The sequence below is a fragment of the Lontra canadensis genome, unplaced genomic scaffold (genome assembly GCF_010015895.1).
Source record: "Lontra canadensis isolate GAN:19392208 unplaced genomic scaffold, GSC_riverotter_1.0 scaffold51, whole genome shotgun sequence".
Classification (NCBI taxonomy): domain Eukaryota; kingdom Metazoa; phylum Chordata; class Mammalia; order Carnivora; family Mustelidae; genus Lontra; species Lontra canadensis.
Window position 1 is genome coordinate 13,324,727 of NW_022631045.1, and position 144,179 is coordinate 13,468,905.

General features: G+C 42.1%; 1 protein-coding gene across 1 annotated transcript; it reads left to right on the forward strand.

Moving 5' to 3' along the window:
• Positions 1-55,534: 55,534 nt before the first annotated feature.
• FAM124A (family with sequence similarity 124 member A) lies at positions 55,535-93,683 on the forward strand. The gene is made up of 4 exons (XM_032873889.1): positions 55,535-55,744; positions 64,210-64,241; positions 82,092-82,825; positions 93,375-93,683. Exons 1-4 carry the CDS (start codon positions 55,680-55,682, stop codon positions 93,681-93,683), a joined length of 1,140 nt encoding a protein of 379 aa, XP_032729780.1. The 5' UTR covers positions 55,535-55,679.
• The last annotated feature ends 50,496 nt before the right edge of the window (positions 93,684-144,179 follow it).

Below are 144,179 nucleotides of genomic sequence, written 5' to 3' on the forward strand. Positions count from 1 at the left end.
ATAACTGAGGTTTTAGATACTCGGCAATGGAATCAAAGCCTGACCATCCTCTGGGACACCGAGCCCTGCAGCAGGTCCCGGCACACAGCAGGTCCGCAGCAGGCTGGGTGAACCTCGGGCTCTAGGGTCCTGCCCCACCCGAACAGGACTGTGACAGTATCGGTGCCTTCCCTCACTAGGAGGAAGAGAAGAGGGACAGGACTGTCCTACGGACCATATGGCCCATTTGTCCCCCAGGCTTGCCTCTCTGTCCTTTTCTGTCTCCTATTTCTTGGTGCCCCCGGACAGAGGGACAGCCAACCAAGCAAGCACCAAAGGAGAGGTGAACATCTTCCCTCCCTCCCTCCCTCCCTTCCTTCCTCCGTCCCTTCCTTCTTCCCTCCTTCCCCTCCCCCCTTTTCCCTTCCTTCCTTCCTCCTCCTTCCTTTCACTCATATTAGCATTTAACAACATATATATGTTTCGTCTGATTACAAAAGCAACATATATTCATTATGAAAACTAGAAATTTTGGAATGGCACAACAAAGAAACTAAAAGTCCCAAAGTAATCCTGTGATGGCTACATACACACTATCAGGCTCCATTTCCGAGCTCTGGTGCCTTCCACAGCCCACACCATATGTGCAGTTTAGAAGCCTGCTTTTTTACTTAACAATATTCCCTGGACTGTCCCTTTCCTCGGGTTATTGAATGTTTCTTTTCAACTTCACTTCTCCTGGTTACGCAGTATTCTATGGCATAGAAAAATCAACGTCTATGTAATCACCTGTGTCCGGACCTCCAGACACCCCCCAGCTCCCCTCTCCCCTTCCCTACTTTCTGTCCTCCATTCTTGTGGAATGTAAGGCAGCTGGGGGCAGGCCCCGGTGAGGAGGGGCAGCAGGCCCTTTGACTCAAGCTTCACCTTCACAAAGGGTCTCAAAATAAAAATAATTGACAGGATTCTGAAATGCTATGCTATGGATTGAATCGTGTTCCCCCAAAATTCATATTGAAGCCCTACCACCAGTGTGATAACACTGAAAGATGGGGCCTTTGGGAGGTGATTAGGTCATGAGGCTGGGACCCTCATGACAGGAATAGGGTCCATATAAGAAAAGACCAGATCTCTTTCTCTCCCACCTGAACACAAAACGAAAACAAAATGGCTCCCGTCTGCAAGACAGGAGGATAGCTTTCACCCGGAACCAAATTAGTCAGCACCTTGATCTAGGACTTCCAGCTCCAGGCCTGTGAGCAATAAATACCTGTGTTATATTATTATAGGGGAGCAGGCTGACTGAGATGCGCTGTCACCCAGCTACACTCGCCACACTGAAGAATGCTCACTACTGGACGTTAAACTTGTGACCTATTTTCAGACCACACCCTACAGTGTATTATGATTCCATACCTCTATAAATCCTATTATTGTAAACAGTAGGATCACTTGCATGGCACATTTGGGTTTGTGTTAAAAGCACTTGTTTGCGGGCCCCTGGGTGGCTCAATTGGTTAAGCGGCCAACTCTGGATTTCCTCTCAGGTCATGTTATCGCAGTCCTGGGATCCAGCCCCGTGTGGGGGCTCTGTGCTCAGTGGAAGGGTCTGCTTGTGAATTCTCTCTCTCCCTCTGACCCTCCCCCCACTCACCGTCACTCTTGTGTGAGCTTTCTCGAAAATAAATCTTGGGCACCTGGGTGGGCCAGTTGTTAAACGGCTGCCTTCGGCTCAGGTCATGATCTCGGGGTCTTGGGATCCAGCCCCGCATCGGGATCCCTGTCCCTTGGGAAACCTGCTTCTCCTTCTCCCTCTGCTTGTATTCCCTCTCCCGCTGTGTCTGTCAAATAAATAAATAAAATCTTCAAATAAAAATAAATCTTTAACAAATAAAAATTGAAAATAAAAGCCCTTGTTTTCAAAATATAAACATATAAGATGCCCCCTGATATGTTCACCTGTTTTGGAATTTCTAAATTGTTTATATAGTGGGTGTTTCAAAAACAGAAGTGGCCTGCTCTCCTCTGACACCCCTGAGCCTCTAGTAAGTGTCTGGAGAATGAAGGCCTTGGAGAACCCTGCCGCAGTCTGAGAAAACAGGGGCAGACACCTGAGCCTAGGAGGGCTTCTCGCCCTTTCTCTACCCGCGACCTCTGCTCCATCTGGAACAACACGAGTCCCCGGCGGGGGAACTTAAACGGCTCCTTGACAAGGGCCCCGGTTTATCCTTAATCTCGGTGTGTGGCCGGCCTGCACCTACCACGGGGCGGCTTTCTCAGCCTCCAGGGGCCGGGTCCGTGGCGTTTCTCCCCACCCGGTGAAAGCTCCCGGCACTTCCCCGCTCACAACAGGCCCCGAAGGCCCTTCCCGGAAGCCGGAAACAGCCGCAGCTGCCACAGGGCCCGGCTCCAGCCCAGGTAAGTTCCAGTCCGGGCCACCCGCCCCATCCCGGGTGCTCGGCCCGCGTGGGTGTGCTAAACCGGTTCCTGCTTCTGCTCTACACGGAGTCTACAAGCCGCTGTCCGACCTTGGGCTGGACGTGGTGGGGACGCCCTTTCTTATCCTAAATGCAGGGGACCGGCCACTCAGGCTGCGTGCTGCGGTGGGACCAATCCCGGGGCAGTCGGTGGGCGGGCTCCGTCCCTGGGCACCGGGGCAGAGGGACGCGGTGGGAGCGGGCGCGTGGAGAACATCTCTACTGTTAGCCTCCTCGTCCCGCTTACTCATCTGGAAGCACCGGTGGCTCCTTCCAGGCCCGTGGGCCTTGGGTGCACAGTACAATCTCCTGGGGAGCCGTTTTGTGCCTGAGCCGGAGCCTCCTCGGAGGGCAATTCAACCAGCACCTCGGGGCTGGAACCCCGGCCTGCAGCTGCAGATTACTCCGTTGATGCACGCAGACTGCCTTGAGGAGCCCTCCATGGGGGCATCTCCAAGGGCTGCCTCCCAGCTCTGCCGTTTGCCATCCGTGTAGGGTGTTCACAGCCCTGGGAGGCAGTCGGCCCTCCCCCACCTCACGCCTCTTCTCTCCTAATAAAGGGATCCGGGAAAGCAGATGTGATTGCGGTAAATGGAACCAAGCAAATGGAAATGAAACAGCACTTGATAACGCTTTGCATTTGCAGAGCATTCTGGACCCATGTGATTTCCTTAACAACCATGGCAAATTGCGCCCCTGTTATTACTTCTGGTCTAGAGACAGGAAACACCAGGGGCTGCCTGGGAGGGGTCTTTGTGGGGGGTTTTCCACCACCCTGCCTCCCAGTCCTTCATAGGAACACTGGAGCGACCCCTTGACGGCCAGTGGGGCAACAGCCCCTGCCCCTATGGGGAGGTGACAACACGTATGGAAACCTACTCAATCATGGCAAGCTGTGATGAGCAGGGCCAAGGAAACCCATAGGGTGCCATGCAGAGAACAGTGTGACAGCAGGAGGTAAAGGCTTCTGGATTCACAGTGGAAGGCCCCACAGGGGAGCGGACGTTTAAGAGGAAAGCTAGAAACTAAAAGGGAGGCAGCCCTGTGAGGAGCCAGGAGACCCACAAAGGGACAGCAGACTGCCTGGTTCACAGGGGCCCCACTATGGTGTGAGATGGCCACCTAGGGGTTAGGTCTGCTGTGTAGGAGAAGGAAGGAAGGACTTCCCTTGACCCCAGGGTGGGGCTTCTGGCTTATTGACTGACATCCACTACCCAGGGCAGGACCTGCCTGAGGAAAGAGAAGAATAAAACCCCTCCACCTGCAGAGGGTACAAATTCCCCTTGGGCTTGGGGCACCAGGACTGGGCAAGTGTGCTCCTCTGCTCTGGTTCTAGCCATTCCAGCCCTGACTGCTCCTAGTTGGTGCTGTCATGCTGGAGCTGCCCAATGCTGAGACTCCCAGGGATTCCAAAATCTTCCAAGGGCCCAGGCTCCTCTGCAGACCAATTGCTTCTGTGACTCAAGATCAGGTTTTCCTTTACTCTGGTGAGAGGCACAAGGAACATCTTCCTACCACATAAAGGAAGCTTCTTTTCCTTCCCTTGACAGAGCATTTCCTGGGACGCCCACTGCTGGCCCACTTGCTAACAGATAAAGTGTGGTGTCTTTGGGATCTGGAAGTGAGGCTTCTGCAAGGTGTGTCTTGAGCTCCACAGGAAGAGCTGGGCAGGAATTTCCCCCATCCTGCTCATTTCACCGCATGACTGCAGTGGCAGTTTCATATTTTCCCACTAGATGGGGCCCTCGATCTGTGCGGCTCACAGTTCCAAGTATTTCATTTGTCTCTGAAGGCTGCTCAGAAATGTTTTCCAAGGCAGAGAGAGATCTTTTTTTACAGGAAGTGGCCATAAACTGAAATTGGAGAAGCCCTCGAAATCTGGCTTCATCTATATCTTCCTTAATTAGCAAATGCGACAGGGCTGGAGATTTCTTGCAAAAGAAATCTAGCCGATCTGAACTGCGGATATCAATGTAGTTAGCTAGATAACAATTCCTTATATAAAGAGCCGTTTGGAAAAGTCTCCAACTGGCTCTGCCTCTTGAGATAGGCCAGACGCATTAACTCTGGACAATCAGGCTGAATCATTCAGACTAGATACAGTCATCATTTTGCTTAGCTAATGCCACCTGCTTCCTTCTAGTTGTTTGGCCCCAGGCCCCAGACACACAAACCTAGAAGACCGAGGACCAAGGTAAGAATGAGGGTGATGAGGCCTTCTCTGACATTTGGGGACAGAGTTGAGATAGTGCTGGCATAACAAGAACAGAAAGACACCAACACTGTCTTCAGAGTCTACATTCAGCCCAAGAAACAGAACTGTCCAGGAGACAGTACATGACATGCATTTTTACATCTCCGCACTGTACACACTTCACAGTGTATAAACAGAATACTTGACAAGTAAACTCAAACTCGGAAGTGGTGAGGTTCTCATAGATACATAACCAGGTTTAAAGGAACCTCCCCTTTCTGAAAAACGTTCATGGGACACTACAAAATTTGTCATCAGCATGCTTTGAAGATGATCGTGAGACAAAAAAGCACAATAAATTTTCACTGTTTACCTTTTTAATTACTGGAAACCTGTTTGCAGGATGCCCCCACATTTCCCCGAGATTGGGGTTGTTTTTTGAAAGGTAGTCCTTGGGCAGTTGGTCATTGTGCAGACAAACATCTTTGGGTACTTGGTCACAGTACTTGATAATTTTCGTTCAAATTTATAGCCACAGGCATCACCTACTGGGAAAGTTGAGGGACAGAGCTATTGAGCTTGGTTTTCGTTTTGTTTTGTTGAAGATTTTATTTTTAAGTAATCTCTACACCCGAAGCGGGGCTTGAACTTACAGCCCCCACATCAAGAGTCACATGCTCCATGAACTGAGCCAAGCAGACGTCCCTGGGCTTTGTTTTCATAACGTGCTGGGAACAAGCTCAGAATGGTCCCTTAGAAAGTCAAGTTCAAACTTCTTTGGGGAAGGTAGTCTTTAAGAAATGTGCTTTCCTGAGAGTTCTGGAGATTGGCTGAACAACAATATGAGTGTACTTAATACTCCTGAACTCTGGGTTTTAAAATGGTTAAGATGGTAAATTTGATGTTGTATGTATTTTACCACAACTAAAAACTTTTAAATTAGGGAAAAAAAATTTTTTTAAGTGCTTCCCTTAACATACCTCTCTGTCCCAGTCACCAGCTAAAACATACCAGCTCAACCTTGGCATAAATTCATTGTAATTGGCATCTGCTCTCAGCAGTGCTATAAACATCTTCTAAGACTGTCTATCTCGTGGAAACTCTGGTTCTCAAGAAAGCTACTTTGGCCACACTGATAATGAAATGGACTGACCCAGATGAGCCCATTCATTGCCTAGAGATGGCTCCTTGTGACACAAGGAAAGTAGTCACAGTGAGCCCTGTGATAGTAATCATCTTTCCATCCCCAGTTTTTGGCTCAGAATGGATACCAAAGCTCAGTGCTTTGGGAACTGAATTCTTTGTGTTGACATTGTCTTTATGTGTATGCCTGGAGTCAAAAGATTATACCAATGTCTTCTGAGTTGTCAGGAGTCAGAATTCTGGCTGAATAAAAAATACCAAAAATGCCACAGAAGAGGCCACAGAAAGTCTGTGCTATCAATTCCTCAGCTTTTAGGAGCCCTGCTGCTCTGAGCCATTCCCAAAGAGCCATGCATTGTGGTAGACAGGATAATGACACCCTCCCACCCCTGTCCCCCCCACACACAAAAAAAATCCACATCCTAATCTCTGTGACCTAGAGATGGATGGATTTAAGATTGCTAATCAGTATGAGCTGGAGAGAGTATCTCAGATTATCTAGATGGACACTGTAAGAACAGGGGTCCTTAAAAGTGGAAGAGGGGTCAGGAGATGAGGTCAGAGTGATGTGATCATGAGAAGGTCTCAGCACAGCATTGAACATGGAGAAAGGGGCTATAAGTCAAGAAATGTGGGCAGCCTCTAGAAGCTGGGAAAAGGAAACAGATCCTCACTCAGATCCATACTAGAATTCCAACCTACAGAACTCTAAGGAATAAATTTGTGTTGTTTTAAGCCATCAAATTTGTGGGCATTTGTTGCAGCAGCAATAGAAAACTAACACTTCTGTGAGCCAGGCACTGAGCCAACTAACAGGGCTGTAAAGATGTCCCAGTATCCCAGGGACACATTGAGCAGGAGAGACAGAAAAATGCATACGTGTAGTTAATGCAACAGGCTACCCACCCAAGCTCTGAGGGAGCACAGAACAGAAAGTACTCTCTTTTGCTTGGCAAATCAAGGAAGGCTTCCTGGAGGAGGGAAGATATTTCAGCTGAGCCCAAAGCTGAAAGGAGAAGTCGATACAGCTCTGAGTTCAAAGGGTCCAGAGCCTTTCAGTCCATGTCCCCTTTGGGGACATGATTGTTGAACTGGGAAACATTTTATTGTCCAGAATCATCTAGACCCTTGATCCTCAAAGTGGAGTCTAGGGACCAGAAGCATCACCACCACCTGGAAGCTTGTTAGAAATGCAGAATCTCAAACCCAGCCTAGCCTTACTGAATCAGAGTCTTTCTTCTAATAAGATTCTTCCAGTGATTCATATGAGCATTGCCATTTGAGAATCACTGCCCCCCATAACAACGTTATCGTGCTCACCACACAGTGTGGAGAGAACAGAGACAGGGCTCCAGAAATTGCTCACATATCTAGACCTGATGGGAGGGATTGCACATAGCAGTGCTCAGGATGGTATGTCATCGTTCTCAGCGTTTACCCAGATGCCACACACACGATCAGATTATACATCTCCTGTGTGCATACTAGACAGGCTTCATTTCAGAAAAGCTTGGTCACAAATGTCACCCATTTGTTTCTCAGTAAATGTGACTTCAGTTCTAGGAGTCTAATGGAGCAAATTTTTCTCTCACTCAGTGACCTCAAACCTGTACTAATTTACTTTAATAGTTCTATCTTCAAATCACAGAGCCTCCATTTATTTCTCCTGCCATTAGCAAAAACAGGTCAGGGTGACTCTGGCAAACCCAAGCACTGATGTTCAGGACTCACATCCTCAGAAATCCACAGACCGGCTTCCCGGGCTCCGAGGCTTAGACACTGGAGCCACGCGCCTTGCTGGCTGTGGATGACACAGGATCAGGCTGCATCTTGTCCCCCGGGGAGCCCCGGAGATATTTCTGCTCCAGGGGTGAGAGTTGAAGGAAGGCTAAATCAAGGGTCCACTCCCCAGTGCCCACTCTGTTAGAGTGACCTCTCCCCCCACATGTGCCTGCAAGCTTTGTCTGGTTACTTGAAGTAATAGCAAAAGATGTTGCCCCTACGCCATATATCCCATGGGTCATTCCTAGTTTGAGGGCTGTGTCTCTCTGCCATGGTTACCCCTCTATTTGTAGATTCCTGCTGGGGATCCTTCCCATGCTTGCCACATGCGGATATGATGCCGATATTGGGTTTCCGGTACCAGGGAGGTTTCATGATGTTTCTGCAACACAAGAAGGACTGATTTCATGGGGGTGCCTGTAACACACCAGTGGGGGGTCCACACTCAGAAGGGATTGAGGTTTGATATTCTGTGGTTGCACTCTTAAAATCCTTACTGATGTCATCTTTGAGTGGGTGTTCTATAAGTGAAGACTGGTAGGATCATTGAACATGTGCTGCAGACTTGGGACCTGGGCTGCCACAGCCCCCCTCCCACTGCCTCCCCAGCAAGCCTTCTCCTTCACTGCACCCGCAGCCCTGCCCATGGCCACCGCCACATTCTGCCCCTTCGTGGGGGTCTGGGCATGGCCACAGGGAGGGTCGGGGTCAGACACACGCTTCATGCACATTGCGTTATAGGATGGGATCCTGGCTGCCTACCGAAGTCTGCACCCATTCCACGAACCTCTGTGGCCAAGGGAACGCCACACTAAATACCAAACAGAAAATCATGACAGGCGGAGAGAAAGGGAACAAGGGAAAGGAGAAAGCTTTTTCCCTGCCTTTTTTTTCTTTTTTAATTGTGGCAAAAAACACATAACAAAATTGGCCACTTTACCCTTCAACAGAGTTAAGTGCGTCCACGTTATTAGTAAGCATTCACCACCCATCTCCAGAACTCTTTCTTCTTGCAGAACTGACAGTCTCCCCATTAAGCAGCATGTCCCTTATTCCCTCTCCCCCAGGCCCTGACAACTACGTTCTACTTCCTGTCTCTCTGAATTTGACTGCTTCATGTACCACATATGCATGGAATCATACTGGATTTGTCCTTTAGTGATGGGCGTCTTTTACTTAGCATAATGTCCTCACGATCAAGCCATGTTGTAGCGTGTGTCAGGGTTTCCTGCCTCTGTAAGGAAATGCCACATTGTATTTCTCCATTTATCCACTGATGAACACTTGGGTTGTTTCCACCTCTTGGCTATTGTGAATAATACTTCTTTGAACACGGGTGTGCAAATATCTCTCCTGAGAGCCTTCTTTCAATCCCTTTGGATATGTGCCCAGAAGGGGAATTGCTGCATTATACAGTTTCCTGCTTTTTGAACAAATATTTTCATTTTGAACTGGGCTGTGCAAATTAATGTAGCTGCTCTGTGCACAACCAGCAAGGCTGTGAATCGCCAGCGTCAGGAAACTGCTCCCAATCAGCCATCAGACCTGAAGACTGGAGACTGTAAATTCAGGACCTGCTAGTGTGACCATCCCCACAGAGCAAATGAGAAAAACAAGGCACTGAGTGAGTATTTGCCCCAAGTCTCAGGAACAGCACGTATTGACACCTCCAGCTGAAGAACCTTCTGGAACTGGTTTTCATTTATCATTGTTTGCACTCATTGAATACATCTATGTTAAACATCAGCCAGAAGCCAGAACTAGTTGGGGACACTGAGGACAGAGCAGTAAATGAAGCAGACAAGGGTCTTACAGGCAAGGCAGACAGTAACTAGCTGCACATTGGACCATTTATTATGCCAAGTCTGTAGAAGAGAAATGTGGAGCCCCAGGCTCGGGGTGGGGAGTTGGCGGTGCGTGGGTCATCATCCCTGCCTTTGATGGGCTTATAGGCTAGATGGGGGAATTTCCAAAGTGGTGCATGTGGTGATTTGGGGGTGTACATAAATATCTTTTGTTTTAAATAGGTGCATATTCACTTTAATGTATGTTTAAAAAACACATATTTAATACATAAAACCTTTGATTCTTAAATCATTTCTTAGGACGAGGCTCAGTTAAAAAAGGAAGTAATGTAGACAAATAAATATAAACTAAATCTACATTAAATATTAAAAATATAAACAAATAATGCAAAAACTACATGGCTAAGACAAAAATCCAGAGATTGCAAATCAAAGGACTGTGTTTGGGAAACTCCATAAGGATTTTACAGACAAATGCATTTTTAATGCAGGTGAATTAAACTTTAAAAAGACTGTAGCTAGGGCTGACAAACTAAGTCCATGGTGCCAGGGAAGTGTCAGCTATGAGGGGAGGCACGAACTCAGTTCAGACGAGTCAGGAAAGGCTTCCTAGGAAAACTCACGAAGTGAATTTCATTCCTCTTAATTGCTCCGCCCAGGTGTGTGTGTTTGGACCCTTCAGCTCCAGGTGTTGGAAATCCAGCCGAGCCTCTGGAGCGGGAGGGGTAATTCACAGACGAGCATGCGCAGTGGACTCGCGGAGGTCTCCGTCTCTGCTCTGATCTGAGCGCGTGCCTCACCTCTCCCTCTCGCTGCACACTTCCTTTCTCAGTATGTGTTCCCGAAGACATGGTGGAAGCTGGGGGCAACCCACATTTTTCAACTTTGGTCTCTTCCATTAAAAAGACCAGCGAGGTTAGCATTTCATACTTTTAAATCTCGACTTCTGGAAAAGTGTCTCTAATTAGGCGCCTAACAGGTCACCTTCCCAGTCATCACGTGAATCTGGGAGAGCGCAATTTCCGGAATCAGGGTAGGAATGGGGTTGGAGAGCCAAGTGGACAACCTGACCACCGGAAGTGGAAAAATCCTTGTTGCATCCTCTTCCTGATTCCTTGGTGTCCCACATGAATGTAGGGATCACCCGCAAGCCTCGAACATTTACTCGTGGGTCACCTTCAGGATAATCACGGGATAATCAGAAAGCTGAAGTGACAAGGGGCTTCAACTCCACCAGCTGGCCAGTGTGATGCAGGAGTTCACCTGAAAAAAAGAGGTAAGCAGATCAGCCTACCAGATTTTTTATGTTGGTTTTTTGTTTTTTTTTTGTTTTGGGTCGTTTTTTTGCTGTTTAACCTGTAGGAGTGGAGACAGAGGGCAAACATGGTTTAGGCATCCTAATAATTTTACTTTGTATCTCAGAAAATCACTGGATTTGGCCTTTCCACTTATGGGACATTGCATCATGCAACAGAGAAACTTGCTGGTCCATTACAGCTCTTGGCTCAAGGAACTTGCCCAGGGCTGCAGGGCTGGGAAGTGCAGAGCTGGGACACCAGACCCAGGCCCTCTGCTCCAGAGCCTAAGCTCCCAACCAAAGGGCCAGACAGACTGCAGTTAAAATCTGGCTTCACTACTTACTTGGTATAAGCTCTCTTTAAATTATAAATTCAGTTGTAAAATGGAACAAAAGACACCTTACCTTAAAAGGTGATTGTAAAGACTAGAGGGAAAACTAATATACCTATCCTTAGCTCAAAATAGGTATGACCAAAGGCAGTGACTGTTGTTGTTAGAGAGCACTGGTGAGTCTGCCTGGCTTCTGGCTCCCCTGCATGGTGTGTGTTCCGTGTGTTCCCACTTTCCATAGTGTCATTACCTGCTGAGGCCAACTCTTAATTAGGCTGGTCCCCTCCATGTAAGGCAGTAATCAGTCCAGCTGCTACCGGAGCCAGAGGTGGGAGAGTACAGCTTGATCAACACACTCCACTTACTGACAGCACGCGTGGGGCTTTTGCACAGTTAAGTTGTAAATTCTCCTTAATTGAGGAAGAGCACGCGAACAGTAAAGGGCATGATCATAAGTGTAAACTGAAGTGTGAGGTGTGCCTATGTCTAGATCAGGCCACAGAGCATTTCTAGCACTCCCAAAGGCTTCCCCTGCCTCTTCTGGTCAACAGCTCCTCCAGCCCCCCAAGCCCCTCCAACCAACGCACCACCCCCAGGCCTCTTCCCGCCTCCACAAGAGGTAACCTTAATTCTGACCTCTAGTGCCTTAGGTTCCTTTTGCCTGTTCTTGAACTCCAGAGAAATGAGATTTGGGGATTTTACTGCCAGTATTTCTGTGGGCCCTCCTTGCCTGCCTCCTGGCAGGTAAGTGAGCAACTAACTGGCATTTTTAAAATGTTGAAGGAATAAAGCTGGCTTAGTAGAAGCTTCAGCAAGTGACGGGCTAATAAATGTTCACTAAAATTCAGAGTTAGGCAATTAAATGCTGACACCTGTGTTATGCCTCTCACGAAGACCTTGCCAAGGATTTGCATTTGGCGAGGATGAGGAAAAAGGAAGGCTTAAGCTGCAGCGGAAGCTAAGACAATCTCATATCACTACCTTTACTAATATTACTTAGAGTAATGGCTAAGAAAAAAAAAAGAAACCTTTTCCACATTTATTATGACCCAGTCCTTATACAATGGACTTTATTTACATTCGTTCAGTGAATAGGTATTAGCCCCATTTTGCAGATGGGAAAACTGAGATTCAGAGAAGTTAAGAAAATTGCCCAAGGTCCTACAGCAAGAAGTGCCAGGATATGAACCCATCTCCAACAGGTCTCAGAACCTATGTTCATGGTCACTAGGCTATGCATAGAGGCAGAGGGTACCCTGAGAAGAGCTTTGGCAGTGGGCCGAGGTAGATTCCAATCCTGCCTCTGCCTCTCACTGTTGGCTAACCAAGTCAATGACTTCTCTAAAATCTTCAAGCAAGAAAAGAGCAGGGAGAGATGACAATTCCTACTTTGCTGGTTTGTTAGAGGAAGCAACAAGGTTTGTAATGTGTGTCTCTCACAGAAGGCAGACGGCAAGTGTGAGCTGGTGAGATCACTTACCACGGTGCTCAGCAAGGTCATCCTGGCCAAAGACACACCCATAGGCCATGGCGAGCCTGCTTCTCTGTCATCTTGCCCTTTCTAGACCTTCCAGCAGGGTCGGCTTCAGCTTCAAGTTCCCATACGACGCTTCACAGACAGGGCAGCAGCTGAGCACACACGCCAGCAGATGGATCTGAACGACTTGAAGTAACCCATCAATTCAATGAAACAACTGTTATTGATTTCTGGGTTTTTTCCTCCCCACTGGTTGTTTAACTGAATTGATGAGTGTTCTCTGGAATTGATTGCACCAGCCAGTTCTTTTTGTGTGATAGAGACAAAATGATAGTGTTCCCCAGAAAATGAATAAATCTGCTCATTAAACAGAACATCCAGGCAAATAATTTTTTCCTATGACAGTGGTTTTCCTCCTTAGTTCCCTCGGCATAGGAAACTGGGAAATATTTAACGGGGCTTTCATTGCCTGTCAGTGTGCTGATAAGCTGGCTCCCTTTTCATTTGCTTACTGTTCTCAGGGACCTATCCTAGGCCAGAATGAATCCACCCATCTCTCTCTCCCCGCACACACACTTTGACCGGTTCTGAGTCACTGAAACCACTATGTCATATATATCTACCCTCCCCACCAACAGTGATACACATAAAAGCTGATTTTCAGCATTAAATGAAAACGCAGTCTCTCATGCAAGTCAACAGTATGCCAACTCTGGGGGGCGATGATTCACACACCTCTGATTTATATTTTCTTCCCTGGAGGTTGCTTTTCATGGATTTCAGACACCACCACACTTGTTTGCTCTGACAGTGATGAAAAAAACAGATGTCAGGACAAGTACTGGAAGAACAGGGGAGACAAGGGTCGGGGGGTGTAGAACGACAAGGAATGAAAGAGAGCTGAGTCCAGAGAATTCTGAAACCCTTTCTTTGAGTTGCTGAGCTCTAGCCCCAGGGAGAGCCTGGCTTGCTGACCCCCCCTTCCCCCTGCCCACCCCCCTTCCCTGCCCTACACACTTTCAGGAAATAGATTATAATTGAATTTTTATTGACTTTCGAAAAAAAACAATCTCTCTCTCCCCCTGAATTTTTGTTGCTGTCATTGTTATCCCATTGTTGTGCTGTGGTACAAGACTATGGTAATTAGCAGTGCAACACCCTGCCACATGCAATGAAAGAGAAAAGATCCTAAGAACATGGGGTCTCACCCACCATAAAGCTCCATAAGCCCGCTGGCTTGGAATATGCAATGTATATTTCACATTTTTATGCATTTTATTCAGCATGGAATGTCTATTCCTGGCAACTCATATGTAATGTAGTGTGACATTAAGACTGGGTTGACACAATGCCAAAATTTAAAACTTTGATTTGCTTCTCCATATTGACAGGCTTTATGCTACACAAAAAATAAATCAGGAAATGAGCCTTCCTCATTGGAAACTAATGAGAAATTGTGATTTTGACTATGAAGCACTGGAAAGCAAGCAATCTCTTAATGGTATTGGAAGGATATCCCTCAAAATAGCAGATGTAAAATGAGTGAGACCATCCATAAATGGTGGTAATGAGGATGATGATGATAATAATAATGAAAACTTTAGCAAATTAAAAGAACATTCCTTAACTTGATTTTTTTTTTTAAGTGTCTGCTAAACTCCCACAGAGTCCTGTTCTTAACTAGAGGCATTCTCTCTGGAATAAGGAACAGGGTAAGGAAACCTGTGGCCAGAAGTTTAGTCAACATTGTGTTGGAGATCCTGCCAGCATAGTAAGAAAAATAAATAAAATCTGCAAGCATTGGGAACAAAAAGCCAAAACGTCCTTTCTCACAGTCAATATGATTGCCCACAAAGAAAACTCAAGGGATAATTTATAAATAAGTAGATTAATAAGTGGGTCCCATCCTGCTATTCAGTATCAAAAACAATATGCCAATACCCTTTGGCTTCCCATTTATCATTTAGCCAACATCCTGCTATTCAGTATCAAAAACAATATGCCAATACCCTTTGGCTTCCCATTTATCATTTAGCCAACAGATATTTATTTAGCACTTACTACATGCCACTGTTCTAGGTGCTTGTCATATATCAATGAATAAAACAGTCAAAGAGCCCTGCCTTCTTGAGTTTACCAGCCAGAGCCCCTTAAAAAATGTAATTGAGATGACTGGGAACAGAAAGCCTAGATGGTCAGCAAAGTCTTGGAACCTCGTAAACATTAGGGCTCTGATCCTGGTGGTTTGCTGCATTACATTATTTATCAGAATGAGTATTGGCTTTTACAGCATCAAAGACCAGGTGGAACGGAAAGAATTCAGACCACCCATGAGCCAAGTTTGGCCTGTGTTTAGCAGACAGAATTTTTTTTTTTTTAAGAAATCATACCCCTAAAATTTAATCTGGCTTCGATAATATCAACTATTAAGCAATCTATATTCAAGCTTCACTAATTGTCTTAATAAAAGTTCTTTAGAACTGATTTTTAGAAATCCAGAATCCCATTAATGCTCACACATTTAATTATTAGTTACATTGTCTTAGTCTCCTTCGATCTGGAACAATCCTTCCTTCTGTCCTCCCACCTGTCCCCCAACCCATCCTTCCACCTGTATCCAAGGCCCTCGCTCCCGTCAGTCAACCCACTCACTCAGATGTCCTTCCCAAGTTCTGGTAACTACTCCTGCCTCGAGCTCCTCAGGTTCCCCACTGTTTCTAACTCTGGAAGAGCGATTATTGATTGTTGACGTTCCTAAACCATGTTCACATCTTCCTAAAATGTCCCATCATTAAGATCTCCTGAAATGACCTAGATTTTCCTGTCAAGGCCCTGACCAACACAGGGAGAGAATACAGACAGAACTGGATCTCAAAGGTGGGCACTAGAGTCAACTTAATAGGTTGGAAAGAAGAATAGGAACAAGCCAAGAACACCAAGAATGAGCAACCAGGGATATAGGAGAAACTCAAGAAAGTGTGGGCATCCTGGATACCAAGAGAAGATGCCTGGGTGGCGTCGATAAGTCATGTGAAGTGAGGACTGACCAAGGATGTGCCGCTGGTTTGGCAACATGGAGGTCATTGACTTGACTTGGCAAGAGCAACTCGAGTGGAATGCTGAGGGAATACGTTCACGCATAGTGGTCACAGGGAGAAAATGAGGGCAGAATCTACTAATACCTTCCCGATGGCAATAGGTAATCATAGTTTCTGAGAAATTAGATATAAAGCTATACTTAAGCCATGGTTTTAATCAACACAGCATTATACTCCCAAATAATAATGACAGTCATCATTAAACAAGCACTAAGAGCCATACTCAGGACCAGGTGCTTTGCATATATATTTTTTAATCTTCCTAATAATCCTATGAGACAGAATTATTATCTCCATGTAATTAGAACTACAAAGGATATGTCAGTAATCTAAAAAGGAAGATATGTCTGCTGTCATTGGAACTTACATTCTGGTGGAAGGGTTCAAATGTAGGACCGTGACACAGAGAAGCTACATCGTTTGTCCAAGTTCAAAAAGCTAGAAAGTAGAGGAGCGGTTCTTTCCAATTTTTTTTTACTTCAAATTAGCAAACAAGTGAATTTACATTTTAAAAAGGTTGTTCAAAAAAATAAAGGAGGACTTGCAATTATCTGTAGGATAAAGCCAACCCAGGAACTTGCTGCATTTGAACCTCAGAGGCATTGCAAACACACACACACATGGGCTTTCACACACACTTGTCTGGGAAGGAAGGGGAGGGTAACCTGGGCATTGTGTGTGTTTGGGCAAGTCAGAGGAAAGAGTAGATTTCTAGAAGAAAATATTCAAAAGCATCCTTTAAAGCTGAAAAGCCCTGTTTTGATATGTGTCTAGAGGCAATAGTTATAAAACCCATGACTCTAGGATTTCCCCAATCCTTCCTTGAAACAAAGCCTAAGGCGTTAGCCACTGAAGACCATGGCAAGAGGTGGTGGTCCGTTTGCTGCACAGGGTGGAGGCACAGGCTTGCTTGTGGGGACTGCAAGTCTGTGAGGCAAAACAATAGGGAAGTGACAAATGGCCCTGAAATTCCATTTTCATGATTTAGAAAGTCTCAATGCTCCCTTTATTCTTAATCTTCTGGGTGGACATCTCCTTTATATAGACATTAATGCCTAATTGGGCCTCAACTAATCAGCACTTGAGGTTTCTGATTCCCCCTAGTATGTTAGAAGAAACATACTTCTCTAAGTTGATTACCAGGCTTTGGATATTCTGTACCTCCTGCTGCCTTATGGCTTTTATTTTTAATCTCAGTGAGCTCTGTATGCTCAGAGAGAAGCTTTCAAAATCATTTATCATAAGCTTTCCAGCTGCTGCCTCTCAGTGTGTATGTCCAGCCAGAAGATGAAATTCCCATGAACAAATCTGGGTTCTAAGCCTTCAGCTATCTGTACAATACAGCTGTCCTAATAGAGTTTTGTACTTCCTAGAAAGGGCAGAAGAAAGGGACCCTTCGTTCTTGACCACTACGGTGTACCAGAGGCTCTAACTGACATCTTATACATATCCATCACCATTTGTTAACTCTATTTCCTGGACAAGAAAACACACCTGTAGGAGGTCCAATTAGTAGGAAGCAAAGATAAGGGTTGTTTAGATTATCAGTTACTTAAATCAGATAAATAGTTTTGCATTATCTGATAGTTGTATATGCCAGAGATTGCTGGTTTTCCCCTAGTAACCATTCTCTCTTCTCTCTCAATTTTAGCTGAACAGATGGTTTCCCAGAATCAAGGTCACATTTTCCAGCCTTCCTGGCAACATGATATAGTCATGTAGCAGAGCTATGATGACCGGGAGGTAAGTGGAAATGGTATGAGTTTCTTCTAGGTTGCTCCATTAAACTAAAAGGGCTTTCCATTGGTCTATATGTCTGTATTTATGACAGCACCATACTATCCTGACTACTGTAGCTTCATAATATATTTTGGATCAGGAGTGGGATACCTCCAGATTTGTCCTTCTTTCTTAGGACTGATTTGGCTATTTGTGGTCTTTTGTGGTTCCATGTAAATTGTAGAATTGTTTTTCTATTCCTGAAAAATATCTTTGTAATTTTGATATGAATTGCTTAGAATCTGTGGATAGCTTTGGGTAGTATGGACATCTTAACAACACTAAGCCTTCCAGTCCGTGAGCACAAGATAGGTTTTCCATTTGTTTCTGTCTCATTTAATTTTTTTCATCAGTGTTTTGTAGTTTTTAGTATATCTCACCTCATTGGTTAACTTTATTACTATGCAACAGAATAGAGAGCCCAGTAATAAACCCACGCATATGTGGTCAGCTAGTTTTCAACAAGAGTGCCAAAAATGCACCATGGGGAAGGATAGTCTCTTTGACAAGTGGTGTTGGAAAAACTGTACATCCACATGTACCGGGATGAAATTGGATCAGTGTCTTATACCATATGCAAGGGTCAACTCAAAATGGATTAGAGACTTCAACATGAGACCCAAAACTGTAAAACTCTGAAAAGAAAACATGGGGAAAGCTTGATAACATCAGTTTTGGCTGATTTCATGAATATAACACCAAAAAGGACAGGCAACAAAAACAAAAACAAATGGGACCACATCAAACTAAAAAGCTTCTACACAGCAAAGAATACAATCCACAGAGTGAAAAGACAACTTATCAAATTGGAGGAAATATTTGCAAGCCATAAACCTGATAAAGGATTAAAATCCAAATTATGTAAAGAACTTGTCCACTCAATGGCAAGAAAACAAGCAATCCTATTTTTAAATTATGTCCATCACCCATTGGCCCTTTACCTTTCTTCTGCTCTGATCTGGAACTTTGACCAGGTTTATCTCCCCTGTGGCACCCTCAAAATTCTAGAACTCCCACAAAATGGCACTCACTTGCCTTATTAGTTAACTTCCAGGTGAGAAGCTAAGTCACAGTGATTTCTTCCAGTCCACTGTTTGCTCTCTTCCTGAATAGCAGATAATAAAAGGGCAGTCCTAGGCACTGGAGCTCTTTCAGTGCTTTTTGAAAAAGAGGCAATACATTCAGGAGAATGTCTTCCTTTCACAAAGCTGCTTCCACTCTAAGAGGTCTATTTTACCACCGCCCCTAACCTGACCACTTCCCTGTGGTGTAATCAGAATGCCACAAGCTATTTCTAGATAGAAATGTGTGCCTTTGGCGGAGAGGTCAGGCTTCTGATGCAGCGCTTGATTCACTGAGTGTCCACAGTCCAACCCAAGGACACCCTACAGGTTTATTAAAATACAGTAGACTCATTTCCGGATATAGGACACATACCAACATCCTGAAATCACACAGCTACCTGTTGTTTCTGAAGGCAAGTTGCCTTCTCCATCACTCCTCCAAATGTTCCCTTCACAAGCTGTGAAATTTTGCCCCTAGAATTGACTTCCCACGCCTTGAATGATGCTGGGCTTTCAAAATTCCCTGCACTCTCTGACTTCACGAGGCCAGCCATCTGTCTTGGCTGATAAATTCTGCATTCACGAGGGATACGTTAAGCCCAAGGCATTCTATTTCCAAGGACATATGCTACACTTTTTCGTTCGTTCTTTTTTTGTATCAATTTTCCTAGATAAATAAAGTTGACATTTAATTCCGGCCCCATCTGGCAGATCAGGGGAACCCTGCCCTCACTGAGCTCACTTCTTCTTTTCAAGGTTTCTTGGCCCCAGAAGTCAGAGTGGCTTGGTGGGAAGAGTATGAGTCTTAGAGCCTTCAGACCAGAATTCAAATCCTCCAGATCTGAATTGAATTGAGTCGAATTCAAATGCCCCAGCCTACTGGCTGTGTGACTTCTGGCAAATTATTAATCTTTTCTGAGCCTTTGTTGCACCTTCTATAAAATGGGGATGGAGTTAATGCTACTTTGCCAAACCAGCCACCGTGCCGAGCTATGTAGTACTTGATATTAGTTCAGTAAGTAGAGGCTAGTATTCTTTATCCTGACAGAATACAGAAGAGGTTAAGAACCTCAGCTTTTGTGCCAGGAAGACTTGGCCTAGCACTCATCCCAGTACTACGATTTTGGAAATATTTGTTTAACTCCCTGAGTTTGTTTCTGTGTCTAGAAAGTATTAACAAAAACTAATGTACTTCTTGTTGAGAGGATTAGAGGTGATTTCTGGAAAGCACTTTAGCACCTGGACTGTGCTTAATAAATGGTAACTGTTAGTCTCCTTGACGTGCCATTATTATTGTTGGACCATCTCCCCAAATGCTGGCTCAGAATGCCTGTTCTCGCAGCAGAATTATCTACCGATTCAGGTCAGGAGACAACTCCGTACCTGGCGCCCGTGTTTTCTTTCGGCCCACGCTGTGGCTGAATCCTGGGTGTGAGGACAAGAAAGCATTCTTTCACCTTCTAGTTTTTTTTTTTAATTCGTCAAAGACCTTTGTGGCCTCTCTGAAAAATGTTTTGGTTACCACCCCTCAATGTGTGAGCCATGGTGGAGGTTTCCTCTTCACAGGTGGGAGAGTGGCCCAGGGGAACCATGAGCCAGAAGTGGCCCAGGGGAACCATGAGCCAGAAGCCTCCAGAAGATATGGAGGCTTACAGGGCTGGAAGCCCAGTGTAATTCAATGCTCTCTGTGTTTAATGGAAACAGTAAAGACTATCATTGTTGTTCAGGCAGGGAGGTCCCTGCCACACAGTGCCGGCTTCTTTCAAAGCCTCTCTAAATGTCCATTTATGATCTTCATTTTAAACCCAAGTCATGTTCAGATTGTTGTATAAAACCTAAATCATCTTCCAACAGAAGATTGTGCCAAACCCCTCCATCTGAGTCCTTGTTACTGAACTGTTCATCTTCTTGCCCAAAAGCAGTTGTCTCCTCAATCAGTTCCTCTGCCATTCTTACTAAAAGAACAGTTGACTGAGTTTGAATGCTCAAGACCTAAGCACAATGAGGAAGGGAAGAATTACCCATAAAAACACATCCAGTCAACTGGCTTTGCTTCACTTGAAATATAGAAGATGCTAAAAGGCATCTTTAGGGCGCCTGGGTGGTTCAGTCTGTTAATCATCTGACTCTTGATTTTGGCTCAGGTTATGATCTCAGGGTCACGAGACTGAGCCCTGCATTGGGCTCTGTGCTCAGAGTGGAAGCTGTGTAAGAGTCCCCCGTGCCCCGCACTGCGCTCTCTATTTATGCCCCTCCCCCACCTCTCTATCTTAAAAACCAATAAATAAAAAAAATTAAATTAAATTAAAATAAACAGCATCTTTTATAAGAGATTGGGAAAGGACTACACTCACTTACATTTCCATGACCACTCATGACCAAAGCCAGCCCTATGTCTAGCTGAAACAAGTAGAAATGAAGAGAAACTGCACTGAAAGGACTGAAAATTAAATTACTTAGAAATCATGCACCTGTTCTGAAACAGGATTTTATGACTGTGCTCTATTTTTCCACTTATCAATACAATTTTATTTTGAATTTTATTTTTTGAATTTTATTTTAAATTCAGTATAGTCAATTTACAGTGTTGCATTAGTCTCAGGTGTACGATATAGTGATTCAACACCCCCATTGCCTGTCTTACCCATTCCCCACCCCGCCACCCCCCGGGAACCCTCAGTTTGTTCTTTGTCAATACAATTTTAAATGATATCTGTAATCAGTTCTCGAGAACTTTCAGTGTTAGGTTTCCACAACAGAGTACTCATATAAGAAAGAGATAAAAACAAAAACAGATAAGGAGGTGGTTCCTTGGCATGACCATCATGGTAATGGTAAAGGAGGGGAGCCTTCCAGAAGGTATCCAGAGTTCAAGGATTAATGCCTCAGGGTGATTATGAGAATGTGACTGTGATAAATAGTTCACAATATCCATATGTGGGCAGGATAAATCTGTAAACCTGAATAATATAATAATTTATATGTATATACAATAATCTGATTATATAATGCACATATATACTTATAATACATATAATATAACATATATAAGAATCCTACATACATATGCATAATAATATATATCTGTATCTACATCTGGCTGTCATGTGCAATAGTGAGGCCGAGGCAAATTTTTTCTTAGCATTGACACCCAGCCCTGGCAACCTAATTAATAATCAATACTTTAAAAAAAAATCAATACTTTATTAGGCAGTTGTGATTTCATAGGCAGTATCTATTTCACTCTCCAAATTCCATTAAAATACATTTGAAAAACCAATACTGGGGACATTTGTTATTAATTTTTAATTTAACACATAATATGCTGAATTTATCTAGATCATATACATTTCCATCTTTTTAAATTGTCTTATTTGAATCGTTACCCTTTGCTTGCTTTAATTATCAGAGAGCAAATGTGGTATCTTGCAATCTCTGTAACTCTGGCATCCCATCCCGAGCCTTCCCCATCCCACACCCACCAGCCAAAACAAATCTACTCTGGAACTTATTTTTAGTATTCTCAGTTAACCCTCATGGAAAAAATAAATCTGATCGAATAATCCTGTAATGTCAGTTGCTAAAGATGCTTACAACAAATGAACAGGAGAATTTTGAGAAACAAATTATCACTCCAAATATGTGTAGAGTACACATGAAACATTTTGGAAAATTGATTATATATCATAGGCCACATAGCAAATCACAAGAAATTCCTTAGTAAATTCTGGCGGAATTGAGTTCCAGTTTCCCAGGGGGTGAGCAACTAGACAAGGCATCCTTATATTGATTGGATTTTCCTCGTTCTCATGGTGGGAGCCACTCTCCTACTCCCTGGATCCCATCCCAAATAATCCATCTGCTCACAGGTCTTGGTTCCGGGCTTTGTTTTCAGAGGGAATCAAATCTAGAATAAGCTCGCTCTTTTGCACTTTTTGCACCCATCCTGTTCAGTTTGGATTTTACTCCTAAGAGTTTGTCCTGAGCCCATAGATTTGTCCTGCAAGGGAGATGTCATTTTTTAGTTTTGAGGGTTCCTAGGGTCCAATCCACTCTAAAGTCATCTGTACATTGAAAGTTACAAAACGCCATCCAAGTGTTTCTGTTCTCAGACCAATTGCACTTTCCTTTGAAAATGTGTTAGCAATTTTGAGGGGTTTAGCTCTCAGATCTGCCAGAAACCCCTTTGCTTTCCCTCCATTTCTACCTTTGTAGTTGCTGATACCAAAAGGCTTGGTGACTCTACATAATTCATTCCAACCCACTTGTATTTGAGTGTTCATGTGACTGTTTTCTCGCCTGGCTTTTCCTATAGATGTTGTGTGTTCATTGGTTTTGCTCTTCTAAATGGCGTTTTGTGTCATTTGCTTCTGTTCCACAGCCATACAGTGTAGAAAGGATATATTTAGTAAATGACCTATAAAAGTAGATGATTGGAAAAAAAAATAACTGTCATCACTTTGCAAGACACACTAAAATAAGTCCTAGATGAATCAAGGTAATTGTTAAAATGTAAACATGATGAGAAGAAATAGTGGGTCATTATGTATCTTATTTGTAAAGAGGAAATTATTTTTCTAAGCTTAAAACCCTGCAATACAAAGAAAAACATGATAGACTCATCTGTATAAAAATTTTAAAACCCAATATAAAAGAATGACAAATTAAACAATAAACAAGCAAGAAAAATACTGACAGTTGAAATGGCAGGCAAGGGTTAATATTTTTAATATATAAATGCTCTGAAATCAATCACTGTGGATGATATGAAAACCTATATAGAAAATGGACATAAAGCATAAACATGTAATTTGTGGTAAACAAAATAAAAATGACTAATAAGCACATGAGTAATTTTCAAGCTATCTAGGGATCCCCAAAAATACAAATTAAAATAATAGTATAATGTTATTTTTCCCCAAATTGCCAATACCTTGAAACCAGGCAATGTCTTTTCCTAGCAAGGATGCTGAAGAACTGGCATTTTCAAGGACTGCTATTGAGAATTAAATTGATAACAATATTTCTGGAAGGCAATTTGGCAATATGCAATAAAGGGTTAAAAAATGTTAATGCCAAAGTAGTTAAGCTTTTAGGAAGCTATCTTAACAACTGCAAAAGCAGACAAATATTTGTTACACAAATGCTCCTATCAATGTCATTTACAACAACAGAACATTGAAATTATCTTAATATCCAAAATACAATATTTTGTAGTCACTAAAATATATTGTCTAAAGTATAATTATACATGTATATCCAAATATCATAAATATATTATCATAAGGCTCAAAGTAATATACCTTCCTTTTACTTGGGTTGTGTGGTTACATGTGGGTGTTGTTGTCTTTTCCTATACTTTTTCCTATTTTTCAAGTTCTTTAATATGAGTAACTGTTGCTTTAATTATAGAAAAGTAAATTAAACCATCAGAATGTTACTTGGTAAATATAGAGAGCACAAGTAGGTAGTATATGAACGTATGTGATAGTTGCAAATTGTCAGTCACCAGCACATCATCCTTTTCATTACAAGGATGATCCTGCCTTCACAGAATAGATTCATTTACTCATCATGACATCCTCTACCCTGGAAACATACTAGAAACATAGAAACATACTAGAAAGTACTTATCCTCCAATTTACCGGCTCTAAGCACCACAAGCCCTTCTCCTTGTTCTTGTTGGTCACTCTTTTTTATTTAAATCTCTTTTTGAATCTTCTTAAAGGGCATCACCAACTATTCAGTCAGCCTAGCTGGATCCTAAGATATCTTTAACTTCTTCTTGTATCTGGTTTCAACTCCCAGCCAGGTGGGACCTCGGAATGCTGACTTAGGTAGAACACCCAGGAAACCTGAACTGGCCTCAGATAGGGGGCCTCAGTTGTGGTGGGGACAGCAAGGGATGGTTTAAGAAATAGTCAATCAAATGGCTGGGCAGATTCCAAAGGAGGAATCGTGTGAAAAGGCTAGACCAGTTGGGCGCCTGGGTGGCTCAGTGGTTTAAAGCCTCTGCCTTCGGCTCAGGTCATGGTCCCAGGGTCCTGGGATCGAGGCCCGCATCGGGCTCTCTGCTCCATGGGGAGTCTGCTTCCTCCTCTCTCTCTGCCTGCCTCTCTGCCTGCTTGTGATCTCTGTCAAATGGATAAATAAAATCTTAAAAAAAAAAAAAGTCTAGACCAGTGGCTCTCATATCATCTGTGAAATGTGTCAAAATGTAGATACCAGCATCTCCCCACAAGAGAGTTTAATTCAAGGATGCTTCAACCAAAGTCACCAGTGATGTCTTTAATGCTAAATCTAGTAGACACTTTTTAATACTCATCTTGGCCGAACTCGTAACAGAATTTGACCCTTACCAGATAGCAGACACTTTTTAATACTCATCTTGGCCGAACTCGTAACAGAATTTGACCCTTACCAGAAAAGCTCTGTCCACCAGGCTCCTATGGTACTATGCTCCCCTGCTCCCCTCTCCTTGGCCAAAACTTTCAGTCTTCTTTGCCAGCTCCTTCTATACTGCTCATTCTCCAAAGTGTTGGTGTTCCTTGAAGCTTGCATCCCTTCTCTTCCTGCTTTATAAACTCTCTCTTAACCCTATTGTATCTTCAATTACTCTATACATGCCGGAGACTTCACAGATATATTTGCAGGTTTAGTTCTGTCTTCTGAGATTTTGGCACACAGTAAGTGGCTAATAAATGCCTATTGAATTAATGATTGGATGAATAACAAACATTTCCAAAATGTATAATTACTTTAACTTTGATTGCATTTTAAATGGGCAACTTCTTGGTGACATGGTAATAATCTTCATCTCAGAATCAATATCTCCAATTCAATCTTTATATATATTCAGTAAATCCCACACAGTTGTTGGGAATTCACATAACCTTCAATATAAAGGAGTTCTCTTGGATAATCTATCTTCATTTTAACTTGTGAGTTCTATCACACATCATTGTTTATCCTACAGTACCTAGATTATGGTCTTAAAATACCCTCTCTACCAAAATAGCCTAGAATTTATTGGGGAAAATGACTGATTCTAGGTCTAGGGTAGGAACAAGATGAACCTGGAGTATCAGATAGTAAGGAAGCTGTGAGAGACCATGAGAGCTTTGTCAAAAATACTCAGAAACCAACCTGAAGAGGCTCTAATTGGCCAAAGAGAAACAGTTTGAGTTTTAAATGGATCATTGCAATGATTAAGTCCAGGAAACCAATAGGTTCATAATGACATTTTAAAAATCAAATTGTTTACCTCCCAAGAATGATAGCACCCTCAAGCTAGTAACCAAAAGGAAAGATAAAATATTTATCCTGTCTTTCTATATGAATTATATCACTCAATAAGCAAATTGTAAATGAGAGAAATGTCTCCAGAGTCCTACAATAAATAATTTGCAAGAAGTGATAGAAATGCCATGATCTCTAAATCCCAGTGAATTAATGGATCTAGGCATTGAGCCTCAGCTGCTAACATCACACACAAAAAGATGACCAGACATGCCAGACATGATGTGCCTCCTTGTGATAGAACACAGTACCACCCAAAGAGCACCAGTTATAAAAGGAAAAAGTTCTGGGGATCTAATGTAGAGCGTAGCCATTATAGTTAATAATATGTATAATATGCTTGAAAGTTGCTACCAAAGTGTTTAGTGTTCTCATTACACATACACAAATAGTAATTACATGACTATTTGTAGTCATACAAATAGTCATTGAAGCCATAGTGGTAATTATTTTGCAGTACATAAGGATATCCAGTCAACATGTTAGACACCATATGAGAGATGGTAGCTACACTTGGGGTGAGCACAACGTAACATATACAGAGAAGCTGAAGCACTATGTTGTATGCCTGAAACTAATATAACATCTTGTGTCAATTATACTCAAAAGTTAATTTATGAGGAAAACAAGTTGCACAATGTTATATATTAATATATCTCAATAAAGCTGGAAGGGAAAAAAAAGCACACAGCATTCCCTGTGGTCTTGCCATTTGGATTAAACATGAGTCTGATCAAGAATTTAGATCCAACCACCAACTGGCAGGAAATACAAAGGGCAGAGGGACATGCGGAATTGCACGATGATTATGCAATGAACAATTCCACACTGTAGGTAACTCTTCAGGTCAACTGCAACAGATAACTCTTAAGAGAAATAAAGAGATGGGTGGGAGAGCTAGAGATTAAGAGAGACGTAGTCATAATTTTTTAAATGGGTAAGACTAAGTGATAAGGTCTATTGATGTATCTGTACAATGAAAATTTTTATTTTTTTAATTTTTAAAAATATTTTATTTGGGGCGCCTGGGTGGCTCAGTGGGTTAAGCCACTGCCTTTGGCTCAGGTCATGATCTCAGGGTCCTGGGATCGAGTGCCGCATTGGGCTCTCTGCTCGGCAGGGAGCCTGCTTCCCTCTCTCTCTCTCTCTACCTGCCTCTCCGTCTACTTGTGATCTCTCTCTGTCAAATAAATAAATAAAATATTTTTTTAAAGATTTTATTTATTTATTTGACAGAAAGAAAGAGCACAAGCAGGGGGAGCAGCAGGCAGAAGGAGAGGGAGAAGCAGGCTTCCCACTAAGCAGGGAGCCCGACGCGGGGCTCGATCCCAGAACCTGACCCCAGGATCATGACCTGAGCCAAAGGCAGACGCTTAACCAACTGAGCCAACCAGGCACCCCAAAAATATTTAAGTGACACAAACATTGATTACTAGATTAGTTTATATTATATAGTCATATCTGATTGGGGGACAGGTATTGAGGCTTAGATTAGCTGCAATAGAGGGGCTCCTGGAGTGACTGAGAGAGTTCTATTTCTGGACCTGCTTGTTTCCCTTATAACTCATTAAGCAAACATTTGTTTGCAGGTTCTTTTGCATCAGGTTTGCTTCAAAATATATAGTTTTTTTTTTTAAGTCTATGCATTAGACACTATTTTTTACTGCTTCCCTATTATGCTATTAAGACAGACATGGGGACCATAGGATAAATGTCAAATTGAGAAATATATTAGGTTGCATTTTTACACTATAACTTTGAGTCCCAAACCAACTGAACAAGTAGAAATAAAGGAGATATAAACCAGGCATGAAAAGAACTTGGGAGTTTTCAAAAAAAGAAAGAAAAGAACTTGGGAGTTCAGTGTGTGCAACCTGTGACAGAAACATTCCTAAGAGTGAACTTGGACTTTGGCTACATTAATAAAAATACAAAATCTAAAACAAGAGATGTTATGGCTGCTCTGCACGTTTGAATGGTGGTAAGCTCTATACTTCACAGGGACATGGGCAGGCAAGGCCCTCTCCACCTGCTCAGAGGGCATGGACAGAGTGGAGGTTCTCAAAACCATATTATACAAGGGATGAAGCAATGAAGGCTGTTCACTCTAGCAAGACTAGTCTGAAAGACATGTGACTATTATCCTCAAACATCTGCAGAATAGCCTGTTGAAAAGGGGAACATCATTGTTCAACCTGACCCCAAGATAGGCGGGTAAAGAGACAGGGAAACAAATTCTGTCTCAAAGAATTTTCTGACCAAGTCTGGAAGAATTTTCTGACCAAGTCTGAGAAAATGTGATGATTTCCTTTAAAAAGTACAAGGCTCTTGTCACTGGGATTTAGTCACAAGTGGGATGTTCACTTGGTGATGGATGATGTATACATATTAAGTTTGCGTTGGGGCACCTGGGTGGCTCAGTATGTCAAGCGTCTGTCTTCAGCTTAGGTCATGATCCCAGAATCCTGTAATGAGCCCTGCATCATCATCAGTCTCCCTGATCAGCAGGAAGTCTGCTTCTCCCTCTGCCCCTCACCCTGCTCATGCTCTCTCTCTCTCAAATAAAATCTTTAAAAAAAAAAAAAAAGTTTGTGTAAAATGAAGTCTACAGGTCCAGTTAGCCCTGCAGGTTTTAGAATTCTTATTATTCTGCAGAGCGCAAAACCCTCCGGGGACCAGGAGCCGTAGAAGTAACAGTGCCTCACTCACTGTCAATTCTCCCTTGATTTCCCTACCGTGATAAGAATGAGCCATGAGGAAAAACACACCTTTTTTGTTTGGTCGTCTTATGTTAAAATGCTACCAAGATTCTACCCTTGATACTACTTAATAGAAGCGAATTTGAGGAGTTGGGCTCCTGGCTAAAAAGCTCTGTGTGATTGTTTGGGCCCAGCCAGAAGCAGTTACAAAGGCTTTCCCTGGCAGGCCTCCTGGGGGAGGCCAACCCGCCCACACAGCTCAGGGGCAGGTAGGGGGGCCGCCAAAGGCTCTGCAGGAAGTTGCAGTTAAGGACTCAAGCTCCCCAGGCTGACCACACTCTTCTACCTATTGGCATTCCTAGCACAGGCACCTCGATTTGGACGTCTCCTTACTGGAAATCTTGAAGACATATTTCCCCACGCTGCCTCCCTACTGAGGACTTTTCCATTTCTAGCCCTCCATCCTCCCCTCCTTCTAGCCCTTAGATTAAACATGAGACAGATGATGTCTATAGATGATCCATAAAACCACAGGAGCCATTAAACTGCAAGAGCCTTGTGTTCAGGCCTCCCTCAACAGTGCCACAACCTGCCACATCTGCATCCATCCACCTGACCCTTGCCAGGAGCACGTTCCATGGGAAAAGGGGAACAAGGGGAGTCGATGCTTTTTCCAAGTTAGGCCTCTTGCTTATTATATCACAGTGAGTTATTAAAACCTTCGCCAAGTTACTGTCATTTCAGCTGGGGGCTTTAGTCCGCTACTCCACGTCCCACAGCTCAGCTGAGCTCCTGACAGAAAACACACAATCATGATAGTCATGCTTTAAAGATATTTGAGGTCAATTTTAGATCTAATATCACACATCATTATGAACTATTCCTGCATTTAATAATACATGTTCCCTTCTTAAAGATTTTGTTTATTTATTTATTTATTTATTTATTTATTTAGAGAATGAGAGAGCGTGAATGGGAGGAGGGGCAGTAGGAGAGAGTGAATCTCAAGCAGACTCCATGGGAACCTGACGCAGGGCTCAATCTCACGACTCTGAGATCATAACCTGAGCCGAAATCAACAATCACTTAACTGACTGAACCACCCACATACGCCAATAATACACGCCTTGAAGCTTATGGCCAGACAATTTTATTTTTCTATTATAGTCACTATAGCCTTGATAGCTCTTCTGAAGTCTACTACCATTAGATAGAAATCTTACTATGATTAATAGCTAGTTTGAGACTCTTCAGTCCTTTATATGTCTTGTTCTTTAACCTTCCCTGAACCCCTTCCACATACTTCTCCTGTCTTTGGCAGCAGCCGCATGAGTCTCCGCTTACCTACCATTCAAGCTAGGCTCATAATGGAGTGGAAATACCTTATCAACCTGCCTATCACTCCTTCCTTCAAGGGAAGCATTCTTCTTACAGTCAAGGTTGTCTAAGTGTGGACAGTGCTGACCACACATTAGTGCCAGGGATGGGCATGTGACCCAAGTGAGGACCATTAGAGGGCTCCAGCCCCACGGCCATAGGGACAGTTTCTGACCTTACATGCCAGGTGGAATCACAATCTTCCCAGGGATTTTTGTGCCATGGATATGGGAAAATTTCTTTCTCTTCTTCTGGGATCTTGGGCCCTAAAGTCTATAAGTTCAAGCTGCTTTCAAAGTCCGCAACCGCCAAACTGTGGAAAGAGCCAAGATGCCCTTCAACAGATGAATGGATAAAGAAGATGTGGTCCATATATACAATGGAATATTACTCAGCCATCAGAAAGGATGAATACTCACCTTGTGTATCAACATGGGTGGAACTGGAGGGGATTATGCTGAGTGAAATAAGTCAAGCAGAGAAAGTCAATTATATGGTTTCATTCATATGTGGAACATAAGGAATAGTGCAGAGGATCACAGGGGAAGAGAGGGAAAACTGAATGGGAAGAAATCAGAGAGGGAGAAAAACCACGACAGACTCTTGACTCTGGGAAACAAACTGAGGGTTGCTGGAGGGCAGTTGGGTGGGGGGATGGGGTAACTGGGTGATGGGCATTAAGAAGGACAGGTGAGGGGCACCTGGGTGGCTCAGTGGGTTAAAGCCTCTGCCTTCGGCTCAGGTCATGATCCCAGGGTCCTGAGATCGAGCCCTGAATCGGGCTCTCTGCTCAGCAGGGAGCCTGCTTCCTCCTCTCTCTGCCTACTTGTGATCTCTGTCAAATAAATAAATAAAATCTTAAAAAAAGGGGGGGGGCAGGTGATGTGATGAGCACTGGATGTCATACATAACTAATGAATCATTGAACACTACATCAAAAACTAATGACGTACTGTATGTTGGCTAATTGAATTTAAATAAAAAAACAAACAAAACAAAACAAAAAGATGTTAGTTGAAAGAGAAAAAAAAATTCAAGCTGCTTTGAGACACCTTTCTTGATTGGAAAAAGCTATCTGCTATGGGAAGAAGGCCAACACTCAAAGGAAACAGAAGAAGAAGACAGAGAAAAAAATTGAAAAATCAACTCTTTGGGTCCAAATGTACCTAACGTGCATTCAATTTTGCAGTCACATGAATCAATACATTCATTTTCCTTTGATTTGAATCTGTGAGTTGAGTTTGTCGCTTGCAAACCAAGAATTCTGATTAATATATACAGTACATCACAGTTGTGTGTTTGTTTGACATAATGTTTTCCTGGATAATTGTGTTAATGAGACAAGATCTGAAATTAAAACTCTAAAGTGAAGATAATAGCATTCAATTAATTCTATCACATATTCATTTATTCATTTGTCATTATGAAGGGTAAGATTTGGGAAGGAGGATAAGAAATCATTTATAGCATAAAGCTCTGATATCTCGATTGCAAAATTCTAATCTCTATAAAATGACTATAATATAGCTATTTCTGCTTGAGAAATGAGTGGTTTCTGCCTAATTCTGAATTTCTGCCTTATTGTATGTTCTGAATTAGTGTTTCTATGAATGGGAAATATTAATTCTCATCAGAACCCATTTGAATTCTGACAATAGTTGTGATTTATATTTGCATCTAATTACGTTCCACTAAAAGGGACAAAATTGGATGTAGCAGAGCCTGAATCCTGTTGAGTCCTGAAGAGGTAAGGGAGGCTACGGAAATTAGCAGTCTGGTGAATTTGGAAGATGGTAGGTGTGTGAAGAGCATTATATTGTCACCATCTGAATGTAATACAAGGTATGACACTCTTGTGGGGTGTCAGCATTTGTCGGCTCTGGGTTCCCAGTAAACATAGGACTTCTCTGACTAAATGCACACACACACACACGCATCTTTTACACACAACATTCACGCACACGTACGTTTGCACACCCATGCACTCAGATACTCTCTCTCCCTGTCTCCATTCCTGGCTCTTTAAACACAAGAAGCTACTAGCTACATTTATTATCCAAACAGTTAAAAAGTATAAAGAAGTTACAAAAATGTAAAATGTGGCTACAGACTTACTCATTTCATCTCTCCTCTTTCATCCACTCTAGGCCTTTAACCTCTTCAAAGCAGACAGTGTATGGTTTATTAAAAACATACCTAAGCCCCCTCCAAATTTCCAATGGCTGCTTTAGATATTTCATACAAACATCTACAACATTTTTTTTTCACATGCTGGGGGAAAAAATATCAAGTTTTCTTTGAAGAAGCTTTATGACTGTCCTGATTCCTCCAGTGCTTGTATTAATTAATCTCCAAGCTTTTCATTAACTTTGGTTCCAGGCACCTGCTGCATATCCATATTACCCGGGGAGCTTTCTTGGGAGACCAGGTGGGGAGCCTCTGCTCTATAGCCTGTCACTCACTGTGTGGTCCTAGGACAAACCATACTGGCTTCACCTGAGATCTTTCTAGAAACGCAATACCTCTGGCTCCCCAGCAGACATATTGAATCAAAATCTACAACAAAGATTCCCCACGTATTTCAGTGCACATTAGTATCTAAGAAGCATCTACAGAACATGGTCAACAGAACTGGTCCTTCTCTTCTCCATTCCTACTATCAAAAATTCTGACTTCTACTTAATTAAGAACATTATGTAGTACACTTAAATTTGATTTATTCTTCATCTGGACCTTGCTCCAACAAAATTTAAATCCTATCCAAAACCACAAGTAAGGGTAGACTTTAAACTTTGTATAGGTCCTCTTTAATGTCTCATTCCATTTATTTTCAGAAGTGTATTCCCTGTCTGCTTGTACCGCGAAAGCGTCCAGAGCTTTATCTTCTTGTATTTCTTGACCTTTGCTTCCTGTGTTAGGTTTTACTTCCGAGGCTATTTTATCTTGGCCGTGACATTGTCTTTCATCTTCTGCTACTAAATTTTCAAAATCTTTCCTTTGACAGACTTCCCAGTCTGTTGCCTTTCATCTTTCTGGCCAGCTTTAATTTTAACTAATACGGAGACCCCATTTTCTGTGGGCTCTCAGGCAAGATGCAATGACCTATTCCAAGTTCTAAATTTCATTTTTAGGAAATTGTCTGTCAATATCCATTTTTTGGCTCTTCCGATTTGACTTCAAAATGTCTGGATAAAGGTGATTCATCAATCACGGTGACATTTTATCTTCCCACTGCCAGATGCTTGGTGTTCCTCAAACCACCACCTGAGGATTCTCAATTTTTCACTTTTCATCTGGATATTTTGATGTCATACAGATGCAGTAGATTGAAAATCATATAAAAAAGTGATTGGCTTATTATAATAATAGCCATAAAAAGTAAGCAATGATAATTAGAACATGAGGGTTGTTATGAATGAAGTCTGCCCCTGTGTCTTCACTTCCTCACTTCCAGAAACTTCGCAGCCATACCCTTTCAATAACCTCTCCCATGATTAGACCCTGGACCAGGCCATCATCAGGAACTGTCCATTTCTGGCACACTGAAGGCCAACTCCCTGCTATCTGATCAAAAACTGCTTATTGGTCAGACTTTATTCACTCATCCATGCTGTTGACCTTGATTCAGGTGAAATCAACCAGAACATGAACTGAGCCTTACTATAGTTTTCATAGGAAATCAAATTACCTAAGAATGTCATGATTATGAGGTCATTGCTAAAGATTTCGTGGGCTCACACAGAAAGGTCACATCACAAATGGCCCAATATTACTGTTCTCCAAAGTCCAGACCTTCCCAAAGAGGGCTCCACCCCACCTCCACTCAGCAACACTAACATGTAAGTCAGAAGGATTGTGAATGTACTTCAAGTACTCCAGTGTCCTTATATTAGCCAAGAGGAGATGCAAAGTATTTGTTAGACCTTGGTAAAGTAACAATGCATGCTGTCATTTCTGGTATAACCACTAAGAAAAAATAAATAGGGATGCTTGTGTCCTGCAGTTGATTGAGCATCGAACACTTGGTTTCGGCTTAGGTCGTGATCTCAAGAGTTGTGATCTCAGGGTCCTGAGATCAAGTTCCTCCTTGGACATCATACTCAGCACAGAGTCTCTCTCTTCTAGTCCCTCTGCCCCAGCCCCACTTGTGCTCTCGCTTTCTCTCAAATAAGTAAATCTTTTAAAAAAGAATGAATACAGTTGACCCTTGAACAACATGGATTTGAATTGTGTGAGTCCACTTACACACAGATTTTTTTTCAGTACAGTACTGTAAATGTATTTTTCTTTTCCTTGTGGTTTTCTTAGTAACATTTTCTTCTCTCTAGCTTACTCTATTGTAAGAATACAGTATATAACACATACAACAAAATGTCTATCTTACCTGTAAGGCTGCCAGTAAAAAACTCTTTTTTTGTGTGTTTGAGCTTATCTTTATTGAGACTCCTTGCTTATGGATATTTTAGTTAGATATGGACACCTAGGGTTGTTTTTTTTTTAACTCATTGAGAAAGTAAGTTCACAGCTTTATGACTTCTTTTATTGCTCATAAAAAGTATTGCTGTCGATTCTTTAAAAGTAATATGTCTTTTTTCTTTGGTTGCTTTTTAAGATGTCCCCTTATTCTTTAGTTTTCTGAATTTTCACCATGGTGCATCCCTTTTTCTTTTCTTCTTGGAGATCATAGAACTTCTTAAATATGTGATTGGTGTCCTTCCATAGCTCTGGAAAATAGCCACTATCTCCTCAAATACTGCTTCTTCTTCTTTCCTTCCTTCTTCTTCTTTTATTAACATAACCAGCCCATGGTATAGCATACTGAATCATAAAGACAATTTCTCTCCAAAAAGTCATTTAAATGCCAAATAAAAACACTGTGGTTGTTAATGGTGGTTTATGGCAGACCTGGTTATTTTATACAAATTAATATGCCTTAAAACTGTATAAGTGGGCACCTGGGTGTCTCAGTGGGTTAAGCCTCTGCCTTCGGCTCAGGTCATGATCTCAGGGTCCTGGGATTGATTCCCACATCGGGCTCTCTGCTCGGCAGGGAGCCTGCTTCCCTCTCTCTCTCTCTCTCTCTGCCTCTCTGCCTACTTGTAATCTCTCTCTGTCAAATAAAAAAATAAACTCTTTAAAAAAAACTGAATAAGCGAAGGAGGGTCAGCAGAAATATACAAATCTTAGCTTGCCCTGCTGGAGTGTGACCCACAGAGAGGTCTTTTGTGCCCATTCTGCTTCCATCAGAATGTTCATCCCTAATAGGCAAGAATAAAGGGTTATCATTCAAGCCCCCATAGGGCAATAATGGACCAACGCAAGGAGGAACAGATGAATAAACTTCATCTCCATTACAGTTTAAGGATTTGGGTGGTAGAAACTAACTGCCATGTTTAATGTGGTTTACACAGGAAAATACTTTCCAGGCTCCAAATACCTGAAATCTATAAATTTCTCTGTGTACTCATTCTTTTTAAAAATTAACATAATTTAAGATTATGCATTCTGGGACTATCTGGAGCTGTTAACTAGAAGCCAGGTAAAGCATACTCTTTAAAAACAGTAAGAAAAAAAAAAAAACATTTTTAAGAGAGGATAGCAGATGTTATCAGGTAGTTGGGGTATTGGTTATGGTAAATTGGTTACCGTGGTTGAGGACAAGATCTACGGCCAAGACGCCTGGGAGCTCAGTGTGGTGAAGCAACATGCTCCTCACGTTCCCCCACTGTGCATGACCGGAGATTAGTGCTGCGGAGTCCAGGGATCTTCTTCAACATCTCTGGGTCTGTGTTCTCCTCCGTAAAAGTGGTGGGATTGACTAGGTTAACTTAAAGTCCTTTTTAGTTCTAGAATGCTGTGATTCATCTTTGATTCACGGATAGGGATTTTCAACTGCCCCAGTTCATTCAGAGAAGCAGTTTATTTTTCCTGGTATTGATTCATATGAATTTGTCACAAAGTTCTTTATATAAGGCACATTGACTAACTCAACTGATAATTTGCTTGCTATCATTCTGCAAAGGAGACAGAAATGCACAATTAGTAAGCTTTTCTTTTATCCTCCTTCTATAAAACTTAAGGACAAAAAAGAAAGGTAAGCTCAGTATTTCCTAAAGTGTATTCCATCAGCTCTACAAGATATCATTAAAATTATATTTTTAAATTAAAATTAAAATTTTGAATTAAATGTAATCAAAAAATTTTAAAGGAAAACATTAAAAACCTTTAAAGATAAAAAAGCTGAGAGTCCCCCCTGGGACTCTCTCATGGGTCATCTTTTACTTACCCACAGTGTTAAATGCCATCTTTGGGCTCATGGCTCCATTCAAGGTTATCTCCACTCAGTCCCTTGGTCCTATCTGACTCCCCGTTTCTCTCTATGACTCTTGAACACACTTCACTCCTTCCTACCTCGGGGACTTTAGACTTGCTTCCTCTAATGTAAGCACCCTGCCAGTCATTCTCAATCACGGACCTTAGTTGTCTTTTTAGTACTTGGTACAAGCGATCAGTATATTTCTTATTTGTTTCTTTGTTTGCCTCCTCCCTCAGGAGGTAAGCTGCTAGAGAGCAAGGCCATATCTGCCTGTTCTCCCAAGTATCCAGCATGGTCCCAGGTACATAGCAGATGCCAATAAATCTTTATTGGATACATGAATGTGGTTCTTTTGGTTTCTTAAGCTAAGAGAGTCCCTTCACACCATTTGTCGGTGGTCAAGTCTAGAGCAGAGAGTCTGGAACACCCCAAGGAAATGGATAGTTAACAGAGCTCTTAGATGTCTCCCTGGGGGATGAAAGCTTCAAGGGTGACTAGGGGAAGAACTGGTTGGGAGTCATTCCCACCTACTTCTTTGAAGAATTCCCTAAATGCCAATTCTAACACAATATATTTTCCAAAAAGAGCCATAAAAACACTTCCTATTCCACTAACTCTTCTGTGTCTTTGATACTCCTCCTGTTGGGAGGTAGGATCTATATTCCCTCCCCTTGAACCCGGGTGGGTGTATAATTTTAACAGTGACATTCCCTTGAAGAAAGAAACAAATAAACAAGTCTACCACGTAAAAGGCAGTAACAGCTTTCACCTGGTTCTCCTGGAATGCTTGCTCTTGGAACCTAGCTATCATTCTGCGAATGCCCAAGGAGACACATGGAGAGGACATGCATGGATGTTCTGGCCAATAGCCTTGGCTGCAGTAACAGATAAAAGCCAGTATCAGCCACTAGACATTTGAGGAAGGCTTCTAGAAGACTCCAGTCCTCCAGTTATCAACCATGGCCTTTGAATCTTCCTAATCAAGGTTCTCATCAGATAGCAGAGAGAAGCCATCCCCCGATCTCCCCTGTCCAGATTCCTGACCCACAAAAATCTGTGAGCATAATAAAATGGGTTTTTGAGGCCGTTGTTTTTTTAGAGTTTTGTTAGCAGCAACAGAAACTGTATTCTTTGTTGTTAGTTATAAAATGGTCCCTAACTTCTGTCAGTTGGACAATTGGCAGTGTTGCCCCAATTGTGAAACTGCAAACAAGGATTCCGTTTGGAGACATGAACTGTTCTTTCATTTCTGCATAAAGGTAGGGTGCTGTGGTGAGCTAGGACCAGCTCACACTGGCTTAGGAGGTGCACAGAGCCAGTCTGTACAGATCTTCGCAGCTGGCCTAGTGGAAATAGTTACACCACAGAAACTGGCAGGCACTATAAATTCGGGCTTTTTAGCCCCCTCCAGAGAACTGGCTTACCAGCGTACCACTAGAAAGGTGTTGCTTCAGTTTTGTTGATACTAATATTTCTGCCTGATTGAAAAAAAAACTAAGTGTGACTTTACTAGCAGTTCTTCCTCCAAGGCTGCTCGTAAGCCCATCTGTGGCTCAGTCAGTTAAGCATCTTCCTTTGGATCAGGTCATGATCTCCGGGTCCTGGGATCGAGTCCCAAATCCTTGCATCCTCTTTGTCAGGCTCCCTGATCAGCGGGGAGTCTGCTTCTCCCTCTCCCTCTGCCCCTCCCTCCCAGCTCATGAGCTTGCCCTGTCTCTCAAATAAATAAAATCTTTTTAAAAATATTTAAAAAGCCTATCTGTGATTTTCCAAGAGCTGCTTGTGAACCTAAAACTCGCGGGTCAACTCCCCCAGTCAAATGTTCTCTGCGAGGATTTCCGCACGGGCTGTCCCATCATCCCTGTGGTGCCCCTGACACAAAGTTACAGACAGCATCGGAGCAAGCCCAGGTGTTCTGGGATGGGCTGAATGCCCCATGACTCCTTAGGCGAGAGGGGTTTTCCTCCTTCCACTTAATGGGTTCATAGAAAGCTCTCCTGCTAGGGACAGCTGAGCCGCTCAAAGCCCAGCCAGAAAGCTTAGCGCTGCTGCCATTTCAGATGGTAAGTCACGGCAGGGGCCCTCCCGCCCCCCACTGTGGTGGCTGAGGGCCACACACATGACTGAGACAAACACAAAAGGATGAATCAGGCCTATGAATTGAGCCTTTAATAAAGGCTTGTGGGATTGCATTATTAAGTCAAATCTCCCAGTGCATAAGTGGTACTTTCTGGTACCACTCTAATAAATTACATCTCTGATGTATTATTTGCATAGCTATTAAGTATCTTCTTTATTGGGATAGGAACTTGGGCAGCAAGGGATGGAGTATTAAGTCCTATGGTCTACTAGCACAGTGGGAATGCTAGAAGTAAAATCAAGGTTTACATTCATTCAAACTAGGGTTTGAGAAGGAAATACTCTCAATGCTTGCACCGTATGCCCTCACATACTCATATCAGCAATTCTGCTTCTAACAGCTGAGCCTGCAGATACATTTATATGTGGCTATAAGGATGTTCCTCGAGATATTGTTTGGCTTCATCAACAGGTTACTAGTTTTATATGTAGCAACCCACGAGAAACCTGGCTGGCTGAGTTGGCTAAGCATCTGACTCTTGACTTTGCCTCCAGCCATGATCTCAGGGTCCTGAGATCAAGCCTCGCATTGGGCTCCATGCTGGGTGGGGAGACTGCTTAAGAGTCTCTCTCTCCGTGTCCCTCTGCCTCTCACCCCCTGCTTGCTCATGCTCTTTCTCTTAAAAAAAAAAAAAAAAAAAGCAACCCATGTAATGAAATATTAAAAGAAACGCTCTTTTAGAAAAGGTCAGACCTGTGTATATTTATATAGCTACATCTCTAAAATACCTTCAGTGACAAAAGCCAAAGCAATGCAGGCTGTATATAATATTGCAAATTGGCTAAAAAATATATATGTGGGTCTGTGCATGAAAAATGTCTGAAAGGAAACAAGACAAACTGTTGGAGGGAATTGGGTTAAAAGGACAAGAAATTTGAGATGGTGGAGCACCTGGGTGGTTCAGTCAGTTAAGCATCTGCCTTCAGCTCAGGTCATGATCCTGGAGTCCCGGGATCCAGCCCTGTGTCGGGCACCCCACTCAACGGAGAGCCAGCTTTTCCTTCTGCCTCTCACTCTGCTTCTGTTCTCTCTGTCTCTTTCTCTCTGTGTGTCTCTCAAATAAATAAATAAAATCTTTAAAAAAAGAATTTCGGACAGAAAAGAGTCTGACTTTTCAATTATATAGTTTTCTGTTTGAATTTTTACCACATGCATATATTTTAAAGCTTAAGAAATCACATACTGACTCAATAATAAGTTAATGTAACTTACTAAAATAACTTACTTTGGGTTAAGATACTTGAGATCCTTCTAGACAATTCTGTCCTCTTCATTTTTTATTGTGCCTGAGAAGATCTTGCAGTTATCATCTTCCGCTAATGAACCATGCCGTTATAGATTCACTCTGACCTCAAGCAGCTCACTGAAACGTTCTTTCAAAAAAGATAAGTCTGTTTTACTTGTTTATCATTGTATCTCCCAGCACCTGGAACAGTACCTTGTGCACAGTGAAGCCAAATAAACAATGAAAAAGTATAGTATGTCAGATTGTAGCTAGTTCTGTGAAGAAAATTGAGCGGAGGTGGGGAGGGATAAGTTTCAGTTTTTTAAAAGGTGAATCGGGAAAGCTTTATCAGTAAGTTGTTATTTGAGTAAAGACAAAGGATTTAGAAGAGCAAGGCCCAAGACTGTTGGGAGTAAGAGATTTCCCAGCAGAAGAGTAGCAAGTGCAAAGACCCTGAGGTGGGAGAACTTATCAAATCATATGCTGAATTTCTTCTAAATTTTACCTTCAAATATATGATATCATTTCAGAACTTAACACAGGAGTATGAATACAATAGATTTTATCTATTTCATCATTTCTTTGATTTCTAGGGTTAAAGACACTAACCAAATAAATAATTTTGTTATTTTAAGCAAATAGAGATTGTTGTTCTAAGGGAACTGGAACTGAGATTACTAGCCCAAGAGAATTGGGGTGACTCCTTTGAGAAATCCTGCATGATTCTTGAGAGCTAAAACTGCTTCTTAACAGTTGAAGATATGCAGGGCAGTTTTGCAAATGACCCTGAGCCATAAGATTTAAGCACCTTTCAATGGACATTCTCCCAATATGGACACCCAGTCCATACTTGTCTAATGGAGTAATCTCTTAGCTCCTACCTGAATTTAGGGTCACATTGCCTAATTCTCAATCTGATTTGGGTCTGCAACGTCCTGGACCAGAATCAATAAATCTCTCCATCACCTGATTCCCATCATGTCTGATTATGAGCTGGAGCTTTGTCATCATCGTGATGATACCTTGTTTCACTTTTCTGTCAGAGCTTTCTGATTCTCAGCAGCTACTTCAGGATCTTGTTCTACTTGACCTCCTCAGAATATTTGACACACTCTCTCTTTCTCTCTCTCTCTCTTTTTTTTTTTTTTTTGGAAGTATAGTTAACATAGTTAACATACAGTGTTAGTTTCAGGCATACAACATGGTGATTTGACAGTTCTGTATGTGACTCAGTGTTCTCCATAGTGTGGTCACCATCCATACCATACAAAATTATTACAATATTATTCACTATGTTCCCTATGCTGTGCTTTTCATCTCAATGACTCATTTATTTTATAACTGGAAGTTTGTGCCCCTTATTCTCCTCCACCTATTTTGCCCATCCCCCAACCCCTTCCCCTGTGGCAACCAACCACCAGTTTGTTCTTTGTATTTTTTAGTCAGTTTCTAGTTTTTTTGTGTGTTTCTTTGTTTTGTTTTCTAGATTCCCTGTATAAGTGAAATATGTGGTATTCTGACTTATTTCACTTAGCTTAGTATGTTTTAGGTCTATCCTTTCGCAAATGGTGAAATCTCCTTTTTTATAAGGAGGGGTAATGTCTCATTCTTTGTATGCTTGAGTAATATATTCATGTAATATATATCGCATCTTCCTTATTCAGTCATCCATCTATGGACACTTGGGCTGCTTGTGTATCTTCTTGGCTATTGTAAATTGTACGACATTCTTGATGACAAAACGCTTCCCCCAAACACTACTTTGGCTTCTGTAACAGTTTTCCACTAATCTAGGATCTTTCCCAGTCTCCTTCTGCTTGTGCTCTTCTCTAAAGAGTGATGTTCCCAGGATCTGTTTGACTCTTTTCTTTCTATTCCTGGCATTGACTGTCAGTTAAATGCTTATAACATTTTCCCTATATTAATCTATTGGGAGAAATGAGACCATTTCCACCCCATCCCCACTACCATTGCCGTTGTAACTCATGAGTAATGTCACCTGTTCAATGTTAAACAGAAAATCTAATAACACAGTGAATAATATTAACCATATACAGAAGAAAACAGAGAGATCATGCAGAAACACAAAACTGAAGCTATTTATTTGTGTCTGTCCAAGCCTAGTAAACTGCCCTTGTGTTTTGCTCTTCCTGAAGGAAGACTTAAATAGAAGGATGTGGTCAGCAGGCGGCCTAAAGAAAAAGCCACTAGACACTGCAAGCCTGTCTACGTGTCCAACACACAGTCCAAAGGAGAGGGAGCCCTTGCTGCCTGACCTGAGAGCTCACTGCTATGGTTCATTTGCTGTTTTCCCAACCCCGTACCCCAGTCTGCCTTAAACAAGCATTCCACAGCCAGGCTACTTAAGAATCTCAACTTTTGGTATATGGGTAAGAAGGAAAAAAATAGAAAAGACACCCATATCCATGTCCCTACTTCAGCCCCTTCTCTTCTTCTGAACCTCTGGTGGAACCCCTCCATGGGTACAGGCATAGGTCTCCTCAAGCTGATTGTGGCTTACTGCAAACAGATGGTATTGGATCTCCCAGGACCAGAGATCACCAACTTGGGACGCTCCCATTTCCAGGAAGAGCAAAAGGAAGAGGCTAGGATCTGGAGATTGTTAACTCAGGAATCAAACCTCCTAGGCTCAAATCCCAGCTCAGCCACTTACTGGTTATATGCCTTCAGCAGGTTACATGCATTGTTGTACCTCATTTTTCTGGTCTGCAGAATGGGGATAAATAGAGCATCTAGCTTACAGGGTTTTAAGCGTTCAAGAGTTAATATTTTTGAAGGGTGTTGAACAGTGCCTGGCTCAGAGTGAAATTCTCAGTGTCCTCCTAATGGGTAGGGAGGGGCAGGAGAAATACCACAAAGCTCAGCAGTCCTGTGCTCAGAACAGTCGTTGTGCCTCTCCTAATTTCTGCTCATTAGAGCAGAGCTTGCTTCTCGCTGATTCTTTTCCCCCAAGGCAATTACATCAGAAGCATGGTGCTTCTTCCTCTGGTTGTTTTTTTCTAAGACCCAAGCAGAAGAGAGGATCAAATGACTCTTCGTTCAACTGCTTTATCTTCCTCAGGGTAAGAAGTTTAATAAATTAGAACATTCTTCCAGCTGGTTCCTGTGGAGAGTACAAAGTTACCTTTCGAATTATGACATATTTTGAACTAAATATTGCTATTAAATGCTGAACATTTCCACAGCCTGGTATCTTCCTTTGGTGGTTTGCTGTTTTGTTTTTATAAGGGAGCAAAAACCATTTGTAGAAAATAATTCTCGTGTGTGGGTAGAAATGGTTTCATTATTTTAACCCCAACCTCAGATTTAGCTAAGCACTAACAAAATTTCAAGACACCGACTCCACGGTGCCTAGAAACATGTACATGAATATCCCGGACTGGCGATTCAATAAGAGTCATTCATCTCCCTTCCCTAACTTACATGTTATACTCACCAAGCAGCCTTCTGATTATAATTTGTCTTACAGTAATTTGTCTTCAGGCAGAGAATGTACTTAGCAGTGAACTTAAGTCTTTGGAAGAACATAGTAGTTTTGTTTCTACTCTAAATTAATGAACTGACATGTTGGTTGTGCATCAATCCCTTGTGAGTTCGATGTATATGAAACAGCTCCTAAAACAATGGTTGGTTCGGTGGGGGCGTGGCGGGGGTTGCAAAGTAGAGTTCCTCATCCTCCAAAGCCTCTTGAAAGCTGTGGCCACATTCAACTTTGATCGCCATTTTGTAAGCCCTAATGGGGATCCTCCTAGTTTACCTTTATGACATCTCCATTCAGTTCTTTGTTCCTGCAGCAACTACCGTAGCTACATCTCCTATTATGACCTCTATCTTTATCTGCCCAGTGGACCCTAACTGAATACCACAGGCATTTCAAGGTCAGCATTTCTAAGGCATAATGTATAGTCTTGCCCCGCAAGCCCATTCTTCCTACTGCCCCTAAGGATGTTGGGAGATCATGGAAAGATTTTAAGCAGAGAAGTAACATGATTTGGTTTGCATTTCTGTAAAAGTTCTCTACCTGGTATATAGAATATATTGTTAGAGGGCAAGAATGGGTACAGCAGTGCCAGTTAGCTGGCCATTGCTGTCATCTAGGTTAGCAACCATGATCTGGACTGAGTTCTTCCCATTGGAGATAAAGAGAAGGGGACAATCCGAGAGACACTTACCAGGTGTACTTCTGATAATCAGATGTGAAAAGTGGGACAGATGGAGGTCCCAAAGATGACTCCCTGATTTCTGGTAGATGGTGGGATCGTACACTAAGAAATAGGGAGGAAAAGCAGCAGGTTTAGGGAGGAAGATCATAAATTCTGTTTTGTTGCATTTGACACATCTCTGAGACATCTAAAAGAGAATACCACGGAGGGAATTGAACTTAAGGTAGGAGCTCAGCTGAGAGAAATGGGTCAAAGTTGTAAGTTTAGAAGTCATCATATTGATAGTGCTTGTATTGGTAAGTATGCATAGGATCATCAAGGGAATGAGTGGAGAAAGAGGAGAGAGACATTAGAAGAGAACTGTACTCTTCCAACTGCCTTCTAATTGTATTCTTCCAATACAAAAAGTCAGATTGATCTTTAGCATTTGGCAAAGAAATCTGAGAAGCAACGTCCAGAAATGTGGGAAGAGAACAAACAGGGGTGATACCAAGTGAAAGAAATACTCTAGGGAGGAGGGTGCAGCTCCCTGTGTGTGCTGCTGATCAGAGGGCAAATGGAAGTTTCTACAATCTTTCTGTTGGGAAAAATTGTATCCTAGAATTGGAAAACACTTATTCAAAAAACAACAATACCTCTCTGGATAGCTGTACATTATGTTTTGAAATGCAATGTAAATCCTACTTACATATAGTAAAGCAACTTTTCAAAAATGATGTATGCAGGAATTCAAGATAAGGAATTCAAGAAATAACCCACATAATTGTTCATCCAGAAAGTTTATCATTGCAATGCCAAACATTTCAGTGTTTCCAAATATCTCAGTGTCTGGCATCATATAAACCAAATGGGCAGATGTTTGACAGTCTTTTTTTTTTTTTCTCATGAATCATCTTGATATTTAGCATCATGTGTGAAACAACCTGACCCACATTCCCTTCTTCTTTTTTTTTTTAAGATTTTTCATTTATTTATTTGAGAGAGAGTACAAGCATGGGAAGAGGCAGAGGGAGAGGAAGAAGCAGGCTCCCCACTAAGCAGGGAGCCCAATGTGGGGCTCGATCCCAGGACCCCAGGATCATGACCAGAGCTGAAAGCAAATGCTTAACCATCTGAGCTACCCAGGCACCCCACATTCCCTTCTTTTTAGCATAAACCACGGGTTGCACCTTGATCCATTTGGTTTATGCACTACTGGTTTCTTAAATCACTTAGAACACCATTTGTCAGTGTTCTCAGACTCACAGATAAAATATCACATGTGTTTCCTCCCACCATGAAGCCAAATCCAGATAAATTTGGAGTCAGTAGCATAAGCCCTCTAAGATCACCATCTCAGGCCTTGCATGTTTCCAGGGTGATAAAGCTGTGCAGCTAGTTACTATTCCAAAGCACACAGCTAGATTCCCATCACTATGATATATTCCATTTTCTATTCAATTTCATCCCCCAGAGAAAACTCAAGGGTTATATGGAATTGCACATTTAGACTTGCCCTTCTGTCAAACATTAATAGGATCATGGAATCATAATGCAAAGGGAGACCTGGGGAACTCATGAGATCAATCCACTCCCCTTCAGCAGGAGAACATTTAACCTAACCCTTAGGAACTAAGAAATCCTTGTATTTAAAAGAGATCCCTTCCCTTCCAGAAGAGAAGATTCTACAACCTCCAGCAAACAGTTCTCAGTGCTTAGTAACCTCTACCCTGTGAGAATCCTGGGTAACATGTCAAATTGACCGTCACAGTAGAAGATTGCCTGTCAAAGATAGAATGGGAAGAAAATGACCTAATTTACCTTGTGATGACTTGAAATAATACTTTGAATTCTGGAAAATATTATGGAAAAATGAAAACATCAAAACAGAGCCAGTTCATAATGTAATGTTTTCCACATTATATTACTCATGCCTGGAAGAGTCCAGAGGTCACTTGGGTCAACTCTTGAGAGGTTGTGAGAATTAACCACTGTCACTCACTGTACCCTTTTCCCCTACTTCTTCCAGTAAGTAAATCTCCCAGCGGGATAAAACTTAATTATTTGAACCATGTCTGCTCAGTTACATATTCTGCCTTGCACATGATGAATGCTTTAATAAGACCATAAGTCCCTTTTATTTAAAAAAAAAAAAGTGAATATCTTTGAGAATTTTCTGGTTTCCTCCAAGAGCTTAGAACATTCACAGCCCATGTGTTTAGTCACCCTTTCAGCAACATTTGCAGGATGCCTACTATGTGCCAGACTCAGGATTAAATGCTAGGCAGAGAAGTGTCTGTTGTAATAACATGCAGCATATGTAAACCCTATGTTAGACACTGAAGGTAAAATGGTGAGCAGAACAGTCTGGTCTTCGTGGAACTTACAATTTACAGGTGGAAAAAGGGAATGATCAAAGAGCCATACAAACAAATATGAGATGACCTCTTTGTTAAGAGCCTCTGAATATGTAAATAGAGGGATCCTTCTAGTAGGGGGAAATAATTATTGAGAGGTGATCTGATGACCAAGTAGATTAAGATGAGCTAGCAAGAGTATTCCAGATAGAGAAACCAACATAAGCCAATGTGCTTGGAGATGAAGCACAGTAGATCATTTGAGGAGCTAAAGAAGGCCAGTGTAGTTGGAGCACAGAGAATGCAGGGAGAATGGGGTGGGGGAGGGGCTGTGATGACACATGGCTGGAGGTTTGGTAAAATTCTGGTCTCTGTCCTAAGAGCAATTGAAAGCTATCACAATCCTTTAGACTGTGGAAGAGATGACACAGTCAGACTTGTCTTTCAGGAAGAATAAGGTGTCTAGATGAGAAAAGTAGGAAAGGATATGCAAAGCCATTTGAAGACAAGCATAATAGGCTAGCCTAGAGAGGGAAGAAAGGACTACCATGATGGCAGTGGAGTTGGAGACAAGACAAAGATTTTGACAGGACTTGGTGATGCATTGGTAGTGGTTAAGGAAGAAAGAGTTTTCAAGGATGACACCTAGATCTCTGGCTTGCAACTAGGACACCTGATAGTACCATTCACTTGGATGAGGGATGGAGAAGAGAATCATGGCAGGTGTGAGGGTGGGACGGCGAGAAGGATGGGGATGGTGATCATGAGCTCAGTTTTATAGCACTTTAATTGGAAGTGCCTTTGAAACCTTCAAGGAAAGATGTCATAGAGATAATAAGGTGGACAGACCCACCCAAGGCAGAGAGGAGGTGTCAGAGCTAGAGAGGTCATAGACATGTCATGTTGGGTGTCCTGTGTGTGGCAGCTGAAATCACAGGCCAAGGGAGAGAATGCAAAGAAAGAGGAGAAGGGGGCCTAGTGACAGCCTTGAGAACTCCTATCCATAAAGACAGTAGGGGAAACTACATGGGAGACAAAGTAGATGTGAGCAGGGGGCTGGAAAGAAGACCAGGGCATGTGATACCATGGAAGCCAAGGGAAGAGCCTGTCCCCGGAAGAAGGAGAAGTTACTAGTATGGAAGGCAACAGAAACCTGCCCGGAATGGAAAGGAGACAGGGAGGGGCACCTGGGTGGCTCAGTGGGTTAAGCCGCTGCCTTCAGCTCAGGTCATGATCCCAGGGTCCTGGGATGGAGTCCCACATCGGGCTCTCTGCTCAGCAGGGAGCATGTTTCCTCCTCTCTCTCTCTGCCTGCCTCTTTGCCTACTTGTGATCTCTGTCTGTCAAATAAATAAATAAAATCTTTAAAAAAAAAAAAAAAAAAAGAAAGGAGACAGGGATTACAAACAGAAACCACGTTTTCAGAAAATGTGCTGTGTGAAGGAGTGGCAGATGTTGATAGAGAACATAGGGTTTTTACTTTTTGAACATGAGAGAGGTGAGTGTATTTCAATGTCAGTGGAGAGACCTGTGAAAGGCTGAAGATACAGTAGATAAAAGGAGCAAGCAATAGGGAAAATTTCCTGGGGATAGGAGCCTTAGGTGGAAAGGATTTGTTTTGAGGGTAGTCATTGTGCATGTTGACAAAGTCAGGTTCTTAGACTATAAAAAACTAACAACCACATTACCAAAGCCAGTATCCCAAAGATACTGTCGGTGTTCTTCCAGCCGCCATCTTGAGGATGGCCGGTCTAGGCAGGGTCCACCCAGCACAGTGGTAATCTAAGCCTGAGGCTTGGCTCAACCCATGGAGACCACCCGTCCAATAGGGCAACCTTCTCATTCTGTGGCTCCTGATACTTGTAAACCTACCTCACAGAAAGAAGTCTCCAGGGGTCCAGATGTGGTTCTGGCACAAAAAACAAAACAAAACAAAACAAAACAAAACAAAAAAACAGACAAGGTGAGTACACCAACAGGTGTTATATAAAAGGTCCAGGAGTTGGCAGAGATAAGGAGAACCCCCTCAGCCCTCTCTTTGGGTTTGAGAGAAGTTATCACATGGTTTGCAAACTGTCTAGTCACTTTCTAACTCTTTAATAACTTTAACAAGCAGCTGCTTATTAAAGGCAGGGATGGGACCCTATGTCCACAGCACCTAGTGCTGTCCCTGATCCAGAGCAGCTGATGGACCAGGAAGTATCCATCACAGGGAGTAGAAAGAAGGGAGAAAGGGAAAGGAAGCCAAAAAGGTCCATGCTGTAGGGAGGTGTTTGCCTGTATTCTGTGAGTAGGTGGTAGTGATGAAAATTTGTCAGCCGTACTGTCAGGCAATAGCAGATCCATCCAGACACATTTTAGACATTTAGACATTTAGACACATTCTACTTGGAGGTGTGCCAATAGAAGCCTTCGTGAGGCTAGGGAACAGGTCGGGAGACAGGAACGAGAGTGGGAAGGTTGGAATTGGCAGTCAGAGGTTTGCATCTGGGAGTTGTCGACTGTAGTTGGAGCAATTGGAAAACGAAGGCAAGACTCTGGTTGAAGGGATGATCGTGAGCAAACACTGAGGTCCTCGGTGGGCTAAGGGAGGAACCAAGATGTCTGTAATGTCCACTCCCCAGAAAGGGTGGAGGGAGCAGAAGGGGAGCCTCAGAGAAGCAAGGTTTCTGCCCTTCCTCTCTCTGTGTATTTGGTGAACTCGAGTCCTTCCTTCAGCTCAACAAACATTGTCTTTTTCTTTCTTCTTCTTCTTTTTTTTTACAACAGAAAGTACGTTTATTTTATTTTAAAGTTTTTTATTTCAAGTTCAGTTAACACACAGTGTTATGTTAGTGTCAGGTGTATGTATAATATAGTGATTCAGCACTTCCATCCATCCCCCAGTGCTCATCACGACAAGTGCGCTCCTTAACCCCCATCACCTGTTTTGCCAGCCACATTGTCTATTCCGTGAAACCTTTCCCTGTCACTTCGACCGGCTCTTCCCCACTTCCCTCCCATGCTTCTCAGGATGCATGGTTTCCTCACTTCCACTGGATCAAACAACATTTTGTACGTTCTAAACTGAACCCCACAGACATCTGCCATAACATCCTCACATGGTGTTGAGGTGTAGGGTTTACCTGCCTGGATCTCCCACTAATGACTGTCAGCGTTCAAAGGCAGGGTCTCTCTCTCATGTGGAGCAGATCCAGCAGGATCATCAGGTCAATGTCATTTTGAGGAGTCTGTGAGTGCATGGGCATGGCATTCGTATGGAGAGTGTCAAGAGCATTTGGATGGTCAGACACAGAACCCAAGAGGCCCACAAAGAGAGAGAGCGAGCGATTTGGAAGCTGACTGCAGAGCAGAATGATAACACCTAATGCTTCCCACATGCTGGGCACTATGTCAGCCCTGTGTGTGGTAACTTCTCAGTCCTCCCAAAGCCCTTGGTATGCCGGGAATACAAACAAGAGATCCACCCCTCGGAGAGCTTACTTGCCCCAGATCACAAACTTAGAAAGTGAGAGAGGAACAGTTTAAATGTGGGTAGTCTGGCCGGCATCAAAGGTCCGTCTTACCCATTACATGCCACCTTACCTTCTACATGAGATGCCTTCAAAGGCAGTGTGATGGGTTGAATGGTGTGCCTCCAAATCCCGAGGCTGAAGCCCAACCCTCAGTACCCCAAAGGTCTTTAGGGAAATAATGAAGTTGAAATGAGGCATTAGGGTAGATCTTAATCCAATCTGTCAGGTGTCCTTATAAAAATAGGAAATTTGGACACTCAAAGAGATACCAGGGATGTGCGTGCAAAGCAGAGTGACCATGTGAGAACACAGACAAGCCAGCCATCTGCAAGCCAAGGGGAGAGACCTCAGGAGAGACCAAACCCGCCGCCACCACCACCATGTGGGACTGCCCACCTCCAGAACTGTGAGAAAATAAATTCCTGGGTTTTAAGCCATGCAGTCTGGGGGACTTTGTTATAACAAATAGCAGATTAATGCAGGTGGACAAAGCTGTGGAAGATTGGGTCACAGAAGGAAAGTGTCAGAATGTGAGGATGACAGAGAGCTCACCTGTCCAAGTCTAGACCATCAGTGTGATGACAAGTGGGTGACCTGGACACAATTCCCAGAAGGCTCAGCTATCCTCAGTGTTCTGAGTCTAAAGTTTCATCGTATTCTTAAATTTCCACAGCACTTTTCCAGAGGTCTTTCCTGTTCCCCTCTCTCTTTTGGCCCACCCCTGGCGGTTGGAGGGGTAACTGTGGGCATACTGTGGGGTGTCTGGTCTTGGACTCCAGATCTCACACTAGGAAATATAGGCTCAGAGTCTTGGGAAGCCTCCCAGCCAGGACCATAATCCCTGCTCCCTCTTATCCAAGCCGAGTCATTCCTACTTTAATGAGATTATTTTCCAACTCAACCATTTATCCTTAGTTCCATTTATCCCTTTGCCATCTGGTCCCCTTATGTTTGCATGTAAGGCTAGTGGCTTTCTTTGTCTAAGTAGATTTGTCAATAGTTTATAATTTTTCTTGTCATGATCATAATATTTATTTTTCACATTAGATAAACTCTTCTGGAGACTTGGAAGAAAGATTCCCCCTGCTGCCATCTCTTTTTAACCTGAAATTTTTGTTTCTGGGACACGTGGATTTTGGGAATGAGCAAAACTTCCCAAACCAACATATTTTCCCATTCTATTTGCTTCTGCATACCCTAAACTAGTATTTCATTTAAAGAACTATCTTAGATTAGGCTGGCCTCTCAGCAAATGGTCCAGAGGGTCCACTCATGCAAGGTGTGGCCCTCTTCCTTCCAAACTGAATCTCAAAGCCAGGCCAATCCCATGCCCAGGAGATTTTAACTTCTACCTTTCTCAATCTCCAATGCTTCAAGTTCTTAGTCTTCAAGCTACTTATCCTCTGGTTGTTCAAAACCCTCAGCCCCTCCCCATTACTTATGTCCTTCTTAATTACTAGTCTCTTTCATCAGTAAAATTGATGCTCTTTACTTACCATCACGTTATTTCGAGGTTTTCCTTATTTTTTTTTTTTTCCTTTCCTTTAGTAAAGGACTCTGATATGCCAGTCCTACCCTAATGGACCACAACACACTGTACACCTGTCAAGAGCTTTGAGGAGCCATCTAAGGAAGGCAAGTCTTGGTGGGAAAACCAGTCCTGCCCTTGGGGCCTGGAATATGATAAACTGTCCTCTCCTGACCTCGACAGCTCTGTTAGGCCAGCCACTGCCTCTGGCTCAATTCCCCATCATGTCCCTGGTACCGGGTGCACAGTGAGAGCTCAATAAATAGATGGATGAATGGCCTTATTTTCTAATACACCAGCACATGCGAAAACATCAGCAGAGACTGAAACGAGCATGGTAGGTAAAACAGAATATGAGAATGTTCTCAGTGCATCTGAGAACAAGTGACTAAAAAATCAGTGACAGAGCACCTGGGTGGCTCAGTGGGTTAAGCCTCTGCCTTCAGCTGGGGTGGTGATCTCAGTCCCACATCGGGCTCCCTGCTGAGTGGAGAGCCCACTTCCCCCCCGCCTCTGCCTGCCTCTCTGCCTACTTGTGATCTCTCTCTGTGTGTCAAATAAATAAATAAAATCTTAAAAAAAAATCAGTGACATCTAGGATTGATATACTTCCTAGTTTCTGGAGGGCTTCAAGTCTCCCACAAGATTTGTACCAACAAGCGTGTCTGAAGGACAAAGAAAGCCTCACCAGGTTTCTGTGAGGATTCCAGAGATCATGTATGTAAAGCTGCTACTACAATGCCCAAATTGCATCAAGAGCTTCAGAAACAGCGGAGAGGCCCCCTTCTTTGCTAGTGACATGACAGGTTCAGGTCCAGAACCCAGGGTTTGCATTTCCTAGCCTGTGACAGCATCCTCAGTGTTCTTCCCACGCCATCCTCAGACTGATGGGAACACCTTGAAGGCAGCAGGCATGACACCTTAAGAAGATCACTGATACTCCTCTGCCCCCATCTTGCTGGGGAAAGAGATGGGAGGCACTGTATCCCGTGATTATGGCAATCAGCGCTAAATGGCTGGAAGTCAAGCCTGGGAACCATGCAAACGTTATGGGCAGTGTACCTTCTGGTGATTGCCACAAGGTCCTCATGGTGATTACTTTCTGGCAGCTCTTCCACCAAATACATAACAAATAACGTGAGGCTCCTAAGCTCCAATGACTGAAGCGGGAGCCCTCATATAACTGAGATCTGTTGTTCAGAGGGACCATAATTATTGTTCAGACTTCTCTCCCCAATAACAAGTGCATCACTGAGCTGCCATCAGACATTGTGCCGATGATAAATGTAACACCTGAGTCCCCTCTGGTTGAGGGGACCTGAATCAATGCATCATTCTGAGATGCAGTCCAGGTTGGTTTTTTGTTTTTGTTTTTGTTTTTTTTGGTCTGGCCTGACCTTTTTCTGGATTTTTGAGAAGACCTGAAATAGTTTAAGTAGCATCCTTTTCCCCTGCCCCCCCGCTCCAAGGGCTGCACTTAGTTTACCATTTTTCTCCACCCTTTCTCTTGTGCCATCCTCCTGAGGATGTGACTGGGCCACACATTAGCCTTCCAGGTAGGTGACAGAGATCCCACGCACGGTAAATGATCCACTGGGCTCCTCCGCTTGTGCATTGGGTGGCCTGGGGCAAGGCACTCAGACTCACTGAGGTTTAGTTTCCTTGACTGTAAAATGAAAAGATAAACCTGCTTCATCGACCTTTCCTGAGTATTCAGCGAATTCAAATATGAATTGTCCCTACCCAAGATTGACAAAGTAGCTTTCCTCATGGTGGTAAGGACACTAACATGGTAGAATGTTTGTTACATTTTATCAATTTCTTCCATCTGATTGCACTGACATTATGTGTCCTTCTACTTTCCAAATAGGCTCTAATGGTCTATTCATTTCCCGGAGATGTCACATTTATATAGAAATCCCTCACTATCTTTGCCACTTTGTGTTCTCGTCACCCAGCCTTCTTCCACTCTAACTGAATGCTTAGTGCCCTATCCTGCCTCACATTCCCTGGTCTCTCCATCTGGAAAGCTCTTTTCACTCCTGCCTCCTCCCTGGGACTGCTTCCCTTTCATTCACGAACACATTTATTGCCCCACATGTTGGGGATGTAGCAGTGAACCCAACAGTCCCTGCTGTTGTGGAGCTGGCATTCTACAGGGAGGGAAGAGCAGGTAATTAGTAAATAAATCTCTCATATGCCAGGGCCTGGTAGAGTTATAACAAAGAGTAGAACAGAATAAGGGGATGCTAGGATTTAGGTTTAGCTGGGAAGGGTTCTCTGAGGAAAGGACCATTTGAACATAGTCCTGAAGGACATATGGCAGGAATCTCACAGAAAGTCTGGGAGAAAGTATTCCAGGAAGAAGGAAGAGCAAGTGCAAAGGCCCGGAGGCAGAGAAGGGCTAAAATATCCCTTCCCGAGAGAGCATTCCCCTTGACACCCCATTTTAAATAATGTTCTCTTTCTCAGGGCACACCATTCTTTTTGGAGTATTTAATCTTCATTTATGTTTTATATCTTAGTGTATGTAATTTAATTAGTCTCCCCCTCTGAATTCAAGCTCCATGAAGGCAGGCATCATATCTGTTCCCATTTTCCCTTATTTGTGTATCCAGAATTCACCCTCTGGTCTGGTATTTATATAGTTACTGGATGAATCGATCAATTTCAAATGGTCATTAATGGCAATGTGTAGTAATTTTGCCTTGTGTGAGAATTTCCTTTTAGAAATCAGTATATAGGGTGGGGCAAGGGGAATCTCCCCTAAGGAACTGACACACTTCCTTCTTGCAGCTAATGAGCACAAACTGAGTATAATACATCCATTTCTGCTTTGCATGGCAAGGATCTTACACTCAGTAAAGATAATTCATTAAGATTTGAGGTTGGCACCTTCTCCTGTGTTTTTTTCTTAATGATGAGATTGTGCTTGTATTCTTTTATTCATTGGATTCCTCTTTTGTGTAATTTAATTAAGATATGAATAAAAAAGGAGCAATAATTAGGTAAAGAAGGAAGAACAGAAGAGGGGAGAGAAGGAGAGAAAAGAAAATAGATTCCTCTTTAAGACATATCTTGTCACTGCTTTGCGTGTTGAAATTAGAAACATAGCTAGCTTGTGCTTTAAATGTTATGACAGCTGCCTGTGACAATTGCTTGACATTATCAGGACCAATGCTAAGTATTTTTACATGTATGTAAAATTAAATTTTAAAATCTCGTTAAATTCCCAGTAGGCTATAGAGTAGATATCAATAGCCCCATCTTACAGATAAGTAAGGGTCATAGAAGTTAAGTAACTTGGCCTGAAAACAGAAGAAAGTAGAAATGAGTGCCTTCCAATGGCTTGGACAGAGCTGTCAAAATTAAATGTGAGTTGTTTTGTTCTGCCTCTCCTCAAGCTTCTATTCAGCCTCACCTCACTAAAAAGAGGTGTGCCCCTCCAACAGAGATCATAACCTCACTCCAAGGAACAGGGGTGGGGTGGGGGGGCGGGGGGGCGGTGGAGAGTCCTTTACAAACATCGATTATCCTCTTAACTGGAAAGGCTCCTGAATGCAGGTACATCCAATGGTCTTTATTTCTGAAGCCTTTTTTTTTTTTTCTTTTAATAGCAAAAGAATGCATGACACTGTAAACTGTCAAGTTGGGTGCTGGGAAGCCACTCAGACCTGCACTAAGAAAGGTGATAATGAATTCAGTGTTGCCAATTCTGAGGGAACTGAGAGAAAACACCTAGAGGTTCCCATTAGTCCCAGTAGTAACCAGATCCCTCCTTGCTTTCAAGGTGCAGCCCCTATTTCTCGGTGCTGCTCCCAGCTCTGGGGCTCTGGAACATCGTGTCAGTCCATGGGACGCAGAAAACTGGGGCTTTGGGCCCAGGAGAGAGGGGCGGCTTCTATGCACACACACATCCATTCACACACCACACGTGGTCACAAAGCACAGACGGCACACACGCTCAGCGCCCGCACAAACATCGACCTCACCCACCCACTTATATCAACACCACAACACAGGCGCACGCACCTCACACACCTCGCCCACTCGTGCACTCATACCACACACTGGCGCGCAACGCCCAAGCTAGCACACGCTCGCGCACCGGCTCACACCCCGGGCACACACCCTCTTGCGCGCGCCCAAGCCCTTCCTCGCCTGCGCACACCCGCGCGCACCCGCTCACGCCCCACGCACACACCCTCTTGCGCGCGCCCAAGCCCTTGCTCGCCTGCGCACACCCGCGCGCACCCGCTCACGCCCCGCGCACACACCCTCTTGCGCGCGCCCGCGGTCTCGCTCACCGGCACGCGCGCGCGCACAGGCCCTAGTTCACGGGCGCACCCCGCGCGCGCACACACACGCTCCCACCGCCGAGCGGCGAGGGGCGGGGCGGGGCGGGAGCGGCCGCCAGTGGCCGGCCGGGCGCGGCCAGGAGAGGGCGCGGCGCGGCGCGGGGGAGTAAGGCCCGCGCCAGAGTTGTTTCCCGGAGCCCGGGCCGCGAGAGGCTCCGCGGGAGCCCGGCCAGCAGCTCGAGCTGGGCTAGGCGGGGCTGGGCGGGGCGGCCCGCAGGGAGCACGCCCCGGGTCACGCCGGCGCCCGCGAGCCGAGCGCGGCGGGGAACGCGCCATGGACCCCAAAGCGGGCGGTGGCGAGGAGGATGACTGCGTGGACTCGGGCGCCGAGACCGGAGGGTGAGCCGCGCCGGGCCGGGCCGTGGGCGGGGGGCGCTCTCCGAGTTGCGCTGCGGCGGGTCCCCGGCCGGGACCTTTTCCGACCCCGCGGCGGAGCCGGAGCCGCTGCCGCCCGGATGGGGCCGCGGGGGCTCCCCCACCTGCCTGGTCCCGGGTGGAAGGTAGAGGGGCTGTGGCGGGCCGGCTGTCTCCTGGGCAGGCTCCGAGGGCAGAGCCCCGTGGTCCGTAGTTACCCCGGGTGGGGCGGGACCCATCCCCGGGGGAGGGGGGAGGGAGAAAAGTGGAAGGACTCAGGGTTCGGAGTAAACCTCGCGCACACCACCACACACCACCCCTTCTTGCCCCCGTTATCACTGAGATGATGTGGAATACCAGGCGAATGCAATGTCCCCCCGAGATCATCGCTAGAGAAACAGATGCTCTTGCACTTGTTTCAGCCTTCCGCGAGGACTTTATTCCTCTAGCCCCGCCGCTCCCGGAGTCTGGGATGAGGGATTGGGGATGAGAAGAGGATAGGACACCTGGCACCTAAAAGTCTTTCAGAAATCATATAAGAGGATGACATTTTTCATTTCATGGCTTTATTGTGCTTGCTGAGACTCCCTCCGCAACTCCTGTTTTCCCCGCCAAACTTCTCTGCCCACCTGTCCCAGCCTTGGGTACAGGTGGGATGAAGTTGGTGCTGTGATGTAGCCCTGCTTAAAGAAATGTGCTCATCGCTTCAACGGACTCAAACAATTGGCCCAAACCTTTACCTCTGGAGACTAATTAGCCTTCTCCCAACGACACCATTTTCCTGAGTGGGACAAAAGATGGAGTATCTTTTAGGAGATGAATGTCATTGTAAATGCTTCCACCCAGCTCCTATCTCTAGAGGATTTTCCTGTGCGGAGTCAGCAAGCATCCAGGATGCCGGTACTGATCCGGGAGGAAAGGGTGTCCTTTCCTCTCTGGAGAACCCTGGAGATGGGCTGGAGCTGCCCAGATTACAGAAACCCTCTTCCATGGAACATTGGGGAGATTTAGACTAATCTCGGGGGTTGGCAGCCTGGAGAAGACAGGATGGGGGCCCAAGGCTAGAGCGGGCACAAGGGGCTGCCCTCTGAGTGACACAGTCACTCCTGCCTGCCCAGGCTCACCCTTCCTTGCAGCCTCCCCCCATTCCTAGCCCAAATCTGGCACTTTTACACCCTACAGCAAGTACTCTGCAATGGGCTTTCGCTGTTATCCAAATTTGAGATTACTTACGGTTCCCTATAGAACCCAATTACATTCTGGAGCAGTAACCTGATTCCAAATACAGAACTCCCTTGTTTTCTCCCCACACTTGGTGTATGTGGCATTTATCAACTGTAATTGAAGATCCTTGACACCCCCCCCCCCAGTTAGCTAGCTAGACCATGAATAGAAGAAACAAAGTGAAATTAACCGGCTCATTTTCAGCTGCATAAAATAAGGCTCCAACTGGTCCATTCATTTTCAATTTGCAGAGCTCACCTAAAACAGGTATTTTTCCCAAGGCTTCTCTCTTGGAAAAGTGGAGGAGAAGCCCTGACCCAGGAGCAATTGTACCCTTGGATCCCAGTGAAAAAGCATGACAGCTGCCAGGGTTGCTGGGAGGGGCTTGCTGAACATACTGACACCAGAGCTTCTCTTCACTGCCTCTGCCCTAAAGTGTATTGTTGTGACAGAATAGAATTGTTTAAAGACTCTGTATTACCTCAGTAGCATCCTTGAGCTAAAGATGAAGGTAAAATGGTACGTGCTTAAGAAGTTTCAGTATATAGTTCCTGATCTTGTATTTGCCACCTATCTGTGTATCTCGTGCACTTTGGTTTGGTTATCAAAAAGCTGTTCATAATTTCCTGGCTTTTCCAAAACTCACCCCCAGCTTTCATGTAGCTGCCTGGGGAGACTTTACACATGTGTGCTATCACTATTATTTTCAAAATACAAATCTGATCATGCTTCTCTCCCAAACCTTTAGTGGCTCTGTCATCTCTAATGTACAAAGAGCTTAGTGTGGCCTACAAGTCCCAATGTGATAGGGTCCCCTTCTGTCTCTCTGGCTTTGTGTCTCAGCACCCCACCCTTGTATCCTGCCTCAAGCCACCTCAGCAAGGTGTTTCTGATTCTGCTTTTGTCAAACTGCCCTTTTCCCCAGCTCTGCCCTTCTCCACCTGGCATGCCTGCCCACCAGGTGAAACTATCTTCTTTTAAGACTCGGCTCAGGTGACCCATCGGCTAAGGCAGGGGTCCTCAACTTGAGGCCCATGAATGGCTTGAAGTCACATTCAAAATGACATTCTTTGTGAATTTTGGGAAGAAGACTTACTTTTCACCAGATTCTCGAAGTAGTCTGTGAGTCCCCTCGCCACCACATTTGGGCAGGGTAGGAGAAGTTTCATTTTCAACGTGTTGTATCCGAGGTATTGAGAGAGAGCCAAGCAAGGATGATGAGCCAGTGGTTGAGTCTATCTAGAGAGATGGTCAGAGAGGATATGGGTGTGACGACAGTGTGCCTGGGAATGGTCAGCCAAAAAATGGCCATTCCAGTCCTAGGAGTAGATGAGATCAACTAAAGATAGTAAAGATAGTAAACACCCGGCATCTTACTCTGTGCTGGGGACTGAGCCGTTAATATTTTGTTAACACATTTGATTTTTCAACGACTGCAAAGCAGATACTGTTTAAGACCGGCCTTGAGAAATGACAACACTTAAAGGCCAGGTGGAGTTGGAGGAGCTGAGAAAGGGGCCTGAGAAAAAGGAGACACCGACAAGAGGAAGGATTAGGTGTCCTAATGGGAAGCCAATGGGAAGAAGGGAAAGGCATCGGCTGTGCTGTGCGGTTGAGAAACTCACTAAGCTTAAGGAATGTGAAGTGCCTTTTTTGCAAATGCAGGTAATGAAGGAAAAGGTGGATCCGTGGACAGTGGCAGGTGGAGGCAGAAGCCAGGTCCACCTGGCTCCAGGAAGGAGTGGACTGTGTGGAAGAGAAGGTAGACAGAGCCCTTTGTCTGAGAATGGGAGGGTAAGGAGAGGCGGTAGCTGGAAGGGAGAGTGGGATGCGGGAAGGATTCCCAAAGCATAGGCAATAATTAGGCTCCTGTAAAGAGATGCTTATAGAAAAGAATCTATAAAAAGGGGCATAGATATGGGTGCCTGGGTGGCTCAGTGGGTTAAAGCCTCTGCCTTTGGCTCAGGTCATGATCCCAGGGTCCTGGAATTGAGGTCCGCATCTGGCTCTCTGCTCAGCAGGGAGCCTGCTTCCTCCTCTCTCTCTCTTCCTGTCTCTTTGCATACTTGTGATCTCCGTCTGTCAAATAAATAAATAAAATCTTTTTAAAAGGGGGGGCACAGATAAAGATATAGGAGAAAAACTGATGGTTTGTAATGTCCACTTTCTGAAAGGGTGAAGGCAGATGGACTTCAGACCTCTCAGCTCAATGGGCTTTGGGTAGAAGGAGGGAAAGCTCTCTTCTTATAGCTTAGCAGGGAAGACAGGTTTCCGTTCTGGGCAAATGCAGCCCCCTCCCCAGGAAAGTGGAGATTTGAAATAGTTGCTTGGGCAATGTTGAGTGAGAACCCAACCGAGATTAATGATTATAAATGTATGAAGGTCCCAGCCTAGCTTGCTATCAAATTCCCGGCAGGAGTGCTCAACTACCTTAGGGGCAGGCAGAGGGAGAAGGTGAGTGGTCGAGATGGTCAGGGAGAGAGAGGGACTGTTGCCAGGCAGGCGTAAACAAAACATAGGAGCAAAGGATTTGGGGGTATATGTGGAGCTGACTATGGATCTTTTTGGCAGCGTGATCAAAGGTTCCAAGAACATTTTGGGTCCCGCTGCCAGTGGGCAGGTGGTGCTGATCACTTTGAAAGTGAGAGTCGTGAGAGTCAGAATCAGGCTGCTGGGGTTCAACTCCATGCCCTGAGTTTTCTTTTCTGTAAAATGTGACAATGGTAGTACCCACCTCACAGGGTGGTTGTGAGAATTAAATTAGTCTATACATTTAAAGTCTGGCATAAGTGAACCCTCAGAAAATTATTTCTCATCATACTGTTAGTATTGTTGTGAAGAAGACTCCGAATGACAAAGTTAGAGCTTTGTATAATAAAAATGTATATTTCTGGGTGCACTCAAGATCCTATGTTCTTTATACTCATCACAGTAGATGTCCATGGTTTTTAAATGCCACGAACAATCTGAACACCTTTCAGAACATCTGCGAGATGATAGGATGTGTCTCAGTATAATTATTTTACCCATAAGGAAGTGGAGGTTCGGAGGGTACATGACTAGTTGGTGGGCTCAGTTTAAGCCTGCGTCTCCGGCATGCTTCCCACCTAGCAGAGTTGCTTCTCCAGGAACGATGGGCAGTTAATTCTTGATTCCTACTCAGACATTTTCTTTTGCTTGAAATATCTTTGCTGTCTGACCCACCTAGTACAGGCCAGGCTAAAAGCTAACTAGTATTGTTCTGTGGGAATTGATGTCATTTTGGAGCTCCCCTTTTCCAAATGCTCTCGAAGGCAAGTTTTGTGCTCCTGTGTATTTTTCGTTAGAAAAAACTGGCAAGCCAGCTACTGACTATGGTAAACTACCCCAAGAAACAGAATCTCTTAACAGAGGGACAAGCTGTGTTTTTGCAAACCGAAATAAAAGACAAAAAGTAAGATGAATGCTTTTTAGTGGGTGTTTCCTTTGTGATGTCTCCCAAATATGGCATCTGAGCCACTCTTTCAAATAGGACCATATCTGGTGCATTATTTTAATTCACAAGTTTGTCTGGCACTAATGAGCCTCCACCTCCCTGTCACTTGTCACTGAGCTTCTGAAAAAATACTCCTACCATACCCTTTGGGTGACCTTTAATTGATTCTTCACTGTGATTTAGAGATAGCACACAATTCACAGGGCTGGAGTTTATAAGCAGGTGAACGGGAACGAATGGGGGAATAAATTTGAAGACGGGACAGGTTTAGAGAACAGTAAAGGGGGAAATCTTGCAAAGAAGACAGGATGATCTATTAGGTACTCGATTATCTTTGTGTTCAAGGTGGAGCTAGTTAGCTCTGAGCTACCATGGCATCTAATTCAATGGACTGAGAGTTAACAGATGTGGTTCGTGATGCACTGAGCTGACGTTTTACCGAAACGTCAAAATCAATATTATTAAAATGCCAAGATCAATTTTTATGCCAAGATTTTCCTGGAAAAAGAGAATTTAAGGTGGTAGCCTATACCTATATGGGCAAGTAGGCTGCTGACAGTGATAAACTATCTTAAGTGCAGACCCCTTTACACTTAACCCCTGTATGTATAATTGTAATTAAAAGGCAGTCAAGGGACTGCATCTAACTTTCTGGTCATGATTGGCAGAGATACCAAATAAATGTAATGTTTATAAATGTGTTTACTCCATGTGTGAAAGTTTCTAATCCTTGCATCATTCTGCTTATCTGTATCATGTGCCCATACATTTTTCTTCCCAAAATTCATGGATTCACCTCTCAGGCTTCATTCTCACAGAGTTGAATGTCTTATTCAGAGCTAGGTGGGTAAATTCTTAGGATATAAGACCAATAAACAGGATTCACAAGACAGGTGCCCTATTGCTGTTCCCTCCTATCCTAAAAAAAGCTGGGGGTAACTTACCCCTCCAGAGAACTATAGACAATATCTGAAATTGTTTGAACCTGTTTAAGCACAAAATTGTTTTAAGCTTTACAGTTTGTCTTTCACCAACAATATTTCCCATAAATAACCTTTTGAAGTTATTTGGAATGTATTTTATGGGCTATAAAAGTGTTTGTACATTGACTCAGTTCCCATTTCCCATCATGATCATTTTTCCTAGGAAAAGAAAGTAAATATCAATGTTTATGTATATATATGTGTGTGTGTGTGTATGTATATATATATATATATATATATATATGCAAGTATCTCATCATCGTGTGGTTTGCAAAAGTGAACAATTAGAAACAATCATATAGCAAACAAAAGGCAAATGGTTGAATAAATTATAGTACATCACTTTATCTAAAATTACAATAATAAGAACTAGGTAGCAGCATGTTGTGATGGTGCGTAGTGAAAAAAGCAGTTTAAAATTCTATCTCCATCATTATGGCAACTGTGTACAAATTTCATAAACAGAATCAGAGGCTGGAAAGCAACAAAAGGTTTTAGGGGATTTTCTTCCTGTTTGATTTCCATTTTGATGGGGGACAGGGATGGAAGTTGGAGTGATGGATGAGACTGCAGAGCTGGGCAGAGACCATCATTCATGAAAAGTGGGTTTTATGTTGTGCTTGAACTTCATCCAAAGAGTGACATGATCAGATTTGTGCTTTGCAAAGATCGGCTGCTGTTTGGGGAAGGAACTGGAGTGGAGCGAGAGTGACAGAAGACTGACCAGCTGCCAGGCTTGACCCAGGCAGTGCCTTTAGTCACAAGAAATACATACGGAGAGATGCGTGGCAGGGATGTTCGCTTTGCTAGCACCTGCCCTAAATTACTACCATTACACCTTAAGATTCTCAAAATAGGTTTCACATGTAAATTTCATTCTACATTCATCTCCATCTGTATGCGGATCTTTAAAATACATGCATTTGTGAAACCCATCTGCCTCGGGAATATTGGAATATCCTAGCTGAAAATACTGACAAATTTCTAATAATAAAATGAACAGGGGTGCCTGAGTGGCTCAGTCGGTTAAGCGTCTGCCTTCCGCTCAGGTCATGATCCCGGGGTCCTGGGATTGAGCCCCATGTTGGGCTCTCTGCTCAGCAGGGAGCCTGCTTCTCCCTCTGCCTGCCACTCCCCCTGCTTGTGTCGCTGTCTCTCTCTCTGTATGTCGAATAAATAACTAAAATATTAACACACAGTTACCACATTTCTAAGTTTGGTCCTAAAGTTAATTTATGCCCTGCCTGGTTCGAGAAAGAATTGAATGTATCCACTCTGGGGGTGACTCATCCTGACCATCTGATCCTGTCTTGCATCTCCCTTAGCCAGCATGTCGCAATGCTCTATAGCCAGTTGTCCTACCTTCCAGGTCCTGCCTTGCCATCACCCTGCACTCCTACTTCAGGTCCACTGGCCACCTCCCGGTCTCCTCGCCAATGGTATCACTTTAGTTTCCTAACTGATAACATAAAAAAGTGGGTTAGATATAGGCAGATTCAGTTTGTAATACATAAAGGGATATGCAAATGTTAATAGTTGCTATTTTTTTCAGCCTTAAGATTCAGTCATTCTGTAACTACTAAGACAGTTCATTTGAAAAGAGAAAACCGCATGCTGTTTTTCTTCCATTTTGTTCCCCTACCAATAAATCAGTGCATCATTTTGCATGAGCAATATAGGTTATTTTAACTAGTAAGAGGTGTGCTTTTTATTATTTTTTTTGAAGTTTTGTATATATGGTAACAAAGTCAATGGAGTGAAAATTGAATGATTTAAGAAAAGCAACATGAGGCTAAGTAAATAAAAGTGTATCTGTGGAAAATTAAACATAATTAACTACTTTATTTGCATAATGATGTCCCCTATCCACCACCTTGAAGAATAAATCCCTTTGTGCTTGAGAGATTAATTCCTTACTGAGAATGACTTTGGGACACTGTGGGGAGAAAACCAAGAGCTTCTATACCAGATATGTTGCCAGAGAGGGAAGGCTTCCCAGCCACACAAGTAGAGCAGAAACTTCGAAGAGATTAAGCAGGCAGATCCTTGGCCAGATGCCCACCCTCACAGAGGCCGAGTGCCAGCAGCTGGTTTTTCAGCCTGGAAACTGATGGGTAATTTCACCCTGGCCCTAACACTGCCTTTTCCCTTTCCCTATCACAGCCCACATCCTGTTACTGTAATGTACAGCAGGATTTCTTCTCAGCTGGAACTGAAATCAGTCAAACATCACTGTGCCTTTGTTTCCTAATGGCCAGCCAGACCCTGCCTGTGGAAGCAAGCCCTCACAAGCCAGGGTCCCCTCATGCTGCTTTGCTCATGTCAGCAAAGAAACACATCCCCACGATGCACTCTAACTTGAAGGGTGCTCATTTTCAGTGATTTCACCTTTGGGGGGCATCGTGAATCCCTTTGAGAATGTGTTGAAGACTTCGAGCCTTCTCCCCAGAGGAATAAGCTTCCATTTGAGAATTCGCCAACGAATTTAGATGGTTCAGGAACTAGCTAGTTTCCCGTCTTGGAGAGACACAGAGCCCATCTGAAGGACCCCTGATTTCTAATGTGCCTTGAATGTGTTGCCTTCAAATTCAGACGTAACTTTATTTTGCACCGAAGCCCCCAGCGCTACGGTTTTTCGTTTGCTACAGGTCCTTACCATGTAAATGCTACTTACCCCTGACTTTTTAAAAAAATTCTAGCTTGAAGAACTCATTTGGATACAGAAAAATAGTGTCTAATCCTACTAATACTAAGGTTTTGTGTTTCAGGTCTGACTACAGCCACATGTCCTCCACCAGCAGTAAGTATGGTTTAAATGTCCTTCGGCACTGGCTTCTCAATCCTGTCTATCTGGGGAACCCATGCTTTAATGGAAGAATCACCCAAGGAATACTTGCCAAAGTGTATGATGCTGGATTCTCTGACTCTGAAAGCTGGGGCTTTTCCTGGAGAATTTAACTGTCCCTTGATTTCAGAACTAGCTATGCCACTACTTTCCCTATGGAAATTGAGCCTAGAGGAACCAGCCCAGGCTTTGTTAGGGCAGATGCTTCTAAAACAGCTTCTCCGAATAATCCCAGGTAACTCATTCAATCACCAGACGTTTATCAAGTACCCGCTGCCTGTAGGCTAACAGCTCAGAACACATTCATTAGACCCCTGGGTGACCCAGCTCATCTGCTGGGCCAATGTCCTCCCTTGTATTTCTGCATCTGCAGGTGGATAGCATAGGCAGTTATCAATACGGTTTAAGAAAGGTGACTGGGAATATGTTCATAAACATACTGTAAGCATAGAAAAAGATGTCTGTATTAAATACTAATTGACAGGTAAATCTGTTCATGGGAAATTAGGCTTCATATCTAGGAACAATTCACAGTGTTTAAGATCACTGTGTGGGGCGCCTGGGTGGCTCAGTGGGTTAAAGCCTCTGCCTTCAGCTCAGGTCATGATCTCAGGGTCCTGGGATCGAGCCCCGCATCGGGCCCTCTGTTCAGAGGGGAGCCTGCCTCCTCCTCTCTCTCTCTGCCTGCCTCTCTGCCTACTTGTGATCTCTGTCTGTCAAGTAAAAAAATAAAATCTTTAAAAAAAAATCACTGTGTAAATGACCAAAGCCATTTGGATTAATTAAACACCTATTTTAAAATAACAAAAAAAACTTCTTCCAGTAAAAGCCCTGATTATTTGATTCAGTAGATACTGGTTTTTTTTTTTTCTATCTTCCCTGTTAAACTCTCAATTCTAAGTAGTACCCCAATGGAAAGACACTTAATTGGATTATTCTATTTATTGATGTTCTGGCTTAGTTTTCCTTTGCAATAAGAGACTGTGCAGAAAGCTGTATTTCTGGAATTGTAATTTAGTGTCAAATTATATTTAGTTATTAGTATAACTGCAGTGAGTAATCTCTGATCATTCTAGCCAACTGGAGACCCAACATTGCCCCTTAGTTATTAAGAACCATTAGTAATAATGAGAATAATGCTCCAGTGACTTGCATTCCCTCCCCGAAGCTTCTGCCTTCCTAAAAATCCAAGAAAGCTCTCTTGAACTCTCTCTCTGCTGCTATTTTCATTCCACTCAGTTTTGCCCAGAAGCTACATTTCTTTAAGAATGATTTTTTGTGAAATACTTGCCCAAAGCCTTTGTTCAATTTGTAGCTCTCACATCAGTCCTCTGGGTCACAACAAAGCATCTCTCTTGTCAGTGAAACTGGTAATTTGGTTTGGGAGGCTTTCCTCTCCATTATTTTAATTGCGATCTCAGAGTTGAAATTTCTCTTGGTGCAACTGGGATCAATAGCCTTTTATTGCTCTTCCTTTTCTCTTTAAATACTTGGTGATACCTGCATCAGTCTTCAGTGTTGGGACCTCTTGGTGAGGATGGGTATGTGTTTCATATTCTAGTTAGGAAATGTATTTGGCTATAAATAATAGAGGAAAAATAATGACTCAAGTCGGCATTTGTTTTCCTCTAACATTAAAAAAAAGAAGAAGAAGGCGGCCATGCAGGTCTGAAGTAGAAGCTCCTTTCATTGTTCTGCTTGGCTTTTGGCTTCTGTTCTTAGAGTTGCCTCAGAGTTACAAAACGGCTGCCTCGACCACAGGCAGCACGTCCTTGTTCTGGGCAGGAAGAAGGGTTGAGTGGGTACTGCTGGGCCCTTGGCTGTCTTTAGTCTAGTGTTTGCCTGGCCTGCTTCTCTTCTCTGCCAGGAGGATAAACACTGACCATACCCAGATGCAAGAGAAGGCCCCTTTAGCAGTTAGTAAAGATAACAGAGTGGACCCTTTCTGAAGAAGGGAAAAAAAAAGTCTGAAGTCTTCAATCTGTCCTTTAAAACATAGGTTTGACAGGCTACAATCATAAAGAGTTATTTTCCAAGTAGATTTTTAAAACCACATTTCCCCACAAACTGCACAATCACACTCAGAGGACTGAGTAGAGAGAAGGTTAAGAAGCTTTCTCTCCATCCTGAATAAGGCTGTTCCAGGGTCACTCTCCTTGTCACAACCCAGCTGTGCCAGCACCCACTATGTGACCAGCAGGAACCCACGGAGCTGACTGGTCCTAGTTCCTTCTTCTTGTGGGTCCTGTGAGCAGCTCCCGCCTCTCATTGTCATCCCCCCCCCCACCCCTCTCTGAATGGCTTGTTTCTGAATGCTTCCTGGTTGGCATCTTAGCATTGGTCCTATCTATTCGCTGTTAGGAAATGGATTTTTCTGTCTACTAGTGATTCCTGTTCAGCATTCCCATGATGCTCTTTTACCCGTTTGTGCCTGAGTTCACGGGGCCGTAAACACTTCCTTGGGTTGAGCCAGGGTTGGAGTCTGTCCACAGCTGGAGTTCATCACTGCTAGAGCTGACAGGAAAGCTTTCTCCCCAAGCAAGAGCTGCTCTTTAGGTTTCTTTTCCCTGAGAATGCAGGGACTGCTTCCTCATGCTGCCCACCCCTGATGGGAGAAGAAGGAAGGTCATCACCTAGAGAAAGTACAAGAGTTGAGGTGTAGGAGTTAGGTCCCCTAGGTCCTAGTCCTGGTATGGAGTCTGGGAGGCCATGGTGGTCCTTGGGCATTCTATTTTTCCTCGACCTCCTGGGTCCCAGAATCACATTCCCATTGGTTGTGTTTGATGTCACTTTCAACTCTAGGGGAAGTGGCTGAGGGGGCTTATTTAATGGATGGTTTTGTTCTATAAATTGGGTAAACGTAAATTTGGGTAAAATTTTTTTGTACTTGCCATGGGTCCCTTTGCCTTTTTGAGATTGACAGGGCTGACAGGCTTTCCTCTTATGTTTCCTGCAGAGCTAAACACACTGTTAACACTCAGATCTCAATAAATCATAATATTTCCTAAGAAAGATGAATTTAATTTATACTCTCGGAATTTTAGGTGGTTTTTCCAGAAACCTGGGTAGAAGATCATCAAGGCAATATGTACAATTTGCATTCTTAAGTGATTTAAATAAAAAGGAGAAATTTTATAAACAGGATCAAAGAAAAGCAGTAATCATGTCAAGGGGAAGAAGATCAAGTGTGCCACGTGATGATAAATTCCCCTCATGCATGATTGAATATTCTCATTCAAATGAAGATTATAATCATACCTGGAGAATTTCTCTTAGAAGATCCTGGGAGCTGAAAAATGATATTTTTAGGACAGTGTCATATTTCTTGAGGATCTCTATCCCCAAGATAATGCCAGTAGGAGGCAGGTCAAAGAATTAACTAGTTCTCTTTATTGGATACTGTTCCTCTATTTGCCCTCCTAATTTGTGCCTCAAAACTGTGCCTCCTCAAAACCCAGTACAGTCATTAACTCTCTACCTGGCCCTTACAGATGGCCAGTGGCAGCGGGGATGCCTTGCAGTTTTGTGCCCCTTCGTACTTTTTGAAATGCAGATAATCAAAGTGAGTCACAGTGATACAGGGGCCCTTGGCAATGCCCTGAGGAATTCCCCATATCTGAAATTATGGAGAAATGGCCATGACCGGTGTGTTCTACTGATTCAAGCCCAGGACCACATACCAAGCTGTGCAAAACAGGGACACCTCCCGGGTGGGTAGAAGTCATAGAATCTATTTTCCCACCCACCCAGGCCTCAGATTCCTGCCCTCCTATTGCTTCCCTGGCTTGCTTTTCCTAGCTTCCTGCTCTGTCCTTCCAGTGACTCGGGTAGCTTCCCCAAGTCCTGCCTGCATTCTCCTTGCTGCTTGGGCCAGGCTGTAGGGCCAGTGGAGTTCTGTCCCCTCCACTTTCTCGGGCCTGCCATGTCTCTGACCTGCCCTTGAGGGCAGCCCTGACCAGGCCCAGCTGATGCTGGGGGACCTTGGACATGTTCTCTTCTTGAGAGAAAGAGGCCAAGTGAATTGCAGGTGTTTTTCAAATAGGAAAGTCAGGTGTCTTAGTTAATTGCAAGCCCTTGTGACTGGTCTTGAGCCACCACAGGAGTTGGCGGGTCCTGCCTTACTGCTGTGTGGGACGACCTCTCATCCCTCCCCAAGCCTGCCTTGTCTCAGGTATATCTTTCCACATAAATGCCATCTTCTCCCCTTCATTTCTCCACAGTCTCATTTCCTTGAAGTTTTAGGGTATCAAAGCATTGTATGTTTTGAATTTTGTCTTTAGCCACATCTGTGCCTCCCCTCGGTGTGGAAGGAAAGGTAAGCTCCTTGTGAGCTTATTAATTATTATGTAATTAATAAACAAAGGTAAGACGCTTTGAAAGCAACCCATCGAAAAGACATGACCGCATTCCGTAGAACTCATCGCTGAGGGGGAACGTTTAAATAAAAATGACCCTTGTCTGTAGATCCAAGAGCTAAATTCAGATGGGATAGTGAAATAGTCATTATTTTCTTTCTGTTTTTGGGAAAGGAGATAACTTACTGACAGATTGACATTTTAAGGCCACTTGTCCAAATAAGGTAGGTCAATATCTTGGAAGAGGTGGTAGTAGCTAATTTAACATTGATCTGTTTGTAAATTTCATAGTCTTTTTTTTTTTCTTCTGTGCACAATACTTTCCCCATTATGATTTTCAGAGTAAATGTTCTTTTAGGGTCTTATGTCATAAGATCTAGGCAAAACCTGGATCTGTTCATTAACCCTTACAGAAAACAATTTAGCCATTGCATGTGTATAATTCTGTGACCAGTATGTAGTTGGCAATGGATGCAGGTTTGCAAAAGGACCAAAACACCCACCTATCCATCCCCAGCTTCCCACTCCTTTTGCAATTAAAACTTCACAAGAAACATCACCAGTTTTCTCTAATTTAGAGTTCAGCCTTTTAGGCAAAGTTAGTTGTGGATGGTAATACGGTTTGTGAGGGAGATTGGACAAACCTTAAGTAGCCCAGTTCAGGCCTGTCACTACTGACACCCATTTCCTACTTCCCCGGCGTGCAGAGGGCTCATTAGTGATACTAAACATACTTGATTTACTTTCATAGACCAAACAGTTGGCATAAAACAAATCCAAGCCTAGGGGAAACTCTGATTTCCAAGTGGAGGAAAATCAGGGTTTTGAATCTCTACTTGGTCACTCCATTGAGCCAGGAGCACTTAACTTTGCTGCGTCCAGCAAAGGAACCCCAGATAAGAACGATTTCCATTTTTAGTATGTTTAAGCATGTTCTGGCACAACGGTCCTGTTCATGTGCAGAGCTTCTCTCAAAAAAGATTCAGGGTGACCTGCTGCACAGCTAGAATGAATCTGCTGCCTTAGGTAGGCTCTCTACGAGTGGCCTTCTGTTGAACCACGGTGGCCTCGATATGTGGCCATGGCTGCGGAGACCAACCAGAAATGATTAAGATGCTTTGCACGTGGAAGGATCAGTCTGACTTCCTTGTCCATTTTGTCTTCCTCTGTGGCCCTCCCTTCCACAGTAACTATAGGATTAAAGCTTTTACTCAGAAGTCCCTATCATACTCCCTGGCAATAGGCATCTGGTATACCTGCACCTTGTAGAGCTGCTGCTCCAGTCGCCATGTGGGAAAAAACCCTCCAGACTTCTGCCCTCCTCCTTGGAATGCACTGGCTTTACTCCTGCTTACCCTGACTATTGGAGAAAGGGCCTTGGTGCTGGTGGCTCTTCCCATGCCCTCAACCATTGAAGCTTACTGTGGCAAGTATGGCTTCAGGTTTGAGATGCTCATTATGCTCCTGGGCTTTCCTCCTCAAGCTGGAGCCATGTAGCATGTAGCTTGTAGGTAACTCTAATGAAAAGGCCACAGGTGTGGGTTTGTCATTTTTTGCAAGTCTGGGTCTTAAAGCCAGTCAGGTAGAGGCTTAGCCACAGCCTGAGAGCCACAGAATACCAGCTGGCACAGTGTGGGGTCTACTTTGCATTTTGTCAGCTGCCCAGAGAAGGTATTCTTGGCCTGGCAGAGCACATAAATCACCAAACTGGAAAACTTGCTGCTCAGAGTATGATCTACAGAGCACTCCATCAGCCTCACCCTGGAGCTTGTTAGAAATGCAGAATTCCAGGCCCCACCCCAGACCTCCTGAGTCATGTGAGTTGTTTGTACTGAAATGTTGAGGAACACTAATCTAGCTCCTCTCCCCAGTCAGCAAGATTGCTCTTAAATCCCTAGTAGATATGGTCTATCCACATTTCTTTAAGATTCTAATTTTTAAGGACATAATCTGTAGGCCCTCGGATTTGCATCACATCTAGATGAGAAAAAATTTCACTTGAAAAATATTTAAATTATGAATTATTGGTCATTTAAAAGAAGAAAATTGTGTTCCTCTACTGAGTGGTTTATTTGAAAACAGAATTTGTCCTTTACCAGGCAAGCTAGAGGTATGGGTTTGGAAGTGTTTTTTTGAGACGCAGGCAGCAGCCTTATCTGTAAGATCACAGAGTAGTAAATGAAGCCCGAGATGAATGAGCTAAAAGCTAGTGAACTTAGACAGTTATTTGACAGTGTGGGTTCTGTATGGCCAAAATCCTCTGCACAGGAACCTGAAAGGCTGAGCAATATTGGTATTTGGCAGTTGATAAGAAAAAAGCAATAACCAAAGATACACATCAGGAAATCAAAGGGTGAAGACAATATACCACATAGTCAACTCCTTTGATGCTGTTCCACTGGCATCCATTCCCCCAAAAATATGATATAGTCCTACTGGCTCCAAAGATAAGTTTTAATTGTGTGATTTCAACTACATAGAGAGTGCCGATTTCTGTTCAGGATATGAAAGAAAAATGAAGGAAGACTTCTCACAACCATCCTGAGACGTTAATATGACATGTCAGGGACAGCTGGTCTACCAGGGTCATGGGGACACTCCCTTGACCCCCAAACCACCAAGGGAAGGAACACAAGTGAATAGCTTCCATCCCCCATTCCTGACGTGCTTGGTGTTTTTCCCAATTTTAAAATAGTTATTATTACTCAAATAATACAGTCATTGTCAAAAAAATCGGAAAATAATGATTAGCCAAAAGAAGAAAGCTCAGATTCCTGCCATCTAGAAACAACCAGTTGTCTTAATTTGGTGTCTGCCTTAATCGATTTTTTTCTGAGCATCTGCATTACTATAGATATGTATTATTAGCAAAAATAGTATTGTATAGTCTTATTGTCCCATTTTCTAATTAACCGTATGTGAACTTCTTTGATATCAATAAACTATAATAGTTTGAATATACAGTATTTCATTGCATTTCTGTATATCCACTAGTGCCCTGTTGTTGGTACTATAGTTTATAGTCACTTTTTTACAATTACAAACAGAATTGCCTGAATTATTTTTATGCCAAGTCCTTGTGTGTGTATCCTTCATTATTTCCTTAGGGTAAATTCTTTTAAGTGGAATTGTGAGGTAAAACGGGTTGTTTACTTTTTAAAATTTCTGATGCTTCCTGCCAAGTCATTCTCTAGAGGTACCATTTCACTCTCCCACTGCATGGATGAGAGCACCAGGTCTCATAAAACTGGTGATTTTTGTGAGTGAAAAACAATATGGGTGGATACACACACACACACACACACACACACAAAGTAACAGTGGGCAAAAGTTCTCTGAAGAGTAGGTGACAAACGGGAGACTCTCACGTTTTAGAAACCCACAACTTGAAGTTCTGTGTTTGTTTGTCATGAAAAGTATGGTATCAGTTACACTCCAAACATAACCTCAGGCAACGAGCGGTACCAACCAGCAAAAGCTATCAGTACTCTGTGTAGGCTTTATGGAAAGTATTTCCCATTCTGGTGGACAACCTCTATCTTTATTCAACATCAGCAGTGTTGCCATTAACTTCTGATGAGGTAACAAGTTGGAAGTATTTGGGGAATATTGTACAAAGAGCCAGGTCGTACCCACTAAAGGTTGCAATATTCAGAATTGATTAGAGAAGCAGAGAGGATCCTGCCAGCCAGCCTGCCTGCCTTCCTGCCTACCTTCCTTCCTGTCTTCCTTCCTTCCTTCCTTCCTTGTAAACCTTCTTTCCTTCTACCATGTCGATCAAACTTCTCTTTTGTGCAATATTGGTTATGGAAGGGAAGGAATATTCTACCTGCTCTACTCCCCCTGTGTTCTTATGTCACCTGGCATCTTCAGACATTATTGTCGGTATTGTTAGTGCCTCTAGCTGTGCAGCCTGCTCCTGGAAGTCTCCTCTGTCCTTTGGAACAAGAGCAGTTGTGAGAAGTCTTCCCTTTGTCCCTTACAGAGAGAGCTGGGCTTCCTCCGTGATTCAGTTTTACTGTTTCACCACCTCACACTGGAGCACAGTGAGGCCACAATGTGTGTAGCCTCACATGCAGCCTCACAATGTAGGATCACAGATAACCAGAGCGAATTTGTGGGAATTTTCACAGTCCCATGCTCAGGCGTAGCAGTAGAACTGCTGTATTTATAGTCAAGTGCAACATCACTCCTGAGCCGGCCTCACACCTAAAAGTGAAGGCACAGGTGTGTTCTGCTCTGGGACCCACAACCCTGCGGCGCTGAGCCCAGAAGTGTTGGCACATCACCCTTTCTTGGAAACCTTCTGGCATTTAGACTTTGGTCAGGTCCCTCCCAGTCTTCTTCCTTCCACCAGAAGCCAAAACGTGGCATCTCCTGAGCTGGAAGGACCATCCCACAGCATCACACGTTCTTCTGTGCTGCGATTCGTGGGGCAAGTCCTCTGTTTTAAGCTTTTAGCTTTCCTTAGCTCAGAAAGCCTTTTCTGTCTCCGGAACCCCAGCCCTTGCAATAGAGAGCCTTGCTCTTCAAGACTCTTCTCTCTGCCACGATCTGAAACATAGACATGAATTTAACTATTTCAAGACATGAAACTTGATTAGTGGATCGATCTGCCTCCACCTTCCATGAAGCAATGAATAGCCCAGACTCTATAAGTGAAGGGCCACAAAACAGTCAGAAAATTTGTGGCAAAGGGGAACTTTGGCTATCGTCTCTGAAATTCATCTGCTATGTCATTTAGAACATGTCTCCCACTTTAGGTTTTTCTTACATTTCTCCTGTGTGAACACCTTGCTCCCTCAGTTAGGTTGTGAGCTCTGGGAGGAACCATGTCTCCTGCTTTGCAGTCCTTGGGGCTTTTAGCAAGAGGTGCTTGAGAGGTAAGGGAGAGCCCAAATGGGTGAATTTGGGAGATGTTTGTTCTCTTTCTAGATCTGCCATTGAGTCACAGTCGATGACCTCATCTGTGACATGAGGAGGCTGGACTAAATGCCTCTGCCACCTCTAATTTTCTAGTCCTGTGCAATTAGCTTGTTCTTCCAAGGGCTGTAAGTTACATCATTTCTAAGGAAACAGAAACAAGGGACTAGGAACGTGTCAGTGTCCTATTCAGACTGGTCAAGAATTTGAATATTTTATCAAATTTTCAGCCACAAAAAGAGTCTCTATGCTTCATTTCCTACATTGCTAGTTTGATCCTGAGCAAAGCCAGCACCAGATCTCAGCATTGGTTTTTCTACTGTGGCATTCAGAATGTATTTTAGAAGGATGTATGGAACGCTTTTCCCCAGAACAGTTGTAATAGCTAATTGTTGTTTGATTTCTCAGCATCCTGCCAGAATAAATCCCTTTGTAAAACGAAACTTAATTACTGTAATTGGAAGGATTCCTGCACCCAGCTCTAGTGGTATTAGAGGTCTGGGGTTCACTGACGAACAAATCCTTGGGATAGCTTTTGGTTACCATCCTCCTCTTTTGTCTGTTTTGTTTTGATCAATATATTTTACATCTCAAAACACAATGAATATACTAATCTTATTGTTTGCACGCCCTGCTGCCTCATCTCTAAATCTGTAGAATTTTACTCAAGTCCTGACGTGGCTTTGCTACTGATGAAAACGACAAGATATATATGAAGTGGTAGAGAATGCATGGAAATTACTTAGCAGAAGAAAGGATTCTGGGTGAAATGCTAGCATCTCTTCTGTCACTTTGAGCCCTTCAACTTTCTAAAAGTTCTTATTCTTACACTATTAGGCATTGGACTTTGGCATTCATCAGACCTTAGTTACCTTCTCATAAACTTTCAGAATCATTATAGTCCTGAGGGCTTAGATAACTACGCTAGATATTTTAAGTGTTTCTAGCTGCTTTATACCTTCTAATTACATATAAACCTTCTGGCCCCCTTCCAGAATTTATGTCAAGCTGTGTCAGAATTCATAATGTCTTTGTCATTACTCTCTGGCTAGTGGCTGGCCTTGGCTTCCCCCTCCTCTTCCCACCTACAGGTTTGTTTCAGAATGAAACTTAGGAAGACATACAAAATAAAATGAATGTCCCATTTTCAAGTGGGGAAAAAAAATGCAGGGTATCTCAAGAATCTACCTTCCTTTCTCTATGATTTCTTTCTCAATAGTGTCCTGGTTTCAGATGAGCTCAAGAGCGTGTTGGTATCACACATCCAGATCCCTGACATTGTTTCTGCAACAGATGGTGAGAATGGGGTGAGCAGTTAAAATACCATAGTTAGAGCTGGAAGAGGCCTAAGGATCAGAAAGATCCCACACTGTCTTCCTCTGCCAAATGAAAATAGAGGTTTTGGCTAAACCACGTCAGCCTGTATTCCATTCTTCAATGACGAGAAAGCACTGGGGACTCAGGCTGAGAGAGGAGAAGCGTTATTATGAGTGCCGTTTGGATCCCCTGCGTTTAAAACTCTGCCTGTCACCTTGCTGCCATCAGAATCTCACCAGGCCCACCCTGCATCTACTTGTGACTTGCACCGGGGCTGGCACTGGGACCAGCCTTGCCATTTTACAGCCCAGACTTGCAACTCAACGGAAAGCCTTGTCAAAATCAAAATTACTAGGAATTGAGAAAGTCTGAAATCTTATCTTACGGGTGTGCAGGGGAAAAGGGGATCGCTTCAATTTTTTCATTAGTTCAGAGGTTCAAGAAACTAGGTTTTTTTTTTTTTTGAAAAGCTGCTTAAAAAAAGGGATGAAGGCAGGTTATTCATTACACTCTGGATGAATAGACTCTCCGGAGAAGGAATTTGGAAGCCCCTCTCGGAAAGCATTTACTTCAGGCATTCTGGGAAGACCGGGCAGCTTAACGGGGGGAGGCTGGCCCTTTTGTGACACTTCACAATGCAGTGGGGCTTATGTTTGCCACTCCGGAGCCTCTTTGCCTCCTGCCCGCTGACCTAATTTTTCTTCACAGTGGCAGCCCGCGCCTGGCGTGTCTTTGCAGCATACCCAAGCCACACTTCACCTGGGTGTTCTGCTGCTCGGTCAGGAGGGTCCGCTTGACCAGACCAAGGAGCCAAGCCCCTGAATTGTTCAGTGCCCTAGAGCGGGGCTTTAGAAATGCAAATAAGGAGTTTATTCAGCCTCATGCCTGTGGTTGGAGAATCTCAAGCCAAGATCTAGGGCCAGATTCCCTAAACCAAGCACCTGTGGCGGCTGGAGGTACCCTCCGTCTGACTCTCTTAGCCTCCTGGGGGCTTATGGTGGCACTGGTACATAGCAGCTTATTCAGCTGATGGTTAATGGTTGTGGCTGCTGCCTTGAAAATCTCATGATTTAGCACATTCAATCGGCTTTATTCAATGAATTGTCTTGCCCTGAGTTACCTGACTTCATTTAACATATTTGCTCATGCTCTGACTCCCCCTACTAGATTCTAAGTTCTAATAACACAGAGATTCTCTTATTTCCCACTGTATCCTACGGTGCCCAGCACACAGTAGGTGTTCAATAAACACTGCTTGATCAAATAAATGATTGCGGTTGAATTGCAAATTGTCTCTGATACATTGTGGATAAAATGACAGAGACATCAACCATTGCCCAGAACTTCCGGAAAGATGTCTCTGGACTTGTTGCATCTGAAGACTTGGCCAGGCACTCTGTTTGGAATGAGAGATCTGGACTTTCAAGTAGACGTACCTGCTGCTGGGAAGCAAATGCTTTGGGGACATGCACTAGTTTGCCAGTTCTGGGAGGAGATCCAGCCTGGCAGGAACCAGGCAGTGGGAGACTGCACAGGAGGGCTGGTGTGAAGCCCCGGGGTGCAGAGAACGGCGGTGAGGAGTCCCAGCTCAGGCAGCTTTGAGACCGCCGAGTGGGAGGTCTGATATTGGGACATCTGTCCACAGGCAGAAACACCTCAGTCCCCACCCACACCTTCACCAGACAGAAGCTTAGGGTGTCCCTGCTGCTCAGCGGTTGCCAGAAACTGCCCCAACTGTGAGTGGAGTCCTCCACTCACAGCAGACTCTCCTGCCCACACGGCCTGAAGGAGCTAAGCCGCAGTGTCAGAGCCCAGTCACACAAACCGAAGATGGCGGGCTAGAGGGCAGAGAAGACACAGGCACACTGGTGCGCGCAGCAGAGACCCTACTCTCCTCTAGCTGCATGGCCCTTGTCAGATCTGGTAACATTTCCCCTGCAACAGGGGGGCAGATACACCTCTATCCCAGTGTTGTTTTAAATAAAATGAGGTTATATCTGTCAAGCTCTTAGGACAGTCCTCTGGCAAATAATAAGAGCTTAACACGTGATTATTCGTGTCTAAATCGTCTTCTTTAAAACTTAAGAGACCACAAAAGGGATATACAGGAGAGCTGACACGTTGGGGAGAAATGTAACCAATATCCAGGTTCCCAGTACACCTGTCTCACGGAAGGCCTGACTGGAGCAGTGCTTTCCTTGAAGTTGGTTTTTGTTTCATACTATCAAAGGAAAAATCTAATTGTCTCTAATCCCCTGGGAAAGAATCTTCCTTCTCTTCTCAGGCAGCACAAAGTAGTCTTGAGAGCTTTGTTACTACTTGTGAATTTGTGATCAGCTCCCCTCTCCCAACCAGCCCTGGGGAAGTCTGTCTGCTGCCCAGTTGGTTTTTGGTCTGTGTCTTGCCCCAAGTGAACAGGTGCTCTCTGAGGTCCTTCGAGAAGACGTGTAATGGATATGATAAGGACAGTACATATCCCACAGTCACGGTGTCTCTGCTTCTCCAGGGAGGCGGAGAGGCTTTCCATGACAATGAATTATTCACATTTTCTCTCCTTCCCTCAAATACTTGGTTTCCTGTGTAGTTCCAGGAGGCCCATTTTCTTTGGGGCATGTATAACCCCAGCACCCAGTGCCAGTTTGGAGCTGCATGCTGTGGTTCTTTATTTTAGGGCCTTGTGCAGTGGGCGCATGTTGGCGATGGCCAGAGTGTATTAACGCCACCACCCATTCTCCTCCTCCTTCTCAGGGTTGGACTGAGTTACCTGAGTTCATGCATGCCCTGGTTCACGCATGCAAACAGAGCTCGGGGGTCAGGTCTTCATCTCCCTTCCTTGCTTTCTCTTGGCTCCATTCCAAGCTGCCCAGGCGAGCAGGCACTTGGTCAGAGGCCTTTCTCTGTGTCCCCACCCTGCCCCGAGGCTGGGCATCCTGCCTTTCTGCAAAGTGGTGACATTCACTCACCCGCATAGGCTTCTGCATAGCCTCTGTACTGCTCTCTGGGAAACCTTTGTGTGGTTGATAGAGGGGTCTTGGCACGGAGCACCCTGACAACTCCGTCTTGGTGACGCAGAAGCTACCTCCACAGGGGCCCCTCCCCACCCAGGCCTTTTCGCTTGTCTGCAAGCACGAGCACAAGCAGGCAGCATGCTCAGATAGACGGAGCTGGACGTGTGCCGTGGGGAGGCGGTTTCCGGGTTATTCTTCCTCAGACACCCAGAGCCAGACGAAAGAGCTGTAAATGGGTGTCCGAGACAGGGAGCTATTGGCTGGTGGCGGAGAAGCAGTAGAGGAGGGTGAGGGAATATCAGCATGGCCAGAAATGATGGGGCAGGGCGGCCGTTCATTCTGCTGGGAAATGAATACAGCGGAGAGGGTAAGCACACGTCTCTGCAGAGCCATCGTGATCGTGCACACACGCGCCGTGTGACCGTGGCAGATTGCTTCGCCTCTCTGTGCCTCAATTTTCTGCTCTCTAAAATGGGAACAAAAATAGCATCTCGTCCCCTTTCTAGGATTTTTCTAAGGATTCAGTGAGTTCATATACACAGAACATGGAGTAAGTGCCAGGCCACATTGAACACCATGCACTGGTCAGCTAACGTGTCTCTGTGTTCGCAGCCACGCACACCCCCTGAAGAGCGGGTGCAGGGTCTTAACAGGACTGCCTCGCTGCTCTGACAATGTCTTTTCCTAAACATTCTTTCAACTCCGTATGTCCTTTTTTTCTCTCACAGAAATCATCCATAACTTTCTCAAGGAAATTTCCTCATCCTCCAAATCTTTCAAGGCCGTTTTACTTCTTTCCATTTATACTGAGCTTTCAGTAATGTTCAGCAATGTCACATGTCCCCACTGTTGGGAGATCAGGCCACCGTGAAAAAGTGAAATACGCCTTTTATTTGATTGTGGTACTTTCTTCTACCTTTCCTGGAGTTACTGACTGGTGGAAAATTGCACTGGTTTGCCTTGTCACTGTTTTTCTTTCCACTGCACTTCTGCTGATAATGGCGCTAATGTTCAACGAAACAGAATGTAGTCAGATGAGCAGAAGAGCAAACAAAGAGAAGGACCACAAGAGTCTAGGAATTCTGGTTGTTTTTTAAGCCATCATGATGAATTTCCACTGATTCCAAATTTATATTGGATATAAGTATACATTGGGGGCACACATGTATTAGAGAACCACAGAAGAGCAAGAATACAATCTGAAGGTAACTGATCCATCCTTAAAATTCAGCCCATGAGCTCAACAGTGCACAGGTCTCATTGCTAACAGGACATCCCTCCTGGAAGTCAATCCACCATCTCAAGCCAACATGGCGAGGCCAAAGTGGAACCCCTTATCTTTACCCACAAATCTGTTCTTCTTCCTCTATTTTGTATCTCTTCCTTAAGCATCAGGATCCAACCAGAAACATCACTCCTCTCCTTTTCCTGCTCCCCGCCCCAGCCTGTGGGCTCCAAGGCCAGTGGCCTGTGCCTCCTTAATAGCCTGCAAATCTGTGCCTCTTCTGTATACTCACTGACTCCTCCTGCACCCGTAAGTATTGCTGTATAACAACCACCCCCAAACAGTGGCATAGAACAACAGTCATTCCTTACTTCTCACAGGTCTTGGGCCAGGTGATCTAGACCAGGGACAGCTAGGTAGCATTTATGATGTCTCTGTGGGTGTCTGAGATCGGCCGATACAGGCTGGGCTTACCTCGGGTGGCTGGGATCCATGTAGATCTCCTCCTGCCTTCTGGCACCTCTTGATTTCTGGCTAGCTTCTCATGGACACATCAGAAGCACAAGAAGGCAGGCCCAAACACACATCACCACTGTGTCTTTCTGTTGGCCATAGTTAGGCATATGATCAAGGGTGTCCAAAGTCCAAGGGTGGGGAAATGCACTTCATCCATTAATGGGAGGAACTATAAATATGGCAGAGAGCAAGGAGACAGGGCAAGATAAAGAACAAGAGCCCATAATGCAGTTTCCTCCAGGGCCAAGTCCTTGTGATCTGTCTAGACTGTTTACTCATCTTCTGACTTCTTACTTTGCCTCCGCCTGTCTAGCTCCCCACATCCCTTTATTAAAACTTTCCACTGCCCCTTATCACTACCAAATTGAGCTGAAGCCCTGTATAACTTGGCACTAGTCCATTTTTCCCACTGCATCTGTTGCCATGTTTCAGAATTACTCACCACCCCCTTCCAAATGTGCTTGTTTTTTTGCACAGTTCTGTGCCTTCATTAACCATCTTCCCTCTTCCTGCAGTGATCTCCCCCACATTTGAGGTTATTATGAGCAAGATTTGTTTACCCTTCAAGGCCCAGTTCACATGGTGCCTCCTCCAGGAAACCTCCCCAGAAGCACTCTGGAGGAAACATTGCTCCTTCCTTTGCCCTGCGATAGTAAATTGGAATTACATCATGCTTATATATATATATATATATTTTTTTTTTTTTAGATTTTATTTATTTATTTGACAGACAGAGATCACAAGTAGGCAGAGAGGCAGGCAGAGAGAGAGGAGAAAGCAGGCTTCCTGCTGAGCAGAGAGCCCGATGCGGGGCTCAATCCCAGGACCCTGGGATCATGACCTGAGCCGAAGGCAGAGGCTTTAACCCACTGAGCCACCCAGGCGCCCCACATCATGCTTATATTTAACTCGTACAAATTCAAGACCACATGCTCAGCCACAGGGGCCTTGAACAATGTTACCCACCATTCTAATCCATGATCATGGAAGTACTGAGACTTGACTTTGTTGTTACCTTGGTCATCCTTATGTTTCGGAAGTCTCTTGCAGGGTGAAAGGCACAGCCTGCTGAGTGGTGGTCTGGGCCTTACTGGTACAAGACTATTCTTCTGTAACATAAGCCATGCAGTAAGCCTGCAGTTTCATCCGGTGTACAGCCAGAGGAACACCTATCTGGCTGTGTTGTCTCGCTGCAAGTACGATGTTCAGTACTATATTGGAAATTCAAGAGACTTTCAGTGGTGATACTGTCTCTAGATAATTTTTACAACAGGGTAATTTTAGAATCTAACCCCTACCTAAAATGCTACTCTACTATATTTCCTATAGGCACGTATCAGATTGAATGTTAATTTTTTTAATGACTGTTTATAGAGTTATTTGTGGCTTATGGTTCTTCACAGGGCTACTGCTGTGGGTGTGCAGGTTGTACACTGCACAATTCTAGAGGAGCACGCTATTCACACCAGAGTCTCCATAAACAGATTGCCATAATCCTCAATGATATCAGCTTCCTTGTTTTTCCAGTGCCTGGTACATACTGATTGCTCAACAAATGTGTAAATAAATGAGTAAATAAGAAAGGCAACAACAAACTGAATTAACTATTCCCAAGTGAAATAAGTTAACAGAGTTGGGTTGAAAATTCAGACAGGTTTTGAGCCAACAAAATAGAAATTATGTTATCACAGATGCATGTGATAAAATATACCTGCAAGCCTATTTGGCATGTCTTGCAAAGCTAGAGGAAAATTACTTCTCATCTTGTAAATTGATGTAGGTTATTATTCCTAAGATCACATCACACTTCTTCAAACGCTATTGACTGCATGATTGACTTCTACCTGGTACCCTAGTGGACTTTGTGAGGCATGTGTGTGATGACAGATCTACATTCTAGATGAATCTAACCCCCCAAGTCACAAAGACTTAAAGATTTCTTAATTTCCCTTGGATGAGTCATAAAGCCTGTAAAGATGCAAACAGAGCCATCTTTTAAAAGAAAACCTTATCAGGTTGTCTGAGATACTCTGCTGAGTATTTCTGAATTAGAAATACGCCAGTGTGACCAGCAAACCGTTCACCCTCTGAGATAGTGTAGCCAAGTAGTGCCTGGCACAGCCCCTGGCGTGAGGCGTGAAGAAAGGATTCCATAAATGTTTGTGGGGTGAATGAACAAGAGAAGCCAATTGAAACAAGCAAATCCAATGAGTGCTGTGGAAGAGGGATCATTTATGGGGTAAGGCGCTGAAGGTGCTTCGGGAAGTATTAAATAAATACTTCTCTAGTCTTTGGGCGGCCAGGGTTTTGGGGGGCGAACATGGGATCTGAAAATCCTAATGATCACAGACGCAGTTCAGTTAGCCCTTAGCTTCTCTTCCTGTCGCCGCGGTGTGTGTCATCACAGGACCCTTTTAGTGACATGGTCACCGTTCGCTTGTGTTTCTTGTGGTGCCCCCAGGTGAGCTGTCCGTGGAGGAGGCGCAGGACCCTTTCCTGGTTAGCATCCACATCATCGCAGACCCGGGGGAATCGCAGCCCTTGCAGGAGGCCATCGACAAGGTCCTGGCCTGGATCCACCCGGACCTGCAGCTGTTCCGGGTGTCGGAAAGGGGGGTGTCGCGGCGGCGGCGGAAGTCCTGGAAGGTGGCGCAGCCAGCGCTGGCGGTAGTTCTCTTCCTCCAGGAGGAGTACGGCGAGGAGCAGATCCTGCAGCTGCACCGCGCGCTGCAGCGGCCGCCCTGGCGCCACCACCACACGGAGCGCGTGCCCGGCCGGTTCCTGCCCTACCTGCCCTGCAGCCAGGACTTCTTCATGCTGGCGCCCGGGACCCCGCTGTGGGCCATCCGGCCGGTGCACTACGGCAAGGAAATCGTGCGCTTCACCATCTACTGTCGCCATGACAACTACGCGGACATCCTCAAGTTCTACGAGCTGATCCTCCGGCGCAGCCCCAGCCAGAGGAAGACGGACTTCTGCATCTTCCCCATCTTCTCCAATCTGGATGTGGACATCCAGTTCTCCCTGAAAAGACTGCCCTGTGACCAGACCCCCATCCCCACCGACTCCTCGGTGCTGGAGTTCCGGGTCAAGGACATCGGTGAGCTCGTGCCTCTCTTGCCCAAACCCTGCAGCCCCATCAGTGAGGGGCGCTGGCAGACGGAGGACCTCGACGGGAACAAGATCCTTCTGCAGGTACCTGGCCGGGGCTGGGGGCCGGGGCAGTCTGTGTGTCTGCGCCTGTTGGGGCGTGGGGAGAGGACAGAGAAATAAGTGGCACTGCCAGAAACCGCCGGTACCCCAGTACCTAGTAAAGAGCAATGAGTTAGGAAAAAGGAGGGATTGGTGGCCCCCTGAGTGGCTCTTAGACAAAGGCAAGGTGTCCCTACACTGCCGAAACAGAAGAGGAGGCTCTTTGCCTTGGTTGTTTTCACTTGGCTGCCTTGGCTGTGAGCCTCAGCCAGCAACTGCCAGTTCCTCTGCGTGCCTCTTCACCTGCTGTTTGAGCCGCCACTAAACGCTCACTCGTGTGGCCCCTGGGGATTTCAGATGTGCTTACATCCCCGGGACCTTGTTATTTCAGATTCCTGGATCTACTCCCTCACACTTAGGGAGTTTTTACCAGTGTATCCTTCACTTCCCCAAAGGGCCCTCAGGAAAACCCAGCTCTTTGAAAACTGTAAACTATATTGAGAGAAGATAGATGTCTCCTCTTGTGCCTCCCCACCGTCTCCCCATCCACCCTTCTACTGCAAGGCAGTAAATAGGTTGTCAAAATCCAGTGATCACTTAAAAAATTACTTTCTCATAAATATTTGAAGAAGTAACCTATGCCTTTGGAGCTCTTGATTTCAGTAAGCTTGGGAAGGGGTGATTGAATGCTTCTTAAGGGAATGGATGCTATAGACTGTCCTGTTCCTCTGTGGTTGGACCCCTTTCTCCTCCTGTCCTCCCAGTGGTTCCTTGACCCTCTTTTAGGATCATTGATTACTATACTCGAGAATTCAAAATGCAGCACGTAGACTTAAGAATGCCCTACACCTGGCCCGGCCTGATAAATGCTTTCTACACCCAGGCTTTCTGGAACTGACATGTAAATCAGTTCCAAGCATATAGGACTTTATTTTTCTGAAAAACCTCTGGCTCAGGCATCTCCATTTTCCCATTTGTCTACCTGGAAGGAGAAGTTGTTAGTGCATCAGGGGCCATTATCTTGAAAGGTGCTGATCGCAATTACTTAAGTCACAAGTAAAGCTTCCTAGTTTTCTTGACTTTGACATCAAACATCAGAACTGTAATCCACATGTCATAAAATGAAGTGAGAATTTGGCACATGTCAGAAACCTGTTTAAAACTACAGCCAGGCCACTTTGCTCAAGTCAGAAAGGTCACCTCTGAGACGTTTACTGTTTATAGGACTCAAGTTATTTTCTGATTTTCCTTTGAACTATACAGATAAGAAACTAAGTATCGCTTTATTATTCAGTGAACTGAATGCTAGCTTGCATCTGCTCTGTAATCTCTTTTGAAATGTGAGAACAAAATTCTTCAGTGTTTGAAGGCGGCCAATGCCGTATGCAAAATATAGTGCAGTTGATAAAGTAAAAGTAAACGGAAGGGTTTTGTTTATACTCAAAGACCAAAATGAACGTGATTGTTTTGAAGGGACTTCTTCCTTTTTTGCAGTAATTAGAACACTTTTTTGCTCGATGCCTGTAATCGCGTAAGTGAAAGAACGAAGTATAAAGGCTTGGCCTGGACCGTGCTCAAAGGGAACCACTGAAAGGATATTTCAAAGAAGATTCACACATTTAAATGATTATAAAATCTGTACAGGTGGAGGCTTTTGAAGTTTGAGCATCGAAGTGTGAAAAGAGGAAGAAAAAAGATTTGTATCTTCAGTCTCAGGAATGCAGGCCTTTGTTCAATATAGTAATATATCGAGGAGGTAAATTAATGTGGACAGAAATGACTAATGGCCCCCTCATAATTCTTGATGATGGCCATTTACAGGTTACTGGGACTGAATCACTGCAGAGAGCAGCCTTCTGTTCTGGCATGAAATAAGCAGCTGCCTGGCTCTTTAACTTACTTCTACATAAAAATTTATGTCTCAGTCTTTAGCAGAATTAAGATCTTTACGTCATGGAGAGGGACCCCTTGAGAGAATGCCTTTTATCCACATTGTCCTTAGCAGTACATGTTTCCCAAGTTATCGTTTCAATGATAACTCTTAATATAAATGCTCTTGTTCACTTGGGTGGAGTTGTATGCTGCCACAAATCTTGGTTGGGTAGTTTTTAGTTGGCTTGCTTAAAATACAGATTGAGTTTTCTTTCCTCATCCTGCCCCATCAATGTTCCATATTCCAGAGCCTCTTCCTCTGATTTAATTCCTCTGGAAGACAAAAGATGAAAGGGTTTTTTTCTGGGGGCTACTCAACCTTTTATAAGAATTTGGAATGTTTCTGACTAAGATCTGATAAGAGGGAAAGAAAGACTTCCCCCTCCTGAAACTCCTCCTCCTCCTTTCTTCCTACTGCCTGATCCAGGGGGAAAAGGCAGGGAAGATGAGGGTGGGGAGTTGCTAGCATCAGAAGCTGCCCGAGATCCCTCTGGAAAAATGCATCATAGACATTTGCACTAGTGCTCAGTGATGCTGAAGTACAGCTTTCTGGAGTCATGGTCCATGTTCTGTGAATCTTTCCATATCCCCCGGAGCTAAACTAACATTGTATTTTGGACACAACACCTTCTCTTTATATGTTTCCCTTTACTGTTTATTGAAGAATAGTATAAATAATATATGGAAAAGTACATATAAGTAAACAACTCAATGAATTTTTACAAACTGAACATTTGTGTAAGCAACACCCAGCTGAAAAAACAGAACAGAAAAACAGAAGAAAGGGTCTCTCCCCAACTCCTGTGACGCCCTTCCCTTGAATGAACATATTAATTACTCTATTTTGCACAAAAGGGAGAAGAGGTACCTAGTCAAAGAAATTGGGAATGTGTGTATGTTATTTTTTTCATATTTACAAGTAGATCTCACATTTTAAAAAGATTTAAGGTAGCTGACAAGATTAATAAAAATAATTACACAGCAAAGGGACTTGAAGAAGATGGAATATATTGATAGGGAAGTCGGAAAAACCAAAGGTGACATCCAAAACACACACATTTCCCATATCGAGTCTAGAGCTGATGGGTAGCCACTAGCCACATGTGGCCATTTAAATTTAAAATTTGAATTAATTAAAATGCAAAATTCAGTTTCTCTGTCTTACTAAATACAAAAGACATTTTCTCTGTCTTACTAAGCCACATGTGGCTAGTGACTACCATATTGGATAGCACAGATACAGAAAATTTCCATCATCACAGAAAGTTCTGTTGGACAACATTCTTCCAGAAGTAGTCCCCATATTTGACTTAAAGTTCTCTAGCAGGAGAAACAAAGCATAAAATCATCAGCAATAGGATTTAGAGTCCATGAGGTACAAATACGCCATGTTTAAGACACACAAGTACTCCTTGTTCTGAGTCTTGGGAGCAGTGCCCCCCACCTTCCCGTGTCCACAGTGGACAGCACACCCACACACAACAGCCCACCTTCAGCAGTACCCCTAGAATAACTGCACCAGGCCCTCACAAACCTCTTTCTTACATGGAGCCGCAGAGTGGGCCAAGGTGCCTGGCCAAGCGTAGTGCAGAAAAACCACTGCACAGAGAAAGGGTGGGCACAACAAAGTTGTCCCCACCACTCCTGGGGACTTGGCTCAGTCCCAGAGGGAGGGATGCATCTTCAGATGACCTCTCCAGATTTGTTTCTCTTAGGCAGGCTTTGGTACATAGTGAGTAACCGTGAGCTTGGCTTTCCTATTCCCAGCCAAGTGCCTATCGTACATCTGTACCATGTAGCCGGTCAAGCAGGGTCAGAGGTCCTGCACCTCAGCCAATCTGAGCTGTGTGCTGACATCTTCTTAGAGAGCTCCCAGGAACCTGATAAGGGCACAAGCCTCAGTGGAAGGCTACCTGCCTCCTTTAGAGACCTGCCATGAGAATGCCATGGGCAGAGCCAAAGTTCTCCTTAAGAAATGATTTGCGGTCCCCCCGCCAAACACACAGACGGAAGCACAGCTGAGTGCCCAAAGCTCTCAAAGTTCCACAAAGAGACTAGGACTGCTGCTTTAGGCTGGGAGGTGTTGAAAGCAGGTGGCTCTGCATCGTCAAAGAGGCAAGGTAGTGTAACAATGGCATCTAAGTCTTTGGAAGTCTCTTCCCATAGAGGATGGTCACGAGCTGTTCTTTGCGTCTGCATTAAAGCAAAAGGGGCAATTAGTTCAAAACAAAAGGATTTAAGTAAGACTTAAAAGGCAAAAAATCTGACACAGAGAATTGTTAAGAGTTGCAAGCCTCAGCCTCCGGGTCTTTCTTCTCTGGAGAGCTTTTAAAGTCTCAGCAAGGTGCTTAACTAGACCACCAGGGGACACCACGCTGTTTAGGGCAGGGAGACTGATGCTGATGGGGATGCATCTGAGGGGCTGAGTGGGCCTCAGAGACTTTGTAAAAATGTTGCATTGTGCTAAAATACACGTCACGGTAAAACTTACCGTCCTAACCATTTTTAAATGTGCAGTTCAGTAAAGTGCATTCCACTGTTGGCGCAAACATCACTGCTACCATCTCTGGGCTCCAGCATTCTTTCCATCTTGCAAAACTGAAACTCTGCCTGTTAAAAAACCCCCATTCCCCCTGCCCCCAGCCCCTGGCAACCAGCACTCCACTTTCTGTTTCAGTGAATCTGACTATTCTGGGGAGCTCACATAAGTGGACACATACAGTATTTGTCTTTTCATAACTGGCTTATTTCACTTAGCATAATGTCTTCAAGTTTCATGGTGTTGTTCAGGATTTCCCTCCTAAGTCGAATATTCCGTTATAAACATGGCACCTTTTGCTTATCCTCTCATCTCTTGATGGACACTGGAGTCGCTTACCCCTTTGGGCAATTGTGAATAATGCTGCTGTGAACATGGGGGCACAAATACCTGTTGGAGTTCCTACTTTGACTTCCTTGGGGCATATGCCCAGAAGTACAATTGCCAGGTCTGCTGGTAATTTTGTGTTTGACTTTTTTTGTGGGGAGGAACCACCATACTGTTTTACACAGCGAGTGAGCCATTTTCTGTTTCTGCCAGCAATGCACAGGGTGAGACTTATTTTTTAAGAAAGCAAAGAAAGGCTTGCCCTTTGTGAGGCTACAGCACATCATTTTCTACTCGAGGAGGTGAGAAAGAATAGAGCAAACATTGAAATGAGACTTGTTTTATTATGATTCACCCCCATGCACTCCAGAACAATACTCTATAGCAGAAATTCTGTACCTACCATTCTTGGACCCCCAAGCACAGTTTTTGTGCATGTGTTTACATGCATCATTGGAAAAGGTGCATCAGATTAAGATTCTCCAGAGGCTTCTCATGGCCCTTGCAGTCCCATCCAGATCTTCACCAAGGTCTAAGATTTTACATCAGCTGGCCACTACTTACTCAAGCTTTATCTCCCACTTCTCTCCCTTCTTGCTCCCTTATGCCTTCCATATTGGCCTACTTTCTGTTCCTCAGATGTAGCAAGATCACTCCTGCCTCAGGACATTTGCACTTACTGTTCTGTCCACCTGGAATGATCTCCTGCAAGATCTTCACATAGCTGTTTCCTGCCCATCATTCAGATTTCAAAGACACCTTCCCTGCCTGCCCCACTTAAAGTAGCTTCCTTTCTCTGGCCCCAGCACTCTCTATTATATCATCTGTCTTCTTTTTCACTTACTACTATCTAAAATTATTTTGTATATGTATCTATTTTCTTGTATATTATTGATCTCTACTACTAGATTATCAAATGAATGAATGAATTTAAGGTTGGGGAAGAGGGCCTAGAGCCATGAATCTCAGATGGGTCCACGACTACCCTAATAGCCTCTCATGTCTGGGTTGTGATCCCATGTTGAAGGAAGAAACTTTGGCCAACATGTATTGGACAACCCCTCTATACTAACGCTGTCACTCCCTACTCCCCTTCAGTAGCTCACCATCCAGCAGAGGCAGCAGTCATGCAAACCAAAAACTCCAGCAGAATGTTCCAGGTGCTGTTATTTAAAATATTCCTATGGGGCAGTGTATGGCCCAGGCTTTGCAGCCAGATGTATTGGTGTCGGACCCTAACTCTTTTACTTACTAGTTGAGCGATACCAGACAGGTGAGATTACATTGCTGAGACTCTCTTTTCTAACCTGAACATTTAGGCTATTAATTCTTACCTTGCAGAGCTACTCAGACACTTAGAGTGCCTCTGAGTTGCCTTTCAGCACCAGGAACCAGTGAATGGTAGCTGTCGTTACACAAAGGGTGGGTTGGGTGATGCCGGCCCGGGGTCAGAGGGTCCCAAGAGGCTCTGTAGCAACCGGTGTCTGAGCTGAGCCGAACTAAGGTTGGCCGTGGGTCCAGGGGATCCAGGGGAGCCCCAGAGCAGCAATAGGCACAAAGGGCCGAGCAGGGCTGCTGGACCCTGGGCAGTGGTCAGGGTTCTGGACTGCCATCAGAGGACACCAGTTTTTCTGGGGAGAAACCAATGCAAGAAAAGGCAAACCATTGTTCAGATGCTCAAGACAAAAACGCCAGAGTCACTTTGAGATTTTCCCTTTCAGGAGCCCGTGTTTGTTCCCCGTGCAGGATACACAGAATCTGCCTGCTTCCCACCACAGCCGCTTCGGCTGACTCCGCCACTGGTGTTGCCCCCGGAGCCGCTGAGCAGCTCTTGATTTCTGCTGCCCATTCTCCCCTACACAAGTAGAGGGCCCTTCAGAACACAAGCGAGGCCTGCAGTTCCTCTGCTCAGAGCCCACAGGGGCCACCCATCGTGTCCCATGTGGAACACAAGCCACTTCCCGGGGTGACCGGCAGACCCAATGCTATGCCCCCCGTCCCACTGTTCTCGCCTCTTCCGCCTCCCTCTGTCCAGCCACTTGCCTCATTGTCCACCTTCGGAACACCCTGGGCCTCTCTGTCCCCTCTGCTGGAGCCACCACTGCCCACTCTGCCCCCCAGTCCCCGTGGCCACCTGGCTGCTTCCTCAGCCCCTTAGTCCCCATTCCATGTGTCTTCATAAGCAAGGCCTTACTGGCCACCCTGTCACCTGTGCACTCATGCTTGCTTTTCCTCCTTTTAACACGCTCTGTGTTGGCTCAGCATTCGCACCTTGAGGGCAGTGACTTTATCTGATGTGCCCACTCGTGTGTCCCTCATGCCCCGAATAGTGTCTGGCACAGATCCAACACTCAGTGTTCAAATGAATAAAAGAAAGAAAGACAGAAGGGGGAGAAGTGGGAGGCTTGGGGCTGTTTCGGGCCTGCCAGGTGGAGGCAGACTGGGCAGTGGAAAACCTGGGCACGGCTGTTAGGAGGAGATGAGGGACTGGGGGGGGTGCAGACTGATGAGGGCTCAGAGGAGGAGACCAGGCCGGGAGGTGCAGAGGGGAGCACTGTGTGCCAGCCAACTCCAATGGGACTCAAACCACAGAACACTGGGCAGAGGGCAAAGGGGAAGCATGGACAGCCTCCCCTGGCTGCTCCCAGCCCTTCATGCCAGGGCCCACTTCTCTTCCATGCAGAGAGCAGTGGCTGTGCTGACAGGAGCCCTTCTGCCCTGCTCCCTCTCCACCAGGCATGGGAGCAGCCCTTCTCCCTGGGGGCACCTGAAAGAGGAAAGGAGGTCCAGCCAGCATCTCTGGGAAAGCCAAAAGACACACACAGCACCAGTCCATCCTCCAGGTTTGGCTCCTTTGCTCCCAGCTGCCAAAACAGGGGCAGACTACCTCCAGCTGCTCAGCTTTTTGCCTGGGTACGAGCTGAGCCGGGAAGAATTTAGCCAAGAAGTAATTGTGATGTGATCATGAATATTAATTGCTTGCTTAGAAGGTGCTACGCTTTGGGGTTAACTGTACTCCAGTGCCTCTATTTACCCCCTCGGTATTTCTACCCAGAGGGGCCATTCGCACCCGGGCCCTGCAGACACATGCCCTGAGATTTAGGCCCGGTAACTGCCGCTGCCAGTTACCACCAGCCGTGGATGGTGGGTTGGGCAGGAGCTGTCAGTGGTCCTAGGCACATCTGATTCTTGAGTGCACGTCGGCTGGGTTATTCCCTGTGCTTTTCCGAGGGACCCGGTAGAGGCCTGGACATTCCCTCTGCCAGTGCCACTTAAACTTCAGCAGGCATGAGAATCGCAGATTCCTGGGGTCCCCCTGCAGAGACACTGGTTCAGCAGGTGCAGGGAGGCCCGATCCTGCATTTCTGGCCCCCTCCCAGCTCCCGGGGCTGCTGCCCACTGCTGTCTGTGCACCTTCACCAGGCACAGCCTATTCTCAGGCAGGACTACCCACTTGCCTGACATTTGATTACTGCTGCCCGGCGCACGTCCACCTTTAGACATGTACTATCATTATACTTAATAGCAGGCTTGGCATAGATCAAGAGCACTGTTTGCAAGTCGGTGGTGATCACTTCCCAGTATACACATGAATTGAATCATTCATTATATCATACAACTGAAATTAATAGGGAGCTATCAAATTTTTTTTAAAAAAGGGGGAAAAAAGTCACATCACAAGACGTGTCTAAAAGGTGAGCCAAGCTACCTAAAACTTTTTGTTTGGTTTTGTGTTCATCAGAATGGAATTGCCAGGTTTTTTTTCCTTTAAAAAAGAGTAATAATTTTTTTCCTCCCCCCAGTGACTAGAAACCCACTGGAGGCCATTTGTTTGTTGAAGGTATTTCCTTTATTGTTTTTATTTTATTTTATTGAAGTGTAGTTGACATTAGTTTTGGGTGCACAACATAAGGATTTGACATTTATACGCATTATGAAGTGATTACCATGATGAATCTAGCTACCATCTATCACCACACAGAGTTGTTGTGATATTACTAACTGTATTCCCTGTGCATGCCCATGTTTTATTTATTTTATAATTGGAAGTTTGTACCTTTTAATCTCCTGCCATGATTTTAACCATTCCCTACTTCCCTTCCCTCTGGCAGCCACCAGATTGCTTCCTGTATCTATGAGTCCATTTCTGTTTTGTTTTTCAGATTCCACAACTAAGTGAAATCATATAGTATTTGTCTTTGTCTGATTTATTTACCATAATACCATCTAGGTCCATCCATGTTGTTGCAAATGGCAAGATTGTATCCTTCTTCTATGGCTGGATAATATTTCTATGTGTGTGTGTGTGTGTGTGTGTGTGTGTACACGTATGCACCATGTCTATATCCATTCATCTACAGTGCACACTGGGGCTGCTTCCGTATCTTGGCTACTGTAAAAAAAAAACTGTTACAATAAACATAGGGGCAAATGTGTCTTTTGGAATTAGTATTTTTGCTTTCTTCAGAAGAACACCCAAAAGTGGAATTCCTGGATCAGAGGGTATCTCTATTTTTAATTATTTGAGGAAACTTCATACTGTTTTCCACAGTGGCTACACCAGTTTGCATTCCCACCAACAGTGCACAAGGATTTCCCTTTCTCTACATCCTCATTAACACTATGTTATTTCTTATCTTTTTGGAAGTAGCCCTTCTGACATGTGTGAGATGGTATCTCACTGTGCTTCTGATTTGCATTTCCCTGATGATGAGTGACATTGAGCATCTTTCTGTGTGTCTGCTGGCCATCTGGACGTCTTCTTGGGAGAAACACTTCTTTGTGTCCTTTGCCCATTTTTTAAATTGGATTGTTTGTTGTTTTGATGCCAAGTTGTACAAGTTATTTATATACTTGGGGTATTAATCCTTTGTCAGACATATGATTGGAAAGATCAGCTACCATTTGGTGGGTTGCCTTTTTGTTTTGTGGTTGGTTTCCTCCACTGTGCAAAACCTAAAGCTTCTTACCCTGTTCTGAGCACTAAGCCTGATGTCCATTGCACAGCAGCTACTCGGAAGACATTAATTTGTCCCTCCCCACCCCTTGGTCTCTAATATTCTCAGGGTAGGGGGTGCAGTCTCCCAAGGGGCAGGGCATCCAGTCATGGAAGCAGGAAGACACCATGTAAACAGGAGGCCATGGGGCATGCCAATTTGCTATACTCATAAGGTCTATGGCTCCCAGTCCAGGCTCTGAAGAAAACTGCTGTGCCTATACTGGGTTATTTTTTCTGTGTAGACTACTCAGGGTGGTCGAAAGTCTCCCCCAGAAAATCCTTTCCCAGATCATAGTCTGGGTTTGGCATTCCTGCAGAATGTGTAAGTGACATCATAGCTCTTTCAGGCCTGGAAGGAAGAGTAAATTTTTTTAGGGAAATTAAAAAAGAAGAAGGAGAAGGAGAAGGAGAAGAAGGAGGGGGGGAGGGGGGACGGGGGGAGGGGGGGAGAGGGAGAGGGAGAGAGGGAGAAGTAGAAGGAGAAGGAGAAGAAGAAGAAGAAGAAAAAAACTGATTATAGGCCTTGGCAAGACTTGGAATCAGCTCTTTGAGGCAGAGGAAGGAAAATGAGGAATCCTAAGCATGTTTTCTGCTCTTAATCTCAGAACAGCTTTCCCCTTGGCCTCTCTGTCTCACTGAATCTGTGTGGTGGTCTGCCCAGGGCTCTGCTACCAAAGGAGTCGCGTTTAGTGGCAGATCTGCAAGAAAGTGCTGCTGTCTCCACGTGTGACAACTGAAGGGCTGGTCCCCTGCAGGTCAACCACATTGTGTCTGGAAGTAAACTGCAAGAGAAGTGGACAGTCCCACACTCTCGGGAGCTGTTCAAGTTAGCCAGCGCTCTCCTCTCATCTACATATGGTACTGGAAACAGACAAGATGGCCAGGAGAGTCCCATGCGCCAAGTTCACCAGCTGGTCCAGACCATTCCATGGAGTATGACGTGTGCAAGCATGGCGCGGCCAAGTGGGTGTGGTTGGTGTGCCTCCTGGCAGCACCTCCCTCCGGGGCCAGGGACAACGGGACCCCAGCCAGTGCTTTCTGGGAGCCAGCAGCCAGGCATCTGAGCTGTAGATTTCACAGATCTGGGCCAAATCCTGTTTGCCTGGTGATCTGACAGCTCTGTCAGGTTGGCCCAACCTTAAAATACCTACTTTAGTCTCCACTGAATTTTCCTCCCATGTTAATATATATTTTTATTACCTTCCAATTGGCCTTTCTTTGATGTTTTCATACTTTCTAATTTTTATTAGAAAGTAATGAAGCCAAATCACCCAAATTTTGTTTTGGAAATTTAGAATTTTTAATTTAAATTTTAGTTCATGAACATGCAGTGCTATATTGGTTTCTGGGGTAGAATTCAATGATTCGTCACTACATACAACACCCGGTGCTCATCACAACAAGTGCTCTACTTACGCCCATCGCCCATCTAGCCCATCCCCGCTCATCTCCTTCCATCACCCCTCAGTTTGTTCTCTGTCGTTAAGAGTCTCTTATGGCTTGTTTCCCTCTCTTTTTTCTTTTTCCCCTTCCCATATGTTCATCTGTTTTCTTTCTTAAATTCCACATATGAGTGAGATCACGTGGTATTTGTCTTTCTCTGACTTAGTTCACTTAGCATAATACACTCTCGTTCCATCCACATCGTTGCAAATGGTAAGATTTCCTTCTTTCGATGGCTGGTATTCCATTGTGTATATATACCACATAGGTATCCATTCCTCCATCGATGGGCATTTGGGCTCTCTCCATAGTTTGGCTGTTGTTGATAATGCTGCTGTAAATGTCGGGGTGCATGTACCCCTTCAAATCTATACTTTTATATTCTTTCAGTAAATACCTACTTGTGCAATTGTTGGATCATAGGGTGGTTCTACTTTTAACTTTCTGAGTACCCTCCATACTGTTTTCCAGAGTGGCTGCACCAGTTTGCATTCCCACCTACAGTGCACAAGGGTTTCCTTTCTCTGCGTCCTCACCAACACCTGTTATTTCTTGTGATGTTAATTTTAACCATTCTCACAGGTGTGAGGTGGTATCTCACTGTGGTTTTGATTTGCATTTCCCTGATGCTGAGTGATATTGAGCATCTTTTCATGTGTCTGTTGACCATCTGGATGTCTTCTTTGGAAAAATGTCTATTCTTTTGGGTGTTGAGTTTGGTTAAGTTCTTTATAGCTTTTGGATACAGAACTTAGAATTTTTTTTTTAATAACTCTGTTACTGCTACCATAACAGAGCATTTTAATACATTTTCTTTTGGTTCTTAGTTTTTGTTTCATTTTATTCTTCGGTCACTTAAGCGGTATATGTCAGTTTTCTTTGAAAACATGTGTTTACTTTTTCTTTTTCACCAGTCCCCCAAAAATGTCAGAAAAGAAACTTTTGCTTAAAGGCTTCAGACCTTTTGGTTACTTATCTCTTTCTCACTTCCAACCTTTTTTCCAGTGAAATGGAAATTCAAACATTACTTTTGAGTTTAAGGAATTTTCTCCCTGATTCTTGGCTTCATGCCAAAAGAATAAGCCCCTGGACCTTCTGAAACTTTATGCTGAGGGACTTTCTGTCCCCTTCTTTGTACTCCCATGCAGCTTTGCCACCCAAGATGTTTTGGTTCCACTAGCTTGGATTTTTGTCGCCTGAGAGGAGTCCCTTTCTTCCCGGGGTGGTCTGGAAGGGAATTCTATGAGGAGCCAGTTAACATATACCAGTGCAGCCATCCCAGTGCCCACCTACAGCTGGCCCTTGGCCAACACCTGCTTTTAAAAAACAGTCCCACATCACCAGCACCAATGGGCCTCGGAAGCTTTGAATCACCCAACCAGGCCACAGGAAAGTAGAGAGGGCTCCTGGACCCACCGTAGCCCCTGCTGTTGTCAGTGGGAGCCTGAAAGCTATAGGCCCTTGGGCAGAAGCCCTCAGCTTTCTCATTAGGTGACCTCTCCCTCCACCATGTGGACCAGGGTGGGGGGCCAGGGCAAACAGTAGGCCATGAAGGAAGGCAGGAAGGAGCCGAGTGTTCAATTATGGGGAGTGACACCAGCAGTAGGAGGCACAGGGCCCGGACAAAGTCCAGTCCTGGTCTGCGGGGCTTTCTGTCCATCTGCTGCTGAAAGCTGCTGGCCTGACAAAAAATGATGATCACAAGTTTGGCCTCTGAGCTAGAGTTTGCATTTGGATACCCTCTCTTCCCAATACATAGTTCTGATCCCAGGCAAGTCATGTTTGCACAGGCACATGAGGGATCTAGAGTAAGGACTATACATCATCCTGGGAGCTGGCAGAGAAGGCTCTGCCCTCAGCATGGGACCGGAGATCTCCCTAAATCTGATAAACAGTTAGGAGGAAAAGCTGATGGGAAGTCACAGGGATCAAAGGTGAGCTGGGGTGGACCCAAGAGGCACCTGACCAGGGCCAGCAGCAGCTGAACATGGAGGGCCAGTGGGAGCTGGAGGCTGCAGGCCTGGGGGCAGCCACGTGCCCTCCAGGAGAGACAGCAGCTGGGCGCTGCACATACACGCTGCCACAGTGCCTGGCACCCTGCTCCAATCTGTAGAGCATGAGAAATGGCTGCTCCTTTCTTTCCACTTCACATCCCCAGCACATTCCTCTTGTGACCAATCTTAAACAGAATCCTACGGAGAAAGGAATTCTGGGAAACAGTTTTGGCATAGCTAAGTTGACAATAACACAAAGCCCTAAAGGTTGGTTATGAGATAAAGTCAATAAAATATAGGGAAAGGATTTATTTTTAAGGTTTTTTTTTCTAGTTTTATTGAGATATAATTGACAGCAGTCTCTAACTTTAAAGTGTACAGCATAATTATCCGACCAACATGTACTGTGACATGATTGCCGCAGGAAGTTTAGGGACCACCAGTTATTTCATATAGTTACCAAAAAAAGTTCTTCCTTTTTTGAGAGTTCTTTGGATTTACATTTAATGACTTTCAAACATACCATATAGCAATGTTAACTGTCATGTTGTATGTTATATCCTTAGTATTTATCTTATAATAGCAAGTTTATCCTTTTTGACTGGTTTCATCCAATTCCCACACCTCCCACCCAACCTCTGATATCCACAAATCTGATCTTTTTCTCTATGAGCTTGCTCTTCTTTAAATTCCACATATAGATGAGATCACATGGTATTTGTCTCTCTTTGTCTGAGTTACTTCAGATAACATAATACCCTTAGGATTTATCAGTGTCATTGCAAATGGTGGGACTTCCTTCTTGTTAATGGCTCAGTAATATTCTACCGTGTGTATTTGCCACAGCTTCTTTACTCACTGGTGGACACTTAGGTTGTTTCCATGTCTCAGCTGTTGTAAATAACACATGTAAATATCACATATCTCTGACAGGGATTTTTTGTTTCCTTTGGATATATATCCAGAAGTGGAGGTGTTGGATCATATGGTAATTCTAGTTTTAATTTTTTGAGGAGCCACCAGACCATTTTCCATAGTGGCTGCACCAATTTATAATCCCACCAAAAGTACGTAAGGGCTTCTTTTTCTCCACATCTTTGCCAGCATTTGTTATCTCTTGTCTTTTGGTGATGGGCATTCTCATAAGTGTGAGGTGATACCTCATTGCTGATTTGATTTGCATTTTCCCATTGATTAGTGATGTTAAGTACTTTTCATGTACCTGTTAGCCATTTGTATACCTTCTTGGAAAAATTACTACTCAGATCCTTTTTAAAAGATTTTTAAAGATTTTATTTATTTATTTGAGATAGAGGGAGCACAAGCAGGGGGAGGAATAGAGGGAGAGGAAAAAGCAGACTCCTCACTGAGTACAGAGCCTCAAATGGGGCTGGATCCCACGATACAGAGATCATGACCTGAGCCAAGATCAAGAGTCAGATGCTTAACTGTCTGAGCCACCCAGGCATCCTCTTTATCCATTTTTAAGTTGGATTATTGACTTTTTGCTATTTAGTAATAAGTTCTTTATATATCTATGTAATATTTTATATAATAATGTATAAATATTTTATATTTTACATAAAAACAATATACATAATATGTAAGCAGTCAGATACATGGTTTTCAATTTTTTTTCCCATTCCATAGGAGTTCTTTTCATTTTGTTGATTTTTTTTCTGCAAAGACCCTTTTTAGTTTGATATAATCCCACTTGCTTATTTTTTATTTTGTTGCTTGTGCTTTAGTGATCATATCCAAAATTTCAGGGCCAAAACCCTTGTCAAGGAGGTTTTTTACCCATATGTTTTCATCTAGGAGTTTTATGGTTTCTAATTTTACATTTAAGTCTTTGATCCATTCTGAGTTACTTTTGTGAGTGGTAAAATAAGAGTCTAATGTCTTTTTTTTTAATTAACATATGATGTGTCGTTTGTTTCAGGGATAGAGATCTGTGATTCATCAGTCTTACACAATTCACAGTACTCACCATAGCACATACCCTCCCCAGTGTCCATCACCCAGCACCCCATCCCTCTCACCCCCCACCACTCCAGCAAACCTGAGTTTGTTTCCTGAGATTGAGTCTCTCCTGATTTGTCTCCATCTCTGGTTTCATCTTGTTTCATTTTTCCCTCCCTTCCCCTATGATCTTCTGTCTTGTTTCTCAAATTCCTCATATCAATGAGATCATATGATAATTGTCTTTCACTGATTGACTTGTTTCATTTAGAATAATATCCTTTAGTTCCAGCCACATTGTTGCAAATGGCAAGATTTCTTTTTTGATGGCTGCATAATATTCCATTGTATAATTATACCACATTTTCTTTATCCATTCACCTGTTGATGGACACCTGTTGATGGCTCTTTCCATAGTTTGGCTATTGTGGACATTGCTGCTATAAACATTCGGGTGCACATGTCCCTTCGGATCACTACATTTGTTTCTTTAGGGTAAATACCCAGTAGTGCGATTGCTGGGTCATAGGATAGCTCTATTTTCAACTTTTTGAGGAACTTCCATGCTGTTTTCCAGAGTGGCTGCACTAGGTTGCATTCCTACCAACAGTGTAGGAGGGTTCCCCTTTCTCTGCATCCTCATCGACATTTGTTATTTCCTGACTTGTTAATTTTAGCCATGCTGATTGGTGTGAGAGGTGGTATCTCATTGTGGTTTTGATTTGTACTTCCTTGGTGCTGAGTGATGTTGAGCACTTTTTTATGTGTCTGTTGGCTGTTTGGATTTCTTCTTTGCAGAAATGTCTGTTCATGTCTTCTGCCCATTTCTTGATTGGATTCTTTGTTCTTTGGGTGTTGAGTTTGATAAGTTCTTTCTAGATTTTGGATACTAGCCCTTTATCTGATATGTCACTTTCAAATATCTTTTCCCATTCTATCAGTTGTCTTTTGTTTTTGTTGTCTGTTTGCTTTGCTGTGCAAAAGCTTTTTATCTCGATGAAATCCCAGTAGTTCATGTTTGCCCTTGCTCTCCTTGCCTCTGGCGATGTTTCTAGGAAGAAGTTGCTGCGACTGAGGTCAAAGAGATTTCTGCCCGTGTTTTCCTCAAAGGTTTTGATGGATTCCTGTCTCATATTTAGGTGTTTCATCCATTGTGAGTCTATTTTTGTGTGTGGTATAAGGAAATAGTCCAGTTTCATTCTTCTGCATGTGGTTGTCCAGTTTTCCCAACACCATTTGTTGAAGAGACTGTCTTTATTCCATTGGACATTCTTTCCTGCTTCGTTGAAGACTGGTTGACCATAGAGTTGAGGGTCCATTTCTTGGCTCTCTATTCTGTTCCATTGAGCTATATGTCTGTTTTTGTGCCAGTACCATACTGTCTTGATGATTACAATTTTGTACAGAGCAGCTTGAAGTCCAGAATTGTGACGTCACCAGCTTTGGTTTTCTTTTTCAACATTCCTCTGGCTATTCAGGGTCTTTTCTGGTTCCTTACAAATTTTAGGATTATTTGTTCCATTTCTTTGAAAAAAGTGGATGGTATTTTGATAGAGATTACATTAAATGTGTAGATTGCTCTAGGTAGCATAGACATTTTCACAGTATTTGTTCTTCCAATCGATGAGCATGGAACATTTTTCCATTCTTTGTGTCTTTCTCAGTTTCTTTCATGAGTATTGTATAGTTTTCTGAGTACAGATTCTTTGCCTCTTTGGTTAGATTTATTCCTAGGTATCTTATGGTTTTGGGTGCAATTGTAAATGGTATTGACTCCTTAATTTCTCTTTCTTTTTTCTTATTTTTGGTGTTTAGAAATACCACTGGTTTCTGTGCATTGATTTTATATCCTGATGCTTTACTGAATTCCTGTACGAGTTCTAGGAATTTGGGGGTAGAGTTTTCCACATAAAGTATCATATCATCTGCAAAGAGTGAGAGTTTGACTTCTTCATTGCCAATTGGGATGACTTTTGTTTCTTTTTGTTGTCTCATTGCTGAGGCTAGGACTTGTAGTGCTCTGTTGAATACCAGTGATGATAGTGGACATCCCTGCTATGTTCCTGACTTTAGGGGGAAAGCTCTCAGTTTTTTCCCATTGAGAATGATATTCGCTGTGGGTTTTTCATAGATGGCTTTTATGATATTGAGGTATGTACCCTCTACACTGTGAAGAGTTTGGTCAAGAAGGAAAGTACTTTGTTAGATGCCTTTTCTGCATCTGTTGAGAGTATACATGGTTCTTGTTTTTTATTCTATTAATGTATTGTATCACATTGACTGATTTGCAGATGTTGAACCAACCTTGCAGCCCACAGGAATAAATCCCACTTGGTTGTGGTAAATAATCCTTTTAATGTACTATTAGATCCTATTAGCTAGTATTTTGTTGAGAATTTTTGCATCCATTTTCATCAGGGATATTAGTCTGTGATTCTCCTTTTTGATGGGGTCTTCAGTTTTGGGATCAAGGTAATGCTGGCCTCATAAAATGAGTCTGGCAGTTTTCCTTCCATTTCTATTTTTTGGAACAGTTTCAAGAGAATAGGTATTAATTCTTCTTTAAATGTTTGGTAGAATTCCCTTGGGAAGCTATCTGGTCCTGAGCTCTTATTTGTTGGAAGATTTTTGATTACTCCTTCAATTTCCTTACTGGTTATGGGTCTATTCGGGCTTTCTATTTCTTCCTGGTTCAGTTTTGGTAGTTTATCAGAATGATGACTATAAAGATACTAGCTGGGCTTGAAAAAAGCATAGCCAATACCAGAAAATCCATTTCTGGAGAAATAAAAGATCTAAAATCTAAATCACAATCCAAAAGGCTATTCATGAGGTTCAGTAAAAAAATAGAGGCTCTAACTGCTAGGCTAAATGAGGCAGAAGAGAGAATTAGTGATGTAGAAGACCAAATGATAAAAAAGAATCTGAGAAAAAGAGAGATAAACAACTACTGGATCACAAGGGGAGAATTTGAGAGATAAGTGATACCATAAGGTGAAATAATATTAGAATAATTGGGATCCCAGAAGAAGAAGAGCGAGAGTGGTAGAAGGTACATTGGAGTAAATTATAGCAGAGAACTTCCCTAATTTGAGAAAGGAAACAGGCATCAAAATCCAAGAGGCATAGAGAACCTCCATCAAAATCAATAAAAATAGGTCAACACCCTGTCATCTAATGGTTTAAAACTTACAAGCCTCAGAGACAGAGAAAATCATGAAAGCAGCTTGGGACAAGAGGTCTGTAACCTCCAATGGTAGAAATATTAGATTGGCAGAATACCTATCCACAGAGGCCTGGCAGGCCAGAAAGGACTGGCATGATATATTCAGAGCACTAAACAAGAAAAATATGCAGCCAAGAATACTATATCCAACTAGGCTGTCATTGAAAATAGACGGAAAGATAAAAAACTAAAAGAATTTGCAAACACCAAGCCAACGCTACAGGAAATATTGAAAGGAGTCCTGTCCTCTAAGCAGAGAGAGCCTGAAAGTAACATATATCAGAAAGGAGCAAAGACCATATACAGTAACAGTCACCTAACAGGCAATACAATGGCACTAAATTCATATCTTTCAATAGTTACCCTGAATATAAATGGGCTAAATGCCCCAATCAAAAGACACAGGGTATCAGAATGGGTTAAAGAACAAAGACCATCAATATGCTGTCTGAAAGAGACTAATTTTAGACCAAAGATACCTCCAGATTTAAAGTGAGGGGGTGAAAAACCATTTACCATGCTAATGGACATCAAAAGATAGCTCAGGTGGCAATCCTTACATCAGACAAATTATATTTTAAACCAAAGACTATTATAAGAGATGAGGAAGGACACTACATCATACTTAAAGGGTCTGTCCAACAAGAAGATCTAACAATTTTAAATATCTATACCCCTAACATGGGAGCAGCCAGTTATATAAGCCAATTAATAACAAAATCAAAGAAGCACATTGACAATAATACAATAAAAGTAGGGGACTTTAACACCTCCTCCTCAGTGAAATGAACAGATCATCTAAGCAAAAGATCAACAAAGGAAATAAAGTCTTTAAGTGACACACTGGACCAGACGGATATCACAGGTATATTCAGAACATTCCATCTCAAAGCAACAGAATACACATTGTTCTCTAGTGCACATGGAACATTCTCCAGAATAGATCACATCCTGGGTTACAAATCAGGTCTCAGCTGGTACCAAAAGATTGGGATCATTCCCTGCATATTTTCAGACCACAATGCTCTGAAGCTAGAACTCAATCACAAGAGGAAAGTTGGAAAGAACTCAAACACATGGAGGCTAAAGAGCATCCTACTAAAGAATGAATGGGTCAGCCAGGAAATTAAAGAAGAATTTTAAAAATTCATGGAAACAAATGAAAACACAACTGTTCAAAATCTGTGGGATGCCACAAAGGCAGTCCTAAGAGGAAAGTATATAGAAATACAGGTCTTTCTCAAAACTCAAGAAAGGTCACAATACACAACCTAACTCTACACCTAAAGGAGCTGGAGAAAGAACAGCAAGTTAGGCGTAAACCCAGCAGGAAAAAAGAAATAATGAAGATCAGAGCAGAAATCAAGGAAATAGTAACCAAAAGAACGGTAGAACAGGTCAATGAAAGTAGGAGCTTGTTCTTTGAAAGAATAAGATTGATAAACCCCTGACCAGACTTAACAAAAACAAAAGAGAAAGGACTGAAATTAGTAAAATTATGAATGTAAGAGGAGAGGTCACAACTAACACCAAAGAAATACAAACAATTATAAGAACATATTATGAGCAAGTATATGCCAACAAATTAGTCTGGAACAAATGGATGCATTCCTAGAGACTGATGTCTTTCTTTTACATGTGAATATCCAATTTCTCAAGCATCATTAATTGAAGAAACTGTCTTTTCTCCATTGGGTACTCTTGGCTTGGCCCTCTTGTCAAATACTAGTTGACCATGTATGGGTTTATTTCTGGTCTCTCAGGCATGTTCCGTTTGTCCATGTGTCTGTTTTTGTGCAAGTACCATACTGTTTTGATTATTATAGCTTTATAAAATAGTTTCAAATCTAGAAGTGTGATGCCTATAACTTTGTTCCTCTTCCAAGATTGCTTTGGATATCCGGGGTCTTTTGTGGTTCCATGTAAACTTTAGGATTGTTTTTCCTACTTCTGTAATAAATGCCATCAGAATCATCATAGGGATTGCATTGAATCTATACAACTCTTTGGGTGATGTGGACATTTTAATGTTAGTTCTTCTCATCCATGTACATTGAACCCCTCTCTATTTGTGTCCTCGTCAGTTTCTTTCACCATCTTGTAGTTTTCAGTGTAAAGAACTTTAATTCTTTGATTAAATTTATTCCTGATTATTTTATTGGTTTTGATGCTATTGTAAAATGGCATTGTTTTCTTTATTTCTTTTTCAGAAAATTTGCTGTTACACAAATGATACTGATTTTTGTATATTAATTTTGTGTTCTACAACTTTACTGAATTCATTGATTAGATCTAACACTTTTTTGGGAGTGTTTTGGGATTTTTTTATATATAAAATCATGTCACCTGAGAAGAGACCATTTTACTTCTTCCTTTCTAGTGCTAATGCTTATCTTTTTTTAAATTTTTAAAAAATTATTTATTTGTATGTATGTGTGTATGTATATATGTATGTATATATGTATGTATGTATGTTGCCTGATTATTCTGGCTCAGGCTTCCAGTATTTTGATATTGGAGTATATAGATGTTGAATAGGAGTAATGAGAGTGGGCACCATGGTCTTGTTCCTAATTTTAGAAGAAAAGCTTTCAGTTTTTCACCATCAAGTGTGATGTTCACTGTGGGCTTGTTGTAAAAGGCCTTTATCATGTTGAGATACAGTCCCTTGTACCTAATTTGTTAAGAATTTTTATCATGAAAGGATGTTGAGTTTTGTCAAATGCTTCTGCATCTATTGAGATGATCATATGATTTTTCTTTCATTCTATGAATGTATCACATGTATTGATTTGCATATGCCGAAACATCTTGCATCCCAAGGATAAATTTCACTTGATCATGGCAAATGATCTTTTTATTGCACCACTGAATTTGGTTTTCTACTATTTTATGGAGAATTTTTGCATCTATATTTATCAGGGATAGGTCTGTATTTTTCTTGTTGTGTCTTTTTCTGGCTTTTTATCAGGGTAATATTGGCCTTGTAAAATGAGTTTGGGAGTGTTCCTTTCTCTTCGATGTTTTGGAAGCATTAAGAATTCATGTTAATTCTTCTGTAAATGTTTGATAAAATTCACCTGTGAAGCCATATGGTTCTGCATTTTTTTTTGTTGGGAGATTTTTTGTTACTGGTTTGGTATCCTTACTAGTAATTGGTCTTTTTAGGTTTTCTCTTTCTTAATGATTGAGTCTTAGCAGGCTGTATGTTTCTAAGTTTTTTTTCATTTCTTCTAGATTGTCCAGTTTGTAGTGTTCATAGTATTTTCTTTGGATCTTTTAAATTTCTGTGATATCAGTTGTAATGTCTACTCTTTCACTTATAATTTTGTTTATTTGGATCCTTGCTCCTTTTTCCTTGGTGTGTCTAGCTAAAGTTTTTCTCTTTTGTTTCTCTTTTTAAAGAACCAGCACTATTTTTTTTAAATCTTTCCTATTGTTTTCCTTCCTTCTATTTCATATATTTCTATTCTAGTCTTTACTATTGCCTTCCCTCAGTTAAGATTAGTTTGCTCTTCTTTGAGGCACAGAGTTAGGTTTACTTGACATCTTTCTTGTTGTTTATGTACTTATTTATTGCTATGACCTTTCCTCTTACTACTGCTTTGGTTGGATTGCATAAGTTTTGATATGTTGTGTTTTCATTTGCATTTGTCTAAAGATATTTATAAATTTCTCCTTTAATTTATTCCTTGATCCATTGGTTGTTCAAGAGAGCATTGTTTGACTTCCATGTATTAGGGAGTTTTATAGTTTTCCTCATTATCGATCTTTTAGTTTCATAGCATTGGTTCAGAGAAGATATTGGTAGGATTTCAGTCTTCTGGAATTTGTTAAGAACTTAGTTAGTGACCTAACATATGGTCTATCCTAGAAAATGTTTCATATGTGCTTGAAGCACTTGTTGGGTATGTTATTCTGTACATGTCTGTTAGGTCCATTTGTTCTATAATATTGCTCAAAACTGTTGTTTCCTTTTTGATTTTCTGTCTAGATAGCCAGTCTGTTGTTGAGAGTATTTTACAAAGACCCCAATGATTATTTATTGAGGTTTATTGCTATTAGGTTTTGCTTTATATATTTAAGTGGACCAAAGTTGGGAGAATAAATATTCAAAATTGCTGTATTTTCTTGAAGGATTGACCCCTTTATCATTATATAATGGCCATTTTTGTATCTTCTTTCCATTACTTGTTTAAAGTCTGTTTTGTCTGATATAAATATAGGTGTCCTTGTTTTTGGTTTTTGTTTTTATTAACATGTGCTTGAATATCTTTTTCCATTCTTTTACTCTCAGTCTACATGTATCTTTAAGGCTAAAGTCAGTCTCTTGTAGGCAACATATCACTAGATCTTGTTGTTTTTCTTAATATATTCATCTATTCTCAATCTTTGATTAGAGAAATCAATCCATTTAATTTATAATAATTACTAATACTTAATATTTCCACCTTAATTGTTTTCTTGCTATTTTGTAAATCCATTGTTTCTTATTTCCTATGCTTTTATATATATTTTATGTACATATTTTATATGCATATTTTATGTATATATTACATACATGTATTCAAATGTATTGATGTATTTAAATATATTGATGTGTTTCAGAATCAGTATGCCTTGACTTCTGTATCATGTTCTTCTGTGTCATTACTACAGGTTTTTCCCTTATGGTTACCATGAGGCATACACAAAATATCTTAAAATTATAACACCCTATTTAATTTATTTTTTAAGTAATATCTTACCCCCTCATGGGGCTCAAACTCACAATCTTGAGATCAAGAGTTATATACTCCACCAACTGAGCCAGCCAGTCTCCCCTGTAACACCCTATTTTAAATAAATAACAACTCCCAAAACATTTCTAAATTTTACCCTTTTCCTCCCACTCACATTTTAGATTTTTTATGTTAAAATTTGCATATTTTTATACTTTGTATCCCATAACAGATTATTGCTGTTGTGGTTATTTTTACTACGCTTATTTTTTTTTAACTTTTAAACTAAAGTTGCAAATGAAGTACACACCACCATTACCATATTGCAGACTCTAACTTTGACTATATATTTACCATTACCAGTGAATTTCATATATCCTCTTATGTTTTTATGATGTTAAATAGTGTCCATTAACTTCCATTCAAATAACTCCCTTTAGCCTCTTGTAAAACAGGTCTAATGGAAATGAACTCCCTCAGCTTTTATTTGTGAAAATCTCTCTCTCCATTTCTGAAGGACAGCTTTGCTGGCTATACAATTCTTGGCTGTGAGTTTTTCTTTTTTCTTTTTTCTTTTTTTTTAAGATTTTATTTATTTATTTGACAGACAGAGATCACAAGTAGGCAGAGGGGCAGGCAGAGAGAGAGGAGGAAGCAGGGTCCCTGCCGGGGAGAGATCCCAATGCGGCGCTCCATCCCAGGGCCCTGGGATCATGACCCGAGCCAAAGGCAGAGGCTTTAACCCACTGAGCCACTCAGGTGCCCATCTTTTTATTTTTTGTTTTTTTGTGTGTGTGTATGTTCCAAGACTCATTGTTTATGCACCACACCCAGTGCTCCATGCAATAGGTACCCTCCTTAATACCCACCACCAGGCTCACCCAACACCCCACCCACCCCCCGCTCAAAACCCTCAGTTTGTTTCTCAGAGTCCACAGTCTCTCATGGTTTGTCTCCCCCTCCAATTTCCCCCAACTCACTTCCCCTCTCCTTCTCCCAGTGTCCTCCATGTTATTCCTTATGCTCCACAAGTAAGTGAAACTATATAATTGACTCTCTCTGCTTGACTTAATTACTCAGCATAATCTCCTCCAGTCCCATCCATGTTGATACAAAAGTTGGGTATTCTTCCTTTCTGGTGGAGACATAATACTCCATCATATATATGGACCATATCTTCTTCATCCATTCGTCTGTTGAAGGGCATCTTGGCTCTTTCCACAGTGTGGCAACTCTGACTATTGCTGCTATAAACATTGGTATACAGATGGCTCTTCTTTTCACTATGTCTGTATCTTTGGGATAAATACCCAGTAGTGCAATTGCAGGGTCATAGGGTAGCTTTATTTTACATTTCTTAAGGAATCTCCACAGTTTTCCAAAGTGGCTGCACCAACTTCCATTCCCACCAATAGTGTAAGAGGGTTCCCCTTTCTCCACATCCTCTCCAACACTTGTTGTTTACTGTCTTGTTAATTTTGCCCATTCTAACTGGTATAAGGTGGTATCTCAATGTGGTTTTGATTTGAATCTCCCTGATGGCAAATGATGATGAATATTTTTTCATGTGTCTGTTAGCCATTTGTATGTCTTCTTTGGAGAAGTGTCTATTCATGTCTTCTGCCCATTTTTTTACATGATTATCTGTTTTTGAGTGTTGAGTTTGAGGAGTTGTTTATAGATCTTGGATATCAGTCCTTTTTCTGTAGTGTCATTTGCGAATATCTACTTCATTCTGTGGGTTGCCTCTTTGTTTTGTTGACTGTTTCCTTTGCTGTGCAGAAGCTTTTGATCTTTACAAAGTCCCAAAAGTTCATTTTCACTTTTGTTTCTTTTGCCTTTGGAGACATGTCTTGAAAGAAGTTGCTCTGGATGATGTCAAAGAGGTTATTGCCTATGTTATCCTCTAGGATTTTGATAAATTCCTGCCTCACGTTGAGGTCTTTTATCCATTTCGAGTTTATCTTTGTGTATGGTGTAAGAGAATGGTCAAGTTTCATTCTTCTACACATAGCTGTCCAATTTTCCCAGCACCATTCATTGAAGAGACTGTCTTTTTTCCACTGGATATTTTTTTCTGCTTTGTCAAAGATTATATGACCATAGAGTTATGGTTCCATATATGGGCTCTCTAATCTTTTCCATTGGTCTATAAGTCTGTTTTTGTGCCAGTACCATGCTGTCTTGGTGATCACAGCTTTGTGGTAAAGCTTGAAATCAGGCAACATGATGCCCCAGTTTTGTTTTTCTTTTTCAACATTTCCTTAGCAACTTGGGATCTCTTCTGGTTTAATACAAATTTTAGCATTGTTTGTTCTAGCACTTTGAAAAATGCTGGTGGAATTTTGATCAGGATGGCATTGAAAGTGTAGATTGCTCTAGGCAGTATAGACATTTTAACACTGTTTATTCCTCCGATCCATGAACGTGGAATGCTTTTCCATCTTTTTGTGTCTTCAATTTCTTTCATGAGTGTTCTGTAGTTCCTTGAGTACAGATCCTTTACCTCTTTGGTTAGGTTTATTCCAGGTATCTTATCGTTCTTGGTGCTATAGTAAATGGAATCAATTCTCTGACTTCCCTTTCTGTATTTTCTTTGTTATTGTATAAGGAAGCAACTGATTTCTGTACATTGATTTTGTATCCTGCCACATTACTGAATTGCTGAGTTCTAGTAGTTTGGGGGTGAGTCTCTTGGGTTTTCCAGATAAAGTATCATGTCATTTGCAAAGAGAGAGATTTTGACTTCTTCAATGCCAATTTGAATACATTTTATTTCTTTTGTTGTCTGATTGCTGTTGCTAGGACTTCGAGTACTATGTCAAACAACTGTGGTGAGAGTGGGCATCCTTGACATGTTCCTGATCTCAAAGGGAAGGCTGTCAGCTTTTCTCCATTGAGAATGATATTCACTGTGGGTTTTTCATAGATTTTATGAAGTTGAGGAATGTTCCCTCTATCCCTGTACTTTGAAGCGTTTCAGTCAGGAACAGATGGTATATCTTGTCAAACGCTTTTTTCTGCCCCTCCTCCGAGAGATTTTCTTTTAATATTTTGTATATATCATCTTATTAACTGGGTCTGAGAAGTCCTAAAAAGTTTCTGTTGAGAAACCTGCTGATAGTATGATGGGAGTGACCTTGCATGAAACTTGTCTCTTCTCTCTTGCTGCTTTCAGAATTCTTTGTCTTCAACTTTTGAAATTTTAATTATAATGTGTGGTGGTATCATCCTGTGTTGGTTCATCCTATATGGGGTCTTTTGGGCTTCATGTTTCTGGATGTCCATTTCTCTGAACAGGTTTGGGAAGTTTTTAGCCATTACTGCTTTAAATCTACTTTCTGTCCTTTTCTCTTTCTCCTCTGGAATTCCCATAATGTGGATATTGTTGCTTTTGATTGTGTCACATACATTCTCTAGGCTTTCTTCGCTGTTTTTCATTCTTTTTTTTTTTTTTTCCTTTTTGCTCCTGTGACTGGATAATTCCCAATGTCCTATCTGCTAGATCATTGATTTTTTCTTCTGCATGGTGGAGTCTGCTTTAGAAGCTCTCTATTGAATTCTCCAGTTCAGTCATTATACTTTTTAGCTTTAGGATTTCTGTGCATTTTGCTGATTTTTTTTTTTGATGGCTTCCATTTCTTTATTGAACTCCTTTTGCTCATGAATTGTTTTCCTAATTTCAGTTCGTTGTGTGTTGTAGTTTATTAAACATATTTAGGAAGAATATTCTAAATTATTTGTCTGATAGTTCATGGATTTTTTTAAGTCAGTTATTGAAGCTTTATTAATTTCCTTAGGTGGTATCATGTTTATCTGATTTTTCATGATCCCTGATTCCTTACATTAGTGTGTGTGTATTTGAGTAAGCTATTTCCTTTTCCAGACTTTGTAGGTTCACTATGGCAAGCAGTCCTTCACCAGACTTCTCAGCTCGGGGTTCAGAACATGTCATCTGATAATATACAGATAGCAGGTGGAACTTGCTATCAGGGTCTGTTTTTGGATGAGGCCACAGAACAGGCTCTGAGGTCATGATGGGTGTTGGGGAGAGCTGCCACTGGCTGATAACACTGGATAGGACTGTTCTTGGCTCCCTGATCAAGGAAGGTTGTAGAATGGGCTCCATGAGTACCTGAATTCTCTGGTCAGGCTTCCCACATAGTTGGGAGTGGTTATATACTCTGCAATAAGCAGGGCTATGAATTCGCTTCCCTGTTCTGGTGGGGTAGCAGAATAGGCTTCAAGGCCTGCACTGCTCATTATTTGAGGACTGAATCAGGATAGACTTTGCACCGAATATCCTGGCCAGACAAGGCTACCAGTTTTGCTCTGCAAATGGGGAAAACCCTGTGTTCTGCTCTTCATTCATGGGCCACTCTAAGCTGGGCTGTAGAGTGGACTATATACCTTCTCATGTGCTCTGGTGCCCCTAGTCAGGTAGGCTGAAAACTGCATTCAGCAGTGGATGGGGCTATGATTTAGTTTCTCTACCAAGGCAGGACTCCAAATGGGCCTCAAGAATGTCAAGGCTCTTGTTTGGGGGGTCAAATTAGAATGAACTATGCACCAAGTTCCCTGGCCCGACAGGGCACTATTCTAGCTCTTTAGATGGGTGGTCCACTGGCTAGGTTCTCCACTCAGTGCTTCTATAATAGGAATTGCAAAATGGGCCATACAGAGTCCTGGGAGGTCTCATTAAGTTTCCAGGTCAAGTGGTGTTAGAGATTCTTTTCTGCTTTGGATGTAGCAATAAATTACCTTCCCTTCATGGTTGGGGCTGGAGAACAGTCCCCAGATCTGACAAGGTTCTTTGGGAAATCACACAGACCTACATGCTAAGCTCCCTGGACAGATAGGGTCACCATCTTGACTCTGTGGATGCAGAGCCACTAGTTGGATTTTCTGTTCAAATATCACAGTAATCAGGGCTGTGGAGTGAACTGCTGAGATTCCCAAGAGCTCTGATTAGGTGTCTGGTTAGCACAGTTGGAGGCTGTATTCAGCACTGGGCAAGGCTATAGGTTAGCTTCCCTGTCCCAGAGGAGTAAGGGGGTTGGGAGCACACACTTCAAGGCTGACAAGATGCTTGTTTGGAGAGCTAATCAGGCAGACTTGCTCTGATTGTTCAGCCAGAGCTCTGATTGCTCTGGTTGTGCACCCACCTCTGTCTAGACTGGGTCACCAGCTTGCCTCTGAAGACAGGCAGAACTATTGGCTGGGTGTGCTGTAGTGCTACTGGGCCAGACTAGTACCAGGCTCCCTGTCAGGCATGCCCCAAAGTTACCCTCGGCAGTGAACAAAGCTATGAATTAGCTCCCCTTCCAGACAGAGCGGGAGAGAGAACTTCATATAACTTCCCAGGTGTTCTGGAAGGCTCTCTGGCTGTGTGGGGCTGGGAGCTATACTCACCAGTGGATGGAACAATGAATTAACTCCTTTGCCTGGGTAGAAAAGAGAACTGTCTCCAAGCCTGTCAAGGTTCTTTGTGGTCTTGACTTAAGTCAACCCACACCTCAAGTACCCTGGCTAATGGTGCCACTGACTTTGTTCTGCCTTTCAAACTCCACTCAAGTGTTCCTGGGCTATGCGGCTTTAAGGTGTTCCAGCCTGACTTCCTGGTTAGGCAGGGCCAGGAGCTATTCTTGGTAGTGGGCAGGACTATGACTCAGCTCTCTGCCTGTGTGAGGGGACTCACCAGGCTCTAGAGCTGTGAAACCTTTTCATTTGAAGTCCTGAATCAGGCAGACCTGTGTTCTTGTTCCCTGATCATCTTGTGCCACCATCTTGGCTCTGCAGATGAGCGAAGTTGTTTGGGACTACTACTTACATGCTGCAGGTAGAAACTCTGTGCCAGAATCCCAGTGCTGATTGTTTGCGAGCCCCTCCCACCTTCTCCATCATAATCAGATTTCCAGTCAAGCTTTACAGATTCCCTCATGATCCTCATGAGGTAAGACAGGAGTAGGGCCTCCCAACAAGCAACCCACTATGCTAGGGGAGCTGGATGTCCATCCAAAGTTTTCTTTTCCCACTGGAGGCTCAGGGGAGACCTCTCTGCATGGTGTTACACTGTCCTGGGGGAGGGGCAATGTGGTCAAGGTATAGTTGCTTCTTTTACTCTTCTAATCAATCTGTCTTGGTTTCTGTGGTATAGGGGGTGCTTTAGCCTTACCCCCCTCCCCAGTTCTAGGGTTTTCTCAGTGGTGTCTTGTTCATGAATAGTTGTTAGTTCTTAGGAAGGGGAGCAAAGGCAGGAACAAGGTGAGTCACCATCTTGGTGATGCTCCTCCTAGGAAGAAGATCTAGAAGTAAGTCCTGGCACATGGTAAGGTCTACTGAGTGTTTGCTGGGCTACTGTTATCATTATCACCACCAGCACTATCATCATCAGAGCTGGTAAGCCACTTGCCCCAGGCCACAGAACTAACAAGTGGCTCACTCACTAAGGGTTCACAGGTATTGAGGGGGCTCTTCCAATAGTTGAATTGGTGACTACCAAGACCTCCAACTTCGGGGCTTCTCTCCAGACTATAACAAAGCACCTTCCTGCCTGAGACAAGAATTCAAGATGCTTTATTGGTACATATGTACATGTGCTCATCTCAGCCACCTAAATGGGATATGCCTATATTATTCTTAGGCGATGCAGGCTGAAATATGTAGGAGTAAAATGTTGTGAGAGCCACAAATTGCTTTCAGGGGATTCAGCAAAAAGCTATATATAGATTCTACCACAGATACATATTCTCATAAATATATTCTCATAAATATGCATATACATATAGACCAACTGAAGGATAAAATATAGACATAGAGGATATATCCATATACATGTAGATAAAGAAAACAACACAAAATAACTGTTGTAGGTAGGGTGTCCCTTGTACTATTCCTTCAACATTTTTTGTATATTTGAAAAGAAGTAATAAACATTGGAGAAACATGCACATATTTTCAGCCATTTTTAGGTGATAGTTTGGGGGGCCTTTCATTAGAGCCCACTGCACAGACATTGCAAGATTTGTATTTAGAATTTATAAAAGCTATAATGTACTAGGTAAAATAAAAAACAAAATACAGTGCTTCTTTACTCTTGAACTGGATATCTAAAGCAGCATTTTAATGTGCATTAGTACCATCCTCTTGTCCAACCTCAAATCTAGCTGAGCTCGTGGGGCTCAGTAATGCATAGTAAGTACCTGCAGTTTGCTTCTGGCAGAACTTGGCAACTTAACTAAAAAGAGGGTGATGAGGCCTATTATGGGCAACATAGATTAATGATTTACAACCATACAGTTATAGCCATTGTAAAAATGTCTGTGAGGAATGGAAGCACCGCTACTCTCAACACAGACCTAGAAGTTTTTGGTCTGTATTCTAATGAAACTTAGCATGTCTGAGGACAAATACTGCTTGACTAAAGTTTCAATTAAAAATTCTTAGGCTTAAAGGACCCAAATAAATAAAATCATGAATGAAAGAGGAGAGATCACAACTAACACCAAAGAAATACAGACAATTATAAGAACATATTATGAGCAACTCTATGCCAACAAATTTGACAATCTGGAAGAAATGGATGCATTCCTAGAGACATATAAACTACCACAACTAAACCAGGAAGAAATAGAAAGCCTGAGCAGACCCATAACCAGTAAGGAGATTGAAACAGTCATCAAAAATCTCCAAACAAACAAAAGCCCAGGGCCAGACGGCTTCCCGGGGGAATTCTACCAAACATTTAAAGAAGAACTAATTCCTATTCTCCTGAGACTGTTCCAAAAAATAGAAATGGAAGGAAAACTTCCAAACTCATTTTATGAGGCCAGCATCACCTTGATCCCCAAACCAGACAAGGATCCCATCAAAAAAGAGAACTACAGACCAATATCCTTGATGAACACAGATGCAAAAATTCTCACCAAAATACTAGCCAATAGGATTCAACAGTACATTAAAAGGATTATTCACCACGACCAAGTGGGATTTATTCCAGGGCTGCAAGGTTGGTTCAACATCCGCAAATCAATCAATGTGATACAACATATTAATAAAAGAAAAAACAGAAACCATATGATACTCTCCATAGATGCTGAAAAAGCATTTGACAAAGTACAGCATCCCTTCCTGATCAAAACTCTTCAAAATGTAGGGATAGAGGGCACATACCTCAATATTATCAAAGCCATCTATGAAAAACCCATCGCAAATATCATTCTCAATGGAGAAAAACTGAAAGCTTTTCCGCTAAGGTCAGGAACATGGCAGGGATGTCCGTTATCACCACTGCTATTCAACATAGTACTAGAAGTCCTAGCCTCAGCAATCAGACAACAAAAAGAAATTAAAGGCATCCAAATCAGCAAAGAAGAAGTCAAACTATCACTCTTCGCAGATGATATAATACTATATGTGGAAAACCCAAAAGACTCCACTCCAAAACTGCTAGAACTTGTACAGGAATTCAGTAACGTGTCAGGATATAAAATCAATGCACAGAAATCAGTTGCATTTCTCTACACCAACAACAAGACAGAAGAAAGAGAAATTAAGGAGTCCATCCCATTTACAATTGCACCCAAAACTATAAGATACCTAGGAATAAACCTAACCAAAGAGACTAAGAATCTATACACAGAAAACTATAAAGTACTCATGAAAGAAATTGAGGAAGACACAAAGAAATGGAAAAATGTTCCATGCTCCTGGATTGGAAGAATAAATATTGTGAAAATGTCTATGCTACCTAAAGCAATCTACACATTTAATGCAATTCCTATCAAAGTACCATCCATTTTTTTCAAAGAAATGGAACAAATAATCCTAAAATTTATATGGAACCAGAAAAGACCGCGAATAGCCAAAGGAATATTGAAAAAGAAAGCCAGAGTTGGTGGCATCACAATTCCGGACTTCAAGCTCTATTACAAAGCTGTCATCATCAAGACAGCATGGTACTGGCACAAAAACAGACACATAGATCAATGGAACAGAATAGAGAGCCCAGAAATAGACCCTCAACTCTATGGTCAACTAATCTTCGACAAAGCAGGAAAGAAAGTCCAATGGAAAAAAGACAGCCTCTTCAATAAATGGTGTTGGGAAAATTGGACAGCCACATGCAGAAAAATGAAATCGGATCATTTCCTTACACCACACACACAAATAGACTCAAAATGGATGAAGGACCTCAATGTGAGAAAGGAATCCATCAACATCCTTGAGGAGAACACAGGCAGCAACCTCTTTGACCTCAGCCACAGCAACATCTTCCTAGGAACATCGCCAAAGGCAAGGGAAGCAAGGGCAAAAATGAACTATTGGATTTTATCAAGATCAAAAGCTTTTGCACAGCAAAGGAAACAGTTCACAAAACCAAAAGACAACTGACAGAATGGGAGAAGATATTTGCAAATGACATATCAGATAAAGGGCTAGTGTCCAGAATCTATAAAGAACTTAGCAAACTCAACACCCAAAGAACAAAGAATCCAATCAAGAAATGGGCAGAAGACATGAACAGACATTTCTGCAAAGAAGACATCCAGATGGCCAACAGACACATGAAAAAGTGCTCCATATCACTCGGCATCAGGGAAATACAAATCAAAACCACAATGAGATACCACCTCACACCAGTCAGAATGGCTAAAATTAACAAGTCCGGAAATGACAGATGCTGGCGAGGATGCGGAGAAAGGGGAACCCTCCTACACTGTTGGTGGGAATGCAAGCTGGTGCAACCACTCTGGAAAACAGCATGGAGGTTCCTCAAAATGTTGAAAATAGAACTACCCTATGACCCAGCAATTGCACTGCTGGGTATTTAACCTAAAGATACAAACGTAGTGATCCGAAGGGGCACGTGCACCCGAATGTTTATAGCAGCAAGCTCTACAATAGCCAAACTATGGAAAGAACCTAGATGTCCATCAACAGACGAATGGATAAAGAAGATGTGGTATATATATACAATGGAATACTATGCAGCCATCAAAAGAAGTGAAATCTTGCCATTTGCGACAACGTGGACGGAACTAGAGGGTATCATGCTTAGCGAAATAAGTCAATCAGAGAAAGACAACTATCATATGATCTCCCTGATATGAGGGAGAGGAGATGCAACATGGGGGGTTAATGTGGTAGGAGAAGAGTAAATGAAACAAGTTGGGATTGGGAGGGAGACAAACCATAAGTGACTCTTATCTCACAAAACAAACTGAGGGTTGCTGGGCAGAGGGGGGTTGGGGGGGGGTTATGGACATTGGGTAGGGTATGTGCTATGGTGAGTGCTGTGAAGTGTGTAAACGTGGAGATTCACAGACCTGTACCCCTGGGGGAAAAAAATATATATATATCTATATATCTATATCTATATCTATATATATATATATATATATATATGTTTATAAAAAATAAAATTATAAAAAAAAATTCTTAGGCTTTGAAGGTTTAATAATGTTTTGATAAATAGAATCAGCCTTGTTTTACAGGTTTTAAAAATCATGAATCCATTTCTCCCCTCAAAGTACCTCCTAACATCCAAAACCCTCAGTTTGTTTCTCACAAAAATTAACCTTAAACAGAGCAATGATAAAATGTCTAAAATATATAAAAAACTTTGTGTGCATGTCTTGACTATTGTAAATAATGCTGCAAAGAACATGGGAGTGCAGGTATTTATTTGAGTTAGTATTTTTGTTTCCTTCAGATAAATTACCCAGAAAGAATTGCTGGATGGTTAGGTAGTTCTATTTTTAACTTTTTGAGGAACCTTCATACTGTTTACTGTAGATGCTGTACCAATCTATATTCCCACCAACAGTGTACAAGGGTTTCCTCTTCTCCATGTCATCTCTTACTAACACTTGTTATTTCTTGTCTTTTTGAAAAGAGCCATTCTGACTGGTGTAAGGTGACAGTTCATTGTGGTTTTGATTTGCATTTCCCTGATGATAAATGATATTGAGCATATTATGTCTATTGGCACACCAGTATGTCTTTGGAAAAATATGTCTATTTAGATCTCTGCTTACTTTTTTTTTTTGAGACTTTTTTTTTAATTTTTATTTTTTTTTAAAGACTTTGTTTATTTGAGAGAGAGAGAGAGACCATGAGAGGGGAGAGGGTCAAAGGGAGAAGCAGAAGCAGACATCCTGCTGAGCGGGGAGTCTGATTCCTGGGACTCCAGGATCATGACCTGAGCAGAAGGCAGTTGCTTAACCAACTGAACTACCCAGGCACCCTCTGCTCACTTTTAAGTCAGATTAGTTTTTTTGCTATTGAGTTGTAAAGTTTTTTATATATTTTAGACATTTTATCAGATAAATGATTTACAAATATTTTCTCCCATGCAGTAGGTATGCCTTTATTATGTTGATGGTTTCCTTTGTGTGCAGAAGCTTTTTAGTTTGATTTAGTCCTACTTGTTTATTTTTGTCCTTGTCACTTTTGTATTTGGTGTCAAAACCAAAAAGTCATCACAAAGACTGATGTCAAGAGCTTACCACCGGTGTTTTCTTCTAAGAGTTCTAAGTTTCAGGTCTTACATTCAAGTCTTTAATCTATTTTGGGTTAATTTTTATGTATGCCTGCTTGTTTGTTTTAGCTTTTGTTGCCTGTACTTCTGGTGACTACCCAAGAAATTATCACTAAGACAATGTCAAAGATCTTTTTCCCTGCGTTTTCTTCTAGGAGTTTTATGATTTCAAACCTTAACATCTAAATCTTTGCTCTGTTTAAGGTTAATTTTTGTGAGTGGTATAAGATAGTGGGACAGTTTTGCATGTAGCTGTCCTCTTTTTGATTGTTTGTTTTTTAGCTTAGATGGTTGTCACAGGTTTTGGGGGGGTTTTTTGGTAATTTTATTTTATTGTTTCAGTGTTCCAAGATTCATTGTTTATACACCACACCCAGTGCTCCATGCAATAGGTGCACTCCTTAACACCCACCACCAGACTCACCCAACCCCCCAACACCCCCCTCCAAAACCCTCAGTTTGTTTCTCAGAGTCCACAGTCTCTCATGGTTCATCTCCACCTCTGATCTCCTCCAACTCACTTCTCGTCTCCAACTCCCAGTGTCTTCTGTGTTATTCCTTATGCTCCACAAGTAAGTGAAACCATATGATATTTGACTCTCTCTGCTTGACTTATTTCACTCAGCATAATCTCCTCCAGTCCCGTCCATGTTGATACAAAAGTTGGGTATTCATCCTTTCTGATGGAGGCATAATATTCCATTGTATATATGGACCATATCTTCTTTATCCATTCATCCGTTGAAGGGTGTCTTGGCTCTCTCCACAGTTTGGCGACTCTGGCCATTGCTGCTATGAACACTGGCATACAGATGACCCTTCTTTTCACTACATCAGTATCTTTGGGGGAAATACCCAGTTGTCCAATTGCAGGGTCATAGGGTAGCTCTATTTTTAATTTCCTAAGGAATCTCCACACTGTTTTCCAAAGTGGCTGTACCAACTTGCATTCCCACCGCACGCAGTAAACAACAAGTGTTGGAGATAATGTGGAGAAAGGCAAACCCTCAACATCATTTATTAAAGAGGCTATCTTCCCACTTTTTTTTGTTCCTTTGTCATAAATTAATTGACTATATATTCATGTGTTTATTTCCAGGCTCTCTATTCTGTTTCAGTTGATCCATGTGTCTGTTTTTATTCCAATACCACTACTTGATTACTATAGCTTTATAATATAGTTTGAAATCAGAAAATGTGGTGCCTCCAGCTTTATTCTTCTTTCTCAAGGTTGCTTTACCTTTTGGGGGGTCTTTTGTATTTCCATACAAATTTTAGGACCATTTATTCTATTTCTGTGAAAAATACCTTTGGAATTTTGAGAGGGATTGCATTGGGTCTGTAGATAACCTTGGATAATATGGACAATTTAATAATATTAATTCTTCCAATCCACTAGCATGGACTTTTTCCATTTATTTATGTGATCTTCAATTTCTTTCATCAGTGTCATAATTTTCAGTGTACAAGTTTGTCATTTCCTTGCTTTAATTTAATCTTCGTTTATTTTTTGATGCAATTGTAAATGGGATTTTTAAAATTTCTCTTTCTGATAGCTATTTGTGTATATAAATGCAACAAAGTTTTATATGTTCATTTTGTATCTTGCAGCTTTACTGAATTTAGTTATTCTAACTGTTTTTGGTGAAGTCTTCAGGGTTTTCTATATATAATATTATGTCATCTGCAAATAGGGAACAGTTTTACTTCTTCCTTTTTATTTGGATGCTTTTTATCTTTTTCTTATCTAATGACTGACTAGGATTTCCAATACTATGCTGAATTAAAGTAGTGAGAGAGGCCATTCTTGTCTTGTTCCTGATCTTAGAGGAAAAGCTTTCAGTTTTTCACCATTGGGTAAGATGTTAGCTGTTACCTTGTCACATATGGCCTCTAATATGTTGAGGTACATTCCCTCAATACCGAGTAAGTTGAGAGTTTTTCTCCTCATTTTGTTGACATGGTGTGTTGCATTGATTAATGTTTACCCATTATAATCCTAGAATAAATCCCACTTGAACACAGTGTATGATCTTTTAAATATCTTATGAATTCAGTTTGCTAATATATTGTTGAGCATTTTTATATCTGTGTTCATCAGAGGTATTAGCCTGTAATTTCTTTTTCTTCTGGCACCCTTGTCTGGTTCTGGTATCAGGGCAATGCTGAACTCATAAAATATTTGGAAGTGTTCCCTCCTCTTCTATTTTTTGGAAGAGTTTGAGAAGGAATTGGCATAAATAAATATTTGGTAGATTTCACCAGTGACACCATCTGGTCCTGGACTTTTTGTTGATTGGAAGGTTTTAATTACTGCTTCAATCTCTTTCCTAGTAATTGATCTGTTCAGATTTTCTGTTTCCTCATGATTTAGCCTTAGTAGGTTGTAGGTTTCTAGGGAATTTATCTGTTTCTTCTAGGCTGTGCACTTTATTGCCATATCATTTGATCTTTTTTATTTTATGGTATTAGTTTTAACATTGCTTTCATTTCTGATTTTATTTGAGTCCTCTTTTTTTATTGGTGGGTCTCTCTAAGGTTGTCAATTTTGTTTCTCTCTCAGAAAACCACCTCTTATTGTTGAATTGCTGTACTGTACACTCCAAAGTAATATAACATTGTATATTAACTACACTGGAATTAATATTTTAAAAATAACACCTCTTAGTTTCATAGATTTCTTAATTGTCTTTTTAGTCTCTATTTCATGTATTTCTGCTCTGATCTGTGTTACTTTCTTCCTCTACTGACTTTGGGTTTTGTTTGTTGTTTTCCTATTTCGCTGAGGTGTAAAGTGAGGCTATTTATTTGAGATCTTTCTTGTCTCTTGATATATAGGCATTTATTGTTATGAAGCTCTCTCTTAGAACAGCTTTTGCCACATCCCATAAAGTTCGTATGTTGTATTTACATTTTCATTTTTCTCCAGGTAATTTTTTAATTCTCTTTTGATTTCTTACTTGACCCTTTGGTTGTTCAATACCATGTTGTTTAATCTCCATATATGTGTGAATTTTCCAATTTTCTTCTTGTAATTGATTTTTAGTTTCATATCATTGTGGTCAGAGATGGTTAATATGATTTCAGACTTCTTAAATTTATTAAGACTTGTGGCTTCACCTATGACCTATCCTGGAGAATCTTCCATGTGTACTTGACAATATATGTATATGACTTTGAAAATTCAAAATGTATGTTTGTATGTCATTTTAGTCTGATCCCAATGTGGTGTGTCACCTAACCTTAATATAAACAAGATTTTTTTTAATGTTCTCCCTTTCGATTCAAAAGACATTCAAACAACGTAATTGAGAAATGTAATTTATTTAAGAAAAAGCCTAATGTTGAACCATCTAAGTAATGATTAGAACTATAAGGTGTTAAGATGTCCTCCTGTTAACTGTTTGGCTCTGGTCCTCTCCACATTGTGGCCAAGTAAGGTATTCCCTTCCTAGTACTCCATTGTTGAGAGCCTCCTCCCCGATTCACATAGGCACATCCAAAGCACCATGTTAGGATAACCAAATCCTGCCTCCCCCCATAGTTGATGTATTTACACTACTTGTGCACTGATGTCATTTTGGTATGGGGGAATTAATACTGGTTGGGAAAGAAAAGTTAGTCTTCCTCCAGGTGGCTGAAGCTCTAACATGTAAAGCTTGGGAGCAGCTAGCAGCTGTTTTCCATCACAGGGAGAAAGCCACACTGCCATGAGAGAAAAGAATGGTACTGACCTATGAGAAAAGGCTAGAGAAGAGAATCGTCCTTACTCTGTGTGAATCCTAAGCCTCACTAATTCCTGTGACTCACTGCACTTCTGCAGCTGTGTCTCCAGTATGCTTAGATTTTTCTTTATTAAAAAGTAAGAGATGAGTTTCTGTCCTTGACAACTGAAAAAGTAATACCTTCAGTCTTATAGGAAAAAATTCAATTTTGGTGACCCTCTTTTGAAAGGGTTGTAGAAAGGATCAATGAAACTGTTACAAAGAAATAGCAAGATCATGGAGGAAGCTTCCAGAGCTTGGTCACTGTTAAGTAAAGAAACAATTTTATAACCTTCTCTAATGCTATAAAAAGAAGGTCTTTAATGTCCTTTTCACCAGAATAAATGGGGTAAGATCAAAACTAATATTTTTTTCTATTAGACATAACTTCAGACTCCTGTTACACTGTTGATGTGACCACCCTAGAATGTGTGTCTTTGTTGAAGAGCAAATCCAGTTGCTCAGTCCAGTGTTTTGCTTCCTTTCCCTTAGGTCAGGTGTTCACTCTTGGCTCTGTCACCCACCAAGGCAGTGGGAGGAGAATCATGACCTCAGGAGGAGGCAGACTCTAGAAGCCTGTGGGCCCACAGATGACCACAAGAAGGTGCCATGTTTTAGGGCCCTGGAAGTCAGCACCTCACATTGCTTTCCATGACCCCCTTAAGTTTTTATGATGTTGATAGTTGAGTTATGAACAGCTTAGCACCTTTCTTTTCTGATCCTACTTCTCTCTTCAGTTCCCAGCTGCTTTGGGGTCATCCCTTTAACACCAGCTTCACGCAGGACATTTCAACTAGCTGGGACTTCCAGGCTCAACTGGCCCTTCTACTCCATGAACCTAAGAACATTTGGTTATCAGAGGACTGTAGAGGCAGCAAAGCCTTGAAAAATTTAGAATCCAGTGGGATAACATGTAAATATCCTCAGAGAAACAAAGACACACAGACCTAATGAAGCAGTAATAGAAGTTAGCCACAATCTGAGAGAAGGTTGCAGAAGTCTGTTAGTGGAGAGGATTTGCATAATGATTTGACTCAGCTGGGGAGATGGGCCCTTTAAGTCCTGGAATCCCTGTTATTGCAACCATAAAAGAGGGTCCTACTTGTCCCTCCTTTGGGATACCTCCTGACCAAGTAGCTATCCATGTGTAACCTTAGTCAGCTAGAAAAGCAACCCCAAATTATTTGGAATAATATAGTTATCCCTTAAGAGACTATTTATGTTTGGGGCACCTGGGTGGCTCAGTGGGTTAAAGCCTCTGCCTTTGGCTCAGGTCATGATCCCAGGGTCCTGGGATCGAGCCCCGCATCAGGATCTCTGCTCAGCAGGGAGCCTGCTTCCTTCTCTCTCTCTGCCTGCCTCTCTGACTACTTGTGATCTCTGTCTGTCAAATAAATAAATAAAATCTTTTTTTTTTTAAAGAGGCTATTTATGTTTTAATCCCAGAAAAAAGTAGAATTATGTACATAAATAATAAACAAAACATATAATATTGAAATTTCTGTTTTAGGTTCAGAAATAATTTGTTCATGTTTGATATTTCAAGAATTAGTTGTGTTTTAGAGAATTTGTTCTCTTAGAATAAGAGATCAACTTTGTGATTCCAATTTAAAATGCAGCTTAGAGGGGCACCTGAGTGGCTCATTGGTTAAGCATCTGAGTCTTAATTTCAGCTCACGTCATGACCTCAGGGTCTTGAGATCAAGCCCAGCGTCTGGCTCCATGTTCAGCAGGGAGTCTGGGATTCCCTCTCTCCTTTCCTCTCTTACCCTGCCCCCTCCCATGCACATATGCTCATGTGCACTTTCTCTAAAATAAATCAGTCTTTAAAAAAAAAATAAAATGTAGTTTAGAATTGATTTTTATTTGGCATTTTAAGTTTTGAGGAATATAGGATGAAGTTTTAGTAAATTCATAAAATCGAAACATTTAAGAGGATTTAATATTCACTGTGTTTAATTGATCAGATTTATAAGAATTTTTAAAGCATTTTAAAGGTTTTCTTATTCAAATCAGCAGTCACTCAACAATTTAGAAAATTATTACATTAAAGGTATAAATGCAGTTTATGATGTTAAAGGAAATTAATTAAGCTACAAGAGCTCTTTTAAAAATAAGTGTTAATTGTTAAAATTTGATAGATTAGAATAAGATTTGGGAGTTGAACTCAAATCAGTAAATATAAGAAGAAATTGGGTTTAAAATTAGTGATTTTAATTGGATATTACTTTTTCAAAAGTAGTTTTGGTTATTTTTCTGTACACAAATGAAGATAAGACCTACATTGAAATTTTAGAATTTTAAGTGAATAACTACTGGAAAACTAGTTTAATCCCAGTGAGAAAATTAGTTTAATCCCAGTGAGAAGCTGGGGTTGGTCCCCAAGACTGTAAAAAGTCCAAGGACCCAGCTACTGAATGGGGTGAGTTTAGGACCAATGAGAGAGTTCTGAGGACCCACTCCCACTTGTGGCATTCTGGGACAGGTTCTGTTTACTTAGGGCTCCCCAAGATCTCACAGAAGTTGGGATCTGGCCCATCCCCTTGATGATCCTTTGCAACTCCAGGGTGGGCCCAACCTGGAGCAATGACCCCGGCCCCATATGTCCTCCAACCCAGATATTTCAGCAGGTTAAAGTGGCTGGTACTTCTTCAGGCAAATATCCTGTAACTGAATACATGCCAGGTTGTTGCCATATCTGAAAACACAAGCCTGAAATGACTCATCATTTACAACATATGAAGACACTTGTATCCCATCTCATCTTCAGTAAAAATGGTTATTTAATTGATGTATTTGTTGCATAGCTATCAAGTTGTTCCATCTTTAGGTCCTTCTGTTTCTGCATCTGTGTCTTGAACAGTAAGCTCTCCAAAGACAGGATTTTTTTTAAGTTAATATTTTTACTTTTCATCGCTCAGGAAAGCCCACGCACCATTCTAGCCAGAAGAGTACCTCAGGACATAATGAGTACTGCTGCTTTTCAAATAATAGTGAGTTCTTGACATATTACTAACCCATGAAACTTTTAGGTACTATCCTAAATTCTGTGTGCTGAGTGGAGGCATTGTTATTCCAAGAGTAATCTCAACAATCAACATTTTTCCCCAGTGAGGAAGATTTATGGAAAAGATTAGGTCCATCTTTGCGCTTTAGAATGTACAATGACAATGACGTCTGTGTGTTCTGGGGAGGGCTCAATGGAGCTTTTGTTCAGCCTTGGTCTTTGTTCTGTGAAGTGGTTAGTTGATCTCTTCTGATGTCAGCAGCCTTGTGTTTCTGGCACAAGCATTACGGAGGCATTCAGTAGATCTGTTTTAAGTGAGTTAACAGATAATACTTCAAGAAGAAACTTATGTAAGTCACAGCAATGATAGGAACTGATGAGGATTCAAGGCTAAAAAGCACATTTTGTTATTATCATAGATTTTCAGATAACAAAGTAAAAAATTATTGAGAGGGGAAGATGGCAGTGGAAAGTTATTCTTTAGGGTTTCCATTGTTCATATCATTTTCCAGACAAAGGTTAATTGAGAGGACACACTATACTTTAGCCAAAATAGGTATATAAAATGAGGAAAAAGTGAATGCTGTTCTGATTATTAATATGGGAGGGGAATAAAAGAAAGAGAAAAGAATATTCCTTTGTGTTAGCTCTGCCTCTCCCACTAGCTTTCTTGGTGCAAATTCTATAAGGCCCAATATTCTGGGTCTTGGTTTCCATGGTTTTTTAGAATCCTAGATTTGGGGGAGCTGGAAGGTTGTAAGCATTTATTTCACAGAAAGTACAAAGGAGAGTTTTGGTTTTTTTTAAAATTCCAGTATAGTTAACATACAGTGTTATCTTAGTTTCAGGTTTACAATATAGTGATTCAACAATTCTATACTGTCCTCCGTGCTCACCACATAAGTGTACTCTTAACCTCCTTCACCTGTTTTACCCACCTCCCCTCTGGTACCCATCAGTTTGTTCTCTATAGTTAAGAGTCTGTGTTGGAGGTTGTCTGTTTTCCTTTGTAAGTTTCCTTCACTATGTTTCTCAAATTCCACATGTGAGTGAAATCATAAGGTGTTTGTTTACTCTGATTGAGTTATTTCTGCTAGCATTATAACCTCTAGATCCATCACTGTTGTTAGAAATGGTAATATTTCATTCTTTGTTATGTCTGAATAGTCTTCCATTATATGCAGATGCCACCTCTTCTGTGTCCACTTATCTCTTGATGGACACTTGGGCTGCTTCAATAATATGGCTATTGTAAATAATGCTGTAAGAAACATAGGGTGAATATACCCTTTTGAATTAGTGTTTTCATATTCTCTAGGTAAATACCCAGAAGTGTGATTACTGGATCATACAATTGTACTATTTTTAACTTTTTGAGAAAACTCCATATGATTTTCCACTGTGGTGTACCAGTTTGCATTCCTACCAACAGTGCAAGTGGCACCAACACTCGCTGTCTCTTGTGTTGTTGATGTTAACCATTCTGACAGGTGTAAGCTGATATCTTGTGGTTCTGATTTGCATTTCCCTGATGATCAGTGATGTTGATCATCTTTTCATGTATCTGTTGGCCATCTAGATGTCTCCTTTGGAGAAATGTCTGTTCATTTCTTCTGCTCATTTTTAAATTGGATTATCTGTGTTTTTTGGTGTTGAGATGTATAAGTTCTTTATATATTTTGAATACTAAACCTTTATCAGATATATCATTTGCATATATCTTCTCCCATTGAGTAGGTTGTCTTTTAGTTTTGTTGATGATTTCCTTCACTGTGTGGAAGCTTTTTATTTGATGTAATCCCAATCATTTATTTTTGCTTTTGTTTCTCTTGCCTTAGGAGACACATCTAGAAAATAGCTATTTTGGCTGATGTCAAAGAAGTTACTGCCTGTGTTCTCTTCTAGGATTTTTAAGGATTCAGGTGTCACATTTAGGTTCTAAGTCCATTTTGAGTTTCTTTTTTATGCATAGTGTAACTAAGCGGTCTAGTTTCAGTCTTTTGCATGTGGCTGTCAAGTTTTCCCAACACCATTTGTTGAAGAGACTTTTTCCCATTGCATGTTTTTGCCACCTTTGTCAAAGATTAATTGACCATATAATCATGGGTTTAGGTCTAGGCTTTTTATTCTGTTCTGTTTTCTATGTATCTCTTTTTGAGCTAGTACCATGCTGTTTTGATTATGACAGCTTTGTAGTCTCAAAATTGAGAATTGTGACACGTCCAGCTTTGTTTTTCTTTTTCAAGACTGCTTTGGCTCTTCGGGATCTTTTGTGGTTCCATGCAAATTTTAAGGTTGTTTATTCTAGTTCTCTGAAAAATGCTGTTGGTATTTTGATAGAGATTGCATTATATCTATAGATTGCTTTGGGTAGTATGGACATTTTAACAATATTTATTCTTTCAATCCATGAGCATGGAATATCTTTCCATTTATGTCATCTTCAGTTTCTTTCATCAGTGTATTATAGTTTTCAGAGTACAAATGTTTCACCTCCTTGGTTAAGTTTATTCCTAGGGTTTTTTTTTTTTTTTTGATGCAGTGTAAATGGGATTATTTTCTTGATTTCTCTTTCTGCTGCTTCATTATTAGTGTATAAAAATGCAACAGATTTCTATACATTGATTTTGTATCCTGTGACCTGACCTTACTGATTTCATTCATCAGTGTTAGCAATTTTTTGGTGAAGCCCTTTAGGTTATCTATATATAGTATCATTTCATCTGAAAATAGTGAAAGTTTTACTTCTTCCTTACCATTTGGATGCCTTTTATTCCTGTTTCTTGTCTAACTGCTGTACCTAGGACTTCCAGTACTATGTTTAATAAAAGTGGTAGGAGTGAACATCTTTGTCTTGTTCATGATCTTAAGGGGGAAAGTTCTCAGTTTTCCACCATTGAATAAAATGTTAATTGTGGGTTTTTCCAAGATGGCCTTTATTATGTTGAGGAATGTGCCCTTTAAATCTATTTTGTTGAGGGTTTTTATCATGAATGGATGCTGTACTTTGTCAAATGCTTTTTCTGTGTCTTTTGAAACAATCATATGTTCTTTACATTTTTCCTTATTGATGTGGTATATCACATTGATTGATTTGCAAATATTGAACCACCCAAGCAACCTGGGAATAAATCCTTCTTGATCATTGTGAATGATTCCCTTATATGTATTGTTGGATTCAGTTTGCTAATATTTTGTAGGGGATATTTGCATCTATGCTCATCAGAGATATTGACCTATAGTTCTTTTTTATAGTGTCTTTATCTGGGTTTGATATCAGGGTAATGTTGGCCTCATAGAATGAACTTGGTAGTTTTCCTTCCTCTTCTATTTTTTGGAATAGTTTGACCTCTTCTTTAAATGTTTGGTAGAATTCACCTGTGAATCCATCTGCTCCTGGACTCTTGTTGGTTGGGAGTTTTTTTTTATTATGGATTCAATCTCCTTGCTGGTATCAATCAATTCAAATTTCATCTTTCTTCCTGATTCAGTTTTAGGAGGTTATATGTTTTTAGGGGTTTATCCATTTTTTTCTAGGTTGTCCAATATGTTGGCATATAGTTTTTATAATCCTTTGTATATCTGTGGTATTGGTTATTATTTCTTGTCTTTCATTTCTGATTTTGCTTGAGCATGCTCTCTTTCTGATAAGTCTGGCTAAAGGTTTATCAATTCTGTTGATCTTTACAAATAACCAGCTCCTGGTTTCATTTATCTATTTTTTAAAATTTCTATTTCATTTATTTCTACTCTAATATTTTTATTTTTTTATTTTTTTAAATCATATTTAAATTCAATTAGTTAATATATAGTGTATCATTGGCTTCAGTGGTAGAGTTCAGTTATTCATCTGTTGCATGTAATACCCAGTGCTCATTATATCACATGCCTCCCTTAATGTCCATCACCCAGTTGCCCCACTTCCCTGCTCACCTTCCCTCCAGCAGCCCTCAGTGTTTCCTATAGTTAAGAGTTTCTTATGGTGTGTCTCCTTCTCTGATTTCATCTTACTTTATTTTTCCCTCCTTTCCCTTATGATCCTGTTTTGTTTCTTTTTTTCAAAATATTTTATTTATTTATTTATTTATTTATTTATTTATCAGAGAGAGAGAGAGAGAGAGAGAGAGAGAACACATGTAGGGAGAGCTTCAGAAGCAGAGGGAGAAGCAGGCTCCCCACTAAGCAAGGAGCCCGATGCGGGACTCAGTCCCAGGATCCTGGGACCATGACCTGAGCCAAAGGCAATCATTTAACCAGCTGAGCCACCCAGGCATCCCTATCCTGTTTTGTTTCTGAATATCCACATATGAGTGAAATCATATGATAATTGTCTTTCTCTGATTGACTCATTTCGCTTAACGTAATATCCTCTAGTTCTATCCATGTTATTGCAAATGGTAAGGTTTCATTTTTTTGATGGATGAGTAACATTCCATTGTGTGTGTGTGTGTGTGTGTGTGTGTGTGTGTGTGTGTGTACATATATATCCCACATCTTCTTTATCCATTCATCTGACGATGGACATCTCAGCTCTTTCCATAGTTTGGCTATTGTGGACATTGCTGCTATGAACATTAGGGTGCAGGTGCCCCTTCACATCACTGTTTGTATCTTTTGGGTAAATACTAGTAGTGCAAATGTTGGGTCATAAGGTACCTCTATTTTTAACTTTTTCAGGAACCTCGATACTGTTTTCCAGAGTGGCTGTACTTGCTTGCTTTCTCACCAGCAGTGTAGGAGGGTGCCCCTTTCTCCACATCCTCGCCAACATATGTTGTTTCCTGACTTGTTAATTTAAGCCATTCTGACTGGTGTGACATGGCATCTGATTGTGGTTTTGATTTGTATTTCCCTGTTGCCAAGTGATGTGGAGCATTTTTTTCATGTGTCTGTTGGCCATTTGTATGTCTTCTTTGGAGAAATGTCTGTTCATATCTTCTGCCAATTTCTTGACTGGATTGTTTGTTTTTTGGGTGTTTAGTTTGATAAGTTCTTTATAGATTTTGGATATGGACCCTTTATCTGATAAGACATTTGCAAATTGAAAGGGAGTCTTTCAATTTTATCAGTTGTCTCCTTTGCCATGCAAAAGCTTTTTATCTTGATGAAATCCCAATAGTTCATTTTTGCCTTTGTTTCTCTTGCCTTTGGAGACGTATCTAGCAAGAAATTGCTGCAGCCTAGGTTGAAGAGGTTGCTGACTGTGTTCTCCTTTAGGATTTTGATGGATTTCTGCTCACATTTGGTTCTTTCATCCAGTTTGAGATTATTTTTGTGTATGGTATAAGAAAATGGTCCAGTTTCATTCTTTTTTTTTAAATTAACATATATTGTAGTATTTGCTTCAGGGATACAGGTCTGTGAATCATCAGTCTTACACAATTCACAGCACTCACCATAGCACATATCCCCCACAATGTTCATCACCCAGCCACCCTATCCCTCCCCCCACCCTCCAGCAGCCCTCAGTTTGTTTCCTGAGATTAAGAGTCTCTTATGGGGGCGCCTGGGTGGCTCAGTGGGTTAAGCAGCTGCCTTCGGCTCAGGTCATGATCTCAGGATCCTGGGATCGAGTTCCACATCAGGCTCTCTGCTCAGCGGGGAGCTTGCTTACCTCTCTCTCTCTCTCTGCCTGCCTCTCCGTCTACTTGTGATCTCTCTCTGTCAAATAAATAAAGTAAAATCTTTAAGAAAAAAAAAAAAGAGTCTCTTATGGTTTGTCCCCCTCCCTGGTCCCATCTTGTTTCATTTTTCCCTCCCTTCCCCCCACGAACCCCCACCCTGTCTCTCAAATTCCTCATATTAGAGAGATAATATGATAATTGTCTTTCTCTGATTGAGTTATTTCTCTTAGCATAATACCCTCTAGTTCCATCCACGTCATTGCAAGTGGCAAGATTTTGGTTTTTGATGGCCGCATAGTATTCCATTGCGTGTGTGTGTGTGTGTGTGTGTGTGTGTGTGTGTGTGTATCACATCTTCTTTATCCATTCATCTGTTGATGGACATCTAGGTTCTTTCCACAAGCAGCTCAGTCGGGAGAGTGTTAGACTGAAGATCTAAAGGTCCCTGGTTCAATCCCAGGTTTTGGCAGTGGTTTTAGATGCCACCATCAGTGGCATCCCCTCTCACTGGATGGCACCAGTCTAATTACGACAGTTTCATTCTTCATTTTCCTGGATATGTGGCTGTCCAATTTTCCCAGCACCATTTGTTGAAGAGGCTGTCTTTTTTCCATTGCGTATTCTTTCCTGCTTTGTCAAAGATTAGTTGACCATAGAGTTGAGGGTCCATTTCTGAGTTTTCTATTCTGTTCCGTTGATCTATGTGTCTGGTTTTTTTTGTGCCAATACCATACTGTCTTGAGGATTACACCTTTGCAATAGAGCTTGAAGTCCAGAATTGTGATGCCACCAGCTTTGGTTTTCTTTTTCAACATTCCTCTGGCTATATCATTGGTCTTTTCTGGTTCCTTACAAATTTTAGGATTATTTGTTCCAGCTCTGTGAAAAATGTCGATGATATTCTGATAGGGATTGCACTGAATGTGTAGATTGCTCTGGGTAGCATAGACATTTTAACAATATTTGTTCTTCAAATCCATAAGCATGAAATGTTTTTCCATTTCTTTGTATCTTCCTTGATTTCTTTCATATGTGTTCTATAGTTTTCAGAGTACAGTCCCTTTACCTCTTTGGTTAGGTTTATTCCTAGGTATCTTGTGATTTTTGGTGAATTTGTAAATGGAATCGATTCCTTAATTTCTCTTTCTTGTCTCATTGTTAGCATGTAGAAATGCAACTGATTTCTGTGCATTGATTTTATACCCTGCCACTGAATTCCTATATGAGTTCTAGCAGTTTTAGGGTGGAGCCTTTTGGGTTTTCCACAGAGTATCATGTCATCTCCAAAGAGTCAGAGGTAAGAATTTGACTACTTCTTTGCTGATTGGGATGCCTTTTATTTCTTTTTGTTATCTGATTGCTGAGACAAATACTTCTCATACTATGTTGAACAACAGTGGTGAGGTGGACATCCCTGTCATGTTCCTAAATTCATATCTTTCAATAATTACTCTGAATGTAAATGGATTAAATGGGCCAATCAAAAGACATAGGGTATCAGATTGGATGATAAAACAAGACCTACCAATATGATACCTATAAAAGACTCACTTTAGACCCCAAAACACCTCCAGACTGGAAGGGGTTTAAAACCATTTATCATGCTAATGGACATCAAAAGAAAGCTGGGGTAGCAATCCTTCTATCACACAAATTAGATTAAGCCAAAGACTGTAATAAAAGATGAAGAGGAACAGTATATCATAATTAAAGGGGCTATCCAACAAGAAGATCTAACAACTGCAAATATTTATGCCTAATTAATAAATAATTGGGCATAACATAATAAATATTTATAATATTAATATGTTATAATTTTATTTTATTATAATTTTGATATTATAATATTAATATAATTAATAAAATTAATAAGAAATTTAAAGAAACACCTTGCTAATAATACTAGGGGACTTTAACACACCCCCCTCACTGAAATGGGAAGATCATCTAAGCAGAAGATCAAACAAGGAAACAAGGGCTTTAAATGACACACTGGACCTGATGGACTTCACAGGTATATTCAGAGCATTTCATCCTAAAGCAACAGATGCACATTCATCTCAAGTGCACATGGAACATTCTCCAGAAGAGATCACATCCTGGGTCACAAATCAGGTCTCAACCGGTATCTAATTTTTTTATTTCCTTCTTTCTACTGGTTTTGAGTTTTCTTTGTTCTTTTTCTAGCTCCTTTAGGTGTAAAGTTAGATTTGAGATTTTTCTTACTTCTTGAGGTAGGCGTGTATTGCTATAATATACAAATTTAAAATAGCTTTTGCTGCATCCCAAAGATTTTGGACCATTGTGTTTTCATTTTCATTTGTTTCCATGTATTTTTTTTATTTCTTCTTAGAGTACTTGGTTGACCCATTCATGTTTAACAGCATGTTATTTAAATTCCATGTATTTGTGTTACTTTCAGATTTTTTTCATGTGGTTGATTTCTAGTTTCATAGCATTGTGGTCAGAGAAAATACATGGTGTGACTTCAATCTTTTTTAATTTGTTGAGACTTATTTTGTAGCCTAACATGTGATCTAGTTTCGGAGAATGTTTCATATGCACTTGAAAGAATGTGTATTCTGCTGTTTTGGTATGGAATGTTCTGAGTATATCTGTGATGTCCCTCTGGTCCAACGTATCATTCAATGCCATTGTTTCCTTGTTGATTTTCTGTTTAGATGATCTGTCCATTGATATAAGGGGGTGTTAAAGTCCACTACTATTATCATATTACCATGGATTACTTCCTTTGTGTTTGTTATTAACTGCTTTGTTTTGGGGTGCTCCCATGTGGTGTGCATAAATATTTACAGTTGTCATATTTTCTTGTTGGATTGTTCCCTTTATGATAATATCCTTGTTTCTTGTTAGTCGTTGTTTGGCAGTCTATTCTGTTCAATATAAGTATTGATACCCTGGCTTTCTTTTCACATCCGTTTGCAAGATAAATGCCTATCCATCCCCTCACTTTCAATCTGCAGGTGTCTTTTTAGGTCTGAAATGAGTCTCTTGCAGGCAACACACAGAGGAGTCTTGTTTTGTTTTGTTTTTAATCCATTCTGTAACCCTGTGTCTTTTGATTAGCATGTTTAGTCCATTTACATTCAAAGTAATTACTGATAGCTATGTATTTATTACCATTTTGTTACTTGTTTTATGATTGATTTTGTAGTTCTTTGTTTCTTTCTTACCTTTCTCTCCTCTCTCATGATTAGCTGGCTTTTTATTGACATATTTGGATTACTTTCTCTTTATTTTTTGCATAGCTATTACTGGTTTTTGATTTGTGGTTACCATTATGTTTGTATATAACATCATCTGCATATAGCAGAAGTTGATGGTGGTTTAAATTTCAACCCATTCTTTACCTCTCTCCCCCACCCCACCCCCTTTTAGGTATATGGTATCATACTTTACATCTTTTTATTTTGTGAGTCCCTTGACTCACTTTTTACGATATACTTATTTTTACCGATTGTGTTCTTCCTGCTTTTCTTACTCTTATTTATGGTCTTTGCTTTCACTCAAAGAGTTCCCTTTAACATTTTTTTTTTCCCCTTTAACATTTTTTATAGGACTGGTTTAGTGGTCATGAATTCCTTTAACTTCTTTTTTTTCTGTCATCTGCTCAGCTTGGTGACTTTCAGATACTCTGTCCTCCTGGTCACTGATTCATTCTCCTACTTCCTTTAGTCTATTTATCCCATCTAATGTGTTTTTTTATGTCTTTGTTAAGGGTCTCACTGATGTCCTCCCCTTTTCTCAAGTCCAGTGAGTATCTTTATCATCATTACCTTAAATTCTCTGTCAGGCATATTACTTAGCTTCATTTTATTTAGGTCTCTTGCTGTGATTTTGTTTTCTTTCATTTGGGACATATTTCTGTGTCTCCTCATTTTGTCTGACTCTGTGTCTGTTTCTGTGTGTTAGTAAAGTGAGCTACAACTCCCACTCCTGAAAGTAGTGGCCTGTGGTGGTCCTGTGTTGCCCTGCGGTACAATGTCCTTTGTTCCCTAGAACCTGGTGCTTCAGGGCTCTCCCCTCTGTGTGTTGCATGTGCTTTCCTTTTGTGGCTGAGTCATTTTAATCTTCAGTCATCTGTAATGGCTCTCTTTGCCTGTTGGGGGCAGGGTTTGGTGGGGCCACCTTTGACAAGTCAGACCAGGCATTTGCCAGAAAAGCAGCAGCACCAAACTGCAGGGTGCTTTCCTTGTGATGTCCCCTGAGAAGCTTTTGTTGGTGAGTGGGGCCTATCGTCAGACCAGCTATCTGCCCTTCCACCCACTGCTGGAGCCACAGTCTGGCTGATGCGTGTGATAATCTTTCCCTCTCCCTGGGGTAAGAGTCACTTGGGAGTGGTGCTAGCCTCTATCAGGACTGCTTTCAGGCTTGCTAAGTAGCTAAGCCTGCAGCACTGCTGTGGATAGACTCCAACCAGGAGTCTATGGAATAGGACAAATCTTCAGCATGTGCAATGGCAGGATACACAGTGTTAGGAAGGTTTGCACTGGTCTCAGGGAGGGAAACCTGCAGCACTGGGACTGAAGCAGGCCTGTCTAGAGCAGGCAGATCCATTGAAGTAAAGAAGGAAGTGTGGTGTTAGCAAGTTAGGTGGCAAGTGTTAGTGCCACACTGGTTCCTGCAGGTGGCCATTTGTTTATGTCTGGGAGGGTGGTGGGCAGAGGGGGGAAAAGGGTACCTTCCAGCTCCGTTATTTCTGGAAGAATCTCCCAGTGATCTCTGGCCCTCCAGGACAGGCTTTGAAATTAGTAAATGACTCTCACTATCATATATCCCAGGTGTTTTTCAAACTGCTGCTTCTATGCTATATCTCCACAGGCTGTTTTTTGTGCTGTTTCCTCTTGCCCTACCAGCTCTCCCTTAGCTAAGCCTGCTGATTTTTAAAATTCCAGTTTTTAAGTCTTGCTGATTGTAAGAACTCATGAAATTCAGCCCTTCTTGTTTTTAAAGCCAAATGTTACGGATCTTCATCCTCCCAGCACAGGCTCACTGGTGTGATAATCAGTTTCTCCGGTTTGAGTCCATGGGTCCCTCCCTCTCATAGACCATATAGTTCAGTTAGCTCCCCAGTGTGTCTCCTACCCTTCCTACCCTCCTCAGTGTGGCCTATTCTCTACATTTATTTGTGAGGTTTCTTCTGCCAGTCTTCAGGTCATTTTCTAGTTTACTTACTGATGTGAGTGTTATCTAATTGTGAACGTGGATAAGGTGAGCTTAGGGTCCTCCTACTCTATCAACTGTTCAGCAATAGAAAAGGGTTTTTAAAGTTTTTTTTTTTTTTTGTTATGTTCAGTTAGCCACTGTATAGTACATCATTAGTTTTTGATGTAGTATTCAAAGATTCTTTAGTTATATATAACACACAGTGTTCATCATAACAGGTGCCCTCCTGGATACCCATCACCCTGTTACCCCTCCCCCCTCCTCCTCTCTGAAACACTGAGAAACAGCATCCATAGTTTCTCATGGCTCATCTCACTCTCTGATTTCTCCCCATTCAGATTTCCTTCCCTTCCCCTATGGTCCTCCATACTATTGCTTACGTTTCACATATGAGTGAATCTATACGATAATTGTCTTTCTCCATTTGACTTACTTCACTTAGCATAATCTTCTCCAGTTCATTCCATGTTGATGCAAATGGTGGGTATTTATTCTTTTCTGATGGCTGAGTAATAGTCCATTATATATATGTTCCACATCTTCCGTATCCATTCATCTGCTGAAGGGCATCTTGGCTCCTTCCACAGTTTGGCTATTGTAGACATTGCTGCTATGAACTTTGAGGGGCATGTGCCCGTTCTTTTCACTACGTCTGTATCTTTGGGGTAAACACGTAGTAGAGCAATTGCTGGGTCGTAGGGAAGCCCTATTTTTAACATCTTGAACCTTCATACTGTTGTCCAGAGTGGCTGTACCAGTCTGCATTCCCACCAAGAGTGTGAGAGAGTTCCCCTTTCTCTACATCCTTGCCAACTTTAATTATTTCTTGTTTTGTTAATCTTTGCCATTTTAACTGGTGTAAGGTGGTATCTCAGTGTGGTTTTGATTTGTATTTCCCTGTTGCGAAGTGATGTGGAGCATTTTTCATGTGTCTGTTAGTCATTTGTATGTCTCCTTTAGAGAAATGTCTATCATGTCTTCTGCCCATTTTTTGACTGGGTTGTTTTTTGAGTGTTGAGTTTAAGAAGTTCTTTATAGATCTTGGATATCAGCCCTTTGTCTGTAGTGTTATTTGCAAATATCTTCTCCCATTCATTGGGTTGTCTCTTAGTTTTGTTGACTATTTCCTTTGTCGTGTAGAAGCTTTTTATCTTGATGAAATCCCAGAAGTTCATTTTTGCTTTTGTTTCCCTTGCCTTTGGAGATGTGTTTTGAGAGAAGTTTCTGTGACCAATGTCAAAGAGGTTACTTCCTATGTTCTTCTCTAGGATTTTGATGGATTCCTGTCTCACATTGAGGTCTTTCATTCATTTTGAGTTTATCTTTGTGTGTGGTGTAAGGGAATGGTCCAGTTCCATTCTTCTATATGTTGCTGTCCATTTTTCCCAGCACTGTTTATTGAAGAGACAGTCTTTTTTCCATTGGATATTTTTTTCCTGATTTGTCAAAGATTAGTTGACCATAGAATTGAGGGTCCATTTCTGGAGTCTTTATTCTGTTCCATTAGTCTGTATCTGTTTTTGTGCCGATACCATGCTGTCTTGGTGATCACAGCTTTGTAATATAGTTTGAAGTCAGGCAACATGATGTCCCCAGCTTTGATTTTCTTTTTCATCCTTCCCTTGGTGATTCGGGGTCTCTTCTGGTTCCATACAAATTTTAGGGTTGTTTGATCTAGCTCCTTGAAGAATGCCAGTAGTATTTTAATAGGGATGGCATTGAAAGTGTAAATTGCTCTGAGCAGGATAGACATTTTAACAATATTCTTTCTTCCAATCTATGATCATGGACTGTGTTTCCATCTTTTTGTGTCTTCCTCAATTTCTTTCATAAGTATTCTATAGTTTCTAGAGTATGGATCCTTTACCTCTTTGGTTAGGTTTATTCCTAGGTATCTTATGGTTTTTGTTGCGATTGCAAATGGAATTGATCCCTTAATTTCTCTTTCTACAGTTACATTGTTAGTATATAGAAAAGCACAGAATCCTGAAAATATATACTTTCAGTAGCCATAAAAATAAGTATGAGTACCAGGCATAGGAAACATAAAGCTAGGCATAAGAGTAGATCAGGAAATTGGCCTAAACCAGTAGTCCCTCATCTGGGTTCATAATAAAATCAACTAGGAAGTTTTTCAACTGATTCCCACACCAGAGATTGTTTCAGTTGCTCCAGAGTGGGATATTTCTTTAAAGCTTCCCAAGTAATTCTTATGAGCCGCCAGGTTATAAACTGACCTATTATACAGTAAATTCTGCTTTCATTTTTGTTGCTTTCAGCATGATTTTAAGACAGCCTGGGTTTTGAGGACTATTCTGTCAAATAAGTGGTTTTTTTAAAATCTGTACTGGAAAACACATGTATTCAGTGATCCTGATTGTGGTGGTTGGCGGCAGGGTGGGGGGCAGGTTGCAAAGTTGAGAATGGCCAGCAGAGGACCAACATGACCAGCAGTAGTCTGGCAATAACATATATTGCCAAGTCCACTGGGAGGTTTTGAAGATGGTTTGTAGACATGACTCTGTGTTGCCTTATTTTAAGTGGGGTTTCTTGTCAGATATGGGCAACTAAGTCAGACTTGAAATACCGCTGCCTTTCAGTTTTGATAATTCATTCTTACTGATTTATGTTAGAAAGTGGTGAGGAGCACAGAGTTATCCATGAATAACACATAATAATATCTATGAATAACACAGAATTATCTCTGAATTGGTGATTAGAGTCCAGGCCAAAAACAAAGAAGAAAAACAAAGAGAAAGAAGTACCCCACACTTTAAGTTCAGAGAAACTCCAACTGTGAGATGAGCCATTTCCCTCTTCAAGGGATCCTGGGTGCCCCAGTTCAGCAGAACTGGAATTCCTTCCACTCCCATCTCCATAGAGGAGCACTGGGGCCATGTCAGGTCAATAGGGGACAACACAGCCCCTCTGTTCCCTCCAAGATCAAGGGTCCACTAACTGTACTCCCTCCCTGCCTAATGGAGGATAGTCTCGTTTTTATCATTCTGAGCCACTGAATGGCCAAGACTTGCTGTTTCAGACCCAGTCTTGCCCTGAGGAAGGAGGCAGGAGGAAGATGACCAAGGGAGATGAACCAGAGTGCGTGCAGTGTTTTTGGCTTTGGTGAGGGGCTAGTAAAATTGGATAATTGGTTTAAAAGTCTGTATGAAATGCTTTTTTGAGAGGATTCAACAAAGCAGAACCATGGGCCAAATCTGGCCTGCTACCTATTTTTGTAAATAAACTTTTATTATATACATACAGCGTTTGAACCCCAAATCAGCCATCTCTTCCTCTTTGATCGTGGTGTATGACTCTTTCAAGTATTGTTGAAATCAGTTTTGAGGAATATTTTATCCATGTTCATTAGGGATACTGGTCTATGATTTTCTTTTCTTCTAGTGCCCTTATCTGATTTAATATCAGGGTAATACTGGCCTTATAAAATGAGTTTGGAAGTGTTCCCTCCTCTCCTCTTTTCTGAAAGAGTTTAAGTCTTCCTCAAATGTTCTGTAGAATTTACTAGTGAAGCCATCTGGTTCCAGACTTTTTTATTTGAATCACTAATCAAAAATCTCCAGTCTCCTTGCCAGTAATTTCCTCAAGATTCAATCATGGTAGATTGGATATTTCTAGTAATGTATCCATTTTAACACTTCTTTCATTTGTTTTGAGTTCTTTCTGTGGTGAGTCTTGTCAAAGGTTTGTCAATTTTATTTATCTTATAAAAACTACTCTTGGTTTCATTGATTTTTCCTATTAACTTTTCAGTCACTGTTTCATTTATTTCTGCCCTGATCTTTCTTTCCTTCTGCTTTTGGTGTTAGCTTGTTGTTTTTCCAATTCTTGAGGTTAGAGGGACATTGATTGAGATCTTTTCCATTTCTTGATGTGGGCATTTATGGCTCCAAACTTTTAGTACAGCTCTTGCTGCATCCTAGAAGTTTTGCTATGTTGTAGTTCCATTTTCAGTTGTCTTCATATATATATATTTTTTTACTTCTCTTTTGGTTTCTTTTTTGACCAATTGGTTTTTCATGTGTATGTTAATCTCTACAACTGTGAATTTTCCATCTTCCCTCCTACTACTATTTTCTAGTTTTATACCATTATGGTCAGAAAATATACTTGGTATAATTTACTCTTAAATTTGCTAAGTTATTTTTTGTGATCTATCCTAAAGAATGTTTTGTGTGCACTTGAGAAGAATATGTATTCTGCTGCTGTTGGGTAGAATGTTCTCTATATGTCTATTATGTCTGGTCTAAAGGAAATGGGTTTGATAACTAACTTTGATTTGGTTATCAAATCCATTTCCCTATTGATTTTTTTGTCTGGGTGATCTGTTGTTGAAGTAGCATAGTGAAGTCCTCCACTATTATTGCATTGCTGTCTATTTCTCCCTTCAGATCTGTTAACAATTGGTTTTTTTAGGTGCTCCCATATTGGGTGCATAGATAGTTAGAATTGTATATCTTCCTGATAATTGACCTCTTTATCATTATGTAATTACATTCTTTGTCTCTTGTTATAATTTTTGACATAATGTTTATTTTGTCTCATTTAATTACCTCTGCTCTCTTTTGGTTTCCATTTGCTTGCAATGTCTTTTTCCATCCCTTTACATTCAGCCTGTGAGTGTCCTTACTGCTTAAGTGAATACTATGTAGACAGCATACAGGTGGATCTCCCCCCCCCCATTCAGCCAGTCTGTGTCCCTTAATTGGAGAATATTGTCCTTTTAAAATAATTATTGATAAATAAGGATGTGCTATAGCCATTTTGTTAATTGCTTTCTGATTGTCTTATAGTTCCTTTCTTGCTGTCATTTTTTGTAGTGCTTTGCTCTAGTTCTTTCTCATCATTTGTGTATCTGAGTTTTTTTTTTATCTTTGAGCACCTTGAATATGTCACCCCACTCTCTCCTCACTTGTAAGGTTTCTGCCGAAAGCCTTGTTGGGATTTCTTTGTATGTAATGGTTTTCTTTCCTCTTGCTGGTTTAAAGTTTGTCTTTGATTTTTCAGAGGTTGATTATAAGGTGTCTTGGTGAAAATTGATCTTTGCGCTTCCTGTGCCTGGATGACCATATGCCTCCCCAGTTTGGGGGAGTTTCAGCCATTTAAGTTTCCTCTTCCTTTCTCCCTCTCTTATCCTTATTTTGGAAGTCCCCAAAAGATGTTTTTTTTTTTTTAATCATGCTCCACAGTTCAAGTAGGATTTCTTCACGCTTTTTCATTCTAATTTCAAAAATGAGATTTTTTTCTTAAGTTGATACTAATTATTTCAGTCAGCTGCTTCTAAGATCTGTCCATTGAAGTATGATAAGGAATATATCTCTTCTGAAATTCCTTAAATCAGTGACACTTTATCAAATTGTAACAACCCTTTGTTAATGCAAAAATCAGTTCAGTCTGCCCTTTTATTTTATAGCCAGTGGTATAGTAATGCATAAGTCATACTGAAAAATAATCAGGGAAAAACATAGAACTTAGGGAAGAATTTAAATTGGGCATGATATGCTCCTTTCATGAATTGTTTTTTTAGATTTATAGATTCTCTCATTAAAGTTATTCCTCAGATCTATGACCTTGTCTGTTGATCCTCAAATGGATAGCTTTTTAAATATACACCAGGTCAATCAGAACTAACAATTCCATGTGGTCACAGTCCCTTTCTATCTAGCATCTTCTGTGATACTTACCCCACTTTCCCAAGACCTGATACTGATATTGAACAAGGTGGTCCCTAAGACATTTCTTGACTTGAAAATTTTCTTTTTACCATAGCTGTTGCTGCCACTTTCTCAAAATATCACAGTCCTCATGATTTTTTTCCTATAAAAACCATTTGTGGTTTACAGATATTTGTACATACTTAATATTCCCTTGATAATAAGCACTTTTAGAAGAGATGTATTTTTACCTGACATGTATTTTTGTATTCCTTCATTCAGTAGGAATTTGTTGTGTGCTTATATGTGCCAATATCAACATTTGGGCAGGTATTAGAAGTCATTCAGCCAGGGTGCTAAAAGCCTTACACCAGCAAGTAAAGATTTTGCAGTTAACCCAGTTCCTCTAACTATACAATGTACATTTCTGCAAAATGTCTATGTTTTGGTAATCTGTAAGATCAGGTTCATGAAAGGACAAATAGTGGCTTTATTAGATACAAGCTTAGTTCTCTCTCTTATATGGCAGCTGATAGTCCTCAGGGTTCCAAGTTTTTTCTGTTTGCCCCCCCCCTCGTGATTTAGAATAGCCGCTAGATGGGTAGCAACAATTTCTTAAAATGCAGCACAGTAAGTACCAGCCTTAAAAGATGAATGATGATATTTGTAATGTATATATATTGAATCCAGAATATATATATATATATATATATATAGGCACTTCACTAAAGAGGATATCCAAGTGACCGTTAAAAATATAAGAAGAATAAAAATATAAGAAGATACTCAATATAATCAGTCATCTGGGAAATGCCAATTTCCCACCACCCATCATTACCCACCAGAATCGCAAAAATTTTAAAGAACAGTAAAGCCAAATGTTAATGGGGATGTGAAGCAACTAAAACTCCTGGTAGAATTATACATTGTATAATTGTATATCAATTATACATTGATATAATCTTATAAAGCTTTAAAAAAAACTTGCCTTGTGCCCCAGCAATTCCACACTTAGATATACGCCCAAGAGAAGTGAGTGCACATTGTTCACAAAGGAGGGCAGGTGGCCAGATGAGGGTTCACAGCATCGCCTTGAGTTTGGTCTCTGAAGATAGGCAGGTGTCCTCTAAGCAGATAAGCATTTAGAAGAACATGAAGTCATGGAGATATAAGCCAACCTGATGTGTTGGGGGAAAATGTCAGTTCCAAACAGCTGGACCACATAGATTACAATTCCAGAAAGATACAAGGCTGAAGGAATAGAGTATTGCAGAGCTTGCTAATGGGTCTGTTCTGCCAGGGGATGTGGTCAGATTTGTACTTATCAAGATTGTTCAGATCGGTGCATTGGAGTGAAGTTAGGGAGGCTGTGTAACAGTTAGCAGGAGGTCAGATGGATGTTTATCACTTTGCTGCCATTTTGCCAGTTCTGGAGAATAATTACTTTTCTTATATTCTGCATTATCCTGGTGTGTCATTCTATAAGAAATGAACAGATGAGTGGTTAAGCAAATCTTTGCTTAAACCATTCTGACAATTTTCAAGTGTCCTATCTAGAAATGTCACTCTTTTCACCAAATGTGCACAGGTTTTACCTTACTATGCAATTTGCATTTTTCCTCTAAATTGTCCTTATTTCTAAGGACCATTAAAAAAAATGGACTTTCAGTTTGAGATGGTGACATAGGAGTATCCCAAATTCACCTCCTTCCATGGACACACTGAATCTACATCTACATATTTAAAAAAAAATAAAATTCTTCTGCAGGAAACCCAAAAAACCCACATCAAAGTGGGGTAGGGGGGTTGATCCATGATGGCAATGTAGGAAGACCCTGAAATCACCTTCCTCTATGGGCACACCAAATCTGCACTATTTATGAAGCAGTTCCTTCTGAACACCTGAAGACTGGATGAACAGCTTCTGTACAACAAAAGACCAAGAACATCAAGAGAGATGGAGGTATGACAGGAACCCCCACCCTTGATAATGTACTACCTCTCCCACTTGAGTTCACAAAGAGGCTATGAGCAGAGTCTTCTGTCCAAGGGCACAGGAAGAAAAAAGACTACAGATTAGCAGAGCAACTAGAATATAAAGGAACAAGCCCTAGACACCAGCCAGAAGGTGGGGGAGCTGCTGGAACTCTCTGGGTCTAAGAAGTGGACAAGCACTATGGTTTAAATTCCCCACCCCCCAAGCTTGACAGTATGGGTAGAAACAGGGTTCAGGTGCCCCAGACAGCCTGCCTACCTCAGTGACCTCCAGGCCCCTAACCCACACCCAGCTGTCCCACCAAGGTGGCGTCAGTACAGTGCTGTTTACACCAGGATACCCCCTGCACAGCACTTACTACAACTCCAGTCATTGCAGGAAGGTAGCACAAGCAACCTGGAATACCCCAGACTCATACCACTTCAGCTTCATATGGCTTACTAAGGTACCCCCAGCACAGAGTGCTCTGGAACGTGCTCACAGAGTGCTCATGCTTGCCTCAGTTCTAGCCACACCGCCAGAGCACCCCAGGATCCCCCAGCCTGTATCATGTCTCAGATCCAGAGCAGGGACCCTACCGGGTACCCTCCAAGTGGAGAGCCTCAGGACATCTTGGTTTGCACCCACTTCACCCCCACAGCCCCGTCACAGAGCACCCTGGGAACCCAGCCCACACAAGCCACAGCTCCAGCCAAAGTTACCAGGCCCACACAGTCTACACAGGGAATGACCATACACAAGACCATTCCTTCGAGTTTTGAAGTAGCTGTCCTACCTAATTCATGGAAACAGATCCAGCAAGTCAAGCAATATGAGGAGACTGAAGAACAGGTTTCGAATTAAAAAAAAAAAAAAGAATCTCGGAAAAGGAAATGAAATGGAGGTAAGCAATATGCCTCATAAAGAGTTTAAAGTACCTACTTGTGATCTTTGTCTGTCACATAAATAAAAATAAAATCTTAAAAAGTTTAAAGTAGTGATACATGAAGATGCTTGCAGGACTGGAGGGAGAAGGGGAAGAACTCAATGAGAACTTCAATAAAGAGATTGAAACCGAGTTGAAGAATACAATAACTGAAAAAAAAAAAGAATACAATAACTGAAAGAAAAATACACTGGAGGAAATCAATAGTAGATTAGCAGATGCAGAAGAGTGGGAATGGATTAGTGATCTGGAAGGGTAGCAGAAAGCACCCAAGCTGAACACCAAAAAGAGAAGAGAATTTTAAAAAGTATAGATAGATTAAGGGATTTCTTGGACGTCAAGCAAACAAACATTCAATTTATAGCGGGTCCTAGAAGATTAAGAGAGAAAGGTGTAGAAAACTTATCTGAAGAAATAATAGAGATGAACAAGATGAACCCAAAGTGTTCCACGCCATGACACAGTATAATAAAAATGCCGAAAGTTAAAGAGTTGCA

Bases quoted from the DNA above. Each gene is read 5' to 3' on its own strand.
- FAM124A (XM_032873889.1), top strand. From the start codon at position 55,680: ATGGACCCCAAAGCGGGCGGTGGCGAGGAGGATGACTGCGTGGACTCG. The intron at 64,242-82,091 runs GTAAGTATGGTT...TGGTGCCCCCAG, and splicing joins CCACATGTCCTCCACCAGCA to GTGAGCTGTCCGTGGAGGAG. The intron at 82,826-93,374 runs GTACCTGGCCGG...GGTCCCCTGCAG, and splicing joins GGAACAAGATCCTTCTGCAG to GTCAACCACATTGTGTCTGG.